Consider the following 130,559-nt stretch of genomic DNA (forward strand, 5'->3'; position numbering starts at 1 on the left):
GCCGCCTTTCCTTCCAGTTCTCTGCTGCCAGTGACTGAAATGAATTGCAAAAATCACTGAAGCTGGAGACTTATATTTCCCTCACTAACTTTAAACATCAGCTATCTGAGCAGCTAACTGATCGCTGCAGCTTTACATAGTCCATCTGTAAATAGCCCACCCAATCTACCTACCTCATCCCCATATTGTTTTTAATTTACTTTTCTGCTCTTTTGCACACCAGTATCTCTACTTGAACATCATCCTCTGCTCATTTATCACTCCAGTGTTAATTTGCTAAATTGTAATTACTTTGCTACTATGGCATATTTATTGCCTACCTCCTCACGCCATTTGCACACACTGTATATAGACTTATTTTTCTTCTATTGTGTTATTGACTGTACGCTTGTTTATTCCATGTGTAACACTGTGTTGTTGTTTGTCTCACACTGCTTTGCTTTATCTTGGCCAGGTTGCAGTTGTAAATGAGAACTTGTTCTCAACTAGCTTACCTGGTTAAATAAAGGTGAAATAAAAAATCAAATCAAATAAAAATTTGAAGCATGAAATTCACACATATTGTACCGTACAGGTAGCCATAGGATTTCAGGGTGGTAATGTTAAGGTAGTAAGAACATGCCTAGTGTTAGGCAGGTAGCCTAGCGGTTAAGAGTGATGGACCAGTAACCGAAAGGTCACTGGTTTGAATCTCCGAGCTGGCAAGGTGGAAAAATCTGCCATTCTGCCCTTGAGCAAGGCAGTGAACACACAACATGAACTGCTCCCCAAGTGTCAATGATGTTGATTAATGAAGCCCCCTGCACCTCTCTGATTCAGAGGGGTTGGGTTAAATGCAGAAGACACATTTTGGTTGAATGCATTCAGTTATGCAACTGACTAGGTATACCCCTTTCTTTCCTATAGATTTGAATTCCAGGCTCATTAAACCGTTTACATCTAATACTATGTGAGCTGGAACAATGAATGAATGTTTGGGACTGTTGCTGTATGGTATATACAGCTGGACTAAACCTGTCATGTTTTGTCATTTATTATCATGTCTTGTCTCTGTGCTTCCCTTCTATTCGTTTCCCTCTGCTGGTCTTATTAGGTTCTTTCCCTCTTTCTATCCCTCTCTCTCCCCCTCCCTCTCTTCCTCTCTCGCTCTCTCTCTCTATCGTTCCGTTCCTGCTCCCAGCTGTTCCTCATTCTCCTAACTACCTCATTTACTCTTTTCACACCTGTCCCCTATTTTGCCCTCTGATTAGAGTGCCTATTTCTCCCTCTGTTTTCCGCTTCTGTCCTTGTCGGATCCTTGTATGATGTTCGCTGTTCTGTGTCCTTGTTCCGCCCTGTCGTGTTTTACCTTCTTCAGATGCTGCGTGTGAGCAGGTGTCAATGTCAGCTACGGCCGGTGCCTTCCCGAAGCGACCTGCAGTCTATGGTCGCGTCTCCAGTCATTCCTCTCTACTGACGAGTGGATTTAAGTTTTCCTGTTTTTGCTTTCACCTAGATAATATCCAGGATTATCGCTTTTGTCTAAGACTGGAATAAAGACTCTGTTTTCGTTAAGTCGCTTTTGGGTCCTCATTCACCTGCATAACAGAAGGATCCGACCAAGAATGGACCCAGCGACTACGGATTCTCGCAACACTGCCGTCGAGATCAAGGGAGCAATGCTCGGCAGACACGAGCAGGAATTGTCTGCTGCTCGTCATGCCATTGAGACCCTGGCCGCTCAGGTTTCCGACCTCTCAGGACAGTTTCAGAGTCTTCGTCTCGTGCCACCAGCTACTTCCTGGTCTTCCGAGTCTCCGGAACCTAGGGTTAATAACCCACCATGTTACTCTGGGCAGCCCACTGAGTGCCGCTCCTTTCTCACCCAGTGTGATATTGTGTTCTCTCTCCAACCCAACACATACTCAAGAGAGAGAGCTCGGATCGCTTACGTCATTTCACTCCTTACTGGTCGGGCTCGGGAGTGGGGCACAGCTATCTGGGAGGCAAGGGTTGAGTGTTCTAACAATTATCTGAACTTTAAAGAGGAGATGATACGGGTTTTTGATCGTTCAGTTTTTGGTAAGGAGGCTTCCAGGGCCCTGGCTTCCCTATGTCAAGGTGATCGATCCATAACGGATTACTCTATAGAGTTTCGCACTCTTGCTGCCTCCAGTGACTGGAACGAGCCGGCGTTGCTCGCTCGTTTTCTGGAGGGACTCCACGCTGAGGTTAAAGATGAGATTCTCTCCCGGGAGGTTCCTTCCAGCGTGGACTCTTTGATTGCACTCGCCATCCGCATAGAACGACGGGTAGATCTTCGTCACCGAGCTCGTGGAAGAGAGCTCGCGTTAACGTTGTTCCCCCTCTCCGCATCTCAACCATCTCCTCCCTCCGGCTCAGAGACTGAGCCCATGCAGCTGGGAGGTATTCGCATCTCGATTAAGGAGAGGGAACGGAGGATCACCAACCGCCTTTGCCTCTATTGCGGTTCTGCTGGACATTTTGTCATTTCATGTCCAGTAAATGCCAGAGCTCATCAGTAAGCGGAGGGCTACTGGTGAGCGCTACTACTCAGGTCTCTCCATCAAGATCCTGTACTACCTTGTCGGTCCATCTACGCTGGACCGGTTCGGCTGCTTCCTGCAGTGCCTTGATAGACTCTGGGGCTGAGGGTTGTTTTATGGACGAAGCATGGGCTCGGAAACATGACATTCCTCTCAGACAGTTAGGGAAGCCCACGCCCATGTTCGCCTTAGATGGTAGTCTTTTCCCCAGTATCAGATGTGAGACACTACCTTTAACCCTCACAGTATCTGGTAACCACAGTGAGACCATTTCCTTTTTGATTTTTCGTTCACCTTTTACACCTGTTGTTTTGGGTCATCCCTGGCTAGTATGTCATAATCCTTCTATTAATTGGTCTAGTAATTCTATCCTATCCTGGAACGTTTCTTGTCATGTGAAGTGTTTAATGTCTGCTATCCCTCCTGTTTTTTCTGTCCCCTCTTCTCAGGAGGAACCTGGTGATTTGACAGGAGTGCCGGAGGAATATCATGATCTGCGCACGGTCTTCAGTCGGTTCAGAGCCAACTCCCTTCCTCCTCACCGGTCGTATGATTGTTGTATTGATCTCCTTCCGGGGACCACTCCCCTCGGGGTAGACTATACTCTCTGTCGGCTCCCGAACGTAAGGCTCTCGAGGATTATTTGTCTGTTTCTCTCGACACCGGTACCGTGGTGCCTTCTTCCTCTCCCGCCGGAGCGGGGGTTTTTTTTTAAGAAGAAGGACGGCACTCTGCGCCCCTGCGTGGATTATCGAGGGCTGAATGACATAACGGTTAAGAATCGTTATCCGCTTCCCCTTATGTCGTCAGCCTTCGAAATTCTGCAGGGAGCCAGGTTCTTTACTAAGTTGGACCTTCGTAAAGCTTACCATCTCGTGCGCATCAGAGAGGGGGACGAGTGGAAAACGGCGTTTAACACTCCGTTAGGGCATTTTGAATACCGGGTTCTGCCGTTCGGTCTCGCTAATGCTCCAGCTGTCTTTCAGGCATTAGTTAATGATGTACTGAGAGACATGCTGAACATCTTTGTTTTCGTCTACCTTGACGATATCCTGATTTTTTCACCGTCACTCGAGATTCATGTTCAGCACGTTCGACGTGTACTCCAGCGCCTTTTAGAGAATTGTCTCTACGTGAAGGCTGAGAAGTGCGCCTTTCATGTCTCCTCTGTCACATTTCTCGGTTCTGTTATTTCCGCTGAAGGCATTCAGATGGATCCCGCTAAGGTCCAGGCTGTCAGTGATTGGCCCGTTCCAAAGTCACGTGTCGAGTTGCAGCGCTTTCTAGGTTTCGCTAATTTCTATCGGCGTTTCATTCGTAATTTCGGTCAAGTTGCTGCCCCTCTCACAGCTCTTACTTCTGTCAAGACGTGCTTTAAGTGGTCCGGTTCCGCCCAGGGAGCTTTTGATCTCCTCAAGAAGCGTTTTACATCCGCTCCTATCCTTGTTACTCCTGACGTCACTAAACAATTCATTGTCGAGGTTGACGCTTCAGAGGTGGGCGTGGGAGCCATTCTATCCCAGCGCTTCCATTCTGACGATAAGGTCCATCCTTGCGCTTATTTTTCTCATCGCCTGTCGCCATCGGAACGCAACTATGATGTGGGTAACCGCGAACTGCTCGCCATCCGCTTAGCCCTAGGAGAATGGCGACAGTGGTTGGAGGGGGCGACCGTTCCTTTTGTTGTTTGGACTGACCATAAGAACCTTGAGTACATCCTTTCTGCCAAACGACTTAATGCACGTCAAGCTCGTTGGGCGTTGTTTTTCGCTCGTTTCGAGTTCGTGATTTCTTATCGCCCGGGTAATAAGAACACCAAGCCTGATGCCTTATCCCGTCTCTTTAGTTCTTCTGTGGCTTCTACCGACCCCGAGGGGATTCTCCCTGAAGGGCGTGTTGTCGGGTTGACTGTCTGGGGAATTGAGAGACAGGTAAAGCAAGCACTCACTCACACTGCGTCGCCGCGCGCTTGTCCTAGTAACCTTCTTTTCGTTCCTGTCTCTACTCGTCTGGCTGTTCTTCAGTGGGCTCACTCTGCCAAGTTAGCTGGCCACCCCGGCGTTCCGGGTACGCTTGCTTCTATTCGCCAGCGGTTTTGGTGGCCTACTCAGGAGCGTGACACGCGCCGTTTCGTGGCTGCTTGTTCGGACTGCGCGCAGACTAAGTCAGGTAACTCTCCTCCTGCCGGTCGTCTCAGACCGCTTCCCATTCCTTCTCGACCATGGTCTCACATCGCCTTAGACTTTATTACCGGTCTGCCTTCGTCTGCGGGGAAGACTGTGATTCTTACGGTTGTCGATAGGTTCTCTAAGGCGGCACATTTCATTCCCCTCGCTAAGCTTCCTTCCGCTAAGGAGACGGCACAAATCATCATTGAGAATGTGTTCAGAATTCATGGCCTCCCGTTAGACGCCGTTTCAGACAGAGGCCCGCAATTCACGTCACAGTTTTGGAGGGAGTTCTGTCGTTTGATTGGTGCTTCCGTCAGTCTCTCTTCCGGTTTTCATCCCCAGTCTAACGGTCAAGCAGAAAGGGCCAATCAGACGATTGGTCGCACATTACGCAGCCTTTCTTTTCGAAACCCTGCGTCTTGGGCAGAACAGCTCCCCTGGGCAGAATACGCTCACAACTCGCTTCCTTCGTCAGCTACCGGGCTATCTCCGTTTCAGAGTAGTCTTGGGTACCAGCCTCCTCTGTTCTCGTCCCAGCTCGCCGAGTCCAGCGTTCCCTCCGCTCAGGCTTTTGTCCAACGTTGTGAGCGCACCTGGAGGAGGGTCAGGTCTGCACTTTGCCGTTACAGGGCGCAGACTGTGAGAGCCGCCAATAAACGTAGGATTAAGAGTCCTAGGTATTGTCGCGGTCAGAGAGTGTGGCTTTCCACTCGTAACCTTCCCCTTACGACAGCTTCTCGCAAGTTGACTCCGCGGTTCATTGGTCCGTTCCGTGTCTCCCAGGTCGTCAATCCTGTCGCTGTGCGACTGCTTCTTCCGCGACATCTTCGTCGCGTCCACCCTGTCTTCCATGTCTCCTGTGTCAAGCCTTTTCTTCGCGCCCCGTTCGTCTTCCCTACCCCCCGTCCTTGTCGAGGGCGCACCTATTTACAAGGTACGGAAGATCATGGACATGCGTTCTCGGGGACGTGGTCACCAGTACTTAGTGGATTGGGAGGGTTACGGTCCTGAGGAGAGGAGTTGGGTTCCATCTCGGGACGTGCTGGACCGTTCGTTGATTGATGATTTCCTCCGTTGCCGCCAGGGTTCCTCCTCGAGTGCGCCAGGAGGCGCTCGGTGAGTGGGGGGGTACTGTCATGTTTTGTCATTTATTATCATGTCTTGTCTCTGTGCTTCCCTTCTATTCGTTTCCCTCTGCTGGTCTTATTAGGTTCTTTCCCTCTTTCTATCCCTCTCTCTCCCCCTCCCTCTCTCCCTCTCTCGCTCTCTCTCTCTATCGTTCCGTTCCTGCTCCCAGCTGTTCCTCATTCTCCTAACTACCTCATTTACTCTTTTCACACCTGTCCCCTATTTTGGCCTCTGATTAGAGTCCCTATTTCTCCCTCTGTTTTCCGCTTCTGTCCTTGTCGGATCCTTGTATGATGTTCGCTGTTCTGTGTCCTTGTTCCGCCCTGTCGTGTTTTACCTTCTTCAGATGCTGCGTGTGAGCAGGTGTCAATGTCAGCTACGGCCGGTGCCTTCCCGAAGCGACCTGCAGTCTATGGTCGCGTCTCCAGTCATTCCTCTCTACTGACGAGTGGATTTAAGTTTTCCTGTTTTTGCTTTCACCTAGATAATATCCAGGATTATCGCTTTTGTCTAAGACTGGAATAAAGACTCTGTTTTCGTTAAGTCGCTTTTGGGTCCTCATTCACCTGCATAACAAAACCCTGATCAGGTAGAACATGCATTTAGCTCCCCCGCCCGCCCAGCTATGGCTAAGGAGCAACCCTGAAAAAAAAAACTCAGAAGCCAATAAATGTCCCAGCTAAAGGATGTGTGTCAGAGAGACAAGAAAAACATGTTCCCTGTGTGTGACTCATTATGCCACTGTGCTGTGCCTCAAGTAGCCAAGCCTGCATGTTAATATTCTAATGTCACTTCTACATGTGCACGCACGCACACATAACCTTCACCAATCACAACCATTAAACAATGGGGTATTCAGAGAGGGGGGAGTAAGTGGGTTGGTATTTTGACGCAGCGGCTGCCATTTGTGCCTACCTCGTTTGGTTTAAATGGTTGCCTATTGCCTCTATGGGGACACTAGGCATGTGCCAATGTTGACTCTTGGTCCTCTATCAAGATGTTATTTATGCGCCTCCTCTCTGCTTCAGCCTGGGGGATGCTGGGACTAAGCCCAACTCCATGCCAAGTGATGGAGGGCCAAGTGTCGGTTGGAATCTAGTTCATTGTCTCTGTCCACTGAAACAGGCAGCCTTCTGGGAGTCGGGGCTGTGCGGGGCTGGCTGCCATGGGGCGTGTAGGTGTGTGGAAGCAACCAAAACCTCACGCAGACCAAATCACAATGGAGATTTCTTTCTGGTTATTTTTAAACTCACTAACAGTGTTCAATAGCACACCCCCGAGGGTTCTTCATCCCTCTCTCACCCGCTCTATACTTTTCCCTCGTTCATTCTCCTCTCCTCTCCTCTCTTCTCTGAACAGACAGACAGACAGACAGAAAGACAGACAGACAGACAGACAGACAGACAGACAGACAGACAGACAGACAGACAGACAGACAGACAGACAGACAGACAGACAGACAGACAGACAGACAGACAGACAGACAGACAGACAGACAGACAGACAGACAGACAGACAGACAGACAGACAGACAGACAGAATCCCACTTAAATTGGACATGTATTTATTGTTAAGAAACTTGACTAGTTTGTTTTATAAGGGAATTGACACCTCTGGCACTTTTCCTACACACAAACCGATGCAATTCTTTGTTTGTGACACCACCCTCTACTTTTAAAGAGACAAACATGAATTGGAGAAGTGATGTTTGTGGAGCAATAATCCAAAACAAAATGCAGTAACACAGGGATTGTGGTTCTTCTAATTAAATGTTGGAAACAATCTAGTAGAATCTTCTGGTTTTGCTGGCTCTTTAAGATCTAGGTCAGCAGACAGTAGCAGCACTGTGACAGATGCTGATGATAAAAGGGCTATATAAATTAAATTGATTGATTGATTGAGGAATGAACAGTTAGATGGTTATACTGAAGAAGCATCGAGACTAGAAGTCTTACCACTGTCGCTGTTGTCGTCCACCAGGATGATCTCCTTGAGAAGGTGTGCAGGGGTGTGGTTGACCACGCTGTGAACGGACCGCAAGATGACCGACAAGGCCTCGTTCACAAAGATGAACACCACTGAGATCTGAGGGAGGTCCTCTGGGTAGGTCAACTGCTTGCACCTGTAATGAAACAAATCAGACCGTTTTAGAATTCAGGATTTGGAGAGTGAAAAGGTCGAAGTGAGCTGCCTTCTTTCATTTGAATAAACCCAGTTTTGTTTGGATTAATTGTATGAGACAGAATATGTTGAAATGCAAAATGTATGAAGAGTTGTGTACGTACTGTATGCTCAGTGAATGAATGTTGTTTTATATTGTTGTCCCTAGAAGCGTAACACAGTCCCAAACCATTTTCTGACAAAGCAAAGTAGGGGAAATAGGAACACATATCTTTTTTGTGAGGGTTGTGGCAAGGGAAAGCTGCAGCCTGGCTGTAAATGGAAGAAGCAGCGCTGTCCTGGCTAGCTCACTCTCTCTGTCTCTGTCTCTCTGTCGCTCTCTCTGTGTCTCAATTAAATTCAAGGTCTTTATTGGCATGGGAAACATGTAAACATTGCCAAAGCAAGTGAAGTAGATAATAATCAAAAGGGAAATAAACAATAAAAATGAATAGAAAGCATTACACTCACAAAAGTTCCAAAATAATAAAGATATTTCAAATGTCATTATGTGCAAATAGTTAAAGTTCAAAAGGGAAAATAAATAAACCTCTCTCTCTCTCTCTCTCTCTCTCTCTCTCTCTCTCTCTCTCTCTCTCTCTCTCTCTCTCTCTCTCTCTCTCTCTCTCTCTCTCTCTCTCTCTCTCTCTCTCTCTCTCTCTCGCTTCCTCTCTCTGTTACAGTGTTGAAACATTGTGGAAATAGTTAAAGTACAAAAAGGAAAATAAATCAACATAAATATGGGTTGTATTTATAATGGTGTTTGTTATTCACTGGATACCCTTTTCTTGTGGCAACAGGTCACAAATCTTGCTGCTGGGATGGCACACTGCAGTATTTCACCCAATATATATGGGAGTTTATCAAAATTGGATTTGTTTTCAAATTCTTTGTGGGTCTGTGTAATCAGAGGGAAATATGAGTCTCTAACATGGTCATACGTTTGGCAGGAGGTTAGGAAGTGCAGTAAACAGTAAACAGGAGATATTTGACTTCAGACTCTAGTAGGGTGAGGCCGGGTGCTGCAGACTGTTCCAGTGCCCTCGCCAATTCGTTCATATAAAGTGCATTTGAAAAGTATTCAGAACCATAGATTTTTTCCACATTTTGTTACGTTGTAGCCTTATTCTAAAATGGATTCCATTTTTTTATTCTCATCAATCAACACACAATACCCCATAATGACAAAGTAAAAACTGGTGACAAAACAGATGGCACTGTGTTTGAATCTATTTTGTAAATGACGTCGCTGAAGTCGAGGATTGGTAGGATGGTCAGTTTTACGAGGGTATGTTTGGCAACATGAGTGAAGGATGCTTTGTTGCGAAATAGGAAGACGATTCTAGATTTCATTTTGGATTAGAGATGCTTAATGTGAGTCTGGAAGGAGAGTGTACAGTCTAACCAGACACCTATTTGTAATTGTCCACATATTCTAAGTAAGAACCGTCGAGGGTAGTGATGCTGGACGGGCGGGCAGGTGCAGGCAGCGATCGGTTGAAGCGCATGCATTTAGTTTTACAAGTATTTAAGAGCAGTTGGAGGCCACGGAAGGAGAGTTGTATGGCATTGAAGCTCGTCTGGAGGTTAGTTAACACAGTGTCCAAAGAAGGGCCAGAGGTATACAGAATGGAGTCGTCTGCGTAGAGGTGGATCAGGGAATCACCCGCAGCAGCAAGAGCGACATCATTGATGTATACAGAGAAGAGTCGGCCCAAGAATTGAACCCTGTGGCACCCCCACAGAGACTACCAGAGGTCGGACAACAGACCCTCCGATTTGACACACTGAACTCTATCAGAGAAGTAGTTGGTGAACCAGGCGAGGCAATCATTTGAGAAACCAAGGCTGTTGAGTCTGCCGATAAGAATGTGGTGATTGACAGAGTTGAAAGCCTTGCCCAGGTCTATGAATATGGCTGCACAATAATGTCTCTTATCGATGGAAGTTATGATATCTTTTAGGACCTTGAGCGTGGCTGAGGTGCAGCCATGACCAGCTCTGAAAACAGATTGCATAGCGAAGATGGTACGGTGAGATTCAAAATGGTCGGTAATCTGTTTGTTAACTTGGCGTTCGAAGACCTTAGAAAGGCAGGATAGGATAGATATAGGTGTGTAGCAGTTTTGGTCTAGAGTTTCTCCCCCTTTGAAGAGGGGGATGACCTTCTTTGGGAATCTCAGATAATACGAAAGAGAGGTTGAACAGGATAGTAATAGGGGTTGCAACCAGATAATTTTAGAAAGAGAGGGTCCAGATTGTTTAGCCCGGCTGATTTGTAGGGGTCCAGATTTTGCAGCTCTTTCAGAACATCAGCTATCTGGATTTGGGTGAAGGAGAAATGGGGGAGGCTTGGGCAAGTTGCTGTGGGGGGTGGAGGGCTGTTGATCGGGTAGGGGATGTCTTGGCTGTGTGCATAGGGTCGTTGTCCTGTTGGAAGGTGAACCTACGCCCCAGTCTGAGGTCATGAGCGCCCTGGAGCAGGTTTTCATCAAGGATCTCTCTGTACTTTGCTCCATTAATCTTTCCCTCAATCTTAACTAGTCTCCCTGCCACTGAAAAACATCCCCACAACATGACGCTGCCACCACCATGCTTCACCATAGGGATGGTGCCTGGTTTCCTCTGGACGTGACGCTTGGCATTCAGGCCAAAGAGTTCAATCTTGGTTTCATAAAACCAGACAATCTTTTTTTTCATGGTCTGAGAGTCCTTTAGATGCGTTTTGGCAAACTCCAAGTGCACTGTCAAGTGCTTTTTACTGAGGAGTGGCTTCTATCTGGCCACTCTACCATAAAGGCCTGTTTGGTGGAGTGCTGCAGAGATGGTTGTCATTCTGGAAGATTCTCCCATCTCCACAGAGGAACTCTGGACCTCTATCAAAGTGACCATTGGGTTGTTGGTCACCTCCATGACTCCAGCCCCCCAGTTTGGTCGGGTGGCCAGCTTTAGAAGAGTCTTGGTGGTTCCAAACTTCTTCCATTTAAGAATGATGGAGGCACTGTATTCTTGGGGCCCTTAAATGCTGCAGACATTTTTTGGTACCCTTCCCCAGATCCGTGCCTCGACGCAATCCTGTCTCGCAGCTCTACGGACAATTCCTTCAACCTCATGGCTTGGTTTTTGCTCTGACATGCACTGTCAACTGTGGGACCTTATATAGACAGGTGTGTGCCTTTGCAAATGATGTCCAATCAATTGAACAAATTATTTGATCCATTTTAGAATAAGGCTGTAATGTAACAAAATGTGGAAAAAGTCAAGGGGTCTGAATACTTTCTGCATGCACTGCATATGTTGATGAGGGTGGGGGTGGGGCTCAAGCTGCATTCCTGTCCTACCACACAGCCCTGTGGAAATAAATGTTTGTGTTTTTTGCCAATTTTAACCGCACACTTGTCTGTGTACATGGATTCTATAATGTTGTATGGTTTTACTCCAACACCACTTTTTTTCAATTTGTATAGCAGACCCTCATAACAAATTGAGTCAAAAGCTTTTTTTAAATCAACCAAGCGTGAGAAGACTTTGCCTTTGTTTTGGTTTGATTGTTTGTCAATTAGGGTGTGCTAGGTGAATACTTGGTCTGTTCTGTGGTAATTTGCTAAGTACATTTTCACTGAGGAAATGTACGAGTCTGTTGTTAATAATTTTGCAATGGATTCTCTCTCCCTCCAGTCTCCACAGCCAACAGTCTCTCTCTCTCTCTCTCTCTCTCTCTCTCTCTCTCTCTCTCTCTCTCTCTCTCTCTCTCTCTCTCTCTCTCTCTCTCTCCAGTCTCCCTCACTCTCTCCAGTGTCCCTCATTCTCTCTTGCTCTCTCTCTCTCTGTCTCTCCCTATCCCTCCTCTCTAACTCCCTCCCTCTCCTCCCCACGCTCTCTCTACAGACCAGGAGCTCAATTGCTCCCACTTATTAGGCCTCACACCAACATCATAGTAACTGGAACTGTGGAGCAGTGATTCTAGTGATTGGAATCCGATTTCATGTTGCCGTTTTAAATGACCCAGTTAATGAAATGAATAGCACACAACCACAGTCATGGTTGCTGCTGTACACAAGCACACAAACAGGCACCAGACAGTAGCACTTTCATTATAGATGCTGTTCATTATCATAGCCGGTTGGACTCCTCCCATTGCATTTACCTAGGGGTTTCACAGTAGCGTAATACTTTCCAGGCATCTAGAGGTAAAGCGGGTCACACTGAAACTGATTCCTATGGCAACCACTGGTACACATGATCATCTTGTAAACCATCCCCCACCAGCATCCTAATTATATTTCATCTGCAAACCTCTTTACGTTTCCCATGCTTGATATGCTCAACAGTGCTGTGTTTTTTCATCTTCTATTTTTCTGGTGTAATCTGGTGATAATGAGGGTACTAGCCATAATGAGATGTTTACATTTTTGAAAATTTCTCACGTTTAGTTTAAATTAAATGTTTATGGGGCGGTGTAGGCAGAACTGCATCACAACAAATTGATCCAAACTTAAATTGACTACTAAATATTTCCCTCTAATGGGCTTCTTCATGTTCACTCTCTCTTGCTCTCACAAAGAAAAATATTCCTTTAATAACATGTACTCTGCAGTCTACACATTATGCTTATTCAGCCTGGCCTCAGAGCCATAAGAAGCATACTACGCATATTTATCTGCACCTCCAAGACATATAATATGTACTAAAGTTCTAGATACTTTAGACAAAGCAAAAGCAGTGATGTTGGTCGGGGAGGATGGATGTGCATATACCACGACTCCCTAGCAATCCAAAGGTTACGTGTTCGAGTCACGCCAGAGACAACTGTAACATTATAGCTAACCCTACCCCTAACCCTTATTCTAACTTTTCATCAATTCTGTTATGCCAAACTTTGTTGTTTTAGTTCTCCTAACATTTAACGTAAATCATCAATTCATAAATAAATTCAGGAGGCTGAAGAAATTTGGCTTTTCACCAAAAGCACTCTGATTTGATCCTAACCTTTGTTGTTAGTTCTCCTAACCACCAATGTAAATTCTCCCCGTAAATTCTCCTTTGTTGTTACAACGCAACAAGCAGTCTGGTCTCAGAGACATACGTATAATACTCTACGTCCGCCGGATGGTTGTTGTCCTTGATGATCTTTTTGACCTTCCTGTGACATCGGGTACTGTAGGTGTCCTGAAGGGCAGGTAGTTTGCCACTGGTGATGCGTTGTGCAGACCGTGGTACAATTGCCATACCAGGCGGTGATACAGCCCGACAGGATGCTCTCGATTGTGGCGTCTGTAAAAGTTTAGGAGTGTTTTAGATGCCAACCCAAATTTCTTCAGCCTTCTGCGCCTTCTTCACATCACTGTCTGTGTGAGAGGACCGTTACAGTTTGTCTGTGATGTGTACGCAGAGGAACTTAAAACTTTCCACCTTCTCCACTACTGTCCCGTCGATGTGGATAGGGGGCTGCTCCCTCGGCTGTTTCCTGAAGTCCACAATCATCTCCTTAGTTTTGTTGACGTTGAGTGAGAGGTTATTTTCCTGACACCACACTCCAAGGGCCCTCATCTCCTCCCTTTAGGCCGTCTCATCGTTGTTGGTAATCAGGCCTACCACTGTAGTTTCGTCTGCAAACTTGATGATTGATTTGGAAGCGTGCATGGTCACACAGTCATGGGTGAACAGGGAGTACAGGAGAGGGCTGTGAAAGCATAATCGTCAGGCCCCAGTGTTGAGGATCAGCGGGGTGGAGATGTTGTTTCCTACCTTCACCACCTGAGGGCGGCCCGTCAGAAAGTCCAAGACCCAGTTGCAGAGGGGGTTATCGAGACCCAGTGCATAATGACGAGTTCGGAGGGCACTATGTTGTTAAATGTTGAGATGTAGTCAATGATCAGCATTCTTACATAGGTATTCTTCTTGTCCAGATGGGATAGGGAAGTGTGATGGCGATTGCATCGTCAGTGGACCTATTGGGGCGGAAGACAAATTGGATTGGGTCTAGGGTATCCGGTAGGGTGGAGGTGATATGGTCCTTGACTAGTCTCTCAAAGCACTTCATGATGACAGAAGTGATTGCAATGGGGCGATAGTCATTTAGTTCAGTTACCTTAGCTTTCTTGGGAACAAGAACAATGGTGGCCATCTTCAAGCATGTGGGGACAACAGACTGGGATAGGGATTGGTTGAATATGTCCATAAACACACCAGCCAGATGATTTGTGCATGCTCTGAGGATGCAGCTAGGGATGCCACCTGGGCAAGCAGCCTTGCGAGGGTTAACACTTTCAAATGTTTTTACTCATGCTGGCCACAGAGATGGAGAGTCCACAGGCTTTGGTAGCGGGTCATGTCAGTGGCACTGTATTGTCCTCAAAGTGAGCAAAGAAGTTGTTTAATTTGTCTGGGAGCAAGACGTCTGTGTCCGCGACAGAGCTGGTTTTCTTTTTGTAATCCGTAATTTACTGTAGACACTACCACATATGTCTCGTGTTTGAGCCCTTGATTTGCGACTCTACTTTGTCTCTATACTGACGCTTTGCTTGTTTGATTGCCTTGCGGAGGGAACAGCTGCACAGTTTATATTCGGTCGTGTTTCCGGTCGTGTTGCCATGATCAAAAGTGGTGGTTCACGCTTTCAGTTTTGTGCGAATGCTGCCATCAATCCACGATTTCTGGTTAGGGAAGGTTTTAATGGTCACACACTTGCTAATAAACTCGCTCACCGAGTCAGCGTATACGTCAATGTTGTCTGAGGCTATCAGGAACAAATCCACGCGTCCATGTGATCGAAGCAATCTTGAAGTGTGGAATCTGATTGGTGAGACCAGCGTTGTATTGACCTGAACGCAGCCGTTTCCTGTTTTAGTTTCTGTCTATAGGCTGGGAGCAACAAAATGGAGTCATGGTCAGATTTGCGGAAGGCAGGCCGGGGGAGGGCTTTATATGCATTGCGGAAGTTAGAGTAGCAATGATCCAGATGATACCAGCTCTTATCGCGCATTAGATATGCTGATAGAATTTAGGAAGAATGGTTCTTAGGTTAGCTTTGTTAAAATCCCCAGCTACAATAAATGCAGCCTCAGGATGTATGGTTTCCAGGTTACGTAGTGTCCCGTGAAGTTCTTTCAGGGCCGACGAGGGATCGGCTTGGGGGGGGGGGGGTACACGGCTGTGACTATAATCGAAGAAAATTCTCTTGGAAGATAATACGGTCGGCATTTGATTGTAAGGAATTCTAGGTCGAGTGAACAAAAGGGCTTGAGTTCCTCTATGTTGTTGTGATTACACCATGAATCATTAATCATAAGGCATACACCTCCACCCTTCTTTTAACCAGAGAGATGTTTGTTTCTGTCAGCGAAATGCGTGAAGAAACCAGGTGGCTGTACCGACTCTGACAACATATCCCAAGTAAGCCATGTTTCCATGAAAAATAGATGTTACATTCTCTGATGTTTCTTGGGAAGGCAACTCGTGCCCTAATTTCATTCACATTGTTATCTAGAGATTGGACATTGTTGAGTAATATGCTTGGAATCGGTGGATGGTGTGCTCGCCTACTGAGTCTGACCAGTATGCTATTGCACGACTAACGTAACATAATATATAATTCAAAATGGAGGGAACAATATATGTATAAAATCCAACAAATTGCCCTGAGACCAGGTTAGCTTATCTGGTGAGTTAACAGGGCATCCTGGCTCTGTGCATTCTGGCATTTGAAGTGCTGACGTTGAAAATCGTGAGTTCAGGTGTAGTGACACATAAAAGCGCCGTGCGCACTGAGTCAGGGTTGTGTGCCGAGTGACAGTGGGGTTGTCCGGGAGGGAATGTGTGTATGTGTGTGGCTGCGTGTGTGTGTGCACCAGATGGAACTCAGCATGGCTGCGTTCTGTCCTCTCTACCGATTGAAGCTTGTGGGGATTGTGCAGTCAGACAGTGCTACCAATGACGTCTCAATGCACCAGAGTCCTGTGTGTCTGTGTCTGTGTCTGTGTCTGTGTCTGTGTCTGTGTCTGTGTCTGTGTCTGTGTCTGTGTCTGTGTCTGTGTCTGTGTCTGTGTCTGTGTCTGTGTCCGTGTCCGTGTCCGTGTCCGTGTCCGTGTCCGTGTCCGTGTCCGTGTCCGTGTTTGACTGGAGTAAAATTGACAATGATATGGAGAGGATAGACTGCCAGGGTGTTAATACATGGTAAATTATACCATTAAATGATCCGATATATCACATTATATTATAGCGTTAAATTAGAATCTGAAGCTGTTGTCTAAATAGGTCATACTATAAATCAGGGGTTCCAAACTTTTTTGGCCCGGCGACCCCATTTGGATTTTTTTTAAATGCGTGACCCCACCATGTATAAAAGTGATGTAATCAAAGGCCAATGTTTTAATTGGGGCTATAACAGTCTATTACAAATCAGTCTGACAGTAGTGTTTACAGTATTTCAATCTGAAGTAAGTATGGTTTGAAGTGGCTGAAATATATCAAGAAGGTATTGGGAAGTTTAGAAGATCATCAGGCTCCTCCCTAAGTTTGTTTTACTCACTGCTCTAGCACACTCTGCTAACCCTGATGTCCTTGCCGTGTATGAATCCTGGCTCAGGAATGCCACCAAAAATTCGGAGATTTCCATACCCAACTATAACATTTTCCGTCAAGATAGAACTGCCAAAGGGGGAGGAGTTGCAGTCTACTGCAGATATAGCCTGCAAAGTAATGTCATACTTTCCAGGTCCATACCCAAACAGTTTGAACTACTAATTTTGAAAATTACTCTCTCCAGAAATAAGTCTCTCACTGTTGCCGCCTGCTACCGAACCCCCTCAGCTCCCAGCTGTGCCCTGGACACCATTTGTGAATTGGTCGCCCCCCATCTAGCTTCAGAGTTTGTTCTGTTAGGTGACCTAAACTGGGATATGCTTAACACCCCGGCAGTCCTACAATCTAAGCTAGATGCCCTCAATCTCACACAAATCATCAAGGAACCCACCAGGTACAACCCTAAATCTGTAAACAAGGGCACCCTCATAGACGTCATCCTGACCAACTGGCCCTCCAAATACACCTCCGTTGTCTTCAACCAGGATCTCAGCGATCACTGCCTCATTGCCTGTATCCGCTACGGAGCCGCAGTCAAACGACCACCCCTCATCACTGTCAAATGCTCCCTAAAACACTTCTGTGAGCAGGCCTTTCTAATCGACCTGGCCCGGGTATCCTGGAAGGACATTGACCTCATCCCGTCAGTTGAGGATGCCTGGTCATTCTTTAAAAGTAACTTCCTCACCATTTTAGATAAGCATGCTCCGTTCAAAAAATGCAGAACTAAGAACAGATATAGCCCTTGGTTCACTCCAGACCTGACTGCCCTCGACCAGCACAAAAACATCCTGTGGTGGACTGCAATAGCATCGAATAGTCCCCGCGATATGCAACTGTTCAGGGAAGTCAGGAACCAATATACGCAGTCAGTCAGGAAAGCTAAGGCCAGCTTCTTCAGGCAGAAATTTGCATCCTGTAGCTCCAACTCCAAAAAGTTCTGGGACACTGTGAAGTCCATGGAGAACAAGAGCACCTCCTCCCAGCTGCCCACTGCACTGAGGCTAGGTAACACGGTCACCACAGATAAATCCATGATTATCGAAAACCTCAACAAGCATTTCTCAATGGCTGGCCATGCCTTCCGCCTGGCTACTCCAACCTCGGCCAACAGCTCCGCCCCCCGCAGCTACTCGCCCAAGCCTCTCCAGGTTCTCCTTTACCCAAATCCAGATAGCAGATGTTCTGAAAGAGCTGCAAAACCTGGACCCGTACAAATCAGCTGGGCTTGACAATCCGGACCCTCTATTTCTGAAATTATCCTCCGACATTGTCGCAACCCCTATTACAAGCCTGTTCAACCTCTCTTTCATATCGTCTGAGATCCCCAAGGATTGGAAAGCTGCCGCAGTCATCCCTCTCTTCAAAGGGGGAGACACCCTGGACCCAAACTGTTACAGACCTACAGTATATCCATCCTGCCCTGCCTATCTAAGGTCTTCGAAAGCCAAGTCAACAAACAGGTCACTGACCATCTCGAATCTCCGCTGTGCAATCTGGTTTCCGAGCCGGTCACGGGTGCACCTCAGCCACGCTCAAGGTACTAAACGATATCATAACCACCATCGATAAAAGCCAGTACTGTGCAGCCGTCTTCATTGACCTTGCCAAGGCTTTCGACTCTGTCAATCACCATATTCTTATCGGCAGACTCAGTAGCCTCGGTTTTTCTGATGACTACATTGCCTGGTTCACCAACTACTTTGCAGACAGAGTTCAGTGTGTCAAATCGGAAGGCAGGCTGTCCGGTCCTCTGGCAGTCTCTATGGGGGTGCCACAGGGTTCAATTCTCGGGCCGACTCTTTTCTCTGTATATATCAATGATGTTGCTCTTGCTGCGGGCGATTCCCTGATCCAGCTCTACGCAGACGACACCATTCTATATACTTCCGGCCCGTCCTTGGAAACTGTGCTATCTAACCTCCAAACGAGCTTCAATGCCATACAACACTCCTTCCGTGGCCTCCAACTGCTCTTAAACGCTAGTAAAACCAAATGCATGCTTTTCAACCGTTCGCTGCCTGCACCCGCACACCTGACTAGCATCACCACCCTGGATTGTTCCGACCTTGAATATGTGGACATCTATAAGTACCTAGATGTCTGGCTAGACTGTAAACTCTCCTTCCAGACTCATATCAAACATCTCCAAACGAAAATCAAATCTAGAGTCGGCTTTCTATTCCGCAACAAAGCTTCCTTCACTCACGCCGCCAAACTTACCCTAGTAAAACTGACTATCCTACCGATCCTCGACTTCGGCGATGTCATCTACAAAATTGCTTCCAACACTCTACTCAGCAAACTGGATGCAGTTTATCACAGTGCCATCCGTTTTGTCACTAAAGCACCTTATACCACCCACTACTGCGACCTGTATGCTCTAGTCGGCTGGCCCTCGCTACATATTCGTCGCCAGACCCACGGGCTCCAGGTCATCTACAAGTCCATGCTAGGTAAAGCTCCGCCTTATCTCAGTTCACTGGTCACGATGGCAACACGCACCCGTAGCATGCGCTCCAGCAGGTGTATCTCACTGATCATCCCTAAAGCCAACACCTCATTTGGCCGCCTTTCATTCCAGTTCTCTGCTGCCTGTGACTAGAACGAATTGCAAAAATCGCTGAAGTTGGAGACTTTTATATCCCTCACCAACTTCAAACATCTGCTATCTGAGCAGCTAACCGATCGCTGCAGCTGTACATAGTCTATCGGTAAATAGCCCACCCATTTTTACCTACCTCATCCCCATACTGTTTTTATCTATTTACTTTTCTTCTCTTTTGCACACCAATATCTCTACCTGTACATGACCATCTGATCATTTATCACTCCAGTGTTAATCTGCAAAATTGTAATTATTCGCCTACCTCCTCATGCCTTTTACACACAATGTATATAGACTCCCTTTTTTTCTATTGTGTTATTGACTTGTTACTTGTTTACTCCATGTGTAACTCTGTGTTGTCTGTTCACACTGCTATGCTTTATCCTGGCCAGGTCGCAGTTGCAAATGAGAACTTGTTCTCAACTAGTTAAATAAAGGTGAAATAAAAAAATAAAAAAGGCAATAATGTTGTATAATCTTCTGTGTAGAAAAGAACATCATCATTGATGATGTTCTTATTCCCCCAGTCTGATTTAGTGCCTGGTCTTGTCCACTCTGTTCTAATGAGGCTTGTGGGTATTGTAGAGGGAAACAGAAGACATACATGCTCTTGAGAGTCTTATCTTTCAGTGATGGGGTCATAATATTTTGTAGCTTAAAACGTTAAAAAGATAGAGCGACATTTGTAAGTCGCTCTGGATAAGAGCGTCTGCTAAATGACTTAAATGTAAATGTAAATTTGTAGGAAGAAAACAGAGACCTCTGTTTTTACAACCAGATCTAGTGGCTGCCGGAGGTTAATGACCTAACCCCGGTTCTATAAACCAAGCACATTTTTACAAATTTATTTAAGAGCTTCTTTCGTGACCCCATTTTCAAATCAGGCGACCCATCATGGTGTCCTTCCTTTTCTCTCTCTTCAAGTTTATTTTATTCTCTGTGACAGCTTTTCTACTGCCTCTTTCAATCAGCCATACAGGCATTATAAACACAAATCTTTGTGCAATTGTTTTTCTTTAGTGGGAACACAACCACAAGCTGACAACCATACCAAATCAAATGAGGTATGTTTTATATGGGCTTTAGTTCTATTTTTCATGGCTAGTTGTTAGCAAGCATATGTTTAATTGTTTCCATAATAATGACAGACAGAAGGAGATGGGGCAATGCACCAGATCACTTCAATTGAGTTGTGTCTATGGCCAAATTCAGTGTCGAGGTTGTTAAGTGATATTGTAGTTCCAATGCCCTAGTTACTGAGTCCAATTTATGCCATCGTTCAACCTTAAATGTGTACCTGTCTGCAGCAACGGGGAGGCTTGTAGGTCCATAACTGGATGAGCGATCGACTCATCTGTTTGTAATGAAACTAAACTCACTGGCAGGCTCTCATAATTTGACCTGGAACGAGCTGTGACAGAAACAGAGCGGCAGATTAAGACTTATTCCCATCACACTCCCTCCTCGGCCTGCGACACTGTGCCGGCCGGCCGGCCCGTCTGGTTTTCACTGCCATGTTATTCGCTATGAAATTTCACATTAACCTGAGATAACCCGTGCTGCACAGGAAATGGGAAAGCAACTCTCCCCCTATAGAAAGTCTGTTCTCAGAAAGACAATTGTTTACCTTGTCATTTCGCTGCCCTGTTGAGGAGATAAACTCAGCTTTCGGGGGAGAAACATAGCTGAAAGCATTTTACTTACCATTGACCACCACGGAGACCTTGCGATCCCATCCCCAGGTATCAGAGGCTTAAGAAATGAGGTAGTGCATATCCACGTGCCCTTCCTGTTGATTTATAGTCTCGTTAAAGTCTCCTAGTCACAGATACTGAAGAAGGACATGCCTTTGGGGAACCAACCACATCTGTTGCATTGCTTTGATAAATGTACCAACATTGATCTCAATGAATACTGGAGCAATCAAATCAAATTGTATTTGTCACATGCGCTGAATTACAACAGGTGTTACCGTGAAATGCTTACTTACAAGCCTTTAACCAACAATGCAGTTTTAAGAAAAATAAGTGTTAAGTAAAAAATAGATAAGTACATTTAAAAAAATAAAAGTAACAATATACAAGGTGTACCGGTACAGAGTCAATGTGCGGGGGCACCGGTTAGTTGAGGTAATTGAGGTAATATGTACATGTTGGTAGAGTTAAAGTCACTATGCATAGACAATAAACAGAAAGTAGTAGCAGCGTAAAATAAGGGGGGAGGGGCAATGCAAAAAGTCTGGGTAGTCATTTGATTAGCTGTTTAGCAGTCTTATGGCTTGGGGATAGAAGCTGTTTAGAAGCTTCTTGGATTTAGACTTGGCGCTCCGGTACTGCTTGCCGTGTGGTTGCAGAGAGAACAGTCTATGACCAGGGTGGCTGGAGTCTTTGACAATTTCGAGGGCCTTCCTCTGACACCGCCTGGTATAGAGGTCCTGGATGGCAGGAAGCTTGGCACCAGTGATGTACTGGGCCGTACGCACTACCCTCTGCAGTGCCTTCGCAATCGGAGGCCAAGCAGTTGCCATAACAGGCAGTGATGCAACCAGTCAGGATGCTCTCGATGGTGCAGCTGTAGAACGTTTTGAGGATCTGAGGACCCATGCCAAATCTTTTCAGTCTCCTAAGTAGGCTTTGTCATGACCTCTTCCAACTGTCTTAGGGTGTTTGGGCCATGATAGTTTGTTGGTGATCTCTCAACCTGCTCCACTACAGCCCTGTCGATGTTAATGCAGGTGTGCTCGGTTCTCCTTTCACCGTAGTTCACAATCATCTCCTTTGTCTTGATCACATTGAGGGAGAGGTTGTTGTCCGGTCACGGATGGAGACGGAGGGGATGAGGAGTGATGATGTAAAGAACATTCAATCACATCGACTACGTAGAGCGTGATCACACAGTCGTCCAGAACAGCTGATGCGCTCATTCATGTTTCAGTGTTACTTGCCCTGAAGCGAGCATAGAAATATTTAGCTCGTCTGGTAGGCTTGTGTCACTGGGCAGCTCGTGGCTGTGCTTCCCTTTGTAGTCTGTAATAGTTTGCAAGCCCTGCTACATCCGACAAGTGTTGGAGCCAGTGTAGGAGCCAGTGTAGTATTCAATCTTAGTCCTGTATTGATGCTTTGCCTGTTTGATGGTTCGTCGGGGGAATAGGGGGATTTCTTATAAGATTCCGGGTTATAAGCTTTTATATAAGCTTATATAATCTTCGGAGTCCCGCTTCCGAGTTCCGCTCTTGTAAGCTTCCAAGTCCCGCTCCTTTTTAGCGGCTGCTCTACCCTTTAGCTCAGTGCGGATGTTGCCTTTAATCAATGGCTTCTAGTTGGGGTATGTACGTACAGTCACTGTCGGGATGACCTCATCGATGCACTTATTGATGAAGCCAGTGAAGTGATGTGGTGTTCTTCTCAACGCCATCGGGAAGAATTCCAGAACATATTTCAGTCTGTGCTAGCAAAACAGTCCTTTAGCTTAGCATCTGCTTTATCTGACCAATTTTTTTATAGACTGAGTCACTGGTCCTTCCTGCTTTAGTTTTTGCAGGAAGGAGGAGGATAGAATTATGGTCAGATCTGCTAAATGGAGGGCGAGGGAAAGCTTTGTATGTGTCTCTGTGTGTGGAGTAAAGGTGGTCTAGAGTTTTTTCCCCCTCTGGTTGCACATTTAACATGCTGGTAGAAATGAAGTAAAACAGATTTAAGCTTCCCTGCATTAAAGTCCCCGGCCACTAGGCACGCCAGCTCTGGATGAGCATTTTCCTGTTAGCTTATGGCCATACACAGCTCATTGAATGCGGTCCTAGTGCAATCATCGGTTTGTGGTGGTAAATAGACAGCTACGAAGAATATGGATAAAAGCTCTCCTGAGAAATAGTGTGGTCTAGGCTTATCTTGAGATACAATACCTCAGGCGAGCAAAACCTTGAGACCAGCTGTTGTTTACAAATATACACAGACCACCACCCCTTGTCTTAGGAGGCAGCTGTTCTATCCTACCAAAAAAAGTGTAAAACCTGCCAGCTGTATGTTATTCAAGACATCGTTCAGCCACGACTCGGTGAAACATAAGATATAACAGTTTTTAATGTCCCGTTGGTAGGATATACTGTACGTGCTCGAAGTTTGTCTATTTTACTGTCCAAAGATTGTACGTTGGCTAATAGGACCGGTAGTAAAGGCAGATTAGCCACTCGCCTTCGGACCCTTACAAGGCACCCAGACCTACATCGCCCGATATCTCAGTCTCTTTCTCCAGCAAATACCTAGGATGAGGGCATTGTCAGATGTCTAAAGTAAATCCTTAGCGTCCGACTCGTTAAAGAAAAAATATTCTTCGGTACGGGGTGAGTAATCGCTGTCCTGATATCTTGAAGCTCTTTTCGGTCATAAGAGACGGTGGCAGAAACATTATGTACAAAATAAGTTACAAATAACGTTAAAAAAACACACACAATAGCACAATTGGTTAAGGGACCATAAAACGGCAGCCATCTCCTCCGGCGCCATTATTGCCCAATCCAGGTGTGAAATCAATATTGTGACATGTCTTGATTACAAATGATACAGATGAATTGAAAATATTGTATAATGTTTCATTTGGAATGATCAGGGGGTAAAGAGGGAAACTAGAGAGCAACAGAGAGCTAACAGCAAGGAAATTGCATTTTCATATTGACTGTGAGGTATAGGCTAGAAATGTTTTTAATTTTCCTTCTCATTCAGACGCTATTCTTTTCTGCCCTCTGTGAAGCTCAGGTGCTAGCTAGTACATTGTGGTCCCCTGTGGCTCAGTTGGTAGATTATGGCACTTGCAACGCCAGGGATGTGGGTTTGATTCCCACGAGGAGACCAGTACGAATGAAAATGTATGCACTCACTACTGTCACACTGGATAAGAGTGTCTACTAAATGATGTAAATATTATTCACCATCCTTCTTTCAGACTTATTATTGAAGCATTGTGCTGCAGGCCACCCAGCAGCTCCTGGTTGGGATAATAAAGCCTCTAGTTAACTTCCTCTGGATCACCATTAGAAAATGTCTCAGCTGGAAGGATTGCCATCATAAAGCTCAGACCACTGAATAGGGATAATAGAGTTGGTCCCTGGAAATGGTCGCTCTTGATAAATCCTAATTTGACCATGAGCTGTTAGTGGGATGTAATTAATATGAATAGATCGGCTGGTAGGTCTTACAAAAGGAGAAGATCTAGATCACATCCAATGGATACAGAGACGGAGGGGATGAGGAGTGAGATGATCATTCAATCATCCCACCCAGCCTCCCTGTGGTCATCAAACACCTCTCTGCTCAATGACTCCTGTGCAATTACGGTACTAGATCAGAGGTGTCTTCTGTTAGCCTTTCCACACTATCCTACCGACCCCAATCCTACACTGTGTTGGCTGGGGTATTTTTTCACATTGTTCTTTCTAGCAATATTTCAAAAACCAAGGGGAATGCATAAGCAGGCCAATGCAGTACAGATGGGCTTGGCTTGGATCAGTAGGGTGGAAATGGTGTCAGTGTATTGAATGTGTGTCTTACATTGTTTCTGCACAGCTCAATTCAATCCAAACAGCAATGCCATAAACTCACATAATATGAAAATAGCCCTAACCCAGGTTTTGATTACAATTAAAGGACTTGTCTTGTTTCGCTCAGTAGACATCTTGCTACTTGTCTAATTAACTACACCAACAAGGTCATTCAAGGTGCAGGGACAATGTTTGTTTTAATTTAATTCCAGCCGTGGTCCAATATAATTTTTTAACCACCTGTTTCAGGAAGTGATGTCACTGAGTAATGACCCTATGTATAGGACCTTCCACTCCCACCTGGGATATGGATGCCTGATGAAGACCGAAGGGTCGAAACATTGTAAATAAATATCACCTGCATGAGCAGCAGTGTGCAGCATTTTCCTTTCTGTTTTCCATGAGTTTCCCTACAACTCCAGCTCCTGCAGAAAGTACCTGGATGTGCGTATGTTCTTCAGCTGTACCAATGTTATGCAGCACCGTAAGACAAGAATACTTTAAGCTAAACATATTGATTTCCTTTATGCATATGAGGCTCACTGTATCTTCATCAAACAGTGTGTCTACAGTATGGCTATTATGAACTGCTTTGCTTTGGGGAGGGTTTCACCCTCTGGAATGATCTGTTTCCATCTCAATATGGGCTACCTTTCTGAGCATAGGTTTGTTAACGGAAGAGTGAACAATTGTGTTAATTTAAAATAGAGGCAGGTCGTTCAGTACTAATGCCAGGACAGATACACACAAACGCGCACGCACACACACACACACAGACACACAGCATGGACCTGCATGTATCATTATTTCCACAGGGTATACATAATGTAGAGCCGAGTGTCAAAACACAGGACTGACTGCATCTCTCACTAGAGAGTAAACAACAACATGGAGATAACCGGTTTAGCCAAACCACTAACACTGAATTTCTGTAGACATCAAACCGCTAACACTGACTTGTTGTAGACCTTATATCAAACCACTAACACTGACTACATGTAGACATTATCAAATCGCTAACACTGACTTCCTGTAGACATTATCAAATCGCTAACACTGACTTCCTGTAGACATTATCCTCTTCATAAAGAACCATTTCCTAAAATCCTATTTTCCACCAAGCAGTTTTCAGCTGGTATTATTAATGAGTAACTTTTCTTTTTACTCTCTCTCCTTTCGTTGATTTTTCAGCGTGAAAGAAAGGGATAGGGTAGAACAAAGCGGTGTGGATTTGAATGAATTGTTATCGCTGGCAAAGCCCAAAGAAGACTCTGGCTGTCAGATTTCCTCCCTGAGTCTCTCTCTGTCTGTTTTTGTTCTTTGACACAGGCTGATCTAAACGCCAGTGGCAGGCCTTATTATGCGCTCCCAGTCATTGTATCGGAGATGTAGTCCTACATTCTAAATATGAAATTAATTTGAAAAAGACCATTAATATTCCCAATGGGGTATCCACGGTCTCTTTTATAAGAAATACTGCTGGACTTCTTTCTTTTACTGCATTATTAACTAGCCTGCCGCCCCACTATCAACATCATCTCTTGCTGTCTGGCACAATGTATTTCATGTAAGGCTTACTCGTGTTTTATGCAATTTCCTTTGTATGCCGCCGGTCCTGTTTGTGCTTTGAGCTGCCCTGGATGCTGATGCAGCCTGCAGTGGCCTAGCTAGGGAGACAAACCTAACCTGTACTATTTACTTTATTGAAACTCTGTTGTCTGTTTCACTTGTACTTCTCTGAAATAATAAATAATACATAAATGAATTAATAAAATGAATCCTACTTTTGGGGTCTGTAGTCGGGGATGCTGCGGTCCAGGGAGATGCGGTCACTGAGCTGGGCGTTGTAGCCATAGTCCTCGTACTTCCCCTCCCCGTCAACATGGCTGTTGTCCCCCAGAGTAGCAGCTGCTCCTCCCTGGCCCAGACCTCCAGGCCCCTCCACCAGCCCCATGGGCTTAGCCAGACCTGCAGAACACACACACACACAAAGGCACATGCAGGCACACACACATGCAGACATGAATGTACACACACACATGCGCGCACACACACACACACACACACACACACACACACACACACACACACACACACACACACACACACACACACACACACACACACACACACACACACACACACACACACACACACACACACACACACACACACACACACACACACACACACACACACACACACACACACACAGAGAGACAGAGACAGAGAGAGAGAGAGAGAGAGAGAGAGAGAGAGAGAGAGACAATGATAGGTGAGAGAAGAGGCCATGCAGAGGGACAGCTGATTGACATTCATGGGCTGTGAGGATCATAGAGGGTGACAGCCCTTAGATTCGGCAAGGCTCTTCTGTAGGACATCATTACTCTGTCTGTCTATGGAGGTGCTTCAAATACCAACCTGGACATGGATTTCTCAAGATGACAGAGCAGAGCAAGGAACAGAGAAGAAGTAGTGGTATTGCAAGACAGAGATACATACAGTATAATGTTTCGATTAACATTTTTATGGCACAAGTATTAAATTACAGATGTGTACATTGCCATGGTATTGTTCATTTTATAGGATATCAGGTCTAAAACCACTGTTGGAATTCTCCTTATTTATTAGGTTAACCTAATTACAATTAGAACTAGCTGCCAGTGATTTTAGTGCAGGAAAATTGAAATCCATTTTACCTAATTTCTACCAGAATGTCACCTGTGCAACAAGAGGGGAAAAAAACTCTAGATCACTTTTGCTCAACACACAGAGATGCATAAAAAGCTCTCCCCCTGTCACGCCCTGACCATAGAGGGACATTTTATTCTCTATTTAGGTTAGGTCGGGGTGTGACTACGGTGGGTGATCTAGTGAATTTATTTCTATGTTGGCCTGGTATGGTTCCCAATCAGAGGCAGCTGTTTATCTCTGATTGGGGATCATATTTAGCCAGCCATTTCCCCACTGGTTTTTGTGGGATCTTGTTTTTGTGTTGATGCCTGTGAGCTCTACAGAACGTCATGTTTCGTTGCTCTTTATTGTTTTTGTGAGTTTCATTTACGGTAATAAAGATGTGGAACTCTACGTACGCTGAGCCTTGGTCCGTCAACTAATTAGACAATCGTGACACCCCCGGCCTACAAAAATCGGACCATAACTATATCCTCAAACAGTGCACCAGTGCCACGCTAAATATGGAAGTGGTCCGATGAAGTGGATGCTAAACTACTGTTATGCTAGCACAGACTGGAATACATTCCGGGATTCATCCGATGGCATTGAGGAGTTTAACACATCAGTCACTGGCTTCATTAATAATTGCATCAACACCGTTGTCCCCACAGTGACCAACCAGAAGCCATGGATTACAGGCAACATCCGCACTGAGCTAAAGGTTAGAGCTGCTGCTTTCAAGGAGCAGGACACTAATCCGAACACTTATAAGAAATCCTGTTACACCCTCCGACGAACCATCAATAAAGGACTAAGATCGAATACTACCAGCTTGTCGGAAGTGGCAGGGCTTACAAACTATCATGGATTACAAAGGGAAAGCAAAGAGGTTCCCAGTAACACGAGCCTACCGGACAAGCTAAATGCCTTCAATGCTCGTTTCGAGGCAAGAAACACTGAACTATGCATGAGAGCACCAGCTGTTCTGGACGACTGTACAGTTGTAACGAGTGCTTGTCGGGTCCAAGTGTCGCTGCCGAAGCAACCGGGGATGCCTCAGCCGCTTCGTCAGGCTCCCGCACCTCAGCTGTCTCTACACATTCCCGCGCCTTAGCAAAAGCGACTGGCCCACTCCTGGTCCTCGGGACCATCCTTCTGGTCGGCGTCATCTGGCGGCTGGTGCCGCGCTTCAGGGAGGGGGTATTGTCACTTTTACTCCTGCTTCCCCTCTCTGGAACGCAATGTCACCAGTTGTCACATCATTACGTACATCTTCCACCATCGTTACGCGCACCTGCACCTCATGACACTCACCTGGACTCCATGACCTTCCTGATTACATCCTCTATATCTGTCACTCCCTCTGGTTCTTTCCCAGGAGTTATTGACTCTGTTATTGTTTCATGTCTGTAAGCTTTTCGTGTGTTTCTATTTTTGTACTATGTTCTATTTATTATAAAATTTGCACTCCCTGTACTTGCTTCCCGACTCCCAGCATACACATTACAACAGTGCATTCGAAAAGTATTCAGACCCCTTGACTTTTTCAACATTTTTTTATGTTACAACATTATTCTAAAATTGATTAAATAGTTGTTTCCCTCATCAATCAACACACAATTCCCTGTAATGACAGAGCAAATCTGTTTTTAAACATTTTTGCACATTTATTTGGAATAAAATGGGTATGACAAAACAAGCTTGGCACACCTGTATGTGGGGGGCCAATCAAGGACATTGAGACTTGTCCCGGAGCTACTCCTGCGTTGTCTTGGCTGTGTGCTTAGGGTTGTTGTCCTGTTGGAAGGTGAAAATTCGCACCAATCTAAGGTCCTGAGTGCAGGTTTTCATCAAGGATCTCTCTGCACTTTGCTCCGTTCATCTTTGCGTCGATCCTGAGCAGTCTTCCAGTCCCTGCCGCCGAAAAACATCTCCACAACATGATGCTGCCATGACCATGCTTCACCATAGGAATGGTTCCAGGTTTCCTCCAAACTTCCCACTTGGCATTCAGGCTAAAGACTTCATTCTTGGTTTCATCAGACCAGAGAATCTTGTTTCTCATGGTCTGAGAGTCCTTTTGGTAGGGCTGTGGCGGTCACAAAATGTTAGCTGGTGATTGTCAAGCAAATAACTGTCGGTCTCTCAGTGATTAAAAGTTCATTAACATCAACACATTTAGCATCTCCTGGCTTCCACACATAGCCTAAAAGCCTGATCTGGCTATGCAAAATGGCTGTGGACTGCCCTAGTTCATTTAGCCAACCAGTTTGCTTAGAATTCCGTGGCATTTTATAGTATGAAGAATACAATTGAACAAAGCTGAATCAAATAGAAAGGACATTTTCTCCAAACGATTTGAGGGGGTGCACACATACGGCTATTCTGTGTTGAGCGTTTAACAAAGAAATAGGTATTTCTATATGCTTAATTTAGTTATTCATGTAACTTTAATTTTTCTACAAACGTTGGGCTACATGTTTTGATTTTTAATACATTGTAAGGCTGCATGATGCGAATCTTATGAAGATTTGAAAAAAGTTGTTTGAAAGGCATGAAATCTGCTTAGTTTTTTGCGCAGGCTGTACACACTACATCAGAAACTCATTCCCAATTTGACAAACACTTGATAACTCCTAGAACTTCACGGTGACATACCCATACCCATACTTTTTGCGGCCACTCTCCCTGAGTGCTGAGCACCCCGAACCAGCTCTCACTCACATGGCTCTCCATCACATGATCAGGTCTTTCTCACAGGCTACAAGTGAAGACAGACACATCGGGGACGCAACTGCGCAGGTCCTTATCCAATTCCGAGGTGCATATTTAAGATGTTGGAAGAACTGTCCACATTTAGTTTTTGTCAGCCAACAAGATGAGAAGGCCTAACGTACAGCAAAAGCACTAGCCTATGTCAATCCCCCATAGATAGATCCCAGATTAATACAACCACTAGCATAAGCAAAACATTTTTTACATAATGTGGCTGACGCAACAGATCAGAACATTTAGCTCAAAATGTTGATGAACTATTAGGCTATTTCTTCACATTATAAGTGCAGCAATGCACACGTGGTAGTAGGCGATAAGCGCTAACGCCCATTAGCAGAAAACACCATTATCAAAATTGACGGCAAATGCAATTATGCATGTAATGCTTTTATTATAAAAGTGCATTTTATATGTGAAAATTATCTTCCCCAAACTTGAAACATGCGATGCTTATGTATGCCAGTTAGGCTCTACACCCCTTGTAAAGCTGATTAATGTGCTTATTTTTAAGAAGTCATTTGGCAACTTTAGTTGTAATACAAATCTTATCAAAACATAGAGCTTGGCCACATGAGGTGTGCAACTATGATTAGAAAAAGTTGCAAAAAAAGGGACTGTTTTTTTATGAGTCACAAGTGATAATATACAGTTGAAGTTGTAAATTGACATACACCTTAGCCAAATACATTTAAACTCAGTTTTTCACAATTCCTGACATTTAATCCTAGTAAAACATTCCCTGTGATAAGGTCAGTTAGGATCACAACTTTCTTTTAAGAATGTGAAATGTCAGAATAAAAGTAGAGAGAATGATATATTTCAGCTTCTATTTCTTTCATCACATTCCCAGTGGGTCACAAGTTTACATACACTCAATTAGTACTTGGTTGCATTGCCTTGAAATTGTTTAACTTGGGTCAAACGTTTTGGGTAGCCTTCCACAAGCTTCCACAATAAGTTGGGTGAAGTTTGGCCCATTCTTCCTGACAGAGCTGGTGTAACTGAGTCAGGTTTCTAGGCCTCCTTGCTCGCACACGCTGTTTCAGGTCTGCACACACATTTTCTATAGGATTGAGGTCAGGGCTTTGTGATGGCCACTCCAATACCTTGACTGTGTTGTCTTTAAGCCATTTTTCCACAACTTTGGAAATATGCTTGGGGTCATTGTCTTTTTGGAAGACCCATTTGCAACCAAGCTTTAACTTCCTGACTGATGTCTTGAGATGTTGTTTCAATATAGCGACATAATTGGGATGGTGTTCTTAAGCTTGCAAGCCTCCCCATTTCTCCTCCAAACATAACAATGGTCATTATTGCCAAACAGTTCTATTTTTGTTTCATTAGACCAGGGTACATTTCTCCAAAAAGTACGATCTTTGTCCCCATGTGCAGTTGCAAACCGTTATCTGGCTTTTTTATGGAGGTTTTTGAGCAGTGGCTTCTTCCTTGCTGAGTGGCCTTTCAGATTATGTCGATATAGGACTCGTTTTACTGTGGATATAAATACTTTTGTACCTGTTTCCTCCAGCATCTTCACAAGGTCCTTTTCTGTTGTTCTGCGATTGATATGCACTTTTCGCACCAAGGTACGTTCATCTCTCGGAGAGGGAACACGTCTCCTTTCTGAGTGGTATGACGGCTGCCTGGTCCCATGGTGTTTATACTTGCATACTATTGTTTTCACAGATGGATGTGGTACCTTCAGGCGTTTGGAAATTGCTCCCAAGGATGAACCAGACTTGTGGAGGTCTACAATTTGTTTCTGAGGTCTTGGCTGATTTCTTTTGATTTTGCCATGATGTCAAGCAAAGAGGCACTGAGTTTGGTGGTAGGCCTTGAAATACATCCACAGGTACACCTCCAATTGACTCAAATGATGTCAATTAGCCTATCAGAAGCTTCTGAAGCCATAACATTTTCTGAAATTTTCCAAGCTGTTTAAAGGCACAGTCAACTTAGTATATATAAACTTCTGACCCACTGGAATTGTGATACAGTGAATTATAAGTTAAATAAATTGTCTGTGAAAATGTACTTGTGTCATGCACAAAGTAGATGTCCTAACTGACTTGCCAAAACTATAGCTTCTTAACAAGAAATGTGTGGAGTGGTTGAAAAACGAGTTTTAATAACTCTAACCTAAGTGTATGTAAACTTCCGACTTCAACTGTATAATTCACAAGCTAATATTATCACCCATCAGACGATTCTTGATCTAATCCTGTCTTTACATATACTAAATAATATATGTGGGAAATCAGTTTTGATTTAGAATGGACCATTATCATGCACCTGTATCGAAAAATGGGCAGTGGGAAAAAACTCCATGTCATCTATGCATTTATGTGGTGAATGGGGGACAGATTTCGCCTGGTTCATTTACATGCCAGCCAGGTAGGCTATACTCCTGTTGTAAATATAAGCAATGTGCTTAATATTAGGAACATTTATAAATAAATATAGTAAGCCTAGAGAAAGCTAAGGGGAGCCTCCTATTTTTAGTAGAGGCCATCACACGTTTCTTGTGCAATTGCATAAACTGTAGAAATGTTGCCCAAAATGAGCTCAAGGACTCTCATGAAGTGTTCGTTTAGATTTTCGATTACATTTGCATTGATGTCAGAGTGAATAGAGGGACAATAGAGTGCTGAGTACCAGTTTGGTAGGCTACTAATGACTAAACGGTCATGTGGAATTAGACTGCCATCATGACTTGTGACCACCTGTGTGGCAGTAATATGGTCACCGCAACAGCCCTACCTTTAGGTGCCTTTTGGCAAATTCCAAGCGGGCTGTCATTTGCCTTTTACTGAGGAGTGGCTTCCGTCCGGCCATTCTTCCATAAAGGCCTCATTGGTGGAGTTTTGCAGAGATGGCTGTCCTTCTGGAAGTTTCTCCCATCTCCACAGAGGAATTATGAACCATCGGGTTCATGGTCACCTCCCTGACCAAAGCTCTTCTCCCCCAATTGCTCAGTTTGGCCGGACGTGCAACGGCCGTTGGCGATGGAAGAAGGTGAGGACCAATGCACATCGTGGTAAGTGTTCATATTTTTTAATGAAACAACTGAACACTGGAAAAACAACAAAACGACAAACGAACAGTCCTGTACGGTGAAGAAAAACACAGAACAGAAAATAATGTATGTAAATCTATTTTTACTGTGTCATTGTGGGGTATTGTGTGTAGATTGATGAGGATTTTATTTTATTTTATCCATGTTAGGAAAAGGCTGTAACGTAACAAAATGTGGAAAAAGTGAAGGGGTCTGAATACATTCCGAATGCGCTGTATGATCACGCTCTTCGTAGCCAATGTAGGACCTTTAAACAGGTTATCATTCACAAGGCCGCAGGGCCAGACAGATTACCAGGATGCGTACTCAGAGCATGCACTGACCAGCTGGCGCATGTCTTCACTGACCTTTTCAACCTCTCTCTGACCCAGTCTGTAGTACCGAGGAGGTCAAAGACCTGGCAGTGTGGTGCCAGGACAACAACCCCTCCCTCAACGTGGGCAAGACAAAGGAGCTGATCGTGGACTACAGGAAACGCAAGGTTGAACACGCCCCCATTCACATCTACGGGGCTGTAGTGGAGCGTGTCGAGAACTTCAAGTTCCTCTGTGTCCACATCACTAAGGACCTATCATGGTCCATACACACAAACACAGTCATGAAGAGGGCATGGAAATGCCTCTTCCCTCTTAGGAGGCTGAAAAGATTTGGCATGGGCCCTCAGATCCTCAAAAACTTCTGCAGCTGTACCATTGAGAACATCTTGACTGGCTGAATCACCGCTTTGTATGGAAACTGCTCAGCATCTGACTGCAAGACTCTACAGAGAGTAGTGTGTACAGCCCAGTACATCACTGGCGGTGAACTCCCTGCCATTGAGGACCTTTATACCAGGTGGAGTCAGAGGAAGGTCCTAAAAATGTTCAACGACTCCAGCCACCCAAGCGGTACCTGAGTACCAGGTCTGGGACAAAATGGCACCTGAACAGCTTCGACCCAGAAGCCATAAGACTACTGAACAGTTAATCAAATGGCTAACCAGACAATTTACATTGTCCCCTGTAATTATTTATTGATCTTAATTGTCTTGCACTGACTCACTTGCACTGGCTCTCACTAGACTCTACCCACACACTCATACTACACTGCCACTCCAACACACACACACACACACACACACACACACACACACACACACACACACACACACACACACACACACACACACACACACACACACTACATTCACTCACTCACACACAAAAACATACACATGCATATAGACTCCGCTACTCTGTTTTTTATACAGTGACACACACACACACACACACACACACACACACACACACACACACACACACACACACACACACACACACACACACACACACACACACACACACACACACACACACACACACACACACACACACACACACACACACACACACACACACACACACATACTACATTCACTCACTCACACACAAAAACATACACATGCATATTGACGCCGCTACCCTGTTTTTTATACAGTGACTAGAAAGTATTCACACCCCTTGACTTTTCCCACTTTTGTTGTGTTACAGCCTGAATTTAAAAGTGATTACATTTACGGTTTTTGTCACTGGGCTACACAAAATAACCCATAATGTCAGAGGAATTATCTTTTCCAAAATGTTTACAAATGAATTAAATATGAAAAGCTGAAAGTCTTGAGTCAATATGTATTTAACAATTTTTTTATGGCGAGTGTCACATTCACGGTCTTCAAACTCCCTGTCATAAATGAGCCAAGGCGCAGCGTGCATGTCATTCCACATCTTTTAATAAAGTGAAACCTTCACAAAAAAAACAGGTAAACAGAAACTGACCGCGACGTAACCGTGGCGCGTGCGCACACACACACACTCACACACACACACGCACGCACACGCACGCGCGCACACACACACACACACACAGAAAATGAATAATTACTATTTTAAACTCTGCTGACCCCTGATGTTGGGCGATTTGGCCTGGCTCGCAGTCGGTGTTCCAATTCATCTCAAAGGTGTTTGATGGGGTTGAGGTCAGGGTTTCTGTATGGACCTCACTTTGTGCATGGAGGCATGCTTAAGCAGGAAAGGGACTTCCCCAAACTGTTGTTGTATGTAATTGTATGCTGTAGCGTTACAATTTCAGGTCACTGGAACTAAGGGGCCTAGCCTGAACCATGAAAAACAGCCCAGACCATTATTCCTCTTCCACCAAACTTTACAGTTGGCAGGTAGCGTTCTCCTGGCATCTGCCAAACAGAGATTTGTTTGTCTGACTGTCAGATGGTGAAGCGGGACTCATCACTCCAGAGAATCTGTCCACTGCTCCACTGAGTCCAATGGCGGAGAGCTTTACACCACTCCAGGCACGCTTGGCATTGCGCAGGTGATATTAGGCTTGTGTGCCACTGCTTGGCCATGGAAACCCATTTCATGAAGCTCCCGACGAACAGTTATTGTACTGATGTTGCTTCCAGAGGCAGTTTGGAACTCGTTAGGGAGTGTTGCAGGCGAGGACAGATTATTCTTATGCGCTTCAGCACTCGGCAGTCCCTTTCTGTGAGATTGTGTTGCCTACCACTTCGCGGCTGAGCAGTTGTTTCTCCAAGATTTTTTCACTTCACAATAACAGCACTTACAGTTGAACGGGGAAGCTCTAGCAGAGCAGAAATTTGGTGGTGTCCTACTACGGTGCCATTTTGAAAATCACTGAGCTCAGTAAAGACATTCTACTGCCAATGTTTGTCTATCTTGATGGTATGGCTGTGTGCTCGATTTTATACATCTGTCAGCAATGGGTGTGGCTGAAATAGCCAAATCCACTAATTTAAGTGGCTGTCCACATAATTTTGTATATATATAGTGTATGTTTTGGGGCAAATCCAATACAACACATTACTGAGTACAACTCTTCATGTTTTCAAGCATAGTGGTGGCTACATCATGCCATGGGTATGCTTGTAATCATTAAGGACTGGGGAGATTTTCAGGATATAAAATGAACTGAATGGAGCTACAGTACATTGACTGGGTACTGATACTCATTATTGTTTTTATTGTGTTACTAATTCCTCTTATATTTAGCAAATATCTGTCTTACTTTTTAACTCTGCATTGTTGGAAATGGGCTTGTAAGTAAGCCTTTTACGCATGTGAGGCGCATGTGACGATTCAAATTTGATTTGATTTGAACTGGAACTGACAGGGATACTACTGGCCACTAAAGTGGTTCTCTAGACTGCTATAATTCCCTGCAGAGGATGGGGTCAACTGGGTAAATAATACAAAATCTATCAACAAACAAATACAGCCTTTCCACTACATTTCGATAGCCGTTCACTAGGTCAGGGTTTCCCTAACTCGGCCCTCCTTGTCTGTTTAAGTATGGAGTGAGTCTTATTGCCTTTTCTCCCATCTGGATATTTTAGCCTGTGCTGCACGTTGCCTAGGTATGATGTCTCATAGCTTTTCTGGATTGGCTATTTTAAACTCTGCTGCACAGTGACATTGTAGGGGCTTAATTTGATATTCCTGTCAGACTTCTAGAGTGGTCTCCACAGGAAAACCATGTTGCCTCTTCTCAACAGACGGACAGAAACAGCAAGTAAACAGCGCATACTAATGAAGATCTAGGGTCACATTCCCCAACAAGCCATTGCAATAAATGTTTTTTGGGGAGGTTCTGGGAGATTTGCCATTGGAGCTGAACAGTTGGCAGTTGCAAACTGTCACCTCCCACGAGAGGGATCCCATCAGGGGCAATGCAGTGGTGTCATCTGACACCCTGGGTGGGGCTCACTAGCATTATGGACCCAGTCTGAATACCAATTGCCCGCTCTCATGACATTGAGGCAATCTAAGAAGCAACTGAAAATGAAATCTGGAGTGCCACTCTCTCTGCATGAGACTCGGAAACAGCCTAGCATCCCTGCAGTTTTGTTTTCCGCGGTCCTGGTTATTTTGCTCCCCGCACTCCCCGCTTCTTCTGGCTGGCTGAAGCAAATTCCATTACAGGAGAAGCAGATGCACTCACAGAAGTCGGTCTGCTACTGCTGATGTCTGCTGTCTACAGCTGACAGAGTGGAAGAGAGCTATTTTAAAATAGGCCTTGTGCGACTGACAAGGTTTAAACCTGGGTCTCTTACACGTCAGAAGAACACATTAGCCCACTAAGCTAAAGCCTAGGTAGTGGCCCAGGGACCCAACGCTACTCTACGCCTCAAGCAATGTGACTCATCGTGCGGTTCAGAGGACTGGTTTTACCCTGTACTGTTTTGACACTTTATTGAGCAGCAACAGCAAACAGAACCAGCTCAGGGATTTATAGAAGTGGTGAGTGGACAGTTTATGTGGTTTTGGAGCTGCCTTTGTTGTGCTGCTGCCGATAAAGTTGTGCTTTGGTAATACCTCAGAGGATAATTTGTTGTAGCTACCATTTCTCAGTCTGCTGCTGATTCATCTTTTCATGTTTCTCATGTTCTTTTTATGGAGGCTGAATATTCTGTTGCTTGGAGCAAAGCAAGAAATCCTTACAATGCTACAACTTAATAATGAAAATAGATGGGGAAAAGAAAGCTTTCATTTTTGTTGTTAAGCTTTTGATGAAAACCAACAACTCCACCACAAATATTTTTTTTAGCCCTTTTTCTCCCCAATTTCGTGGTATCCAATTGGTAGTTACAGTCTAGTCTCATCGTTGCAACTCCCGTACGGACTCAGGAGAGGCGAAGGTCGAGAGCCGTGTGTCCTCTGAAACACAACCCAACGAAGCCGCGCTGCTTCTTAACACAATGCCCACTTAACCTGGAAGCCAGCCGCACCAATGTGTTGGAGGAAACACCGTACACCTGGCGACAGTGTCAGCGTGCACTGTGCCTGGCCCGCTACAGGAGTCGCTAGTGTGCGATGTGTCAAGGATATCCCTGCAGGCCAAACCCTCCCCTAACTCAGATGATGCTGGGCCAATTGTGCACCAATTGTGCACCGCCCCATGGGTCTCCCGGTCGCGTTCGGCTGTGACAAAGCATGGACTCGAACCCAGAATCTCTAGTGGCACAGCTAGCACTGCGATGCAGTGCCTTGACCACGGCACCACTTGGGAGGCCTGATGTATACTTTCTTTACCCCCTAGATTCAATGCACGCACCCGTTGGGAAATCCAATTAGTATAATAAAAAAGGGGCCATCAAAATCTGTCTGTTTAAGCTAGAGACTTCTGGGTTTTTGCAAGGGCTGCGTCTCAATCCACCATGTCGATATCGGCCTTCTGCATCTACGGTGGAAGATGGCAGAGCTACAGTGGTGTTTGTCAGACCATGAGACATTCTGAAAATCGGTCTTCTCATGAAAACGTCTGTAGAGTCAAAAACAGTTTGGACTAATATGACCCCACTATCGAAAGATGTGACTCTCACAAACACGAACGTGTTCTCCGTTTCGCTCTACAACGCCCACAAGCTTCAAGTGACTCGTGAGAATGTCTCCCGTGACTGTGATGTAAAAAGGTATTTTTGGGACTAGGGTTACACATGTACCTTTTATTTATTTTTTATTTTGGTTCCTGATGCTTTCCAATATCCCTCAGAAGCATTTCAGACACCACAAACCATAATCCTTTTGATTTATTTTTGGACTATATTTCTTGCCATGTATGAACACTTTATTCAATGCATTTCTATGGGCTAATAGCAGGCCAAACTCAATGTTTGATTAAATAATATTTTTGGGGGGGATATCGACAGGGGTCCTAAAAGTTTAAATCAAATTGCTAAATGGTCCATCTTATGACCATACTAAAACAATTCCATATGTTGGCTTCATCGATATTGCCATTTTGTCACGCCTTGGTCTTAGTATTTTGTGTTTTCTTTATTTATTTGGTCAGCCCAGGGTGTGACATGGGTTATTGTGGTGTGTTTTTTGTCTTGGGGTTTTGTGGGGTGTCTACGTAGTCTATGGCTGCCTGAGGCGGTTCTCAATCAGAGTCAGGTGATTATCGTTGTCTCTGATTGGGAACCATATTTAGGCAGCCATATTCTGTGAGTGTTTTGTGGGTGATTGTTCCTGTCTTTGTGTTTGCACCTGGTAGGGCTGTTTCGTTTTTCGTTATTTCATTTCGTTTTTTTTTAAGTTTCTGTATGTTTAGTTTTTCCTTCATTAAAATATCATGAATCATCATCACGCTGCATTTTGGTCCGATCCTTGTTCTACCTCTTCATCAGAGGAGGAGATAGAAGAGAGCCGTTACACATTTAAATATTAAATTCAACAGTGTTTTTTTACAAACCACTCTGGATCGGTAAAGTAGATATTGTTAAGTGTATAAAGTGACTTGAAATATTTACTTAGACAAAGCTCAAGCCATTTAATATAATTCACATTCTAGGCACAATCGAACATAGAATGATTTCATTCACTAAAACCCATGAGTAGGCCAAGTCATTTTCTACAACAATGAGAGACAATTGTGACACAGTCGAGGAAAACTATTGAGGCAAATGGCAATGGCAAATGCTCCAGCTATCATAGTATTCTGCCAGTCCTCTGAATGTCAGTGTGCCTCTAAGCCACATCATGTTACTGTACTGTGATGTTGGCCAGACTCCGTGGGCCATTGGGTTGGACCTGTATGTAATGAGCTTAAACATTCACTTGTTTAGTCAAGGCACACAACAGGCCTAACATATTGTTATGCGAGTTGGGGGTGAAAGAAATCAAGGATAGAAGGTTTTTCCAGGACACTGACGACAGACTTGTTAGATTGACCGGTAATTTATCGGCAGTAAGACACTTTTTAGGTTACTTTGCTACTGCTTATTCACTATGGCAAAGTCAGCTAAAAGAGCTTCAAGCTTCTTAGCCTAACCAGAAGCCTCTCTAGAGATGTCTTTGGTACTATGCTGTTGTGATGATTCATGTTGTATCACTGATACATCCTCAACACATTATCCTCTACTTCCTCTAGTTTCATTCTTCAAACTGCAGATTAGCAAAACACCTTCATTATCCCACAATGAATTAATTACAGGGAAACATCTGGTTGTTCCACTGCAAACACACAGGCACTATTTCCAGTATGAAGAGGTTAGCAGCACACTATGGGGAGATGAAGGGTGTGTGCCAAATGGTACACTATCCCTATAGTGCACTACTTTTGACCAGAGTGTTATGGGCCCTTGTCAAAAGTAGTGAACTTTATAGGAAATAGGTTGTCATTTGGGACGCATAATGATGTACTGTTCCAACACCCTGAGATGGACAGATTTGTTTCTGTGCGGATATGGGGACAAGAAAGGCTGGCTACCATCAAACATCAATCTGGGTGCACTATGTCCAAGTGCATATCCATCTCGATGCTCAGTCGCTCACCTCAGAATCCATTTTTATAGAGGCGCCCACAACAGGATACATTATAGCGTCATAACAGTGATAAATTATGTAACAACCTTCAAAAAAATGTCTGATCTGGGCTGATGAGATAGATTTTCAAACTGAAAAACACCTCCATTCTGTGAATGATTTAAAGGGAGAGTGGAGTTATGCGTGTCAAAAGTGATGCTGAGATGTAATAAATATTGATGTCTTGGATCTGGTTGAGTGATCTGTTGTTCAAATAGAGGAAAATAACTACCAGTAGTTGGTTTTAAAAGCTAAAATGTGGGCGATCCATAAAGCAATGGCAACAAGGGAAATGCATAATGCATTAAGCCTTGATTTGCTGCTCATGACGGAAAAAGGGCAAGCTAATGGGTCATCAAGATTTAGAGGGGTTACTTGTATTTGTAAATTGTCATTGTCATTGTGATACTGTATCTCGAGACCCAATGAATCATCATAACAATCCAAGCTTGCATGGTAACACATGCAAAGGACTGAAAGACTAAAGTACTGTATCAAAAGAAGTGCACAAACAGCACCATTTAGCAAAAATACTTTAGTCAACATACAGTACAGTAGATCTGTCTATAAGTCAGGAAATATGCCAGTTTCCTAACGCAAATTAAATATTTTCACATGGATCTGACCCCTCATTTAGGAGGGCGAGGACAACTACTGTCAGCGCTTTGTAGAGAATCATGAAATTAAAGTCTTTAAATAATCACAAGAATGAAATTGCTGGAGTTTTTGACCACCATATGAAATCTCTAGCTCTTCACAAAGTGCAATTATCTTGTAGCTCAAATGCAGATTGTCAGATGAGGCGTAGAATACATTACAGTGATCCAGATTCCTAAAAGCTGGAACTGAATAGATTCTCATCAGTTACTGAAAATGTTTGGTTGATGATTCCTCATCTACATATCATTACTGGAAAATATATTCCATCACAGGCTCCATTCCCCCACTCCAATCTGCTGGGGAGGTGTCTGTGGCTTTCCAATATAAAATGATACTCACACTGTGATGAATACCATTAAGGTACGGGCTGAAGCATCAAGTGTGTATGGGGTATGAGGTGATGAAACATCATTTCATTTCTAATTCCTCGTCAGGAGTTCTCTCTTTCCATACTTTAACATATAAACTAAATTTCTTTCTGCAGCATAATTGGAAATTATAAATATGAGTCATATCTACTGCTGCAGCTGGACCATCCTCAGAGGCTGCTGCCATGCCATCTAATCACCTCCGCTCACTCAGGATGAAAGCAGGACTCAGTGACATGCATCACTGATGACAAACACTCAGCCCTGCTCAGCTCAGCCTGTCTATTTAAGGACAACAATGAGCCGGAGGCTGTGACACACTGCAGGGTCACTCAGTCAGAGGACAGAGAGGTGAGCTGGGGAGAACAGTGCATGAATGACAGGGCATTCATCTTGGGAGAAAGTAAAGTATCAACTGCATGATATTTTTTGCTTAACTTCATTGTGAGACTCAGAGCTGACCTTAGGCCAGTGTCTTGGGGCAACTTTATAATACATCCAGGATTTTAATTACATCTAGATACAACAGGGACCTTATCATATTAATGCAACATAAGTTGAAACATGTAAATTAGGTATAACATATGAAAGTCTTGATGATTATTGGTCAACACATATACTTGTTTTTAAAATTGTAGCCTAAAACATAAATACGCAGATCAGAAAGGATCTGTCGGTGAATCTTAAGTTTCACTGAAAGGAAGTAGAGATCTGGCACTTTTAATGCACTGCTTAGGTCACAACACTGTCCTATAAGCCTGTTAACAAGAAGCTTAAACCCAGATAGATGATTATCCAGTAGAGGATAGTGCCTCTTCAGCAGAGGAGAGGAGAACTGCTGATGACCCTAGCCTCTTGTCTGTTATTTCCATAGTGAATTGCAAAGTTACAGATAGCACACTTTACTGGTGTTCTGGTGAGGAATGACCTCATGGAAATATTAGATAGTATTAGATTAGATTGCTCCTGTAATTGCTTCCGAAATGACACACTATTCTCTATACTGTATACACTAGAAAAAGGGTTCCAATGGATTCTTCAGCTGATGTTATCTCATTTTTTCTTTGACTCGGTGTGTGATATTGGCGATATTTAGGTTCCAGGTAGAACCCTTTTTGGTTTCAGGTAGAACCCTTTTGGGTTCCATGTAGAACCTATTCCAAAGAGGGTTCTACCTGGAACCCAAAAGGGTTCTACCTGGAACCTAAATATCGCCAATATCACACACCGAGTCAAAGAAAAAATGAGATAACATCGTCCAAATCACTGACTGAGGAGTACTGGAATAAATGCTTGCACAATGCACAGGAGCGGCATCACTTTGCAAAGCCATGTAATGGATGAAGAGTTTGTAAATGTCTTCTGAATATAATCTAAGCCTTAATCCCTTGGTATGTCATTGTTGGACAATAAACAACTGAAAAATGGGCTATTACTTCAAATCACTGTCGGATATGGTAATGGTTATTGGCACACAAGGTTCTCACTCTGTAACGCCAATCCCAATGGCAATAGAATACAATCAGTGATCTGTTCCCCATTTAAAAATTGAGAAATAAATCAGGATATAAATGTATGATTAAATGTGTCAATAAATATCCGGATGCTAAACATGAAGAGATGCTGACAAGGGAAGGATTCCTCCTGACTCTGTCTGACTCTGTCTCTCTGTTTGACTCTGTCTGACTCTGTCTCTCTTTTGACTCTGTCTGACTCTGTCTGACTCTGTACACTCCAGGGCAAATACATGGTGGCTCCCCGGCTCCTCGCTCCAGACAAAGTCCCCTGAATGAGAGGATGCATTATACTTTTGGTGAGCCAGTGCCTCCTGGCTCCAAAGGCAAAGCATAACTCAAACTGACAAAGGGACCTCTTTCGTACAAAAATGATGCCAGCCAGCACCAAAGCACAGTAATAAGATCAAATAAAAACCCTCAAACTAGGAGTGTTTTGTGGCCATGCTATATAGCCTTAACAGTAGATACAGACTGTCCTTGACCACTTTTGACAAAGAGAATAATAAACTGACTTCACAACACTTACCCAAAATCCTGTTTATAATAGTTCTGACATGAACAGGCAGTTTCCTGAGCACAAAGCACAAATACTACCATGATAGTTTGGTACAGTGGATACAAGACTTATCCTTTTTGAACCTGCTTCTATGGAAAGGATTTTATGCTAACCTTTTTACCTTGAGGTTTACCGAGTTGTCAGCGGCAGAAGCTGGCTTTTGTTGACATTGATTAAACAGGGAGATTGAGGGCATTATACTTTGTCATTAGATGAATACACTATTTCAAACAAATCAGTGATGGCACAGGCTGCTTGTCTTACAATTTGTATAGGATTTCTATATACTATTGATAACATAAAATGTTAAAAGGTAAACATATGGATGATTCTTATTGTAATTGTGGAATTGACTGAATGCTAAATAGTGATGCATTAGCTGTCTCAAAATAAATGTTGGACTTTTCAGTGTCTGAATCTCTCATGTTTCATGAAAGAGTGGGACCATGGAGCATAATGAGAGATGAGATAACATTAACATGATTTAAAGGATTCTGTTTTGCCAGACAGACCAAACCTCCTGCAACACCTTTCAATGGCTAAAGGTAACATAAAGAAATAAGTCTGTTTTTTCATTCGATTAGAGAACCATTTAATTTGACCATTTAATTTGTACATTTCAGACAAAACTATTGTATTTGGGCCAAGGGAATGACAAAGCAGAACTCTGTAGCCAGAACCAGGGTTTTCACCCCTATGGGATTCTCAATAATATTCACTTCCATGAGTCCAATACTAACTACTATTGGCTGGTGTTTTGATAGGGATTAGACCAGGTTAAGTGCACAGATTAGGAACTGTTGCATTGATTTTACTTGAGTAAAACCTATTCACTTGTTGGCAATAATTTGTGGCTCCATGAAGAGCCACCATTCATCACTGGATGACTCACTCTGAACATAATAACTGTACCATAATGACTGATACTGTCTGAATGGCTGATATACCAGTTGCATATTTATCTTTTTGTCCATTGTCTGATCAAATTCAATGTATTTGGAAAAGTAGGCTGTTTATAGTTTTAAATGGGCTGTTTATAGTTGCTCTGTAGTAAAATGACAGTCATTCGGGATGTATATAACTATACAGAGATATGACTCCACAGTTAACAATGCTGAAAATGAGAAATATCTCATACTTGAGTAAAAGTTATATGCTGAATATGTTGTTAAAGTTATAATAATACATACCATTTAATTGGTTGTACACAACGTCCTCCAGCCGCTCCAATCTCTGAAGTATGGACTGCCTGTCCACCAAGTTGGAAACTTTGCCATTCCTGGCCCTCAGTCTCTGGTCTGATATCCTGCCGATCTGAATGAGTTCCTCAGAACGGTCCTGTATTCTACAATATACCGAGAACAATATGATCCCCACAAAAACAAAAATGTTAACCGTGAGCAAAGTTTTTATTTTGCGTGCCACAGCCATGAACCCTAATAGAACAGTTGGGCAGAAGCCGTTAAGCCAAATAATAATGCATTTGGAGTACTTTAGCTACTTCGGCTGTCGGCTGTAATTGCAGTGAAAAGCAGATGCTTTCAGTGGAAGTCAACTTTGGGAGCCCTGAAACAAGGAGCTGTTCTTTCAGCACCACTGAGATGCCGGAGGAACGCTTCTCTAGCGCTGATGTGGGGGGGCTACTGTTGACATCCAAGCGTCGAGTCTCCCAGACTGTGGTATGCAGATGCTGTATTGAGGAAGTTCAAGGTTGGTAAGGACGCTGGATAAAACCATGCTTTCTCTTTAGATCATATGCAACGCCGCACGCCTGTACCTTTACAGAAGCGCTGCTGTTGAAGATACATAGAACGCATTCTGTCGTGTCCACTAGAAATAAATAACGTCAGACACGAACCATAGTCTTAAATAGGAGCGAGTATTTACTGTAGAAAAACATCTATGCGTGCACTGCAACGTGGAAAGTCGTCAAAATCTCAGTCACGAGGACAACATCAGCTCGTCCACCCTGAGCAGTGCGTTATACCGTATTGGCGAAGCAGCATACTCTACTACTGCTTTGACATTTCCTCTTTCAAAGGCGTTGTGGTCACTGGATTCGTCCTGATCCTGAAATAGATTTGCATGTGTCTTGAAATGTGCACATGCCCCCCTCAAATGTGCAGCGAGTTTCTCCCATCAATGCACGTTTGATCGCAATAGAACGTTGAGGTGCCGATAGATAGAAGTTCAGAACGGGTTTTGTCATCAAATGCTGTCAAACGGTTCCGATGCTCGCACTGCCTGACTGCATGGTGAGTGAGCCAACCCTTCTCTTTTGCTAGCTCTCGCATGCTGTCTTGCATCCCACCCTCTCCCTCTCTCTTTCAGCCTCTCTCTCAAAGCAAGAGCGCTACTGTGTTGTGACGTTTAGAGGCATATTCATGATCTGTCTCAGGGATAAAATAAACATGAATATAAAAATAATGTTATTTGAATTCATATGGTGCACTGCATCCGGTCAGATTCTAGATTGATTGTATTATCCTAATCCCAACAGAATAAATCATACATAGAATAAATAGTCATCTTGATTGAGCTACCATACTCCCAATAAGCATTTATTGAAATTGAAATAACCGATACACTTCCCTCTACTAATCACAACAACAGCCAGAAAAGGGTTTATCAATTATTATTGGCTTATGACTTGATTGAGTGCTAATTGATTTCAAGTCCAACCTCCTCAGAGATGTCTTAGACTAACCTCAGTGTAATTACACAAAATGCAAACAGGTATCACAGGTGTAAGTAGCCTACTATGTTAAATGTGTATGTCCCTTTACAATATAAAAGAGCAATGGCAAACTTTTCAGCCATTGAAGTCAGATACTTGAAATTACGACGTTTGGCGGGAAATAGTGTAAACAATTAATTAAAAGAAATCAAATATTTTAATGCTTTTAATTGATTTTTTACACTATTTTCCACCAAACGTCTTAATTTCAAGTCTCTGACTTCAATGGCTGAAAAGTTTGCCATTGCCCTTCCTACTAGAGACCAAATGCTGCCTGATCAGTGATTCCAAATAAATCACAATTCTAGTTAATTACAGCCAAACAGAGCCAATCCCGGCACTTTCTCTTGATTAGAGTAACCCAGAAGTAGGCCTTCCAAAAAATAAATCCCTGGTCTCTCTCCTCAGAGGAGCCAAGCGTAGATTTATACTCTTATATTTGTTTGACTTTCCAATACAATCAGATGTGGGCGAAAAATGTCAAATATTTATTGACTGCAAAATATTGACTGCTTGGAAAATGGTAGGGGTACGAAGAGAAAAAGGATTGTAAATGTTTTCTGGCACTAAAGTCAATTCCTTGATGAGATAGAGGTTGAAAGTCCCAGTACACCTTTTCATTTTTCAATGTTATTTCTTCAGGCAACTGTTCTGAAACCAAGGCCTTCAAGTAGTAGCATAGTGCATTCTTCATTTTACATATATGGTTTATGTGCTTTATCAGGCCAGTGAGGTCGCTAACCTCGTCAGGCTCAATTGCTACGAGCTGGCTGGGGTGAGATTACCTAGTCACCAGCTTTACATTTATTTATCAGGGGCATCACTCTCGTTTCAAACTTGCCCACATTGGTAACGGTATTTTAATGCTGTTATCCCCATTGGTAATACCCACAAAACACATTTCTACATTGATTGTAAGCACTCATTAGTCCCACCATGACTTCCTCAAATCTCCAAATCAAAAATGGCAACATCCTTTGCACATGGAGCCTTTCCCCCAGAACCAATCAGATGTTTTAGTGAAGGATCTTAATTGAAGCCATTCTAATTCAAACCATTCCAACATAATGGGAACGTGTAAATGAGAAATCTAAATGAATTTTCCATTTCATTCAAATGTAAGATGAGATAAAACAAGACACGTGGACTACTGTTTAACATGCAATGTTAATGAATGAGAAACAAACACATTGCTCTATTGAACTTCACAACTGCATGATAATAGGCCATGTGTCTATCCTGCTAGGCTCAGAGTAGGTAACACGCTAGGTAACACGCTAGGTAACACGCTAGGTAACACATTGGCTCCTCGGTTGTTATTCATACACTTGAATCTATCCCTTTTGTTCTCATGCTCTGCATGACAAGCAGCTTTGAAATCATTGGCTTTATCTGCGGAACGTAATGAGGTTTCCTGCTGAATATGAATCACATTACAAAAGGTGCTGATTTGGTTTGTGGAGAGAGAAGTCTGCTGCTGAAACAGACATGCTTAGGGAATTATTCAGTAGCCACCTTATCCACCTCTGCTGACCCATTGCTGTTCATACTACTACTACTACTACTACTACTACTACTACTACTACTAATACTATTATACCAACAACTATGATACCAATACCAAACTACTACTATTACTACTACTACTACTATGATACCAATACTTCTACTCTTACTACTACTGTTATGACTACAACTATGAAACCACTACAACTACAACTACTATTACTACTACTACTATTACTGCTGCTGCTAATGCTGCTGCAGCTACTAGGAATACGGCAAATCCTACAACTATGAATATTACTATTACTAATACAGCTCCTAATATTACAGCAGCGAAAAAAACATATTTGAATGAAATGTGTATGGTATATCATTGTATTACCTCCATTTCTCTGCCTTCTTTCTCCTCCTCTACCAAACATTCCCTGTGATCTGTTCCTGTTTTGTGTATTCAGAATGAGGACAGCTAAGCCAGACACAATCTAGCTCTGAGGCCTTTTAGCCGTATTAGCCTGGCAGGCTGCCAGACACACCGTACTCATCCAGCTCACAGTGTCTCTGCATGACTCTCTAAAACCTGTGAAAGTGACCGGATGGAGAGGAGAGACTAATATGCTTTGTTTTCCATGTTGAGCACCAAATCAAATTGACATTTGACAAGAAATGCCACAATTTGGATGTTTTTAACACACTGTAATTGAGCATGCATCCCATTATCCAGTATACTACATAAATGTACACTGTACTGTGTACGATATCCTTTTATTAACTTTTATTTAATCAGAGGAGCCCAATTGAGACCAGGGTCTCTTTTTCAATGGTGCCCTGAGACCACAAAGCAATGCATTAAAAAATCTAACAAGATAAAATAAGAAGTACACTACATCAGAACATCACCAACATCACAGCCTTTATAAACAAGTTACTAAATCAATCACTCAAAACAATTGCACACTTCTGTGAACTCATCACCAGGGTTTTAAAATGCCCGAGTGGCACCAGGGAATCCAAATGTAATGAATTTTGTAAGTGATTCCAAAAATGTGGAGGGTGAAAACTAAAAGCGGATTTACCTTATGCAGTTACATACAATGTTAAGAACTTAATAAAACAGTAGAAATAATATAACATGGGACTGGAGTTTTTCAAGTGATGGCTCAGTCACATAGTCAGGAAAAGCTCCTGAACTGTGTTACCCATAGCACATGTGGTGCCTAGTCTAAACAGCAAAACACATGAGCCATAGAGTCTCCACTACCTGTTTTCCCACCCTTGAACAGAATCTTTTAGATGAGTGTACAGAACATTCTCATCCTCTGAAGCTGCTCTCAGGCTGGATGTGGCAGCCATGGACTGCCTCCCAAATGGCACCCTATTCCCTGCATAGTGCACTCCTTTAGCCCAGAGCCCCATCTGCCCTGATCAAAAGTCGTGCACCATGTAAGGAATAGGGTGTCATTTGGGGCACAGACATGGTCTGCTGAGTCCTTTAGAGATGTACTGCGGTCAGAAGAGACGCTATTACGCAAGAAAACCCAGAGGTCAGACAGATCATGGACATCAATGGCGGTGTATCTACTGTAAAAAATACCCAGACCAAAGGAAATGGTAGAGAGAGTGCAAATAGACACCCACTCCAAGGCAGCAGTCGCCAAGGGCCAAATGTAGAGTTCACTGCGCTATTTGAGCAGGTAGGAGGTGTTAGAGAAGGTCTGGGGTTTTATCTGTTCAGCCTTGTGTCCACTTATAATGGAGGTTCTTTCATGATATCTTCAATCAAATCAATCAAATGTATTTTTAAAGCCCTTCTTACATTAGCTGATGTCACAAAGTTCTATACATAAACCCAAACAGCAAGCAATGCAGATGTAGAAGCACGGTGGCTAGGAAAAACTCCCTAGAAAGGCCAGAACCTAGGAAGAAACCTAGAGAGGAACCAGGCTATGAGGGGTGGCCAGTCCTCTTCTGGCTGTGCCGGGTGGAGATTATAACAGAACATGCCAAGATGTTCAAATGTTCCTAGATGACCAGCAGGGTCAAATATTAATAATCATAGTGGTTGTAGAGAGTGCAACAGGTCAGCCCCTCAGGAGTAAATGTCAGTTGGCTTTTCATAGCCGATCATTTAGAGTATCTCTACCGCTCCTGCTGTCTCTAGAGAAATGAAAACAGCAGGTCTGGGACAGGTTGCACATCTGGTGAACAGGTCAGGGCTCCATAGCCGCAGGCAGAACAGTTGAAACTGGAGCAGCAGCACGACCAGGTGGACTGGGGACAACAAGGAGTCACCAGGCCAGGTAGTCCTGATATTACTTTTTCTAATCCACTAGGCCAGTGGTTCCAAACTTTTTATAGTCCTGTACTCCTTCAAACATTCAACCTCCAGCTGCGTACCCCCTCTAGCATCAGTTGCAATGGGCATCCGTGTCTTAACAGCGTAATTTTCCAAGGCAGGATACTCTGAGAGCAGCCCAGTCCAAAAATCTGGCAGTGGCTTCTGATTAAATACAATTTTCACAGAACCTCTTGTTGCAATTTCGACTAGGCTCTCTTGTTCAGATATCGGTACGTGGACTAGAGGCAGGGCGAATCCAGTTGTCAGTGAAGAAAACTGTAAGCTCGCCTCTCAATTCAAAACATGTGTCAAAACTTTGCCCCTTGATAACCAGCGCACTTCTGTATGTTGTAAAAGCGTTACATGGTCGCTGCCCATATCATTGCATAATGCAGAAAATACACAAGAGTTCAGGGGTTTGCTTTAACAAAGTTAACCATTTTCACTGTAGTGTCCAAAATGTCTTTCAAGCTGTTAGGCATTCGCTTGGCAGCAAGAGTCTCCCAGTGGATGCTGCAGTGTACCCAAATGTGTCGGGAGCAACTGCTTGTGCACGTTACCACTCCACTATGTCTTCCTGTAATGGCTTCTGCGCCATCAGTACCAACATGAGCAGCAGATACTTTTGGCTACATACGGACCGTTCGTGGAATTCCCGCGAGAGAGTAATGGTTAATGTGATTGGATGTTAATTATTTGACTAGGCTACCTGTACTTGACATTTGTGTTGTTATTTCTCTGTACACTAAATGGTTTAATTTTATTTTAAGCAGTGAAACGAGGCTAGTCAGGCTGAGAAAAAAAACTCACCCAAATGTACAGCCCCGTTGGAAAATATAAATGGATTGTTTGAAAATGTGAAAAAAAAAAAAAAAATGCGAATCACATTTTTATTTGGCGTATCCCCGACGGCATGGCAGGGGTAAGCGTACCCCAGTTTTGGAATACCTGCATTCCTGCACTAGGCAATGTTGTGCCTACATTCGTTTTTAGCATATGGTTAAGTTCTTAGGGCTAGGACCCTTTTTTCTTCACTTCCTGTCTGAATGACATGCCCAAAGTAAACTACCTGTAGCTCAGACCCTGAAGCCAGGATATGCATATAATTGGTACCATTGGAAGGAAAACACTTTGAGGGTTGTATAAATGTTAAAATAATGTAGGAGAATATAACACAATATATATGGTATGAGAAATCCAAAGAAAAACCACCAGAATGTTTTTTTCTGGAGAGACCGTCCTCTTAGAAATGCAAGAAAAAAGGTCATATTGAAAATTAGCTCCCTGTATGCAATTCCTATGGCTTCCACAGGGTGTCAGCAGTCTATGTTCAAGGTTTCAGACTTGTAACTTCAAAAACGAATAAGAAATATCAATTTTAGATGAAGACATTACACACCTGCTAAAATCGGTTTCCCATTGCACATACTTCTTTCTGTAATACATATTATAGTTTGATTACATTTTAGGGAATCTGAGGAGTAAATAGAAACATATTTTGACAAACAAAGTTTAGGGGTACATTTTCGGATTCCTTTCTCTGCAAGTTGAACAGGTAGATTACTCAAATCAATGGTGCCAACTTAACAGACTTTTTGGGATATAAAGAAGGATTTTATTTAACAAAACAAAGCTACATGTTACAGCTGGGAGCCTTTGGATGACAAATCAGGGGAAGAGTTTCAAAAAGTGCATGAATATTTAATCGTTATATGTGAATTTAAGAAACCTTGTGCCGGTGGAAAAATATTTTGATGTTGGGTGCCGTCCTCAAACAAACGCATGGCATGTTTTCGCTGTAATAGCTACTGTAAATCAGACAGTGCAGTTAGATTAACAAGAATTTAAGCGTTGAACCGATATTAGACAATTATATGTACATGTTTAAAATGTTTAAAATCCATAATACTTATGATTATTTATTTGAATTCCAGTTTCACTGGAAGTGAGCGGGACTCCTATCCCTAAGAAGTTTTAAAGAGCAGCAGTAAATAAGGGCTATATACAGAGGGTACTGGTACAGAGTCAATGTGTCGATGTGTGGGGAGCACCGGTGTCGAGGTAAATTAGGTAATTATGTACATGTAGGTAGAGTTTTTAAAGTGGCTATGCATAGATAACAACAGAGAGTAGTAGCAGCGTGGGAGGGGGGGGGGTAGCCATTTTATTAGCTGTTCAGGAGTGTTATGGCTTGGGGGTACAAGCTGTTTAGTAGCCTCTTGTATCTCGACTTATAACGCTTGCTGTGCCATAGCAGAGAGAACAGTCTATGACTAAGGTGGCTGGAGTCTTTGACCATGTTTAGGGCCTTGCTCTGGTATAGAGGTCCTAGATGGAAGGAAGCTTGGCCCCGGTGATGTACTGGGCCGTACGCGCTATCCTCTGTAGTGCCTTGCGGTCTGAGGCCGAGCCATACCTGGCGGTGATGCAACCTGCCAGGATGCTCTCGACGGTGCAGCTGTAAAACCTTTTGAGGATCTGAGGACCCATGCCAAATCTTTTCAGCATATAAGTTATTTAGCTCATCTGGTAGGCTCGTGTCACTGGGCAGCTCTCGGATGTGCTTCCCTTTGTAGTCTGTAATAGTTTGCAAGTACTGCCACATCCGACGAGCGTTGGATCGGGTGTAGTACAATTATGATCTTAGTCCTGTTGATGCTTTGCCTGTTTGATGGTTCATCAAGGAGGGCATAGCTGGATTTCTTATACGCTTCCAGGTTAGAGTCCCGCTCCTTGAAGCGGCAGCTCTACCCTTTAGCCCAATGCGAATGTTGCCTGAAATCCTGGCTTCTGGTTGGGGTATGTACGTACAGTCACTGTGGGGACGAAGTCCTCGATGCACTTATTGATAAAGCCAGTGACTGGTTTGGTGTACTCCTCAATGCCATCGGAAGAATCATGGAAAAATATCCCAGTCTGTGCTAGAAAAACAGTCCTGTAGTTTAACGTCTGCTTCTTCTGACCACTTTTTTATAGGCCGAGTCACTCGTGATTCCCGCTTTAATTTTAGCTTGTAAGCAGGAATCAGGAGGATAGAGTTAAGGTCAGACTTGCCATATGGAGGGCAATGGAGAGCTTTGTACTCGTCTTTGTGTGTGGAGTAAAGTTGGTCTAGAATTTTTTCCCCTCTGGTTGCACATTTAACATGTTGATAGAAATGAGGTATAACTGATTTAAGTTTCCCTGCATTAAAGTCCCCGGCCATTAGGAGCGCCGCCTCTGGATGAGCATTTTCCTGTTTGCTTATGGCAGAATACAGCTCATTGTGTAACGGTTTTCTTTAGGTGAAGTAGAGGCGGACCAAAATGCAGAGTGGTTGTTATTCATTGTACTTTAATAAAGAAACTGTACACGAATAAACTAACAAAACAACAAACGTGCGAAAACCTAAAACAGTCCTATCTGGTGCAAAACACAGAGACAGGAACAATCACCCTCAAACACACAGTGAAACCCAGGCTACCTAAATATGGTTCCCAATCAGAGACAATGACTAACACCTGCCTCTGATTGAGAACCATATCAGGCCAGACATAGAAATAGACAAACAAGACATCCAACATAGAATGCCCACTCAGATCACACCCTGACCAACCAAAACATAGAAACATACAAAGCAAACTATGGTCGGGGTGTGATACATTGAGTGCGGTTTTAGTGCCAGCCTCTGTCTGTGGTGGACTGTAGACAGCAACGGAAAATACAGATGAAAACTTTCTAGGGAGATAGTGTGGTCTACGGCTTATCATGAGATACGCTTCCTCAGGTGAGCAAAACCCTGAGACTTCCTTAGATATCGTGCACCAGCTAATGTTTACAAATATGCATAGGCCCCTGCCCCGTGTCTTAGCAGAGGCTGCTGTTCTGTCCTGCCGATAGAGTGTATAATCCGCCAGCTGTATGTCTTTCATATCATCGTCCAACCCCGATTCGGTGAAACATAAGATATTACAGTTTTTAATGTCCCGTTGGTAGGATATACATGCTTTTAGTTCATCCCATTTATTTTCCAGCGATTGAACGTTAACTAGCAGAACGGAAGGCAAGGGCAGATTAGCCACTCGTCGCTTGATCCTCACAAGGCATCCTGATCTCTTTCTGCGAAACCTACGTTTCCTTTTCCAGCGAATCACGAGGATCTGGGCCTGGTCGGGTGTCCGTAGTATATACCTCGCATCTGACTCATTGAGGAAGAACTCATCCAATTTGAGGTGAGTAATCCCAGTTCTGATGTCCAGAAGCTCTTTTTGGTCATAAGAGACGGTAGCAGCAACATATTATACCGACTTCTAATACAGTGCTGCCTGCCCTGAGAATGTGCCAGTAAGTTCATACATGAACACTTTTTACCTCAGTCAAACAACTAAGACCCAGTGCTGTCTACCTTAGCTCATTTTGATTCGCCCACTTCTCCTGCAGTACAACCGGGGCCGTTGATTTGCCTAATGCCTTAAAGTCAATTGCAATATTAATAACCCAGTGGACTGGAATCTATGCTGTTAAGTTTCAAATGGCTTGTTGGCATTTTTGTTTTGTTTTCCCAGACTCGCTGAAGGGAGGCAGCTGAGCCAGCCGATAGAATGGAGTGTTTATTAGCAACAAGCCTCATTAATAGACCATGTGCTTCCTGACCTTCATACACAAGTCTTTCTCTACCTATAATTCATCATTTTGAACAACTCTGGTCTCAGAAGCAAGTTTGACCAAACAGACACTCTTGAAGGAGTTTGTCTGTTCAACATCAACCCAACACATTGGCCCTGAGTTGAGCTGGCTGTAAGGATCGGCTGCTCAAAAGTATGGCACACAATGTAAAACTGTACGGATGGCTGCTCAAATGTATGGACACGATGTAAAACTGTACGGATGGCTGCTGAAATGTATGGACACGATGTAAAACTGAATTGACTGAATTAACAAGCACTGCTGATCTGATATTCCATCCGGAGAAGATGACAGCGAGTGTGATTGTTATTTGTAATTGAACAAATCGGAATTAATATCAAAATTAATGAGTTGGTTTATCAATACGAACATAAACCTGACTTTTTCAGTGTGTACCATATATATTAATGGACCAGGGTGGGAACTCTCCAGACTACCCTGAAATGTTTCTTGATTTATGGCAGAAGCAATTATGTTTTGCCAGTGTAGCGAGCGTTGATGGGCGAATCGGTACAGGTAATTAGAAAGAATAATGAAATAGCTAGCCAAGGGAATGAATCACTGCATCAAAAATCTAATCAAAGATAAATGGACTATCCATATTACCTCATCATTATGCCAGTTATATTGTTGTTTTAAATCCCTGTGTGCTGTCTGTGAACTGTCAAATACTTAGAATTAGGAATTAGAATTGTAATTGAATAGGATCTCTATGCACTAGTTATTATTCTATATGAATGTCAAGGCTCTGTTCCTGTATGTATGCTGGTTGATTGGGTTCCGTAGGTTCGTCGCTGGAGACAGAAAACGTTCCCAAAGCTTATGGTTTGTGATTTACTGGCTGAATGCTAAAATAGGAAGATCATTGTTTCTTTACAATTTACTGTAGACATCCTAGCCAGGCTGCTGGAATGTACAGTCATATCACATGACCTGTGAGCATTCCACATGTAGGCCTATTGTACAGTGTTTACCTTTGTGAGTGTGTGTGTGTGTGTGTGTGTGTGTCTGTGTGCGGGCGCACGTGCGGGTGCGGGTGCGGGCGGCACGCGTGTGTTTGTGTGTGTGTGTGTGTGTGTGTACATGTTCGGGGGAGTGTGTGCTTATGGATAAGGTCTTTACGTCTTTAATTTAAAAGATAACATTGAACTACTGTCATGTGGAAGCCGATGCACACAGATGCTCTACAAAGGCCTGATGTACTGTATAGTGGTACTATGAAGCCAGGCAGAAGGTGATGTACTGTATAGTGGTACTACTGTATGATGTCAGGCGATGTACTGTATAGTGGTACTACTGTATGATGCCAGGCGGAAGGTGATGTACTGCCAAGCTGCCTGCCTATGTTGTTTGCCTCAGGGGATGAATGTTACAGTAAATGACAAATAGTGAAAGCTGAGAACATGTGTGGTATATGATCAATGACCCCATTCAAACAGGGGTGGCAGGCTCAGGTTGGTTGATGTTCAAGGACCAAAGACCATGCCAGCTGCCATTGTCTCTCATATGTTTAGCGTAAATGATGTTAACACATTCATTATGTATGTATGCACACAAGCATGTAAACACATTTTTACATTTACATTTGAGTCATTCAGAAGACGCTCTTATCCAGAGTGAATTACAGTTGTGAGTGCAAACATTTTTCATACTTTTTAGCAATGGCCCCCCGTGGGAATCAAACCCACAATCCTGTGCTGCAAAGTGTGTATTGGCAGCAGGAATCAGAGCAGCCCAGATGGTCAGACTGAAATCCACAATTAGAACATTGCTTTGGGGAGCCACTGTGTCAGGTCAAAACACATCCCCATTTCTCCTATCAAAAGCCTTTGTAAACTACTTCTGCAATAGCAAGAATGTGTTATTCTTTACTTAACAGAGAATAAACTGTATGCTGTGGGAGTTAGTCCGACAACATTCATGCCATTTGGAGAAAAAAATGAAAATAAACTGGAGGCACAGCACAGGAGCCAGCCTACAGCCCTCTCTTTCACCCCTTGCTAAAGCCCCCATCTGTGTGATTGTAATTAAAGATAGAGGCGTGTGCAGTTCTTCCAGAGAAGATAATTATGTGGCGATTGAGAGAGAGTAAGAGCGAGCAAGCGAGAGAGAGAGCGACAGACAGAGATACAGACAGACAGACAGACAGACAGACAGACAGACAGACAGACAGACAGACAGACAGACAGACAGACAGACAGACAGACAGACAGACAGACAGACAGACAGACAGACAGACAGACAGACAGACAGACAGACAGACAGACAGACAGACAGACAGACAGACAGACAGACAGACAGACAGACAGACAGACAGACAGACAGACAGACAGACAGACAGACAGACAGACAGACAGACAGACAGACAGAGAATGGACATTTGACCAGCTCCCCTGCTGGGAGGACACTCAAATAAAATAAAATAAAACATTTTGTCACATAGTTCCAACAGTGCAGTAATATCAACATGTAATCTCACAATTCCCCAACAACTACCTAATACACACACATCTAAAGGGGTGAATATGAATGAATGTAAAGGGGTGAATATGTACATGTAAGTATATGGATGAGCGATGGCCGAGCGGCATAGCCAAGGTGCAATAGATAGTATAAAATACAGTATATACATGTGATATGAGTAATGTAAGATATGTAAACATTATTAAAGTGGCATTATTTAGAGTGCATTGTATAAAGGGACTAGTGATCCATGTATTAAAGTGGCCAGCGATTGGGTCTCAATGTAGGCAGCAGTCTCTCTAAGTTGGTGATTGCTGTTTAGCAGTCTGATGGCCATGAGGTAGAAGCTGTTTTTCAGTCTCTCAGTCACAGCTTTGATGCATCTGTACTGACCTCGCCTTCTGGATGGTAGCAGTGTGAACAGGCAGTGGCTCGGGTGGTTGATGTCCTTGATGATCTTTTTGGCCTTCCTGTGACATCGGGTGCTGTAGGTGTCATGGAGGGCAGGTAGTTTGCCCCAGGTGATGTGTTGTGCAGACCTCACCACCCTCTGGAGAGCTTTGCGGTTGATGGTGGTGCAGTTGCCGTACCCGGCTGTGATACAGCCCGACAGGATGCTCTCGATTGTGCATCTGTATATGTTTGTCAGGGTTTCCGGTGGCAAGCCACATTTTTTCAGCCTTCTGAGGTTCTTCACCACGCTGTCTGTGTGAGTGGACCATTCAGTTTGTCTGTGATGTGTATGCCAAGGAACTTAAACCTTTCCACCTTCTCCACTTCTGTCCCTTCAATGTGGATAGGGGGGTACTCCCTCTGCTGTTTCCTGAAGTCCACGATCATCTCCTTTGTATTGTTGACGTTGAGTGAGAGGTTGTTTTCCTGACACCACACTCTGAGTGCCCTCACCCTCTCCCTTTAGGCTGTCTCCTCATTGTTGATAATCAAGCCCACTACTGTTGTGTTGTCTGCAAACTTGATGATTGAGTTGGAGGCATGCATGGCCACGCAGTCGTGGGTGAACAGGGAGTACATGAGGGGGCTGAGCACGCACCCTTGTGGGACACCAGTGTTCAGGGTCAGCGAAGTGGAGATGTTGTTTCCTACCTTCATCACCTGGCGGCGGCCCTTCAGAAAGTCCAGGACCCAATTACACAGGGCGGGGTTGTGACCCAGGACCTCCAGCTTGATGATGAGCTTGGAGGGTACTATGGTGTTCAATGCTGAGCTGTAGTCAATGAACAGCATTCTTACATAGGTATTCCTTTTGTCCAGATGGGATAGGGAGGTGTGCAGTGTGATGGTGGTTGCGTCATCTGTGGACCTGTTGGTGGCGGTGTGGAAACTGAAGTGGGTCTAGGTTGGCCGGTAAGGTGGAGGTGATATGATCCTTGTCTAGTCTCTCGGAGCACTTCATGATGACAGAAGTGAACGCTACGGAGCGGTAGTCATTTAGTTCTTTGCCTTCTTGGGTACAGGAACAATGGTGGCCATCTTAATGCCTGTGGGGACAACAGACTGGGATAGGGAGCAATTGAATATGTCCGTAAACACACCAGCCAGCTGGTCTGCACATGCTTTAAGGATGCGGCTAGGGATGCCATCTGGGCCAGTAGCCATGCGATGGTTAACACATTTAAATGTTTTACTGACATCAGAGAAGGAGGGGGGGGGGGCGCAGTCCTTGTTACCGGCCCGCGATGGTGGCACTGTCGGGCACAGCGGGCAAAGAAGGTGTTTAGTTTGTCTGGAAGCGTGACGTCGGTGTCCGTGACGCGGCTGGATTTATTTTTGTAGTCTGTGATTTATTGTAGACCCTGCCACGTCTCGTGTCTGAACTGTTGAATTGTGACTCCACCTTGTCCCTGTACTGGCATTTCACTTGTTTGATTGCCTTGCGGAGGGAATAGCTACACTGTTTATATTCAGACATATTCCCAGACCTCGTTCCATGGTTAAGTGCGGTGGATCAGGTTTTCAGTTTTGCGTGAATGCCGCCATCCATCCACGGTTTCTGGTTAGGGTAGGTTTATATAGTCACAGTGGGTACAATATCTCCAATGTACTTCTTTATAAACCCACTCACCGAGTCAGCGAATAGGTCGATGTTGTTCTCTGAGGCTGACCAGAACATATTCCAGTCCACATGATCAAAACAATCTTGAAGCATGGCTTCTGATTGGTCGGACCAACGTTGAATGGTTCTCGTCACTGGTTTGAGTTTTTGCCAATAAGACGGAAGGAGCAAGATGGCATCGTGGTTGGATTTGCCGAAGGGAGGGTGGGGGAGGGCTTTGTATGCATCGCAAAAATGAGAGTATCCGTGGTCGAGGTTGTTGCGCTTAACGCAATCAATATGCTGGAAGAATTTTGGTAGACTTGTTCTCAAATTTGCTTTGTTAAAATCCCCAGCTACAAGAAATGCAGCCTCAGGATATATGGTTTCCAGTTTGCATATAGTCCAGTGAAGTTCCTTGATGGCCGTCTTGGTGTCTGCTTGAGGGGGATGTACACAGCTGTGAATATAACGGACGAGAATTCTCTTGGTAGGTAAAATGGCCTGCACTTGATTGTAAAGAATTCTAGATCGGGTGAGCAGAAGGACTTGAGTTCCTGTATGCTGTTGTGATTACACCATTGTTAATCATAAAGCGTGTACCCTCGCCCTTCCTTTTCCCAGAGAGGTTTTTATCTATGTCGGCGCGATGCATGGAGAAGCCCGGTGGCTGAACCGATTCCGACAACATATCCCGAGAGAGCCATGTTTCCGTGAAACAGAGAATGTTACGATCTTTGATGTCTCTCTGGAAGGCAACCCTTGCTCGAATTTCGTCTCCCTTGTTGTCAAGAGACTTGTACTATACTCAGGAGCGGTGTGTGATGTGCAGGTCTACGGAGCCTGGCCAGGTGGACGCTAAGTCTGCCCCTTCTGTGGCGTTGTTGTTTTGGATAGACTACAGGAATTAGCTCCATTGTCCTGGGTGGTAGTCCGAACAGAGGATCCACTTCAGGAATGTTGTATTCCTGGTGTCACTGTCAGGTCATGTCTGGAAGGTTGCAATGAGAATAAAAAAGTGTGGCAGCAAAATATATACAGTGGGCTCTGAAATTATTGCCACCCAGGGGTGGCAGTTGCACAAACAATACTTTAAAAAATATAAACATTATAATTATAGAGATTAACTCAAAAGACCAACATGTGAGAACATGTGGATCTTGAGGTATGTTTTGGGTCATTGTCTTGTTGGAAAGTTCAACTACGGCCAAGTCCCAGCCTTCTGGCAGAGGCAACCAGATAGTCAGCCAAAATTGCCTGATACTTGGTGGAATTCATTATGCCATCAATCTTAACCAGTGCCCCTGGACCTCTGCAATTAAAACAGACCCAACACATCACTGAGCCACCACCATATTTCACCATGGGTATGAGGTGCCTTGCCTTGCATGCATCTCTGTTTCGACGCCAAACATGCCGAAGCTGTATCTGAACAAAACGTTCAATTTTGGTCTCATCTGACCAGAGCACCTTCTTCCAGTCATAATTTAAATGACGCTTGGCAAACTCCAATGCTCTTGCGTTTGTGTCTAGGGGTGAGAAAGGGCTTTCTTCTGGCAACCCTCCCAAAGAGCCTGTGGTTGTGGAGGTGGCGTCTGATGGTGCTTTTTGAAACCTGGTGACCCCAAGACGCCACCAAGGTCTGCAATTCTTTCACAGTGATTCTTGGGGATTTTGTTGCTTCTCTCACCATCCTCCTCCCCATCCTTACGTCCCTCTACCTGTGAGGATTTCATCTGTTCCATATCTTTTGAATGTTTTAATAATTGCCCTGACAGTGCTCAGTGGTATATTCAATCGTTTGTGGATCTTCCTGTAGCTATTACCAGTATTATGAAGGTCTACGACCATCTGTCTCTTTTGAACTGCTAGTTCTTTTGTTTTCTTCATGGTGTTTGATGACTCAGGGATATTACATACGTGTTACCTCATTTTTATACACTCGTGAAACAGGAAGTGATGTACTGGCTGTCACGTTAGTATGAATGATTCGGGAGACAGATGCAGGAATGCGTAATATGGGTTTATATATCCCTCAAATTACGGCGTGCTGTGTAAGGGCACGGGGACGAAGATCAAACAAACGCGTAACAAAACACAGGGTTGAAACCCAAACAAAAGAACGAGGAGTACCTCGACAAAATAACACACACGCACACTGATTAACCCACGGGACAGACCTGTAATCATCTGCTCAATCCACAAGAGCACAAAAGCCCAAAACACACAGCACAAGTACTCACACACACCAACGCACATTGTAACAATAATCGACCCCCCAATGGAAACCAAAGGGCACATATATACAAATACTAATCAGTGGGAATAGGGGACAGGTGTGCGTGATGAAAGTTCCGGAGGGATCCGTGACACTGGCTCAACATAGTTCCTTAAGGCTTATATAAACTTAAGTAAGTGGAAATTAATTTCTGGTTTAATTTTGGTAAATGTTATTTACAATAATCTTTAAGTGTGCCATTAATTGTGAAACCTTGATTTAGAGGACATTGATTTTTAATTAAATCAATAAATGATGTTGGTGGGTTCCATTGAAATATTAATAAAGTACAGTATTTCTCACGTTAGTATTTTGGGTTTATCTCTATAATTCTATTGTTTATATTTTTTAAGGGTTTGTTTGTGCATTGCCAGTCAGGGGTGCCAGTAATTTTGGAGCCAACTGAATATTTATTTATCTGTTATTTTACCAGGTAAATTGACTGAGAACACGTTCTCATTTGCAGCAACGACCTGGGGAATAGTTACAGGGGAGAGGAGGGGGATTAATGAGCCAATTGTAAAGCATACTATACAATACAAGTGCTATGTAGATAGCTATGGTCAATGCATAAGTACCACTCTATATTCATAATGCTATTACTGTAGTACAGTAGTTCCCCTGGCGTCCAGTGGGGCTTCCCCCCACATCTCTCCAAAACCTGTATATGTGTATGTACAGTACATGTGTCTTTTGGAGGGGCTGGGTTAAAAATGTAAGTCAAATTTCAGTTGGACCTTGTTTCGAATTGACCAATAAAGTTATCTTATCGTAGTACCTATAGCATAGTGCTACTAAACAGGTACATACAGTAGGAGCAACGTAAAGTAATGTGTTACCAAAAGGTCTTTTAGTTAACAGGTTTGAATTATTAGCATATCCCCCGGTACAGTGATTTCATTATTAACATTGCTATCAGCAATCTACCCATTATAGAGTTATTTTTTTTAATTGAAAATGCCTGCATAAATACAAATATTGGCAAGAAAAACAGAGCAGCTTGTCCTTACAGTCTATTATGTTAACTACTTGGCATATAATAGCCATCAGGCTTTTAGATAATGCATTTCTCTGCCTCTAATGAAAATGAAAGGTTACTTTTTTTGTTATGGCTTGCCAGCAAACCGACCACAGAAACAAACCAAGTTTGAACTACAGATTGCTTGCTTACCCCATTTTTCAGTGTGGCATCTATTTTATCCCCAAGGGTAAGAAAGTCAATTGAAAGTTAATTCCAATGTGTTTGATTAATGGTTGCTGGAGGATGAACTCCTTTAATCTGTGCACTATTCAACTGTTTCATTTGAAACCAAACTCTCTCTCACACACACACACACACACACACACACACACACACACACACACACACACACACACACACACACACACACACACACACACACACACACACACACACACACACACACACACACACACACACACACACACACACACACACACACACACACACACACACATGTAATTATTCAGAGAACTCTCCCAGAGTAAATGTCGGTGTTCCACCTTTCGCTCCTCTGTTTCGAGTTGTCTTGATTTAAGGCATTTTTCTAAAACGCTGGTGGTGAATTTGTGTGATAGGCTAAGCCAATATTGTATGTTTGGAGTTCAATAATGTACTGCACAATGTAATTGGGTCTAGCATTTCACAATAATTATGCATGGTAACAGTTTGGCTGCTTGTTTGTCAGTGGAATAGTTTGGCTGCACTTGGATGGACAACAGATATTGCACCCATTGTGCATGTGCTCTTCCATTGCTGTATGATCAATAATGGCATGAGAGTGAATCCAATCCTCTATGTCTCCATAATAAGACATCATAACATCCTTAAATAACATAAAAGCTCCTGAGATGGAACAACAGAAGGAAATCACAGCCAATGCTTTGTTGTCTGTGTAAAATTACGTTTTCATGACTCCCAGAGCATTTTGATGATGATTGTGCAAAATTCTTTCCGCCTATGGCAAATAATACACTTTAAAAGCAGAATGTTAAATGATGTATTCTTTGAAGTACAGCCCTTTTGTCAGTTGGCCTTGTGAGAGAAATGTCTCGCTGTGTGGAAGTTATATTATATCTATTTCCCATAAAGAAATATTTGTCTCTGAAAGGAAGCTTTACTAAAATTCTGTGTTTGAAGAAGTCTCCATTCACATTTTAGTGACCTCTAGACTAGAGCTTGGAGCTGAAAGATTTCACATTTAATAAAGTGAATGCATGTGGTTTGAAATGAGAATTGCTGTAGGGACAGAAAACCTTTCTAGTAACATGAACATGATAAAAATGTTGATCAAGGTAAGTAATAATGGTGCGACACTGCCAACCAGTTACCATACTGTATGTGGTCATCAACAGATCATCTCTTGTGGTTTGTGTAGGCCTACAGCGTGATAGTTCACTTTTAAGCAGCCTAGCTACCATATGCTCATCCTGATTTCTTCGAATGGAGCATAAAATTGTAATTCGTGGACAGTTCTTATCAGAATTCCTATAAATGACAATCAAGAAACATTTTAAGTTCAACACAGCTAAATTACGGTCAAGATCATCACAACAATATGACTGATTTGATTCACAGATTTTTTGATGGATTGTTGCTTCAGAGGCCACAAAATAACGATGATCATGAATTATGCCTCACTTGGTGAAATTAGGACGTGCCCACCAAATGGGCAAGGATGATTACTTTATGTTTATCAACTTATTCATTTTCATGATCCTTTACTTTTTCAATAGATTGGATATGTATTATGCAATAAACTTATTGTGGAAACCCCAATGTTGAAGGATTTCTTTCACATTAAATTTGCAATTTTTCTCATTGTAACAGATTCTAATTCTCTAACCCCGCTCTGTGGGGTTAGAGAGTGCACTAAAACACAGCAGTGCTCTCCCTGCCAGTATGTGTTCCCAATGGTTGAGAATCTCCCATCTTATGTCAAAGACACTAGTCACATGATCTCATTGATAGAAGGCTTAAGAAGGATACCAGAGGGCACCCTGCTGGCCATTTTTGATGTGGAGAGCTTGTACACTAACATCCCTCACACTGGAGGCTTGCAGGCGCTACAACACTTCCTTCAGCAGAGAGACTCTACTCTTGCTCCATCCAATGATTGCATCTTACAACTTACTGAACTGGTATTATCCCATAACTACTTTGTCTTTGAGTCAGACATTTTCCTTCAAAGTTGGGGTGTAGCCGTGGGCTCCCCTTTTCCCCCAACTATGCAAACCTGTATGTGGGACAATTTGAAGAAGCACTCCTTTATAAAACAGAGACACCCATTACTTTATAAAATACTTCTATGGAAGAGATACATAGAGGATGTCTTTATGCTCTGGGAAGGAAGTCAGCAGGAACTAAATGAATTCCAAACTCTACTAAATGAGAGATCTGAATACCTCAAATTCACCATGCAGACTGATGAGAGAAAAATAAACTACCTGGATTTATGGATTATCAAAGAAAATGATGCATTACACACAGACTTATACACAAAGCCCACAGATCGCAATACCTTGCTATGTGCGGATAGTATGCATCCCCTTCCCCTGCAGAATGGTCTGCCATATAGCCAGTTACGCAGGTTTAAACTAATCTGTGGCCACCAGTCAGATTTTGACAGCAATGCTAAAAAAATGACAGATAAATTAAAAATGAGAGGCTACAAGGACAAAACTCTTGATGCTGCAATGATGAAAATATCTCAAAAACCAAGAGAGCAATTACTAAAAACTCTACCAAAGAAGAAAAACAACGCCACCGTCTTTTGCACTAAGTACACCAAGGGTTCGGAGAAAATGAAAGCAATCCTGAAAAAGCACTGGCATATTCTGCAATCAGACAAAAAAATTGCACACCTCTTCCTGAACCCCCACTGGTGGTCTATAAACGTGGTCGCGATATTGGAGATAGTTTGGTGAGATCTGACATGCCCCCTGAGCCCACTCAGACACTCTTGGAGATAGTTTGGTGAGATCTGACCTGCCCCCTGAGCCCACTCAGACTCTCTTGGAGATAGTTTGGTGAGATCTGACATGCCCCCTGAGCCCACTCAGACACTCTTGGAGATAGTTTGGTGAGATCTGACATGCCCCCTGAGCCCACTCAGACTCTCTTGGAGATAGTTTGGTGAGATCTGACATGCCCCCTGAGCCCACTCAGACACTCTTGGAGATAGTTTGGTGAGATCTGACATGCCCCCTGAGCCCACTCAGACACTCTTGGAGATAGTTTGGTGAGATCTGACATGCCCCCTGAGCCCACTCAGACTCTCTTGGAGATAGTTTGGTGAGATCTGACATGCCCCCTGAGACTACTCAGACACTCTTGGAGATAGTTTGGTGAGATCTGACATGCCCCCTGAGCCCACTCAGACACTCTTGGAGATAGTTTGGTGAGATCTGACATGCCCCCTGAGCCCACTCAGACACTCTTGGAGATAGTTTGGTGAGATCTGACATGCCCCCTGAGCCCACTCAGACTCTCTTGGAGATAGTTTGGTGAGATCTGACATGCCCGCTGAGACTACTCAGACACTCTTGGAGATAGTTTGGTGAGATCTGACATGCCCGCTGAGACTACTCAGACTCTCTTGGAGATAGTTTGGTGAGATCTGACATGCCCCCTGAGCCCACTCAGACACTCTTGGAGATAGTTTGGTGAGATCTGACATGCCCCCTGAGCCCACTCAGACACTCTTGGAGATAGTTTGGTGAGATCTGACATGACCCCTGAGCCCACTCAGACTCTCTTGGAGATAGTTTGGTGAGATCTGACATGCCCCCTGAGCCCACTCAGACTCTCTTGGAGATAGTTTGGTGAGATCTGACATGCCCCCTGAGCCCACTCAGACACTCCTGACACCTATCCCAAATGGGAACTACAAATGTGTCTCATGCACACAGTGTAATAGCACTATAAAAACATCTTTCTTCAGACACCCACATACAGGTTGAAGATCCCTGTTAGGAGTATCATCTCATGCAAGACCAAGGGAGTAATCTATCTCATCACCTGTTCATGTGGAAAAGCCTATGTAGGACAAACAAAAAGACAATAAAAACAACACATAGCTGAACACCACAGCTCAATCAGGTGTAAGAACATTGACTATTCAGTAGCAGCTCACTGTGTTGAATCTAACCATCCCATCTCTTCCCTCAAATACACAGGCATTGAGCATGTTGCTCTACCAAGGAGAGGAGGTAACATTGAGATCTTACAACTACAAAGGGAGGCATACTGGATATCCTTTCTAAAAACATTGACCCCTTGTGGTCTGAATATTGACTTTGATCTCAGGCCCTTCTTATGAACAAATTTTCCTTTATGAGCAGGTCTTACACCTAACATTTTCCCTCTGTTGATGATACTCATTTTATATTAAGGTTGAACCAAAAGATTACATGTAACAAAAATGAAATGAAATACGAAATGATTATGTGAAATTGAATGAAACAATAATGTATGTTGACGCTAATAGGATGTACTATATTCCATTATGTTCCTATATTCCATTATGTTTCTATATGATAACAACAGCATAATATATTTAATATGCCATATACTATTTTTTAACAGTTTCACTAATTCATTTGTATTAACTTAGTCATTATGACACACCCCTCACCCCTGTCATTGGTTACACTAATTGCACTGTGTGTCTACATAACCTGGTTCAAGTATTCATGACATTACCCAGAGGAAGGCACAGTGATGCAGAAACGTTGGTAAATACCCATTAAATTGCTGGGAGTTTATACATGGAGCGAGTGACTTTCTTTATTTTGATAGCCCAATGGACACTAAAACATCACCAAGGTAACAATTGAAATGGCAGTTGGATGCACTCTCAAGCTGATTGAGTAAAGCTCATTATCTGCAGCTGTCACTATGAATCCATTTTCATTAGCCAAGCAGCTTTTGTATTAACTGTCCCAACTTATTTCATCCACTTGAATCTGCCCAGTTTTTATCACCGTGGCAACCTTAACGCCAGACTCTCTTTTAAGCAGATTAACTTAATTTATTTGGATGAAACCTGTTATGTCTTGGTGGCTGGAGCAACATTTACAGTATGAACTGATTACATAAAGTATATAAAAACCATTATAGAGAACATGACCTTATCTCAAATACAGTAAATGCAATGTTTTCTTTTCTCTACCTGGATAAAGGGCATTGTAAACAGTCATAATTCCACTGTGGTAATTCCAGTGTCAGGTAAGTGTTATGTAATGTATGCTATGAATATTGCTAAAGGTTTTCTGCTAATGGATTTGCTGTTTCAATATCATTCACCCTACAGGAAAACTTAAGCAACCCAACACCCACCATGTAGTGAACATTAAAGCATCACGACTAGGGTTGCAAAGCTACTGGTCATTTACCAAAGTCAACATTCAGTAATTTTGGTTATTAACAGGTAAACTATGGCATTCTATAGTAACTTTGGTAATTTATACTTGAATAACTTTTTAAAAAATGTATTCATATATATTATTGAATTTTAGTCAAATAAAAGTGTGTAAAAATATATTTAAAGGAAAAACACTCATACTAAACACAAATATTCACTAAGTTGATGGTTAATATTTCGGATAATGATTTACACCTTTGTTAGTTACCAGTAATATATCCTCACTTTGCAACCCTAATCAAGACTTCCAGGTGAACGCTAACTGCATCCCAAATGGCAACTTGTTCCCTATGTAGTTCACTATTTTTGACCAGAGGCCTAAAGGACCTGGTCAAAAGTAGTACGCTTTGGGCCCTGAACAAAAGTAGTGCACTTCATAGGGAATAGGGTGCCATTTGGGACGTTGGCATATATATTGACCTGTTGACACCGAAGAGAGACATGACTATTAATAAAGCTCTGTCTGGGATCTGCACAATGAATGTCTGAAACACAATAATATTGCAAAGTTATCCTACAGTCAACCTCTTAACCATTTTGGATTAACTGATGTCTTTCCTAATCTTTTAACTCTTTAGATCAGTGTTGTGTTTGAGACCACCTAAATTGAGACAAGCCAAGACCAAGACAGGAGCAAATTGAGTCAAAGTCAAGACCTAGACCGGGAGGGGGGCAAGGGGTCCAAGACCGAGTCAAGACCGAGACCAGAAAGTTGTGAGTCCAATTCAAGACCATGATTGTAATTGTGTCAAATCGCCCCCATAATAAGAGTTCAAATTGTTCAGTAGTTCTGTGTCCATATTTCAGAACAGCATATGAATTCTTTATACATTCAGAATGGTGAAAACAAATGCATGCTGAGGGCAAATAGAGACAGTAAAAATGATTACTAACCCAAACAGGTTTATAATAGATGAAAAGACTAAATATGTAACAACTTCCCCTGGTCTCCCCTTACTACTGTAATAGTGAGTGTGCAAGTTTAAACCATTTCCCCCACTCTTCCCTACCAGCGAATCATGGAAATTCTAACAAGCGAGACAATGTTTGAGGACATTTTTCAAGAAAGTAAAGGACAGTAAATTAGGAGTAAAATAGAAGTCCAGGTTTCAGTAGACGATAAGATATTAATGTGAAAAGAGTGTGGATATTTGGACTGGTGAAGCGCTTTTATGTGCTGACTGAATGGGAGCTGATAATTCAGAGTTTTTTTTACTCTGCTGGTCTCGGATGTGAGTCCTCATTGTCTGAGACAGGGTCAAGACCAAGTAAAAATGCATCCGACTCTGAGACAAGACTGATACACTCAATATGTGGTCTCGAGACCTAGACCGTTCTCAAGTAGCACAACACTGCTTTATATCATTGCACTATGACATTGTCTGTCACTGAAGTAAAACACTGAACATGTTTGGTTAGCTAAGTGAGCAATAAGGCATGAAAGCCCGTAAGTAAATCCTTAATAACACATAGCTAAGGGGGTTCTTGGAAATGCCCCGTTAGAAAATTGCTCTGAAGCGAATAACTGAGACACTTCTTATTTTGAGTGAATTTACAAGTCTCAGTGGTACAGAAAGAAGAGGAGTGACTCAGCTAATGGTATATCTTTACTGAACTGACATATGTACAGAACATTTGCTGCATTTGACAACAGAACTGTGCTTAAGTAGTGTGGTCCTCTATGAGTGTGTGGTTCAGAGAATTCAGTTGTGCTTCTTTCACATAATATCAACAGACATGATAATGTGCATGAAAACATTGAAGTGGTTCTAATTTTGTTGCAATTCATAACTGAGTAATAATTCAGTGAGTATACTGCTATTTAAAACCAATTACAGATAATTAAAGCACCAGCTACAAAATTGTAAGCAAGACCCATAACAAAGTACTCTACAGTAATTCAATTTTGTCCGTTTGGAAACTCTGTAAAGACCCATACCACCAGGTCAGGGACATGTGAATAAATGTGTCCTTATCAACATCAACAACAAAAATAAACAAGGCACTTCTTAAATGTAGCAACCAATTTCCGGACATTGTTTTTTCTCCCCATCTCTAGTAGTTAAATGCTTTTTATCCAACCAAATAGACTGGGAGCTTTAGAATTGAATGCATAATGAAAAGCTCTGCTCAGGATTCCTTGAGCCCCTGCTGGGCTTGCTAATGAGTTTAACTTGAGTGCTCACCCATTTTCTTCCCCATCCACATATTAATTTCATGCAAATGTGTACTCTGAGCCCGATCAAAAAACAACATGTTCAGTGCCATTCCAATTTGTAGTTATCACTTGAAAACATTCTGACAGTGTTAATCTGCTGTCCACACAGTCCCCTGGTGATTCTGTATTTACAGAGTATGTTAGCTAGAACAAGGTGATGGGTACACCCATGGCAGTGAGGTTACCTTTCCAGGAGAGAGAGGGAGAGAAACTGTGAATACATAGTGAGTGGTACCTCTACCTTGCCACGACCTGCTCCGCTCTGCTCTGCATATGTTCAGGCCTGGCCTAGCTAGCGCCACACAAGGCTACTAATCAGTAAGCGATTTAGACCACTTAAGAGTGCAGCCGTTCAATGTGGCCCCTATTTCTCATTTGTTACAGCCATAGAATGAAGAGTGGGCTCTGGGCAGAGCGTGGTTCTGGAACTGGCAGCTAGGAATGATTAATAACCTCACAAAGAGACATTGGATTTCTCAGAGTTCTACTGTGTTGTAGTGGTCTTTTGATTGGTTGGTTTTACGGGTGGGTTGTAGACTGGAGGCGTAGCACATGCCTCAAAGCTGCTAAATGTTACACGAGCGGCCGAGACAGCTCCTTCTTAGCCTCATGGGAACATATGGATGTAAATTCAGCCATGAAAGTCATGCATCCACTCATAAAGACAGGGGGTTATGAGCAAACACAAGCAGCATACAAGGCCCTCCATCATCCGCCATTCAGGAAATCAGATCATGACTCTGTACTCCTGCTTCCTGTTACAAGCAGAAGCTCAAACAGGAAGTAACCGGGACTCAATCCATTGAAAAATGGACAGAGATTATGATACAGAACTACTTTGCTAGTGCTAATTGGAATATGTTCCTAGACTCTGCCGATACCATTGACGAGCTAACCATCTCCGTCACTGCCTTCTTAAGGAAATGCATTGGCAACGTTCTCCCAACAGTGAAGGTTCACAGCTTCCCCAATCAAAAGCACTGTATTAATTTTGAGGTTGGCGCTGAGCTAAAGGACAGGGCTACCGCACACAGGGCTATCACAGACAACCCTAAGGCTATGGCTGAAGACACAAACTAGTATAAGAAGTCCCTCTACGAGCTACGCAAAGAAATCAACAAGCAAAGGACAATTTAGGAATAATTTGGAATCATATTACATAGTTTCTGAGGCCTGCCGTATGTGGCAGGGGATACAGTCCACTATGGATTACAAAGGAAGACCCAGCCGAGATCTGCCCAATGACGCCTCTGTTCCAGATTAACTCAATGCATTTTATGCACGCTTCGACAATAACAACACCATACTGTGCGTGAGGGCATCCACCGACCCAGAGGACTGGGTGATCTCACTCTCAGAAGCCAATGTGAGTACGGTCTTTAATCAGGTCAACACTCACAAGGCCGCGGGGCCAGATGGTATACCAGGGTGCGTTCTCAGAGCATGCACAGATCAGCTGACAGGCATATTCACTGTCATTTTCAACCTCTCCTTGTCCCAGCCTGTAATCTCCACGTCTTAAAATGACTACCATCATTCCTGTTCCCAAGAACTCTAAGGCTTCATGACACAATGACTACCACCCTGTAGCACTCACATCTGTAATAATGAAGTGCTTTGAGAGGCTGGTTATGGCACACAGCAACTCCATCATTCCAGACACCCTAGACCCACTCCAATTTGCATACTGCCCTAACAGATCCATAACAGATCCTAACAGACAACGCAATCTCAATTGCACACCACACTGCCCTCACCCACCTACTGTAGATAAGAGGAATACCTATGTGAGAATGCTGTTCATTGACTCCAGCTCAGCATTCCACACCATTGTCCCCTCCAAGCTCATCATCAAGCTTAGGACTCTGAGACTGAACAACCTTCTGCAACTGGATCCTGGACTTTGTAAAGGGACGATCACAGGTGCTGAGGGTAGGCAACATCACCTCCACCAAACACCATCATCAAGTTTGCAGGCAACACGACGGTGGTAAGCCTGATTCAACAGGGACAATGAGACAGCATACAGGTGCCAGGACAACTACCAAGGAGCTGATCATGGACGACAGGAAATGGCGGGGGTTCCAGTTGAGCTGGTCGAGAGGTTCAAGTTACTCAATGTCCAAATCACTAACGACTTAAAATGGTCCACTCACACATGCACAGTCACGAAGAAGGCGCAACAGTGCCTCTTCCCCCCTCAGGAAGTTGAAAAGTTTTGGAATGGGCCCTCAAATCTTCAAAAGGTTCTACAGCTGCACCATTGGGAGCATCTTGACTGGCAGCATCACTGCTTGGTATGGCAACGCACCACCCTTGATTGCGTGGCGCTACAGAGGGTGCCGGGCTCCCTGCCATCCAGGACCTCTATATCACGCTGTGTGAAAGGAAGGCCCAGAAAACCATTAAAGACTCCAGCTGACCAAACCATAGACTGTTCTTTCTGCTTCCACACGTCAAGCTGTACTGGTCAAATCTGACACAAACAGGCTCCTGAACAGCTTCTATCCCCAAGCCAAAAAGACTGCCAAATAGCTACAGAATGGCTACATGAACTATCTGAGTTGACCCTTGTATTTTATTTATATTTTTACACTGTCGATATGCACACTCACAGGATTCTACACACATGCACACTGACACTCCCAAACAATCATCATTTACGTTGCTGCTACTCTGTTTATCATGTATCCAGATGCCTAGTTACCCTTATACATATCTACCTCTATCACTCCAGTATCCCTGCACATTGTAAATCAAATCATATCAAATTTGATTTGATTTGCCAAATGCGCCCAATACAACAGCTGTAGACTTTACTGTGAAATGCTTACTTACAAGCCCTTTCCCAACAATGAAAAGTAAAAAATAAAGAAATAATTGCAAATAAGAAAAAACATGGAATACTACTAAGTCAATGTGCAGGGGTACGAGATAGTTGAGGTAATTTAGGTAATCAAGAGCAGTGTGCAGATTTCTTATTTTTTCTCATCGTATTCCTGTCAAACTGAAATACTCAGACCCCTCCAGTGAAATACTTGGAGAGTGCAGAACTCTAAATCACCATAAATCACAAAGGTAATCATAGAAAGTGCAGGAAATGGAAAATCGAGGCGTATCCAATCAATATGTACATCACACCATTATTTCTCTCAAAGACCTGTCCTTTGGAGCGAACAATTCATGGTATCTTCGCCCTTGACTCCATACATTCTTGTCTATAATTTTCCATTGTTGGTATAATACATTTATACAGTTGTATGTCTGTTTTGGAATCACTTCTTTGTTTTTGACAGACTCTCTCCTAAAAAGGACTTACATGTACTTCACACATTGTGGTTCTCCAGTTTGTAACAGCCATGTTCACACGAGGCGTATGGATGGTGTGAATTGGTAAGTCATATCTGCTTTGAGACTGAGGTGGCAGAGACACTTTGGACACTTGGACAATCATTTTATTCTCACCAGAGAGGGGTCTGTCAGTGACATTTCCCCCCTCCAGGGAATGCATGCAAACACACACGCACACACACACACACACACACACTGCACGCCATCCAAATGAAAAACAACAGGTTTGACGTGTAGGGACAGTCTTAACAAATACAATGGGCCCCTGATATGTGACAGGTGACAGTCAGACACCCCTCAATAAATGCTTAATTTCACCAAAGTGATTCAGTTCTTAATGCACAGTTCTGTCCTACAGAACATTTGTCCTTGAATAAATGCCTTACTGCAAGGTGCAGGAACGAAATAAAGTTTGGTTCAGGGATTCTGGGTGAAAGACAAATATACATAGAGGATGTGACCTATAGCCACCACTGTGTGGCTTACTTAGTAAAGTGGTATGGGATACTGACATTGAGTCCTACTGTATTCGGTGTTATTGCTTTATAGACAATAGTGGTCATGTAGACTGTTTGGCTTGCATATTTGCCAACCCAGTGTTCATGCTAGTGCTGTAGAGTGCCCTTTTTATAGTGTTTCAGAGACTGCACAACATATTTGCTCTTCTAAAGGTCATAAAATGCATAGTGATTATATTCTAAAACATTTAGATCATGGGTTTTTTAATAGCGCTGTATTTGAATATGCCTTTAATTTGCGTATAACGGTGTGCTGGGAAGTAGGCCAGGTGGCCAGGGACAGGCTGGTGATGGCACAGCACAGCTCATCACAGCTTGGCACAGCACAGCACAGCACATGAGGAAGTTAATCTGTTACATCCAGGCCTAGGTCGCAACCAAAATGGCTTTTGGGACTCAACTCTAGTCCGTACTATACCAGCATCCATCTCTGTGACTCACTATAGGCTAGGGCTAAAACTCCCATCCCATCTCACATCAGGTAGCCTAGTGGTTAGAGCTTTAAGCCTGTAACCAAAAGGTTGCTAGATCAAATCCTCGAGCTGACAAGGTCAAAATTTGTCTTTCTGCCCCGGAACAAGGCAGTTAACCCACTGTTCCTAAATAAATCAAATGAAGAGATCAGTGGAGATTCCTCAGAGAGAGCAAGAATGCTGACTGAAGCTTTGTTTGCTGACAGAAGAGAAGTGCAGTTTGTTTGTGTAGGAAAGACTGGTGTATTGGATGGGGTTGTTTGTGTAACCTATACATGTATCATGATTGTGTGATCTGACCTTTGATGCCACAACCATATTTTTCTGCATGAGAAAATGAAAAACCAAAGTGTTCTCTTTTGATTTCATTCTCCATTGATGGCATAATTCCGAGTTCAAGTAGAGTGGGCTCTGGGGTTAAGGAATCAATTTGTGTAAGGGTTAAGAAGGTATTTGATTTGAAATCTCAAGGGTACTGTACACCGCTAGACTTGTTCCATCTCCTCTGCCCATTACCAAGAGTGCAGCAGAGTGTCATTACGCCCGGCACAAGGACAGGGGTGCTTGCCGGATCAGAGCTGTACTGTAATGGTGCCGGGTTGTGATTGTAAATCCAGACTTGTCTGAATTCAATCACTGCAAAGCCAGGAGGGAAAGAGGAAAAAGCCCATCTCTCCATCAGTGGAACATTAAAATTATGAGTGCATCCGGCAGTGTTTTGCGCTCGCTCTTTCTCAGGTCCCAGACGTCAGGTGTCAGAGAGGGCATTGTAGGATGGGGGAGGGTCGGTTTGCTTTGGGGAGGGTGGAGAGAAAAAGTGAGGGGACCCTGTCCTCCCCTGTCCTCCCATGTGCCCTTCATGGACTCACGCATCACTGAGCATTGCACCATGGGAGGGCTGTGCGGTGGCTGCTCCCAGATGCTGCTGTCAAGGGCAGGTCTCCAAAGTGTCAGGACACAGGGGTCACACAGTAGCCTGGAGGCATGAAGGGGGGGGAGGAAGAAGATGAAGATGAAGAGTAGGAGGAGGGGAGGGCAGTGATTTCCACAGCACTGATGACTCGGAAAACGTGAGTGTTTATGGTTTCACATCTAATCAGATCAGAAGGAGTATTGTGCACAGGGGATGTCTCTCAATTGCGTCAGGGGCCCCTTTGTATTGAAATTGAGCTAAAATACCTTGTGAAGATGAGAACATTTTATTAGGTCAGCCTCAATGTATAACACTAGCAAATGAAGTGTGCAGGTTGAGCTGAGAACCATTGCATTCTAGTCCCTGGAGAGTGATGGAGAGACATTGGTGCAAAATGCCTAATAGTCTGCAAAGAATTTAAAAGATGGCCTTAGGCAAGCTGTGTTTTGAAGTTAAGCCTCTGGGAATTGTGGGAGAAACCAGTAATGCTCTCAATATCCAATTGCAGAATACAACAAACATTTGTTTTAATATAGAGCTTGTTTGAAATGTCTGGCAGAGAACAATATAAGGTGCTATTGATGATTATTTTTTAGAGTGAAAGGCTGTCTGTTTCTTCAGTCGTGATACCTCTCAGTAAATAATAGGCTCCTTTCTTAATTGTTGATCTTTAGATTCAAGTTTTTTAGCAGCTCACAGTAGTCACAGTATTGTTGAATACAAATTATCTCTCCATGCTTATCTGAACACCTGTTGTTTTCGCTTAAACAACTGAAATCATCTTTTAGTCATGCTGTGACCCTTTTTTGTGACAAATGTGTTATTTTGATTTCTACAGAAATTAACGACTGACCTCATCTGAAAAAGTTTGTTTGCAACAAAGTTAATTGGTAAGGAATATGACTACAGTGTTATTTCAATGTACGCCTGTATCCTTCATGAAACACTTTTAATTAATGGTGCGCTTCACCACTGTCCTTGTAGACCAATAAAGAATAACACAGCATTAACAGACAAGTTAACAACATCTTCCTTTTCCACCGTCACCAGTCCTTCCTTACCGCTCAGCTTCCAACGTCTAGCGAAGACATGATGCAACTTTATTAATCTGTCACTCCTGTCAGAGAGCAGTGAGTACATCTCCCCACGGCTCTTCTGGTATGCGGAGCAACCATCCCTAATGCGCCACGGACAGACGGTGGCGGTGGTTGCGTTGGATGCCACAACAACACTGCAAGACAAAGGCATCAATGACAGCAAAGGCAGGCGGCAGCTCTGTGTCTCCCCCCCCCCATCAAAACATGGCTGAGTCACTCTGCTCCACTTCGCTCTGCTCTACCACGCAGTGGTACTCCGAGCTGCTTTCACTCACCGCCGGGTCGCAGCACTTCATCTACTCTCGCTCCTATCACTGTCTGTCTGGCAATTTAAAGTGCCCCTGGACCTCCAGGCTCAAGTCTTTCCCTCCCAGCACTTTGACTGCTGTGATCGCCCGCCACAGAAGTCCCCTTTTCTTTGCTCTGGCCCCTGGAAATAAGCTCTGTATGGTGTTACCCTCTGGGGTCAGTCTGAGTGGATGGACTTCAGAAACACACCTGGAGTGGGAAGGATGGGAGGAAGTATTTTTGACAGAGGTCACTGTGGTGTGAAGTACGTAGAATGTATGCACACATGACTGTAAGTCGCTTTGGATAAAAGCGTCTGCTAAATGGCATATATTATTATAATTATAAGTAACTAAGAAAAAATACTTTAAAGTACTACTGAAGTAGTATTTTGAGGCATATACTTTAATTTACTATTTATATTTTTGACAACTTTTACTCCACAACATCCTTAAATATATAGATTTTTTTACTTCCATGCATTGTCCCTGACACCCAAAAGCACTCGTTACATTTCGAATGCTTAGCAGGACATGAAAATCATCCAATTCACACACTTATCAAGAAAACACCTGGACACCATCTTTACTGCCTCTCATCTGGTGGATTCACTAAAACTCATAAATGTAAATTATGTCTGGGTGTTGGAGTGTGTCAATGGCTAGCTGTAAATTAATAAAACAAGAAAATGTTGCCGTCTGGTTTCCTTAATATAAGGAATTTGAAATGTTTTATAGAATTTACTTTTACCTTTGATACTTAGGTTTATTTATAAACAGATACTTTTAACTCAAGTAGTATTTTACAGTGTGACTCACTTTAACTTGTGTAATTTTCTATTAAGGTGTTTTTACTTTTTTTCAAGCACGAAAATGTTATTTTTCCACCACTGACTGTAATAAAAACAGTTGTCCTCCAGCCTATCTCAAGCTTCCCTCCACTACATCTCTCTAGCTACGCAGCAACTGAAGCCCTGGCATTTCCTGCAGATGAGAGAGTCTGTAATCCCCCCAAACACACACAACCACACACACTCACACACACAAGCATACACATGCGCACATACACAGTGTGATGCGGCGATGCCAAGCTGTGCTCTTTATAACTACTACACAGCTCCATCTCCAGGCCATCAGATGCCAAGCCACTGGCCTCCTAACCCAGCCGTGAGTGACAATTAAGTGAGAGAAGTGGTGGGCGACCCTTCCATGCCTTGTTGAGCTTGACCCGAGTCCCTGAGTTCTATGTGTGACAGGGTATTCTCAGTATCAATCCTTTGTTCCCTCACTCTACAGCGTGAGGGGAAGTCACAAGGAGAAAGAAGCAGGGTCTGTCAGTGGGGGTAGAGACTAGAGGGCATCCTCTCTCAGTAACTGAGCAGGGTGCGATGATGGATTGGGAGAGTGTGTTTCAGCCACTGCAGGGGCCTGATGAATGCACCTCTCCTCCACTGAGTGTGATCTAACCTGAGTCCCAGAATGAGATAGCTAGCTCTATTGCCTGGAGCACTACACACCCAGCTAAGAATTCTAGGGAGAGAGAACGTTTCTGTAATGTTACCTGTAATGTTCTCTTAATGTATGAGTGTCCAGTTTTCCGTTAGTTATGGGAACATTGTATCTACATTATCGAAAACCTTCGGATAACTTTTTTGAATGTTTTGGTGCTAAAGATAGAACATTCTCTTAATGTCAAACAGAACTTATTTAGAACGTGGTTACAATGTTCTCAGAATATACAATAATGTTCTAGATGTGTTTTATGGGAGGTTTAATATTAGTGAGGTGGGGGGGGTTAAATGATACAGTTAGGGGGCATCAAAATATACTGGGGGAGGGGTGGTCCAAAATATGGGAGGGTTCTGTGTTTTTTTTATTGGACACGGGAGGGTAGCGCGTTTTTCACCTGGTTTACATTTGCTCTTCTACTCATATTTTCAATGGCTTGACTTACTTTTGATATTTCCCTAATAAAGTTTAGAAACGTTTGTGAAAGTTTGGTCTGGTGTGGCTATTATTAAACTTCAGCTACTGCAGGTCTATGATATGAAGGCAGTGTGCCCCGGTGCTCCAACTGACACGGACAGTTTAATTTGAGGTGAGGAAGAATGTTTCAGCCCTACCAGAGTTACTCCTATAATCAAACAATATAATGCTTATCTTTATACAAAATATTCTGATAGAATCATTTTTTAAAGTCTATATCTGTTTAGCAGACGCAGTATCCATCTGACATAAAGAAATACATGGCGGTGTCGTAGCATGCCATCAGCATATCTCTCTCTATCTCTGGGGTTAGGCCTTCTCTTCCTTTACACTGAGTGTACAAAACATTAAAAGCAGCTTCCTAACACCTAATACAAGGTGCCGAAAGCATTCCATAGTTCCCAGTTGTTTCAAAATGTCTGGATGTCCTTTGGGTGGTAAACCATTCTTAATACACACGGGAAACTGTTGAGTGTGTAAAAACCCAGCAGCGATGGAGTTCTTGACACAAACCAGTGCGCCTGGCACCAGACCAGACCAGACCCCTTTCAAAGGCACTTAAATCTTTCATCTTTCCCATTCACGTTCTGAATGGCTCACATACACAATCCATGTCTCAATTGTCTCAAGGATTAAAAATCCTTCTTTAACCTGTCTCCTCCCCTTCATCTACACTGAATGAAGTGGATTTAACCAGTTACATCAATAAGGGATCATAGCTTTCACATGGATTCACCTGGTCAATCTAAATCATAGAACATTTTGTACACTCAGTGTATTTATACAGTATACTGTATATATACACAGTACCAGTCAAAAGTTTGGACACAACTACTCATTCAAGGGTTTTTCTTACTTTTTTACTATTTTCTACATTGTAGAATAATAGTGAAGACAATAAAACTATGAAATAACACATATTGAGGTGTGTTGGGCCATTGTCCTGTTGAAAAACAAATGATAGTCCCACTAAGCGCAAACCAGATGGGATGATATATCACTGCAGAATGCTGTGGTAGCCATGCTGGTTAAGTGTGCCTTGAATTCTAAATAAATCATAGACCGTGTCACCAGCAAAGCAGCCCCACACCATCACACCTCCTCCTCCATGCTTCACGGTGGGAATCACATGCGGAGATAATCCATTCATCTACTCTGCGTCTCACAAAGACACGGCGGTTAGAACAAAAAACTTTTGGACTCATCAGACCAAAGGACAGATTTACACTGGTCTAATGGCCATTGCTCATGTTTCTTGGCCCAATGAAGTCTCTTCTTATTATTGGTGGTTTTTAGTAGTGGTTTCTTTGCAGCAATTCAACCATAAAGGATTCACACATTCTCCTCTGATTCACGCATTCTCCTCTGAACAGTTGATGTTGAGATGTGTCTATTACTTGACCTCTGTGAAGCATTTATTTGGCCTGCAATTTCTGAGGCTGGTAACTGTTAATGAACTTGTCCTCTGCAGCAGAGGTAAGTCTGGGTCTTCCTTTACTGTAATGGTCCTCATGAGAGCCAGTTTCATCATGGCGGTTGATGGTTTATGTGACTGCACTTGAAGAAACTTTCAAAGTTCTTGAAATTTTCCAGATTGACTGACCTTCATGTCTTAAAGTAATGATGGTCTGTCATTTCTCTTTGCTTATTTGAGCTGTTCTTGCCATACGGACTTGGTAACAAGGCATACCTGTTAACAAGGCACACCTGTTAATTGAAATGCATTCCAGGTGACTACCTCATGAAGTTGGTTGAGAGAATGTCAAGAGTGTGCAAAGCTGTCATCAAGGCAAAGGGTGGCTACTTTGAAGAATCTTAAATATAAAATATATTTAGAGTTGTTAAACTTTTTGGGGTTTACTACATGATTCCATATGTGTTATTTCATAGTTTTGTTGTCTTCACTATTATTATACAATGTAGAAAATAGTAAAAAATAAAGAAAAACCCTTGAATAGGTAGGTGTGTATATATGCAGTACCAGTCAAATGTTTGGACACCTACTCATTCAAGGGTTTTTCTTTATTTTTTTACCATTTTCTATATTGTAGAATAATAGTTAAGACATCAATGCTTCGAGTTCGTCGGTCCCTAAGTCTGCACCAGTAATGCTAGTTTGGTGTGCAACGACCGGTAGTGGTGAGTATAACCAGAGATACTGGAATATAATCAATGCTCTGGTATAATTTAGCTAACAATGTTAGATAATGTTATTGCTCGTTATTATGGTAGCTATCTTTTGATAAAACCAGAGGCTAAATAACGTCAGCTAGCGAGGCAGGCTAGCAATAGTTTTAGTTAACATTAGCGTAGTTAGCTAAATACTTAGTTAAGTCGGATTTGCAAGTGTATTGCCTAGGGACAAACTAAATAATGGATGTAGCTAATTCATGTCTCTGACTAATATAGTGAAATAGGAGCAACAAACTGCAACAGCGTCACCGGCCTGAATCGAATCCAATCTGGAGCAACAGTTAGTTTACAATTAGGGTTTCCACTAGTTGCCACAAAGTCACAAATGGCTATATCTTAAAAATGTATGAAATCAAAAATATGTTAGGCATAAGGGTCTGGTTTTAAATAACATTTTAAGACAAATTGTAGAAATAGGCGGTCAGTATGAGTTGTGCCTGTGTTAACTAGTGGCATACTAGAATTAGATTGCCATGAAAAGCATTTGCCCCCTTTCTCATTTTCTCTATTTTTGCATATTTTTGATACTGAATGTTATCAGATCTTCAACCAAAACCTAATATTAGATAAAGGGAACCAGAGTTTATAAATAACATAACTTTGTTAATTAAATCAATAAAATAAGTATGTAACACCCATATTCCCCTGTGTGAAAAAGTAATTGCCCCTTACACACGATAACTGATTGTGCCACCTTTAGCTGCAAAGACTGCAACAAAATGCTTCCTGTAGTTGTTGATCAATCTCTAACATTGCTGTGGAGGAATTTTGGCCCACTATTACATGCAGAACTGCTTTAACTCAACATAATTTGTGGGTTTTCAAGTATGAACTGCTCGTTTAAAGTCGTGCCACAACATCTCTATTGTGGCACCGTTGGTATGAGGTTCTTACTGTAGAATGCTATGTTTGGTTTTCTCCAGACATACTGGTACCTATCTTGTCCAGAAAGTTGATTCAAGTTAGCCAAGAAGCACCTGGATGATCATCAAGACTCTTGGAAGAATGTTCTATGGACAAATGAGTCAAAAGTATCACTTTTTGGACGACATGGGTCCAATGTTGTGTTATTTGTTCACTCAGGTTCCCTTTATCTAATAATAGGTTTTGGTTGAAGATCTGATAACATTCAGTATAAAAAAATATATGCAAAAGCGGAGAATTTGGAAGGGGGCAAATACTTTCTCACAACACTGTACTACCCTGATGACAGATGGCTTCATTAACAATGGTAATGTGTTATTTGAAAATGTGTATAAAAATATGCCTGGTTTTTAATGAAACTGGTAGGTTAATTACCCAGCCAAGCAGATACAAGTAGTAGTCATTTTGGTTGTGAAGTGCATTATCAAAAAGCTTTGTCCTTAATAACAAAATGCAATTTACCACTTGGCTGTCTATTGTGTCACCCTGTTACAGGCCCTACCAGTCAACACCACCTCATAAGATGATGAAGTACATTGGTTATGAGGATTGCTTGCTGCAGATGTCTGAGGAATGTCCATTTTGCAGCCGAACATGCAACATAGAGGAGACTGGCAAGGGAACCATCAGCATCACGCTGACATGCCCTCGCTGTGAGCATTCCAATGAGTATTACAGGGAGGACACTTAAATCAGGTTGGTGGCATTTCACCTGGTCAAAGGTCAAAACAGTTTTGTCCCAATGTACCTTCATAACCTAGCATGGTGGAACCAGCATGATCGCTGCGTTAAACGTTCTTTCACTTCAGGTATTATCATATCTGAAGTGAAATAGAAAGGTGAATGCAGCGATCAGGTTGGTTCCACCCTGCTAATCAAAACCACCACTGGTAATGTGTGTGTGTGTGTGTGTGTGTGTGTGTGTGTGTGTGTGTGTGTGTGTGTGTGTGTGTGTGTGTGTGTGTGTGTGTGTGTGTGTGTGTGTGTGTGTGTGTGTGTGTGTGTGTGTGTGTGTGTGTGTGTGTGTGTGTGTGTGTGTGTGTGTGTGTGTGTGTGTGTGTGTGTGTGTGTGTGTGTGTGTGTGTGTGTGTGACCGACCAGTCACTGTTCTACGCCGCCATGCCCATCAATGGCGCGCACGCAAAGGCCTTACCTCCAGCCTCACCTCTTGCTTACTCACCAACGATCGTCAAAAGGGAGACCAGAATTAGGTAGGTTTAGTCTAACCTGATCCAATTTCAACATAGTATATGTTTGTTTGTAAGATATCACCTACCCAAACTGCAATTGGTAATAGAACAGTGACTTTATGTGTTCACAAATGCATCTATGGAGTCAGCACTGGAGACTTGCAAGATGATGTGATGTCCAGACTGACAGACGGGCTTGATCATGGCGTCTCTAAATGGAGTGAGGCCTGGTACTCGGCATTAAAATTTTACAAGATACAACTTTTACTTTTACTGTATTTTGTATTATTTAATTGAATGGTATCAGTTAATATGGGAAGGGATAAATCCTGTGTGTTTTGCACCAGGATCAGGGAGCTTCTGTAATACACAGAACACCACACAGGAAGATATGACCACTGTCATGTTTGCCACGGTAGCTTCATTACCACCAGACAAAATGCTAGTAGGCACAGTATCTGTATCGCTTGGGAATGACAATGAAAGTTTTCAAGGTACACATTGTTATATTAGCAGAACACTGCTTCTATGGTATTATGTAAATAGTTTTTTTTATTCTACATAGACCTGTTGCTACATTTCAAACTTATCAAAACACTTAGTTTAGAACATCTACATAAATTCAGCAATTGCATTCTCATATTACTCTGCAGGCTACTGACCTATTCAAAGCTTCCTCCGGCATCTCATCTCTGGGTAAGTTCTGTTGAGATTAAGGGAATGGTCTCTTGTAAACATTCCTTGCACATCACGGGAACATTCCTATGGAAATGTTAGTTAATGACCTAATGAGACTCATAAGGGAACGTTCTCTAAAGTTGTGGAAATGTTTGTTGTTAGCTGGGCAGCCAGGCAGACGGGCATGGAGGCAGGCAGACATGCAGGCAGAGAGGCAGACATGCAGGTAGACAGATGGCCTATCCTTTACACAGATAGACAGGCATGCACGTGTTGCTTGGCTGGCTGGTGAAAACAGATAACCCTTCCCCAGTCCATTTGTTAGCAGGGTTGTGTGTGAGACTGTGAGTCTCTTAATGGGGAGATATTTCAGTGTCACCATGGAGCTGGGTGGGTGTCGGTGGGGGCTCTCAGCAGTACTGATCAGGCCCAGTCCTCCAGGGTCTTCCGGGGCCTGTAATCTGGCACATTTTATAGGTGTCTTTTAATTAGCGCCTGATGAAGACTTAGAAAAAATGGCTCTGATCAATTGAGCACATAATGAGATAATGCCCTTATAAAGATAGCTAGGCTGTGTGGGGGAAGCGAAAGGATGAAGAGTGAAAATATAAATTGGCCAGGAAGTGTTGCACTGTCTGTACCCAATAACTTCTTTGTATGTATATTGCTGTATGATAGGTATCTCAACGAAGTGTTTCTGTCACATTGTAAGGGTTGGTGAGTGTGTGTATATACTGCCCTCTGCTGTCTTTACTCTCACAATCTCCTTCACACATTCACTCATACGCGTACTGTGTGTAAAGATGTGCACTTGTGCAAGAGTGTGCATACACAAACATGTATGCATTCATGCACGTGCGTAATTTGATTAAAATCAAATCGTATTTGTCACATGCTTGGTAAACAACGGGTGTAGACTACCAGTGAAATGCTGACTTACAAGCCCTTCCCAACAATGCAGAGAGAAAGTAAATAGAGAAATACTAGAAAAGTAAAACATGTAATTAATAAAAGTACTAAGTCGATGTGGAGGGATACGAGGTAATTGAGGTAGATATGTACATATAACTTGGAATAAAGTGACAGATAAGGGGGCCAGCCAACGAGAGCATACAGGTCGCAGTGGTGGTTAGTATATGGGGCTTTGGTGACAAAACGGATGGCACTGTGATTGACTGCATCCAATTTATTGAGTAGGGTATTGGAGGCTATTTTGTAAATGACATCGCCAAAGTGGAGGATTGGTAGGATGGTCAGTTTTACAAGGGTATGTTACAAGGGTATGTTTGGCAGCCTGAGTGAAGGATGCTTTGTTGAGAAATAGATTTAACTTTGGATTGGAGATGTTTGATGTGAGTCTGGAAGGAGAGTTTACAGTCTAACCAGACACCTAGATATTTGTAGTTGTCCACATATTCTAACTCAGAGCCTTCCAGAGTAGTGATGTTGGACAGGCGTGCAGGTGCAGGCAGCGATCGGTTGAAGAGCATGCATTTAGTTTACTTGTATTTAAGAGCAATTGGAGGCCACGGAAGGAGAGTTGTATGGCGTTGAACTCGTCTGGAGGGTTTGCTAACACAGTGTCCAAAGAAGGGCCAGAAGTATACAGAATGGTGTCGTCTGCGTAGAGGTGGATCAGACCCACCAGCAGCAAGAGCGACATCATTGATGTATACAGAGAAGAGAGTCGGTCAAAGAATTGAACCCTGCGGCACCCCCATAGAGACTGCCAGAGGCCCGGACAACAGACCCTCCGATTTGACACACTGAACTCTATCAGATAAGTAGTTAGTGAACAAGGCGAGGCAATCCTTTGAGAAACTAAGGCTGTCGAGTCTGCCGATGAGGATGTGGTGATTGACGGAGTCGAAAGCCTTGGCCAGGTCAATGAATACGGCTGCACAGTATTGTTTCTTATCGATGGTGGTTAAGATATCGTTTAGGACCTTGAGCGTGACTGAGGTGCACCCATGACCAGCTCTGAAACCAGATTGCATAGCGGAGAAGGTATGGTAGGATTCGAAATGGTCGGTAATCTGTTTGTTGACTTGGCTTTCGAAGACCTTAGAAAGGCAGGGTAGGATAGATATAGGTCTGTAGCAGTTTGGGTCAAGAGTGTGTCCCTCCTTTGAAGAGGGGGATGACCGCAGCTGCTTTCCAATCTTTGGGAATCTCAGACGACACGAAAGAGAGGTTGAACAGGCTAGTAGTAGGAGTGGCAACAATTTCGGGAGATACATTTTTAGAAAGAAAGGGTCCAGATTGTCTTGCCCGGCTGATTTGTAGGGTCCAGACTTTGCAGCTCTTTCAGAACATCAGCTGACTGGATTTGGGAGAAGGAGAAATGGGGAAGGCTTGGGCGAGTTGCTGTGGGGGTGCAGTGCTGTTGACCGGGGTAGGAGTAGCCAGGTGGAAAGCATGGCCAGCCGTAGAAAAATACTAATTGAAATGTTTAATTATAGTGGATTTATTGGTGGTGACAGTGTTTCCTATCTTCAGTGCAGTGGGCAGCTGGGAGGAGGTGTTCATATTCTCCATGGACTTTACAGTGTCCCAGAATGTTTTTGAGTTTGTGTTGCAGGAAGCAAATTTCTGCTTGGAAAAAGCTAGCCTGGGCTTTTCTAACTGCCTGTGTATATTGGTTTCTAGCTTCCCTGGAAAGTTGCATATCATGGGGGCTGTTCGATGCTAATGCAGAACGCCATAGGATGTTTTTGTGTTGGTTAAGGGCAGTCAGGTCTGGAGAGAACCAAGGGCTATATCTGTTCCTGGTTGTAAATTTCTTGAATGGGGCATGTTTATTCTGGAAAAGAGAGGAAAAGGAGGTTTCTGGGGGAGATAAAATAGCGTCAAGGTATAATGTACAGACAAAGGTATGGTAGGATGTGAATACAGTGGAGGTACCCTAGGTATTGAGTGACGATGAGAGAGATATTGTCTCTAGAAACATCATTGAAACCAGGTGATGTCATCGCATGTATGGAACTGAAAGGTTGGATAAGGTATAGTGAGCAGGGCTAGAGGCTCTACAGTGAAATAAGCCAATAAACACTAACCAGAACAGCACTGGACAAGGCATATTGACATTAAGGAGAGGCATGCTTAGTCGAGTGATCATACGGGTCCAGTGAGTAGTGAGGTTGGTTGGGGTCATGGAGATTCAGACAGCGAGCCGGGCCATCGGTAGCAAGCTAGCATAGGATGGAGGTCTGTTTTTAGCCACCTCGTGCGTTTCACACACTGATGTCAGACATGCACCTACCCCTGTACTCTGTTGCTCATGACTGAGATGAATGCAGGAGCAGAACAAGACACCCTCTTTTTGACTGATGACTGACATGAGGGCATGTACGTGATAGGCCTATCTGGCTTATATGATTATGATGGTCATAATGCTTCCTGACAGTGTCATAAAGTGTATTTTCTTCAAGTTATTGAAAATATGATGAAAAATACATGACTGTAAAAAATGTATTACAACAAATACAAAGGATTTAAGAAACTTTCAAACAAAGGAAACTTCTTGGTAGGAGAAAAAGTCATTTGAATAAATGTGGGTTTTGACGCTCTTATGTACATGTCATAACTAGCCATAAAATAAAGCAATATATATCACAACAGGTGTAAATCTATCGGTCATGACAGTGTTATAACCATGTTATTACAAGTTATATAACACTGGGTGTCAAGTAAAGTGTTACCGGATATTGTCAGCACAATAATGCAGATGTACTGTGTGAGCATACAAAGGGAGTGTGATGTACCTCATTAGCCACTTGAGGGCAGTGTTTTATCACAAGGAATTTGTCAACTTCATTAATCGACGTTCCTTTAAGACAATAATTCACATTACCTAATTAAACCATAACACTAGACTGGACTGGATGTGAAATATCCAGTCCAAATATCCACAAATAGTTAACAGGTTTGAAGTGACAAGTGTTATGCAATAATATGTATCTATATTGTAATTGCAATGTACAGTAGACCTAGCATATTTACCATGTAAAACCAAGTTTAAGGGTCACTTGGAATAGCCTAAATTGACCAAGAATAGATGTGTTGTTTCCTCCACTTCAGTTGTGTGTGTGTGTTAAAAATTATCATAATACTTAAAGTATAAAGTATAGTATTACAAAGTATTTTAAAAAACTGAGAATAAACATTTAACTTCCGAGAATATGACTCCATAAACATTTACGTTTTTGTCTCTTAGATAGTTTGCAGTTGAAAAAGACAAGGTTATGGGAGTATTTATTTGGATATCAGTTAGCTTTTGTAAATTGCTTTGGAAGGATCTTCTCAACCTTCCACTTGTTCACGGCTTGGAGAATCAATGTTTTATCCACTGTCTACACGGCTGCATGGCAGTACGCTACTGCCTGAATAACAGATGTGGAATTTGAATATTATTGACACAGCAATCTGAATGAGTTGAGTTAAAATATGAGTATTTTGGTGATGCATTATATTCATTATGTTACATTTTGAATTGCTGTTTAACACACTGAAATTGGTGTTATTTCACAATTGATTTACAGTATGAAGCTGCAAGGTGTTTAATTTTACATTTGGAGCACAATAGTAAGGGATCACTTTCTATACAAACATTTAGCCTGGGCACTAGTCGGGATGTTACAGACAGTATTACTCAGCCTATGCCAGTTACCGTACTGTATGTAGATATCCAAGCCCCAAATATCTTACTTTTTTACCTTTTTTTTAAGGAATTAAATTCCCTCCTGTGCACTTGTTGGATTTGAGCTGCTTTCCTTCCATAAAGCCCATATGCTCAAAAATGAAATCGCAGCCCAAAAGTTTAAACCCCTTAGTCTCTGGTAAGGAACAGCTTCAAAGGGCCATCTGGTACACAACCCAACCAGGGAGAGGATTATCCTCCTTGATATCCTGAATTAGAGCAACTTTAGTTATATTACCACAATACTACAGAGGACAGATTTTGACACTGTGTGAGGTGAGCCAGAGCCTACATCTTGGCCACAACTTGCATAGGGACTGGTTTGGAAATGCTGCAGTGTAGCCATGCATATCCAGTAACTTGCAGGTGCAGAGTATAAAAAGTAAAAAGATGAAAGAAAGATAGCTAGATACTATACCTTCACACTGTTTATTGCTCCCGCAGTTTTAATGTCCAAAGTTTCGACCCGAAGGTCTTTGTTACAGCGAGATGTTAACCGACATGGCCCACTATTCTGCCATATAGTGTACTACTTTTGACGAGCACCCTAAGGGCCCCGGTCAAAACGAGTGCAGTATACAGATGTAGGATCTTAATTTGATCACTACTGTTTCTGAGAATCTTGTTGAACAGCAGGAAATGCAAACGTGTAGTGTATTCAATGTTCAAAAAGGCTTCTAGTGAGTAATTTCCAATGTCTGACTGGATTTGCCCTACCGAAAAATCAACCCCTACAAATAATGTCCATTAACTATAATCCATATAATAACTCACATTTCCTGTTGCTGCAGGATTATTGTCCTCCTGTAGCAAATGGTCTCAAACTAAGATCCTTCATCTGTAGGGAATAGGGTGCTATTTGGGACGCAGCCAGAGAGATGACTTCCTGGTAGTAAATGCCACTCTACAGCACCTGTGTGATCTGCATGCAATTTTTTTTATATGCATGTATATGTATTAATGCATTTTATTTTTAAATGGGGGCAGGCGATCGAAGTGAGGAGGATTATTTAAGATACTGTTTGAAGAGGTAGGGTTTCAGACGTTTAAGGAAGATGGGCAGGGACTCTGCTGTCCTAGCTTCAGGGGGAAGCTGGTTCCACCATTGGGGTGCCAGGACAGAGAAGAGCTTGGACTGTGCTGAGCAGGAGCTGACCTCATGTAGGGGTGGGAGGGCCAAGAGACTTGAGGTGGCAGAACGGAGTGCTCAGGTTGGGGTGTAGGGTTTGAGCATAGCCTAAAGGGAGGGAGGGGCAGTTCCTATTGCTGCCCCGTAGGTAAGCACCGTGGTCTTGTAGTGGATGCGAGCTTCAACTGGAAGCATTTGGAGTGTGCGGAGGAGGTGACATGAGGTGAACTTGGGAATGTTGAAAATCAGGCTGGCTGCAGAGTTCTGGATAAGTTGCAGGGGTTTGATGGCACAAGCGGGGAGCCCAGCCAACAGCGAGTTGCAGTAGTCCAGACGGGAGATAAGTGCCTGGATTAGGACCTGCGCAGCTTTCTGTGTGAGGTAAGGTCTTACTCTACGGATGTTGTAGAGCATGAACCTGCAGGACCGAGTCACTGCTTTGATGTTTACAGAGAATGACAGGGTGTTGTCCAGGGTCACGCCAAGGTTCTTTGCACTCTGGGAGGGTGAGACTGTAGAGTTGTCAACTGTGATGAAGAGGTCATTGAGTGGATAGAGGGAGGAAGAGCTTTACATGGCTTGTACACATCCTGAGGTCCTTTGCTGGAGCTCAAATGCAATCACTGCAGGGAAAGGCCAGGGAAACATAGAAAAACAGAACAGTCATAATTGCCTCAGTGTTGAACCCAGCAGAGCAGCCACACAATGCAGAACACAGCTGTGCCATCATTCAGGGTGGTTTCGATTGATTTCAGCATCAAAGTAGATAGGGATGCTGGCCCGTGTTGACTCCAATGCTTTTCATAGTTGTGTCAAGTTGAATAGATGTCCTTTGGGTGGTAATCATTCTTGATACACACAGGAAACTGTTGAAAACCCCAGCAGCGTTAGTTCTTGACACATTCAAACGGATGCGCCTGGCACCTACTACCATGCCCCATTCTAAGACACTTAAATCTTTTGTCTTGCCCATTCACCCTCTGAGTAGCACACATTCACAATCCAGGTCTGAATTGCCTCAAGGCTTAAAAATCCTTCTTTAACCTGTCTTTTCCCCTTCATCTATCCTGAAGTGGATTTAACAAGTGACATCAATAAATCAAATCAAATGTATTTATATAGCCCTTCGTCCATCAGCTGATATCTCAAAGTAAAGTACAGAAACCCGGCCTAAAACCCCAAACAGCAAGCAATGCAGGTGTTGAAGCATGTTGGCTAGGATAAACTCCCTAGAAAGGCCAAAACCTAGGAAGAAACCTAGAGAGGAACCAGGCTATGAGAATGTGGCCAGTCCTCTTCTGGCTGTGCCGGGTGGAGATTATAACAGAACATGTCAAAGATGTTTAAAATGTTCATAAATGACCAGCATGGTCAAATAAGGCCAGCATCCCGGAGTCACCTCTTCACTGTTGACGTTAAGACGGGTTTTTGCGGGTACTATTTAATGAAGCTGCCAGTTGAGGAATTTAGGCATCTGTTTCTCAAACTAGACACTCTAATGTACTTGTCCTCTTTTTCAGTTGTGCACCGGGGCCTCACACAGTTTTTTAAAATTCTGGTTAGCGCCAGTCTGCGCTGTTCTGTGAAGGGAGTAGTACAAAGCGTTGTACGAGATCTTCAGTTTCTTGGCAATTTCTTGCATGGAATTGCCTTAATTTCTCAGAAGAAGAATAGATTGGCGAGTTTCGGAATAAAGTTCTTTGTTTCTGGCCATTTTGAGCCTGTAGTTAAACCCACAAATGCTGATGCTCCAGATACTCAACTAGTCTAAAGAAGGCCAGTTGTATTGCTTCTTTAATCAGAACAGCAGTTTTCAGCTGTGCTAACATATTTGCAAAAGGATTTTCTTAGCCTTTTAAAATGATCAGCTTGGATGAGCTAACACAATGTGCCATTGGAATACAGAAGTGATGGTTGCTGATAATGGGCCTCTGTACGCCTATGTACGGTGAGGGAAAAAAGTATTTGATCCCTTGCTGATTTTGTACGTTTGCCCACTGACAAAGAAATGATTAGTCTATAATTTTAATGGTAGGTTTATTTGGACAGTGAGAGACGGAATAACAACAAATAAATCCAGAAAAACAGATGTCAAAAATGTTATAAATTGGTTTGCAGTCTAATGAGGGAACTAAGTATTTGACCCCTCTGCAAAACATGACTTAGTACTTGGTGGCAAAACCCTTGTTGACAATCCCAGAGGTCAGACGTTTCTTGTAGTTGGCTACCAGGTTTGCACACATCTCAGGAGGGATTTTGTCCCACTCCTCTTTACAGATCTTCTCCAAGTTATTAAGGTTTTGAGGCTGATGTTTGGCAACATGAACCATCAGCTCCCTCCACAGATTTTCTATGGGATTAAGGTCTGGAGACTGGCTAGGCCACTCCAGGACCTTAATGTGCTTCTTCTTGAGCCACTCCTTTGTTGCCTTGGCCGTGTGTTTTGGGTCATTGTCATGCTGAAATACCCATCCACGACCCATTTTCAATGCCCTGGTTGAGGAAGGAGGTTCTCACCCAAGATTTGACGGTACATGGCCCCGTCCATCGTCCCTTTGATGCGGTGAAGTTGTCCTGTCCCCTTAGCAGAAAAACACCCCCAAAGCATAATGTTTCCAACTCCATGTGTGACGGTGGGGATGGTGTTCTTGGGGTCATAGGCAGCATTCCTCCTCCTCCAAACACGGCGAGTTGAGTTGATGCCAAAGAGCTCCATTTTGGTCTCATCTGACCACAACACTTTCACCCAGTTGTCCTCTTAATCATTCAGATGTTCATTTTCAAACTTCAGACGGGCATGTATATGTGCTTTCTTGAGCAGAGGGACTTTGTGGGCGCTGCAGGATTTCAGTCCTTCACGGCGTAGTGTGTTACCAATTGTGACTATGGTCCCGGCTGCCAAGATCCTCCCGTGTAGTTCTCCCGTGTAGGGATGATTCCTCACCATTATCATGATCATTGCAACTCCACGAGGTGAGATCTTGCAGGGAGCTTTTTTTGTTGTTGATATTCTGTCTCTCACTGTTCAAATAAACCTACCATTAAAATTATAGACTGATCATTTCTTTGTTAGTGGGCAAAAGTATAAAATCAGCAGGGGATCAAATACTTTTTCCCCTCCATGTAGATATTCCATAAGAAATCTGCCGTTTCCAGCTACAATAGTCATTTACAACATCAACAATGTCTACACTGTGTTTCTGATCAATTTGATGGTATTTTAATGGTCAAAAATGTGCTTTTCTTACAAAAAAAAGGACATTTCTAAGTGACCCCAAACTTTTGAACGGTAGTGTACGTTCAGATCAACGGTGTAAAAGCTATACAAAAGTACCGGAAAATCTCTTTAAGTGGAGGGAATACGGTGTGGAAGGAGATGTGAAACCACTGTAAACAGTTTCCTTATAAACAGTGTACTACACATCAGGATGCTGGCATGAAACTGTGCACTTGTCTGGGCCTGGTCTGATTCATAGACCTGCTTAACCTTTTGAGACAATTATTACTACACTCCTCAAATAGCCAGACAGACCCTGTGTGTCAGCCTGACAGGAAGCCACACTCCTCCATGAATGAGGAAGTGAAATCGCAGTCTCCACATCTCCTTTCTACTTCAGAAAGGAAGTGGTTCAGACATACTGTTCATAATGAGGCCAAATAGAATAGAAAGTCAAATAGTAGAACACAACAGAATAACTTTATTTCTAAGGACAGGAGAGTAAGACTGCACACTGAAGAGTTATTAATCAGTTACTCATATTTCAGCCTCTGGTCAGATGTAATTACTGCATCTCCATCATGATTGGATGTGTACCATTCTGGCCCAGAAAGCCAGACAAAACAGACCTGGTTGCTATGGAAACAGCCAGACACTCCGTATTCAAGATCTAAGGTTCTATAAATCAGACCAGATTACAAGGCATTCCAATTAACCATTTGTGTTCCTGAAAGCATCAACACATACAATAATCTCTACAACAACAACAACCATCAGCCCATTCTAGTTCAGACATCCCTGACATCAAGCCAAGTTGCCTGGGCAGCAGTAACCGCAGCGGCAGCTCTTGAGTTGAAAAGACCACTGCACTATATAAAGTCATCACAGTACAATTGAGACCATGTACTGTGCTGGCCCTCACAAGCCAAGCGGTGAGAAGACAATTGGAGTGGAAAGGACATCTCTTTTTTCGAACCCCGGTTTGCTCTGGAGAGGCTCTTATACAGTATGTATGTCCCTCCCTCCCTCGCTCCCTCCTCCCACTTCTTCAGCTCTATTACTTAGCAGTTTGCTGGCCTAAAGCCTCAAGTCAAACATTTCCACCTACAATGAAGAGACAGACAGTTGGGAAGGATACAGTATCATTTCACCCCTATAACCAGGGAGAATGGCGTCAGCACATTGAGAGATTTACAATTGCCTGGCTGCCTGGCTCAGGGCTGAAAGACAGATATAGATTCCTTTACCTTTCAAGAGCAGTTTCACCCGCAAATAGGATTAAAACTAATGGTGTTCGACACTGCAGGCCCTGCACATTAGATTCATTGGGTTTTATCGCGCTGACATTTCCAAAGGTTGAGCTTTGCCTGGTTGGCTGTGTGCAGCCGCAGCAGTGGAGGCGCGGCGGAGTGGACCGATGTAGGGCTGGGTGATGACATATTGCGGGCCCAGGAGACCCTGAGCTTTAACAGCCACAGCACAGGAGACCCAGCTTGCCCTCCAGCCAACCCTTTCCATTACCACCTAACATTATTAACACTTGGGGACTACAGATCATATCACTATATTGCACAGGCTTTACAGGGCCAGGTAGAGTTGTCAATGGGAATTGTCGTTTTTTCTTAGTTTATTATTCTTTTTATGTTGATTTAGATGATCAGATCGTTCATATTATTCATGATACTGATTATTATATCCACAGGGTGATAGACAGACAGTGCAGTGTGGGCTATTTATTGGAAGAAAGTAAATTGGTATCATTTTCATGATATCATTTTCATACCATTTGCCATTTAATTTCAATTTGTATAAACAAGACTCTCTTCAAGGGCATGAAATTACACTCTCGTGGTTTGAATTTGAATAGAATATCTTTCCTCTGGGCTCAGCTATTAAATGCTCATTCGGTAGCATACAGGCAGTACTAGACCTGCATAACAATGGTAATGTGGCCTCACATTCTCTACAGGATATCACTGGATGATGGCGTACTATTGGCACTGCTACAACCAAGTCTCCCGTTCTTTTGTTGAAAAAGGTTGTCTTATATTGCAGTGGATTCTATCACATTTAGGTTTTCTGACCAAACAAGAAAATGTAACTATACTCCATGTCGAAGGCATTCAACAATCTACATTTGTCTCGTTGCCTTCAGACTAATCCCAACATTTTCCATCACAGCCGGACCACAGTTTTGACAGAAAAATGGCTGTGTGCACCAACCCAGCCAACCACAACTAGACAAATAATACATTATTTCCTTGATTTGAGGCTTTGTTCTCAGTAAAGTGCAGATTGTAAGGCTGTCATCTCTAACAGAGCCAGACGGAGCCGGAGAGGCAGGCAGGGTGGAAAACCACCAGCTGAAATTGAAACGTAATTAAATTTACATATGGGGCTGGCTTGTAGGCCTCTGCTGCCTGCGTCTGCCTCTCCTCTTGGCATGCAGTCGACTCTGTAAACAACACTCTCTGCATCATTACCTGAGTGTGTACTAAACACTTCTCTACCCAGAGAACAAAGCGAGAGGGAGAAGAAGGGGGAATACATTAGCAAGAAAAATTTGATCATAAGCCACATTTGCGAGGTAACTATGAAATCATAACGCAAGGATGAAACATTGCTGCCTGTCTGTGTAGTGTTCAAAGCCGTAGAGCTGGGAGGGAGGGAGCGGACCGCCATGAGTGTTTGAACTAATATTTAGAGTTATTAGTTCTACTACATTTTCTCTTAGGCTAAGCATGGTGGTGCTGGGTGAGCATGGTGATGCTATGTGAGTATGGTGGTGCTGGGTGAGCATGGTGGTGCTATGTGAGCATGCTGGTGCTGGGTGAGCATGGTGGTGCTGGGTGAGCATGGTGGTGCTGGGTGAGCATGGTGGTGCTGGGAGAGCATGGTGGTGTTGGGAGAGCATGGTGGTGCTGGGTGAGCATGGTGGTGCTGGGTGAGCAAGGTGGTGGTATGTGAGTATGGTGGTGCTGGGTGGCATGGTGGTGTGGGAGAGCATGGTGATGCTATGTGAGTATGGTGGTGCTGGGTGAGCATGGTGGTGCTGGGTGAGCATGGTGGTGCTGGGTGAGTATGGTGGTGCTGGGTGAGCATGGTGGTGCTGGGTGAGCATGGTGGTGCTGGGTGAGTATGGTGGTGCTGGGTGAGCATGGTGGTGCTGGGTGAGCATGGTGGTGCTGGGTGTGCATGGTGGTGCTATGTGAGCATGGTGGTGCTATGTGAGCATTGTGGTGCTATGTGACCATGGTGGTGCTGGGTGAGCATGGTGGTGCTATGTGAGCATGGTGGTGCTATGTGAGCATGGTGGTGCTATGTGTAGCATGGTGCATGGTGGTGCTATGTGAGCATGGTGGTGCTATGTGAGCATGGTGGTGCTATGGGAGAGCATGGTGGTGCTGGGTGAGCATGGTGGTGCTATGAGCATGGTGGTGCTATGTGAGCATGGTGGTGCTATGTGAGCATGGTGGTGCTATGTGAGCATGGTGGTGTGAGCATGGTGGTGCTATGTGAGCATGGTGGTGCTGGGTGAGGCATGGTGGTGCTGGGTGAGCATGGTGGTGCTATGTGAGCATGGTGGTGCTATGTGAGCATGGTGGTGCTATGTGAGCATGGTGGTGCTATGTGAGCATGGTGGTGCTATGTGAGCATGGTGGTGCTATGTGAGCATGGTGGTGCTATGTGAGCATGGTGGTGCATGGTGGTGCTATGTGAGCATGGTGTGAGCATGGTGGTGCTATGTGAGCATGGTGGTGCTATGTGAGCATGGTGGTGCTATGTGAGCATGGTGGTGCTATGTGAGCATGGTGGTGCTATGTGAGCATGGTGGTGCTATGTGAGCATGGTGGTGCTGGGCATGGTGGTGCTATGTGAGCATGGTGGTGCTATGTGAGCATGGTGGTGCTATGTGAGCATGGTGGTGCTATGTGAGCATGGTGGTGCTATGTGAGCATGGTGGTGCTATGTGAGCATGGTGGTGCATGGTGGTGCTGGGTGAGCATGGTGGTGCTATGTGAGCATGGTGGTGCTGTGAGCATGGTGGTGCTATGTGAGCATGGTGGTGCTATGTGAGCATGGTGGTGCTATGTGAGCATGGTGGTGAGCATGGTGGTGCTGTGAGCATGGTGGTGCTATGTGAGCATGGTGGTGCTATGGTGGTGCTAGCATGGTGGTGCTATGTGAGCATGGTGAGCATGGTGGTGCTATGTGAGCATGGTGGTGCTATGTGAGCATGGTGGTGCTATGTGAGCATGGTGGTGCTATGCATGGTGGTGCTATGTGAGCATGGTGGTGCTATGTGAGCATGGTGGTGCTATGTGAGCATGGTGGTGCTATGTGAGCATGGTGGTGCTATGCATGGTGGTGCTATGTGAGCATGGTGGTGCTATGTGAGCATGGTGGTGCTATGTGAGCATGGTGGTGCTATGTGAGCATGGTGGTGCTATGTGAGCATGGTGGTGCTATGTGAGCATGGTGGTGCTATGTGAGCATGGTGGTGCTATGTGAGCATGGTGGTGCATGGTGGTGCTATGTGAGCATGGTGGTGCTATGTGAGCATGGTGGTGCTATGTGAGCATGGTGGTGCTATGGTGGTGCTATGTGAGCATGGTGGTGCTAGTGAGCATGGTGGTGCTATGTGAGCATGGTGGTGCTATGTGAGCATGGTGGTGCTATGTGAGCATGGTGGTGCTATGTGAGCATGGTGGTGCTATGTGAGCATGGTGGTGCTATGTGAGCATGGTGGTGCTATGTGAGCATGGTGGTGCTATGTGAGCATGGTGGTGCTATGTGAGCATGGTGGTGGTGCTATGTGAGCATGGTGGTGCTATGTGAGCATGGTGGTGCTATGTGAGCATGGTGGTGAGCATGGTGGTGCTATGTGAGCATGGTGGTGCTATGTGAGCATGGTGGTGCTATGTGAGCATGGTGGTGCTATGTGAGCATGGTGGTGCTGGGTGAGCATGGTGGTGCATGGTGGTGCTATGTGAGCATGGTGGTGCTATGTGAGCATGGTGGTGCTAGCATGGTGGTGCTATGTGAGCATGGTGGTGCTATGTGAGCATGGTGGTGCTAGCATGGTGGTGCTATGGTGCTGGGTGAGCATGGTGGTGCATGGTGGTGCTATGTGAGCATGGTGGTGCTAGTGAGCATGGTGGTGCTATGTGAGCATGGTGGTGCTATGTGAGCATGGTGGTGCTATGTTGAGCATGGTGGTGCTATGAGCATGGTGGTGCTATGTGAGCATGGTGGTGCTATGTGAGCATGGTGGTGCTATGTGAGCATGGTGGTGCTATGTGAGCATGGTGGTGCTATGTGAGCATGGTGGTGGTGCTATGGTGGTGCATGGTGGTGGTGCTATGTGAGCATGGTGGTGCTATGTGAGCATGGTGGTGCTATGTGAGCATGGTGGTGCTATGTGAGCATGGTGGTGCTATGTGAGCATGGTGGTGCTATGTGAGCATGGTGGTGCTATGTGAGCATGGTGGTGCTAGCATGGTGGCATGGTGGTGCTATGTGAGCATGGTGGTGCATGGTGGTGCTATGTGAGCATGGTGAGCATGGTGGTGCTATGTGAGCATGGTGGTGCTATGTGAGCATGGTGGTGCTATGTGAGCATGGTGGTGCTATGTGAGCATGGTGGTGCTATGTGAGCATGGTGGTGCTATGTGAGCATGGTGGTGCTATGTGAGCATGGTGGTGCTATGTGAGCATGGTGGTGCTATGTGAGCATGGTGGTGCTATGTGAGCATGGTGGTGCTATGTGAGCATGGTGGTGCTATGTGAGCATGGTGGTGCTATGTGAGCATGGTGGTGCTATGTGAGCATGGTGGTGCTATGTGAGCATGGTGGTGCTAGCATGGTGGTGCTATGTGAGCATGGTGGTGCTAGCATGGTGGTGCTATGTGAGCATGGTGGTGCTATGTGAGATGCATGGTGGTGGTGCTATGTGAGCATGGTGGTGCTATGTGAGCATGGTGGTGCTAGTGAGCATGGTGGTGCTATGTGAGCATGGTGGTGCTATGTGAGCATGGTGGTGCATGGTGGTGCTATGTGAGCATGGTGGTGCTATGTGAGCATGGTGGTGCTATGTGAGCATGGTGGTGCTATGTGAGCATGGTGGTGCTATGTGAGCATGGTGGTGCTATGTGAGCATGGTGGTGCTATGTGAGCATGGTGGTGCTATGTGAGCATGGTGGTGCTGGGTGAGCATGGTGGTGCTATGTGAGCATGGTGGTGCTATGTGAGCATGGTGGTGCTATGTGAGCATGGTGGTGCTATGTGAGCATGGTGGTGCTATGTGAGCATGGTGGTGCTATGTGAGCATGGTGGTGCTATGTGAGCATGGTGGTGCTATGTGAGCATGGTGGTGCTATGTGAGCATGGTGGTGCTATGTGAGCATGGTGGTGCTATGTGAGCATGGTGGTGCTATGTGAGCATGGTGGTGCTATGTGAGCATGGTGGTGCTATGTGAGTGAGCATGGTGGTGCTATGTGAGCATGGTGGTGCTGGGTGAGCATGGTGGTGCTATGTGAGCATGGTGGTGCTGGGTGAGCATGGTGGTGCTATGTGAGCATGGTGGTGCTATGTGAGCATGGTGGTGCTATGTGAGCATGGTGGTGCTATGTGAGCATGGTGGTGCTGGGTGAGCATGGTGGTGCTATGTGAGCATGGTGGTGAGCATGGTGGTGCTATGTGAGCATGGTGGTGCTATGTGAGCATGGTGGTGCTATGTGAGCATGGTGGTGCTATGTGAGCATGGTGGTGCTATGTGAGCATGGTGGTGCTATGTGAGCATGGTGGTGCTATGTGAGCATGGTGGTGCTGGGTGAGCATGGTGGTGCTATGTGAGCATGGTGGTGCTATGTGAGCATGGTGGTGCTATGTGAGCATGCTATGTGAGCATGGTGGTGCTATGTGAGCATGGTGGTGCTATGTGAGCATGGTGGTGCTATGTGGCATGGTGGTGCTATGTGAGCATGGTGGTGCTATGTGAGCATGGTGGTGCTATGTGAGCATGGTGGTGGTGCTATGTGAGCATGGTGGTGCTATGTGAGCATGGTGGTGCTATGTGAGCATGGTGGTGCTATGTGAGCATGGTGGTGCTATGTGAGCATGGTGGTGCTATGTGAGCATGGTGGTGCTATGTGAGCATGGTGGTGCTATGTGAGCATGGTGGTGGTGCTATGTGAGCATGGTGGTGCTATGTGAGCATGGTGGTGCTATGTGAGCATGGTGGTGCTATGTGAGCATGGTGGTGCTATGTGAGCATGGTGGTGCTATGTGAGCATGGTGGTGCTATGTGAGCATGGTGGTGCATGGTGGTGCTATGTGATGGTGGTGCTAGCATGGTGGTGGTGCTATGTGAGCATGGTGGTGCTATGTGAGCATGGTGGTGCTATGGTGGTGCTATGTGAGCATGGTGGTGCTATGTGAGCATGGTGGTGCTATGTGAGCATGGTGGTGCTATGTGAGCATGGTGGTGCTATGGTGGTGCTATGTGAGCATGGTGGTGCTATGTGAGCATGGTGGTGGTGCTATGTGAGCATGGTGGTGCTATGTGAGCATGGTGGTGCTATGTGAGCATGGTGGTGCTATGTGAGCATGGTGGTGCTATGTGAGCATGGTGGTGCTATGTGAGCATGGTGGTGCTATGTGAGCATGGTGGTGTGCATGGTGGTGTGAGCATGGTGGGTGGTGCATGGTGGTGCTGTGAGCATGGTGGTGCTATGTGGTGCATGGTGGTGCTATGTGAGCATGGTGGTGCTATGTGAGCATGGTGGTGCTATGTGAGCATGGTGGTGCTATGTGAGCATGGTGGTGCTATGTGAGCATGGTGGTGCTATGTGAGCATGGTGGTGCTATGTGAGCATGGTGGTGCTATGTGAGCATGGTGGTGCTAGCATGGTGGTGCATGTGAGCATGGTGGTGCTATGTGAGCATGGTGGTGCTATGTGAGCATGGTGGTGCTATGTGAGCATGGTGGTGCTATGTGAGCATGGTGGTGCTATGTGAGCATGGTGGTGCTATGTGAGCATGGTGGTGCTATGTGAGCATGGTGGTGCTATGTGAGCATGGTGGTGGTGCTATGTGAGCATGGTGGTGCTATGTGAGCATGGTGGTGCTATGTGAGCATGGTGGTGCTATGTGGTGCTAGCATGGTGGTGCTATGTGAGCATGGTGGTGCTATGTGAGCATGGTGGTGCTATGTGAGCATGGTGGTGGTGCTATGTGAGCATGGTGGTGCTATGTGAGCATGGTGGTGCTATGTGAGCATGGTGGTGCTATGTGAGCATGGTGGTGCTATGTGAGCATGGTGGTGCTATGTGAGCATGGTGGTGCTATGTGAGCATGGTGGTGCTATGTGAGCATGGTGGTGCTATGTGAGCATGGTGGTGCTATGTGAGCATGGTGGTGCTATGTGAGCATGGTGGTGCTATGTGAGCATGGTGGTGCTATGAGCATGAGCATGGTGGTGCTATGTGAGCATGGTGGTGCTATGTGAGCATGGTGGTGCTATGTGAGCATGGTGGTGCTATGTGAGCATGGTGGTGCTATGTGAGCATGGTGGTGCTATGTGAGCATGGTGGTGCTATGTGAGCATGGTGGTGCTATGTGAGCATGGTGGTGCTATGTGAGCATGGTGGTGCTATGTGAGCATGGTGGTGCTATGTGAGCATGGTGGTGCTATGTGAGCATGGTGGTGCTATGTGAGCATGGTGGTGCTATGTGAGCATGGTGGTGCATGGTGGTGCTATGTGAGCATGGTGGTGCTATGTGAGCATGGTGGTGCTATGTGAGCATGGTGGTGCTATGTGAGCATGGTGGGTGGTGCTATGTGAGCATGGTGGTGCTATGTGAGCATGGTGGTGCTATGTGAGCATGGTGGTGCTATGTGAGCATGGTGGTGCTGGTGGTGCTGAGCATGGTGGTGCTATGTGAGCATGGTGGTGCTATGTGAGCATGGTGGTGCTATGTGAGCATGGTGGTGCTATGTGAGCATGGTGGTGCTATGTGAGCATGGTGGTGCTATGTGAGCATGGTGGTGCTATGTGAGCATGGTGGTGCTATGTGAGCATGGTGGTGCTATGTGTGAGCATGGTGGTGCTATGTGAGCATGCTATGGTGGTGCTATGGTGGTGCTATGTGAGCATGGTGGTGCTATGTGAGCATGGTGGTGCTGGTGGTGCTATGTGAGCATGGTGGTGCTATGTGAGCATGGTGGTGCTATGTGAGCATGGTGGTGCATGTGAGGGTGGTGCTATGTGAGCATGGTGGTGCTATGTGAGCATGGTGGTGCTATGTGAGCATGGTGGTGCTATGTGAGCATGGTGGTGCTATGTGAGCATGGTGGTGCTATGTGAGCATGGTGGTGCTATGTGAGCATGGTGGTGCTATGTGAGCATGGTGGTGCTATGTGAGCATGGTGGTGCTATGTGAGCATGGTGGTGCTATGTGAGCATGGTGGTGCATGGTGTGAGCATGGTGGTGCTATGTGAGCATGGTGGTGCTATGTGAGCATGGTGGTGCTATGTGAGCATGGTGGTGCTATGTGAGCATGGTGGTGCTGGTGGTGCTATGTGAGCATGGTGGTGGTGCTATGTGAGGTGGTGCATGGTGGTGGTGCTATGTGAGCATGGTGGTGCTATGTGAGCATGGTGGTGCTATGTGAGCATGGTGGTGCTATGTGAGCATGGTGAGCATGGTGGTGCTGGGTGGTGCTATGTGAGCATGGTGGTGCTATGGTGAGCATGGTGGTGGTGGTGCTATGTGAGCATGGTGGTGCTATGTGAGCATGGTGGTGGTGCTGGTGGTGTGAGCATGGTGGTGCTATGTGAGCATGGTGGTGCTATGTGAGCATGCATGGAGCATGGTGGTGCTATGTGAGCATGGTGGTGCTGGGTGAGCATGGTGGTGCTATGTGAGCATGGTGGTGCTATGTGAGCATGGTGGTGCTATGTGAGCATGGTGGTGCTATGTGAGCATGGTGGTGCTATGTGAGCATGGTGGTGCTATGTGAGCATGGTGGTGCTATGAGCATGGTGGTGCTATGTGAGCATGGTGGTGCTATGTGAGCATGGTGGTGCTATGTGGAGCATGGTGGTGCTATGTGAGCATGGTGGTGCTATGTGAGCATGGTGGTGCTATGTGGTGGTGCTATGTGAGCATGGTGGTGCTGGGTGAGCATGGTGGTGCTATGTGAGCATGGTGGTGCTATGTGAGCATGGTGGTGCTATGGTGGTGCTATGGGTGAGCATGGTGGTGCTATGTGAGCATGGTGGTGCTGGGTGAGCATGGTGGTGCTATGTGAGCATGGTGGTGCTATGTGAGCATGGTGGTGCTGGGTGAGCATGGTGGTGCTATGTGAGCATGGTGGTGCTATGTGAGCATGGTGGTGCTATGTGAGCATGGTGGTGCTATGTGAGCATGGTGGTGCTATGTGAGCATGGTGGTGCTGGGTGAGCATGGTGGTGCTATGTGAGCATGGTGGTGCTGGGTGAGCATGGTGGTGCTATGTGAGCATGGTGGTGCTATGTGAGCATGGTGGTGCTATGTGAGCATGGTGGTGCTATGTGAGCATGGTGGTGCTATGTGAGCATGGTGGTGCTATGTGAGCATGGTGGTGCTATGTGAGCATGGTGGTGCTATGTGAGCATGGTGGTGCTATGTGAGCATGGTGGTGCTATGTGAGCATGGTGGTGCTATGTGAGCATGGTGGTGCTATGTGAGCATGGTGTGGAATGGGATGGGATGTGAATCATTCAAGCAATGACACTGAATTTTCAAGAAAGATTAATAGCATTTCTCGTTGTTTCTTTTGAAGAACTGATTTTGACCCCAATTATGGAACTGCACAAGACAAGCGTGAACATATTTTTGCTTAAATTGCATGTAAATCAATTTGATTCAGTACCTCAACTCTACTTCCTGTGTGCCACCCATTGTAAGGCCCAAGCTGTCTATCATCTCTGGTAAAAAGAGTGTAAACTACACAAGGATGTCATTTGAGACGCAGACTGATTTTCTTAGTAATATTAGGAGGGTTATTCCACAGACTTCCACACAGTAATATGTTATAGCTCAGCCTCTGAGAACTGATGAGTTACATGATCAACCTATTATACTCCTCATGTTGTTTTGTAAAGATACAGAAAATACATCTGATAATAAGTGTGCAAGAAAAAAATGGTCTCATGCTGTCCTGTCAAAGCTGCGTCTCTCTCTCTCTCGCACGCTTTTCACTGTGGTATACAGGCAAGCTGCAAGGAGGCTTTTAAGCCATTTTTCTTTTAGCTTTGCAAGCACCATTAAGAGGTTCCTTTGAGTGTCAACAAGGCAAACAAACAAAAACAAATCAGTGTTGTGGAAATGCGAGCAGTGATAGCAGTGGTGCTCCCAGAGCGAGGCCAGATTGCTCCCGCTTGGATGTGAATTGCAGGCTCTTCAAAGCGGAGCTTGACTTCAAAAGAGGCCCTAATCCCTGACTAATGACTATCACTGGGAGGGTGGAAACACAACCTTCAGCCTCACTATGTTCACAGTCAGACATGTGCTGCAGCTGCCTAATGGCAGTATAAACAGTTTACCCTGAGAGAGGGATGGATGTATTTAAGCGTTTACCATGCTACTATGCATAGCCGTGATATGACATGCTATGGTGGCTGCCATAATTCTGTTCCTATGCACAAACAGGTTATTGTTTGATCTACCATGGAGACGTGGTGATGTTGGATCATTCATCCAACAGCAGAGCTGAAAATAAAATTGTCTCAGAGACGAAGGAGGTGGTTAGGAAGTGGTTCAAGATGGTGTAATGTTGGACACATCCACCAGAGGTCAGTCTAAGTATTCTCCTTCAAATCCTCTGCGTTTTACATGATGATGTAATCCATATATGGTAGTGAGAGGAAGCCCACTGGCAGGCAGTGGGAGAAGATGGAAGAAAATGGATTTTGGCCGACATTCTACCCATTTTCTCATCGATGCAACATTTAATCTCAATACAGTTTTCTGTTCACAAAACTAAAATATATTATGAACAGAGTGGACTAAGTTTGGCCGACTTTACCTTTTGCAAAGTTTTTTAAAATTGCGTTGTTTAGGAGTGCGAAGGTCGAATTGAGTTACTGCACATGCGCACTTCACAGAGTAGGTGTTGCCTAACGGAAATATGCAGATGCATTCTAGAACCCGCCAATAGGATCCCGCTAGCTCGTGCTTGGCTCTGCCCACCTCCTTGCTTGTTCTGCCCACTGACTCATTTGTGACCCGTTTCAGGAAACTAGGTGTATCTCGCGGGTCACTACTTCACAGGAGAGCCGTTTAAATGTAAACCTTTTTTTCCCCCTTTTTAAAAAATCAAAATGTTTATTTTTGGGGGGCAGTAATGCGTTCTCGAACATGTGAACTTTCATGTGCCTTAATAACACATTTGTGTGCCATCTGTAACTAAGAATAAAATTGTTAAATTACGAGCCTAGTTGTTTAAGCCACAGAAAAGACAGCAACCTTCCCGCTACCCTTAAATTGTCTGAGATAATGAGTGGGCTGGACATGCCAAGATATGAGTTTGGATTGTCTAACACTGCTTTTTTTAAATGTATCGCGTAGTAGAACTTAACAAAAGATTCAATTGTGCAAGTATCCATTTCAATAGAATGACACTATAACAACTGTTTCAGACCATTCTCGTCTGAGTGTGCCAGAGCGCAGAATAACGCCTGATCAATTCATGATGAATTTACAAACACTCAACACTGGTTGAATATGGCCAGTGTCAGTAAACGTTTAAAAAAGCGTAATTCAATTGTTGCCAGGAGCAAAGTTGCAGTCACCAACGCTCTGGATAACATGAAAATAGCCTAATCAGCTCACATTGGAAACGACAGGCTGTGGTCTATCTTGATTTAGTTATAAAAAAATCTTTGGTAATATCTCCCCACACAAACAGGCTCTAATCGTCTCTATATTTGATTCTCCTGTTGCTGTTGTCTGCTGCTTATTTACGATGACCGTATAAACACATGATTATCTTCCAATAATGAGTTTAATCTAATTTGCATTGATTGAACAATGCAGTTCTTGACCTGCACCACCATATATTTTCTGCTGGCTGGTACCGCCAACCTGGTCTCAGAGCATTTCGTATTAATCCGAGACACTCCATTTGGTATGATATGTATTCATTTGCGGATGTCCATCACCCAATCTGTATGATATGTTACGTATTACAATTCATATTATATTACGAATTTGCAAAACGTTCAATATGTTACAAATATGCTAAACTTACGAATTCTAGTTGGGTGGCTAACGTTAGCTAGGCTAAGGGTTAGGGGTTATCGTTAAATTTAAGTTTAGGAGTTAAGTTAAAAGGTTACGGTGAGGGTTATGGGAAGAGTTAGCTAGTTAGTTTATGGTTAGGGGAAGGGTTAGGAAACATGCTAAACAGTTGCAAATTAGCTCAAAAGTAGTAAGAAATTGAAAACTTGCTAAAATTGAACTTCCAACCATTGAGTTGCTAGAAGTTCAGGTTAAACGCACACCCATCCACCCGGACCAACCACGCTGCTTTTTTCATTGTCCCAGATTTATGTTTACTATGTTATGTTTAGTCTATGAGACCAGGCTGGTACCGCAGGCAACTCTGCATCCTCTCCTGGAATATAAATATGTTTCTGACCTTAAGAGTAATAAAATCAATTCAGATGGCACTAATACTGTCTGCTCCCACTGAAGCTCTTAAACTTCTCTCCATCTCTCCTCCATCAAATCATTGAGTGGCTGCAGTACAGCTACAGTGGCACAGACAAGAAGATGTGAACAAACCCTTGTAAACTCTCCTCAGTGACGTCTCTTTAAAAATCATCTCGCAGCCAGCAGCACCATAATAGTGTCTGTCTCAGTCTCACTGCACAACAAACAGTTAGATTACAGGCAGGAGAAAGAGAAGAGCATCTGCTTGAGGGAGAAACAATATGACTGCTCCTCTCAGGGGAGACACGCAAGTAAAAGACAATCAGAGAGATGGGGGGAGGGAAGGAGGGAGGGAGGGGGAGCCCCTGAGAGAGAAGCATGAAGCCATGTATCCATCATAGCCATAGGTCCCCAGGGAGCCTGCCTGAAGAAGTGCCCGCTACAGAACTGTCATTCTGTCTGTGTAGCAATCTGACAAACTCAAATGGGAACTGTTTATTGTTTAGCTCAGAACACTGTAGTGTGTCGCTTTTGATTGCCTCTAATTAGGCATGAATGAGCTTGTGGTCTGTTTTCAGTCGTTCACTTTGTCATACATCACAAGGAATGGAGTGCAGTCGATAAAAAGGAGTCACTTGTTTGCTCAAGGAGTACATGTATGATGATAGTGGAAGTGATTGTGGAATAATAGCGATGCTATGGCAAATTTACAGTAAAAGCTAGTGAGGAGTAAAGTAGTAATGTTTTTCAACCCAAGGCAGCACCCAAAAGTGTTTGATTTTATGTGCTAAGTAACATCGACTGAACCACTGTTACGCAACACTGAGGGTGCTCCACACTCATGCTACGAGTGCATTCTCTGACCACGTTCTCTTGAGTACGTTCTTGTGAGGACGAGAGTGTGGAGAATGCATAAACAATGCATTTGAGAAGCACTCGTACTCCTCCTACTATATTACATCACGTTTCATCCCCCCATTTACTGAACCTTCTTCCAGCCAGGACAATGGCAACAATAGTCTAAACTAGTTATACTGTACACAAATCAAAAGTTTTACTCTCATAATTATCAGCTATATGTGTGATTTAAATCGTAATAATCTAGCCAGCTAGTTAAACAGGCAAAAATGAACTAACATTTATGTTATGCAAGGTAGATGTATATTTTTCGTGGGTAACCACCAATTATTCGTGGCTAGCTAGCTAGCCAGTTAGCCCTATTGAGTTACTATGGACTCACCCAATCACTGTACTGTCTTCCAGCCAGGACAACAATGACAATGGAGACAAAACAAGATATACAGTTGAAGTCAAAAGTTTACATACACTTAGGTTGGAGTCATTAAAACTTGTTCTTCAACCACTCCACAAGTTTCTTGTTAACAAACTATAGTTTTGGCAAGTCGGTTAGGACATCTACTTTGTGCATGACACAAGTATTTTTCCAACAATTGTTTACAGACAGATTATTTCACTTATAATTTACTATATCACAATTCCAGAGGGTCAGAAGTTTACATACACTAAGTTGACTGTGCCTTTTAAAAAGTTTGGAAAATTCCTGAAAATGATGACATGGCTTTAGAAGCTTCTGAAAGGCTAATTGACATCATTTGAGTCAATTGGAGGTGTACCTGTGGATGTATTTCAAGGCCTACCTTCAAACTCAAGGCCTCTTTGCTTGACATCATTGGAAAATCAAAAGAAATCATCCAAGACCTCAGAAAAAAATTGTAGAGCCTGGTTCATCCTTGGGAACAATTTCCAAACACCTGAAGGTACCACTTTTATCTGTACAAACAATAGTATGCAAGTATAAACACCATGGGACCACGCAGCCGTCATACCACTCAGGAAGGAAACGTCTTCTTTCTCCTAAAGATGAACGTACTTTGGTGCGAAAAGTGCAAATCAATCAAAGGACCTTGTGAAGATGCTGGAGGAAACCGGTACAAAAGTATCTATATCCACAGTAAAATGAGTCCTATATCGACATAACCTGAAAGGCTGCTCAACAAGGAAGAAGCCACTGCTCCAAAACTGCCATAAAAATACCAGACTACGGTTTGCAACTGCACATGGGGACAAAGATTGTTCTTTTTGGAGAAATGTCCTCTGGTCTGATGAAAGAAAAATAGAACTGTTTGGCCATAATGACCATCGTTATGTTTGGATGAAAAAGACGATGCTTGCCAGTCGAAGAACACCATCCCAACCGTGAAGCACGGGGGGACTGGTGCACTTCACAAAATAGATGGCTCTGTGAGGAAGGAAAATTATGTGGATATATTGAAGCATCATCTCAAGACATCAGTTAAAGCTTGGTCGTAAATGGGTCTTCCAAATGGACAATGACCCCAAGCATACTTACAAAGTTGTGGCAAAAGGACAACAAATTCAAGGTATTGGAGTGGCCATCACAAATCCCTGAACTCAATCCTATAGAAAATTTGTGGGCAGAACTGAAAAAGCATGTATGAGTAAGGAGGCCTACAAACCTGACTCAGTTACACCAGCTCTGTCAGGAAGAATGGAACACAATTCACCCAACTTATTGTGGGAAACGTGTGGAAGGCTACCGGAAACGCTTGACCCAAGTTAAGCAATTTAAAGGCAATGCTACCAAATTATAATTGAGTGTATGTAAACTTCTCACCCACTGGGAATGTGATGAAATAATTCAAAGCTGAAATAAATCACTACTATTATTCTGACATTTCACATTCTTAAAATAAAGTGGTGATTCTAACTCACCTATGACAGGGATTTTTTACTATGATTAAATGTTAGGAATTGTGAAAAACTGAGTTTAAATGTATTTGGCTAAGGTATATGTAAATTTCCGACTTCGGGGGGGTCAAGATAACCGGATGTTCATGCCTGACGTGGTCCGGGAGTGGACCCACTCCTCCAGGCTTGCCTGCCACCCAGGCTCCTGTCAGACCCTGGCTTTTGTGCGACAACGCTTTTTGTGGCCTATCATGGTCCCTGACGTCTCCATATCCATCGCCGCTTGCACAAAAAAAGACTCCTCTGCACAAAAAAAGACTCCTCGGGAAGCTCCGACTGGTCTCCTCCAACCTCTGCCTGTCCCTGGTCTCACATCTCTCTGGACTTTGTCAGATTGCTTCCCCCATCTGATGGTATCACAGCCATCCTGACTGTGGTGGATCAGTTTTCCAAAGCCACCCACTTATTTCTTCTCCCCAAACTACCCCCTGCCAGAGAAACAGCCAGCTCATGGGGAAGCACCACTTCCAGATCATGGACTACCAGTAGACATGGTCTCTGACCGGGGTCTTCAGTTCTCGTCCCGGTTCTGGAAGGCATTTTGCACCCTCATTGGGTCTTCGACCAGCCTGTGTTCCGGGATCCACCCCAAGTCCAACGATCCTTCAAAGCAAGCCAATCAGGACCTAGAGACTACTCTGCACTGCCTGGTCTCCACCCACCCCGCCACCGAGAGCCAGCAGCTTGTGTGGGTCGAATATGCCCACAACACCCTTCCCTGCTCTACCACCGGCCTATTTCCCTTTGAGTGTTCCCTGGGGTATCGGCCCCCGCTTTTCCTTGGTGGAATCCCTCAAACTCTCCCCCCGGTTTATTGACCCGTTTTCCATCTCCAAAATCATTAGCCCCTCTGCTGTTCGTCTTCATGTTGGCCCGTAACCTTCGTATACATACTACCTTACTTGTGTCCAGAGTTAATCCCATGTCTCACAGCCCTTTATCTCCTGTTTCCAGGCCCACCCCTCTCCCTCGTCTCATCGACGGCCAACCGACATACACGGTGAGGCGTCTCCTGAAAGTTCGACCTCGGAGCAGGGGGTTCCAGTACCTGGTTGACTGGGAGGGTTATGACCGGAGAAGAGGTGCTGGGTCCCAGGCCTCATTTCAGATTTCCAACACCAACACCCCAGTCTAACTTCCGCGACGCATATAAGGCCCTGCCCCGCCCCCCTTTCGGAAAAGCTGACCACGACTCCATTTTGTTGATCCCTGCCTACAGGCAGAAACTTAAACAAGAGGCTCCCACGCTGAGGTCTGTCCAACGCTGGTCCGACCAAGCTGACTCCACACTCCAAGACTGCTTCCATCACGTGGACTGGGACATGTTTCGTATTGCGTCAGATAAGAATATTGACGAATACGCTGATTCGGTGTGCGAGTTCATTAGAACGTGCGTTGAAGATGTCGTTCCCATAGCAACGATAAAAACATTCCCTAACCAGTGGATTGATGGCAGCATTCACGTGAAACTGAAAGCGTGAACCACTGCTTTTAATCAGGGCAAGGTGTCTGGGAACATGACCAAATACAAACAGTGCAGCTATTCCCTCCGCAAGGCTATTAAACAAGCTAAGCGTCAGTACAGAGACAAAGTAGAATCTCAATTCAACGGCTCAGACACAAGAGGCATGTGGCAGGGTCTACAGTCAATCACGGACTACAAGAAGAAACCCAGCCCAGTCACGGACCAGGATGTCTTGCTCCCAGGCAGACTAAATAACTTTTTTGCCCGCTTTGAGGACAATACAGTGCCACTGACACGGCCTGCAACGAAAACATGCGGTCTCTCCTTCACTGCAGCCGAGGTGAGTAAGACATTTAAACGTGTTAACCCTCGCAAGGCTGCAGGCCCAGACGGCATCCCCAGCCGCGCCCTCAGAGCATGCGCAGACCAGCTGGCCGGTGTGTTTACGGACATATTCAATCAATCCCTATACCAGTCTGCTGTTCCCACATGCTTCAAGAGGGCCACCATTGTTCCTGTTCCCAAGAAAGCTAAGGTAACTGAGCTAAACGACTACCGCCCCCGTAGCACTCACTTCCGTCATCATGAAGTGCTTTGAGAGACTAGTCAAGGACCATATCACCTCCACCCTACCTGACACCCTAGACCCACTCCAATTTGCTTACCGCCCAAATAGGTCCACAGACGATGCAATCTCAACCACACTGCACACTGCCCTAACCCACCTGGACAAGAGGAATACCTATGTGAGAATGCTGTTCATCGACTACAGCTCGGCATTCAACACCATAGTACCCTCCAAGCTCGTCATCAAGCTCGAGACCCTGGGTCTCGACCCCGCCCTGTGCAACTGGGTACTGGACTTCCTGACGGGCCGCCCCCAGGTGGTGAGGGTAGGCAACAACTTCTCCTCCCCACTGATCCTCAACACGGGGGCCCCACAAGGGTGCGTTCTGAGCCCTCTCCTGTAATCCCTGTTCACCCACGACTGCGTGGCCATGCACGCCTCCAACTCAATCATCAAGTTTGCGGACGACACAACAGTGGTAGGCTTGATTACCAAAAACGACGAGACGGCCTACAGGGAGGAGGTGAGGGCCCTCGGAGTGTGGTGTCAGGAAAATAACCTCACACTCAACGTCAACAAAACTAAGGAGATGATTGTGGACTTCAGGAAACAGCAGAGGGAACACTCCCCTATCCACATCGATGGAACAGTAGTGGAGAGGGTAGCAAGTTTTAAGTTCCTCGGCATACACATCACAGACAAACTGAATTGGTCCACTCACACTGACAGCGTCGTGAAGAAGGCGCAGCAGCGCCTCTTCAACCTCAGGAGGCTGAAGAAATTTGGCTTGTCACCAAAAGCACTCACAAACTTCTACAGATGCACAATCGAGAGCATCCTGGCGGGCTGTATCACCGCCTGGTACGGCAACTGCTCCGCCCTCAACCGTAAGGCTCTCCAGAGGGTAGTGAGGTCTGCACAACGCATCACCGGGGGCAAACTACCTGCCCTCCAGGACACCTACACCACCCGATGTTACAGGAAGGCCATAAAGATCATCAAGGACATCAACCACCCGAACCACTGCCTGTTCACCCCGCTATCATCCAGAAGGTGAGGTCAGTACAGGTGCATCAAAGCTGGGACCGAGAGACTGAAAAACAGCTTCTATCTCAAGGCCATCAGACTGTTAAACAGCCACCACTAACATTGAGTGGTTGCTGCCAACACACTGTCATTGACACTGACCCAACTCCAGCCACTTTAATAATGGGAATTGATGGGAAATGATGTAAATATATCACTAGCCACTTTAAACAATGCTACCTTATATAATGTTACTTACCCTACATTATTCATCTCATATTCATACGTATATACTGTACTCTACATCATCGACTGCATCCTTATGTAATACATGTATCACTAGCCACTTTAACTATGCCACTTTGTTTACTTTGTCTACATACTCATCTCATATATATATACTGTACTCGATACCATCTACTGTATGCTGCTCTGTACCATCACTCATTCATATATCCTTATGTACATATTCTTTATCCCCTTACACTGTGTATAAGACAGTAGTTTTGGAATTGTTAGTTAGATTACTTGTTGATTATCACTGCATTGTCGGAACTAGAAGCACAAGCATTTCGCTACACTCGCATTAACATCTGCTAACCATGTGTATGTGACAAATAAAATTTGATTTGATTTGATTTGAGGTATGTGCCCGAGGGGGGTATTGTCACACCCTGATCTGTTTCACCTACTCTGTGATTGTCTCCACCCCCTCCAGGTGTCACACCATCTTCCCCATTATACCCTGTGTATTTATACCTGCTCTGTTTGTCTGTTGCCAGTTTGTTTTGTTCGTGAAACCTAACAGCATTTTGTTACCTTGCTCCTGTTTTGTACCGTATCCCACTTTACTGATTATTTCCTGCCCTGACCCCTGCCTGCCTTTGACCTGTCGTTTTCCTGCCTCTGTTTTAGAAATAGACTTTTGTTTCTGCGACACTGTCTGCATCTGGGTCATACCTTAAATGTGATACCCATAGCCTGTTCTGGACTTGAGGACTGGGAAGAGACCTCTGGCAGCATGTCTTGTGGAGTACGCATGGGTGTCCAGGCAGGTCAATACTTTTACTTTGAGGCAGGAGAGATTGACATGTTAATGTTAGCTCTCCGTGTACATTTAAGGGCCAGACGTGCTGCCCTGCTCTGAGCCAATTTACATTTTCCTGAGTCCCTCTTTGTGGCTCCTGACCACACGACTGGATAGTAGTCCAGATGTGACGAAACTAGGGCCTGTAGGACCTGCCTTGTTGATAGTTATGTTAAGAAGGCAGAGCATTGCTTTATTATTGATAGACTTCTCCCAATCTCAGCTACTGATGTAAAACAATATATATATATTTGGAGAACTGTCAAATACCATGAGAGCAAATGCATTTCCTTACTTATTTCAGATGCTTATCATGACTTCTCCATTACCAAGAAAAAAAATATTGTAATGCAGTTTTTCAGCTATCTGTTGTACATATTAAATCACCACATTTAAAACAAGTTCAACCTCAAGCACAGTGTGTCTGTATCAATAGCCGTCCCTATGAAGGCCCAGCCTCTGCCATCCACCGAAGGTTAATGGGCTTAAACACATCTCAGACCAAGCTCATTAAACACGGACTGTGAAGGAGGAGATGGGAGGACCGGGGGGGGGTGTAAGTGAGGAGGAGATCAAATCAAAGTAAGTTTATTTGTCACGTGCACCGAATACAGTGAAATGCTTACTTACAGGCGTTAACCAATAGTGAGAAAAAAAGGTGTGTGTATGTGTGTGTGTGTGTGTGTGTGTGTGTGTGTGTGTGTGTGTGTGTGTGTGTGTGTGTGTGTGTGTGTGTGTGTGTGTGTGTGTGTGTGTGTGTGTGTGTGTGTGTGTGTGTGTGTGTGTGTGTGTGTGTGTGTGTGTGTGTAGGTAAGTAAGTAAAGAAATAAAACAACAGTAAAAAGACATTTGAAAATAACAGTAGCAAGGTTATATACAGACACCGGTTAGTCAGGCTTATTGAGGTAGTATGTACATGTAGGTATGGTTAAAGTGACTATCCATATATGATGAACAGAGACTAGCAGTAGCATAAAAAGAGTGGTTGGCAGGTGGTGGTACACAATGCAGATAGCCCGGTTAGCCAATGTGCGGGAGCACTCGGTGGTTGGGCCAAATGAAGTAGTATGTACATGAATGTATAGTTAAAGTGACTATGCATATAAGGTAAACAAAGAGTAGTAGCAGCGTAAAAGAGGCGTTGGGGGGGCACACAATGCAAATAGTCCGGGCAACCATTTGGTTACCTGTTCAGGAGTCTTATGTCTTGGGGGTAAAAACTGTTGAGAAGCCTTTTTGTCCTAGACTTGGCACTTCGGTACCGCTTGCCATGCGGTAGTAGAGAGAACAGTCTATGATGGGTGGCTGTGGTCTTTGACAATTTTTAGGGCCTTCCTCTGACACCGCCTGGTGTAGAGGTCCTGGATGGCAGGCAGCTTTGCCCCAGTGATGTACTGGGCAGCACACACTACCCTCTGAAGTGCCTTGCGGTCGGAGGCCGAGCATTTGCCATAACGGGCAGCGATGCAAACGGTCAGGATGCTCTCGATGTTGCAGCTGTAGAACCTTTTGAGGATCTCAGGATCCATCCCAAATCTTTTTAGTTTCCTGAGGGGAATAGGCTTTGTCGTGCCCTCTTCGCGACTGTCTTGGTGTGTTTGGACCATTCTAGTTTGTTGTTGATGTGGATACCAAGGAACTTGAAGCTCTCAACCTGCTCCACTACAACCCCATCGATGAGAATGGGGGCGTGCTCGGTGCACCTTTTCCTGTAATCCACAATCATCTCCTTCTTGGTTACGTTGAGGGATAGGTTGTTATTCTGGCACCACCCGGCCAGGTCTCTGACCTCCCTATAGGCTGTCTCGTCGTTGTCGATGATCAGGCCTACCACTGTGGTGTCGTCTGCAAACTTAATGATGGTGTTGGAGTCGTGCCTGGCCATGCAGTTGTGGGTGAACCGGGAGTACAGGAGGGGACTGAGCACGCACCCCTGGGGAGCTCCAGTGTTGAGGATCAGCGTGGCAGATGTGTTGCTACCTACCCTCACCACCTGGGGGCGGCCCGTCAGGAATTCCAGGATCCAGTTGCAGAGGGAGGTATTTAGTCCCAGGTTCCTTAGCTTAGTGATGACCTTTGAGGGTACTATGGTGTTGAACGCTGAGCTGTAGTCAATGAATAGCATTCTTACATAGGTGTTCCTTTTGTCCAGGTGGGAAAGGGCAGTGTGGAGTGCAATAGAGATTGCATCATCTGTGGATCTGTTTGGGCAGTATGCAAATTGGAGTGGGTCTAGGGTTTCTGGGATAATGGAGAGGGGGGTCAGAGGTGAGAGGGATAAAGGTGAACATATTTAAAGATTGGTGGGAGGAGAGGAGAAGCTCAGTACTTGAGACCATTCAATGCATTTGAATAGCTGTGTAAACATACATGTCCAGATAGAATGCCAGATTGTTACAGCTCACTCTGTGAGCATGCAGGAAGCCTTGCTGTTAAATAATGATCCTCTTCATGTTAGTGATTTACCCACAGCATGTTCACAGTGCTGGTTAACATATCCTGTCTTTCTTTTACAATACATACAATATTTATACAAAAAATATATATAGTTTTAACCTTTATTTAACCAGGAAGGGCTCATTGATATTAAAATCTATTTTTCAAGAGCGCCCTGGCCAAGATAGGCAGCACCAAGTCATTACAAAAATATTACAGACAGACAACATGAAAAACTACAAGTAATCTAGTAAAAACCATTGGATTCACAAGAGTATAAAACAGCAAATTAATAACATTGACAGGTCAGGGAATCAGCCTCAAAATCCTTCATCGGTGATTTAAAAACAATCGGGAGTTCTTCCAATTTAAAAGTTTTGTAAGGTGTTCCAAGACGATGGTGCAGAGTACATAAAAGCCCTTTTACCAAATTCAGTTCGGACATTTGGAACAGTTAGCAGGATAAAGTCCAGCGAACGAAGAGAGTACCCACCACATTTCTGAACAATAAAAATGCACAAATAAAAAGGTAGTAAAGCCAAAATGTCTTTGTAAATAAAAGTATACCAGTGACTGAGCCTACGAGTGACTAGAGAAGGCCAGCCAACCCTGATATACAAAGTGCAGTGGTGCGTAAGGGTTTTGCAGTTTAAAATAAATCTCAAAGTGCCATGGTAAAGAGTGTCAACTGATCTCTAACACTGAGCGGAAGCATTCATATATAAAATATCCCCATAGTCTAGTAAAGGCATAAATGTAGCTGATACTAGCCTCCTTCTGGCTTCAAATGAAAAACAGGCCTTATTCCTAAAATAAAATCCCAATTTCAGCCTAATTTTTTTTGTAGGTTGTTGAATATGCAATTTAAAAGAGAGGCTGTCATCAATTAAAATTCCAAGATATTTATGAGGTTACTGTCACGTTCTGACCTTTATTTCCTTTGTTTTGTCGTTATTTCGTATGGTCAGGGCGTGAGTTGGGGTGGGCAGTCTGTTTGTTTTTCTATGATTTTGGAATTTCTAGGTTTCGGCCTAGTATGGTTCTCAATCAGAGGCAGGTGTCATTAGTTTTCTCTGATTGAGAATCATACTTAGGTAGCCTGGGTTTCACTGTTTGTTTGTGGGTGTTTGTTTCCGTGTCTGTGTTTGTTCACCACACGGTACTGTTTTCGGTTTCAGTTATTCACGTTACGTTTATCGTTTTTGTATTTTAGTGTTCAGTTTGTCTTTAAAATAAACATCATGAACACATACCACGCCGCATCTTGGTCCGATCCATACTACACCTCCTCTTCAGACGAAGAGGGGGAAAACCATTACAGTTGCAACCTCAATCTCCTTGCTCTGACAGGTAGTAATAGGTGAACGGTTCAGAGGTCTATTTCTTGCAGTAGAAAACACTATTAGTTTAGTTTTGTCAGTATTGAGGATAAGCTTCAATTGACACAAGGTATGTTGAACAGTATAAAAAGCAGTTTGCATGTTCTGGAAAGCTTTTGTAAGAGATGAGGCACAACCGTAAATAACAGTATCATCAGCATAAAAATGAAGTGCATTTTGGACATTTTTGTCTAAATAATTTATATAAATAGTGAATAAAAGAGGACCAAGTACAGAGCCTTGGGGCACACCATTCAAGACAGAAAATGCACTGAGTTCTATCAGACAAATAGTTAGCAAACCATGCAACTGCATGCTCTGAAAGAGCTATACTCGACAATCTCTGCCTTAGTATAGCATGATCAACTGTATCAAAAGCCTTAGAGAGATCAATAAAAAGTAAGACACAGCACTGTTTTTTGTCAATGGTCTCAGTGATATCATTTAAAACCTTCATGGCTACTGTAATTGTGCTATGCTTCTTCCTGAAGCCCGATTGGTACATTGATAAAATAGAGTTAGTAAATAAAAACTATTTTAGCTGTTCACTTACAAGAGTGTCAAGTATTTTCACCGTTTTGAGATTGGCTTATAATTATTTAAAAGAGTTGGATCTCCCCCTATTAAAAGTCGTAGGACAAATCCTGATTTCCAGATCTTTGGAATTTCATTACATTCCAGGTTTAGATTGAACAGATATGTAAGTGGTTCAGCTATGAAATCAGCTGCCAGATTTAAAAAAGCAGGGATCAAGATGATCAGGACCTGCAGGGTTTCTCTGATCTAGTATTTCAGGGCTTTATGTCATGTTTTGTCTTATTTTGTCTTGTCATTTTGCTTTTCCCCTCTTCGTTTTCCCCCTGCTGGTCTTTTTAGGTTCGTTCTCCTCTTTTTCTCTCTCCCTTCCTCTCTCTCTTCTCTCTATCGTTCCGTTCCTGCTCCCAGCTGTTCCTATTCCCCTAATCAATCATTTAGTCTTCCCACACCTGTTCCTTATCTTTTCCCCTGATTAGAGTCCCTATTTCTTCCCTTGTTTTCCGTTCCTGTCCTGTCGGATCCTTGTCTATTGATCACCGTGCTATGTCTATGTATTGCCCTGTCGTGTCGTGTTTCCCTCAGATGCTGCGTGGTGAGCAGGTGTCTGAGTCTGCTACGTTCAAGTGCCTTCCCGAGGCAACCTGCAGTTCTTGATCAAGTCTCCAGTCTGTTCTCGTCATTACGAGTAGTATTATGCCTTTTGTTTGTATAGTAACTTTACTGGATTAAAAACTCTGTTTTCGCCAAGTCGCTTTTGGGTCCTCATTCACCTGCATAACAGAAGGATCCGACCAAGGAATGGACCCAGCGACTACAGATGCTCGTAACACTGCCGTCGAGATCCAAGGAGCCATGCTCCAGACACGAGCAGGAATTGTCTGCTGCTCGCCATGCCGTGGAGAACCTGGCCGCTCAGGTTTCCGACCTCTGGACAGTTCCAGAGTCTTCGTCTCGTGCCACCTGTTACTTCCTGGCCTGCCGAGCCTCCGGAACCTAGGGTTAATAACCCACCTTGCTACTCCGGGCAGCCCACGGAGTGCCGCTCCTTTCTCACCCAGTGTGATATTGTGTTCTCTCTCCAACCCAACACATACTCTAGCGAGAGAGCTCGGGTTGCTTACGTCATTTCACTCCTTACTGGCCGGGCTCGAGAGTGGGGCACAGCTATCTGGGAGGCAAGGGCTGATTGTTCTAACAATTACCAGAACTTTAAAGAGGAGATGATTCGGGTTTTTGACCGTTCAGTTTTTGGTAGGGAGGCTTCTAGGGCCCTGGCTTCCCTATGCCAAGGTGATCGATCCATAACGGATTACTCTATAGAGTTTCGCACTCTTGCTGCCTCTAGTGACTGGAACAGCCGGCGCTGCTCGCTCGTTTTCTGGAGGGACTCCACGCAGTGGTCAAAGATGAGATTCTCTCTCGGGAGGTTCCTTCCAGTGTGGACTCTTTGATTGCTCTCGCCATCCGCATAGAACGACGGGTAGATCTTCGTCACCAAGCTCGTGGAAGAGAGCTCGCCAACGGTGTTTCCCTGCTCCGCACGCAACCATCTCCCCCTCTGGCTCAGAGACTGAGCCCATGCAGCTGGGAGGTATTCGCATCTCGACCAAGGAGAGGGAACGGAGGATCACCAACCGCCTGTGCCTCTATTGCGGATTTGATGGACATTTTGTCAATTCATGTCCAGTAAAGGCCAGAGCTCATCAGTAAGCGGAGGGCTACTGGTGAGCTACTACTCAGGTCTCTTCATCTAGATCCTGTACTACTATGTCGGTCCATCTACGCTGGACCGGTTCGGGTCCTACATGCAGTGCCTTGATTGACTCTGGGGCTGAGGGTTGTTTCATGGACAAGCATGGGCTCGGAAACATGACATTCCTTTCAGACAGTTAGACAAGCCTACGCCCATGTTTGCCTTAGATGGTAGTCATCTTCCCAGTATCAGATTTGAGACACTACCTTTAACTCTCACAGTATCTGGTAACCACAGTGAGACTATTTCTTTTTTGATTTTTCGTTCACCTTTTACACCTGTTGTTTTGGGTCATCCCTGGCTAGTATGTCATAATCCTTCTATTAATTGGTCTAGTAATTCTATCCTATCCTGGAACGTTTCTTGTCATGTGAAGTGTTTAATGTCTGCCATCCCTCCCATTTCTTCTGTACCCACTTCTCAGGAGGAACCTGGCGATTTGACAGGAGTGCCGGAGGAATATCATGATCTGCGCACGGTCTTCAGTCGGTCCCGAGCCAACTCCCTTCCTCCTCACCGGTCGTATGATTGTAGTATTGATCTCCTTCCGGGGACCACTCCTCCTCGGGGTAGACTATACTCTCTGTCGGCTCCCGAACGTAAGGCTCTCGAGGATTATTTATCTGTGTCTCTTGACGCCGGTACCATAGTGCCTTCTTCCTCTCCGGCCGGGGCGGGGTTCTTTTTTGTTAAGAAGAAGGACGGTACTCTGCGCCCCTGCGTGGATTATCGAGGGCTGAATGACATAACGGTTAAGAATCGTTATCCGCTTCCCCTTATGTCATCAGCCTTCGAGATTCTGCAGGGAGCCAGGTGCAACTAAGTTGGACCTTCAACGCTTACCATCTCGTGCGCATCAGAGGGGGGACGAGTGGAAAACGGCGTTTAACACTCCGTTAGGGCATTTTGAGTACCGGGTTCTGCCGTTTGGTCTCGCCAATGCGCCAGCTGTTTTTCAGGCATTAGTTAATGATGTTCTGAGAGACATGCTGAACATCTTTGTTTTTGTCTATCTTGACGATATCCTGATTTTTTCACCGTCACTCGAGATTCATGTTCAGCACGTTCGACGTGTTCTACAGCGCCTTTAGAGAATTGTCTCTACGTAAAGGCTGAGAAGTGCTCTTTTCATGTCTCCTCCGTTACTTTTCTCGGTTCCGTTATTTCCGCTGAAGGCATTCAGATGGATTCCGCTAAGGTCCAAGCTGTCAGTGATTGGCCCGTTCCAAGGTCACGTGTCGAGTTGCAGCGCTTTTTAGGTTTCGCTAATTTCTATCGGGTTTCATTCGTAATTCAAGTTGCTGCCCCTCTCACAGCTCTTACTTCTGTCAAGACGTGTTTTAAGTGGTCCGGTTCCGCCCAGGAGCTTTTGATCTTCTAAAAGAACGTTTTACGTCCGCTCCTATCCTCGTTACTCCTGACGTCACTAGACAATTCATTGTCGAGGTTGACGCTTCAGAGGTAGGCGTGGGAGCCATTCTATCCCAGCGCTTCCAGTGTGACGATAAGGTTCATCCTTGCGCTTATTTTTCTCATCGCCTGTCGCCATCTGAGCGCAACTATGATGTGGGTAACCGTGAACTGCTCGCCATCCGCTTAGCCCTAGGCGAATGGCGACAGTGGTTGGAGGGGGGCGACCGTTCCTTTTGTCGTTTGGACAGACCATAAGAACCTTGAGTACATCCGTTCTGCCAAACGACTTAATGCCCGTCAAGCTCGTTGGGCGTTGTTTTTCGCTCGTTTCGAGTTTGTGATTTCTTACCGTCCGGGTAGCAAAAACACCAAGCCTGATGCCTTATCCCGTCTGTTTAGTTCTTCTGTGGCTTCTACTGATCCCGAGGGATTCTTCCTTATGGGCGTGTTGTCGGGTTGACAGTCTGGGGAATTGAAAGACAGGTTAAGCAAGCACTCACGCACACTGCGTCGCACGCGCTTGTCCTAGTAACCTCCTTTTCGTTCCTGTTTCCACTCGTCTGGCTGTTCTTCAGTGGGCTCACTCTGCCAAGTTAGCTGGTCATCCCGGTGTTCGAGGCACTCTTTGCGTCTATTCGCCAGCGCTTTTGTGGCCGACTCAGGAGCGTGACACGCGCCGTTTTGTGGCTGCTTGTTCGGACTGCGCGCAGACTAAGTCGGGTAACTCTCCTCCTGCCGGTCGAGACCGCTCCCCATTCCTTCTCGACCATGGTCTCACATCGCCCTAGACTTCATTACCGGTCTGCCTTTGTCTGCGGGGAAGACTGTGATTCTTACGGTTGTCGATAGGTTCTCTAAGGCGGCACATTTCATTCCCCTCGCTAAACTTCCTTCCGCTAAGGAGACGGCACAAATCATTATCGAGAATGTGTTCAGAATTCATGGCCTCCCGTTAGACGCCGTTTCAGACAGAGGCCCGCAATTCACGTCACAGTTTTGGAGGGAGTTCTGTCGTTGATTGGTGCGTCCGTCAGTCTCTCTTCCGGGTTTCATCCCCAGTCTAACGGTCAAGCAGAGAGGGCCAATCAGACGATTGGTCGCATACTACGCAGCCTTTCTTTCAGAAACCCTGCGTCTTGGGCAGAACAGCTCCCCTGGGCAGAATACGCTCACAAGTCGCTTCCTTCGTCTGCTACCGGGTTATCTCCGTTTCAGAGTAGTCTGGGTTACCAGCCTCCTCTGTTCTCATCCCAGCTTGCCGAGTCCAGCGTTCCCTCCGCTCAAGCGTTTGTCCAACGTTGTGAGCGCACCTGGAGGAGGGTGAGGTCTGCACTTTGCCGTTACAGGGCACAGACTGTGAGAGCCGCCAATAAACGCAGGATTAAGAGTCCAAGGTATTGTTGCGGCCAGAGAGTGTGGCTTTCCACTCGCAACCTTCCTCTTACGACAGCTTCTCGTAATTGACTCCGCTTCATTGGTCCGTTCCGTGTCTCCCAGGTCGTCAATCCTGTTGTGCGACTGCTTCCCGCGACATCTTCGTCGCGTCCATCCTGTCTTCCATGTCTCCTGTGTCAAGCCCTTTCTTCGCACCCCCGTTCGTCTTCCCTCCCCCCCTCCCGTCCTTGTCGAGAGCGCACCTATTTACAAGGTACGTAAGATCATGGACATGCGTTCCCGGGGACGGGGTCACCAATACTTAGTGGATTGGGAGGGTTACGGTCCTGAGGAGAGGAGTTGGGTTCCGTCTCGGGACGTGCTGGACCGTTCACTTATTGATGATTTCCTCCGTTGCCGCCAGGATTCCTCCTCGAGTGCGCCAGGAGGCGCTCGGTGAGTGGGGAGGTACTGTCATGTTTTGTCTTATTTTGTCTTGTCATTTTGCTTTTCCCCTCTTCGTTTTCCCCCTGTTGGTCTTTTTAGGTTCGTTCTCCTCTTTTTCTCTCTCCCTTCCTCTCTCTCTTCTCTCTATCGTTCCGTTCCTGCTCCCAGCTGTTCCTATTCCCCTAATCAATCATTTAGTCTTCCCACACCTGTTCCTTATCTTTTCCCCTGATTAGAGTCCCTATTTCTTCCCTTGTTTTCCGTTCCTGTCCTGTCGGATCCTTGTCTATTGATCACCGTGCTATGTCTATGTATTGCCCTGTCGTGTCGTGTTTCCCTCAGATGCTGCGTGGTGAGCAGGTGTCTGAGTCTGCTACGTTCAAGTGCCTTCCCGAGGCAACCTGCAGTTCTTGATCAAGTCTCCAGTCTGTTCTCGTCATTACGAGTAGTATTATGCCTTTTGTTTGTATAGTAACTTTACTGGATTAAAAACTCTGTTTTCGCCAAGTCGCTTTTGGGTCCTCATTCACCTGCATAACAGAAGGATCCGACCAAGGAATGGACCCAGCGACTACAGATGCTCGTAACACTGCCGTCGAGATCCAAGGAGCCATGCACGGCAGACACGAGCAGGAATTGTCTGCTGCTCGCCATGCCGTGGAGAACCTGGCCGCTCAGGTTTCCGACCTCTCTGGACAGTTCCAGAGTCTTCGTCTCGTGCCACCTGTTACTTCCTGGCCTGCCGAGCCTCCGGAACCTAGGGTTAATAACCCACCTTGCTACTCCGGGCAGCCCACGGAGTGCCGCTCCTTTCTCACCCAGTGTGATATTGTGTTCTCTCTCTCAACCCAACACATACTCTAGCGAGAGAGCTCGGGTTGCTTACGTCATTTCACTCCTTACTGGCCGGGCTCGAGAGTGGGGCACAGCTATCTGGGAGGCAAGGGCTGATTGTTCTAACAATTACCAGAACTTTAAAGAGGAGATGATTCGGGTTTTTGACCGTTCAGTTTTTGGTAGGGAGGCTTCTAGGGCCCTGGCTTCCCTATGCCAAGGTGATCGATCCATAACGGATTACTCTATAGAGTTTCGCACTCTTGCTGCCTCTAGTGACTGGAACGAGCCGGCGCTGCTCGCTCGTTTTCTGGAGGGACTCCACGCAGTGGTCAAAGATGAGATTCTCTCTCGGGAGGTTCCTTCCAGTGTGGACTCTTTGATTGCTCTCGCCATCCGCATAGAACGACGGGTAGATCTTCGTCACCAAGCTCGTGGAAGAGAGCTCGCGTCAACGGTGTTTCCCTGCTCCGCATCGCAACCATCTCCCCCCTCTGGCTCAGAGACTGAGCCCATGCAGCTGGGAGGTATTCGCATCTCGACCAAGGAGAGGGAACGGAGGATCACCAACCGCCTGTGCCTCTATTGCGGATTTGATGGACATTTTGTCAATTCATGTCCAGTAAAAGGCCAGAGCTCATCAGTAAGCGGAGGGCTACTGGTGAGCGCTACTACTCAGGTCTCTTCATCTAGATCCTGTACTACTATGTCGGTCCATCTACGCTGGACCGGTTCGGGTGCTACATGCAGTGCCTTGATTGACTCTGGGGCTGAGGGTTGTTTCATGGACGAAGCATGGGCTCGGAAACATGACATTCCTTTCAGACAGTTAGACAAGCCTACGCCCATGTTTGCCTTAGATGGTAGTCATCTTCCCAGTATCAGATTTGAGACACTACCTTTAACTCTCACAGTATCTGGTAACCACAGTGAGACTATTTCTTTTTTTGATTTTTCGTTCACCTTTTACACCTGTTGTTTTGGGTCATCCCTGGCTAGTATGTCATAATCCTTCTATTAATTGGTCTAGTAATTCTATCCTATCCTGGAACGTTTCTTGTCATGTGAAGTGCTTAATGTCTGCCATCCCTCCCATTTCTTCTGTCCCCACTTCTCAGGAGGAACCTGGCGATTTGACAGGAGTGCCGGAGGAATATCATGATCTGCGCACGGTCTTCAGTCGGTCCCGAGCCAACTCCCTTCCTCCTCACCGGTCGTATGATTGTAGTATTGATCTCCTTCCGGGGACCACTCCTCCTCGGGGTAGACTATACTCTCTGTCGGCTCCCGAACGTAAGGCTCTCGAGGATTATTTATCTGTGTCTCTTGACGCCGGTACCATAGTGCCTTCTTCCTCTCCGGCCGGGGCGGGGTTCTTTTTGTTAAGAAGAAGGACGGTACTCTGCGCCCCTGCGTGGATTATCGAGGGCTGAATGACATAACGGTTAAGAATCGTTATCCGCTTCCCCTTATGTCATCAGCCTTCGAGATTCTGCAGGGAGCCAGGTGCTTTACTAAGTTGGACCTTCGTAACGCTTACCATCTCGTGCGCATCAGAGAGGGGGACGAGTGGAAAACGGCGTTTAACACTCCGTTAGGGCATTTTGAGTACCGGGTTCTGCCGTTTGGTCTCGCCAATGCGCCAGCTGTTTTTCAGGCATTAGTTAATGATGTTCTGAGAGACATGCTGAACATCTTTGTTTTTGTCTATCTTGACGATATCCTGATTTTTTCACCGTCACTCGAGATTCATGTTCAGCACGTTCGACGTGTTCTACAGCGCCTTTTAGAGAATTGTCTCTACGTAAAGGCTGAGAAGTGCTCTTTTCATGTCTCCTCCGTTACTTTTCTCGGTTCCGTTATTTCCGCTGAAGGCATTCAGATGGATTCCGCTAAGGTCCAAGCTGTCAGTGATTGGCCCGTTCCAAGGTCACGTGTCGAGTTGCAGCGCTTTTTAGGTTTCGCTAATTTCTATCGGCGTTTCGTTCGTAATTTCGGTCAAGTTGCTGCCCCTCTCACAGCTCTTACTTCTGTCAAGATGTGTTTTAAGTGGTCCGGTTCCGCCCAGGGAGCTTTTGATCTTCTAAAAGAATGTTTTACGTCCGCTCCTATCCTCGTTACTCCTGACGTCACTAGACAATTCATTGTCGAGGTTGACGCTTCAGAGGTAGGCGTGGGAGCCATTCTATCCCAGCGCTTCCAGTCTGACGATAAAAATCATCCTTGCGCTTATTTTTCTCATCGCCTGTCGCCATCTGAGCGCAACTATGATGTGGGTAACCGTGAACTGCTCGCCATCCGCTTAGCCCTAGGCGAATGGCGACAGTGGTTGGAGGGGGCGACCGTTCCTTTGTCGTTTGGACAGACCATAAGAACCTTGAGTACATCCGTTCTGCCAAACGACTTAATGCCCGTCAAGCTCGTTGGGCGTTGTTTTTCGCTCGTTTCGAGTTTGTGATTTCTTACCGTCCGGGTAGCAAAAACACCAAGCCTGATGCCTTATCCCGTCTGTTTAGTTCTTCTGTGGCTTCTACTGATCCCGAGGGATTCTTCCTTATGGGCGTGTTGTCGGGTTGACAGTCTGGGGAATTGAAAGACCGGTTAAGCAAGCACTCACGCACACTGCGTGCCGCAATTGTCCTAGTAACCTCCTTTTCGTTCCTGTTTCCACTCGTCTGGCTGTTCTTCAGTGGGCTCACTCTGCCAAGTTAGCTGGTCATCCCGGTGTTCGAGGCACTCTTGCGTCTATTCGCCAGCGCTTTGGTGGCCGACTCAGGAGCGTGACACGCGCCGTTTCGTGGCTGCTTGTTCGGACTGCGCGCAGACTAAGTCGGGTAACTCTCCTCCTGCCGGTCGTCTCAGACCGCTCCCCATTCCTTCTCGACCATGGTCTCACATCGCCCTAGACTTCATTACCGGTCTGCCTTTGTCTGCGGGGAAGACTGTGATTCTTACGGTTGTCGATAGGTTCTCTAAGGCGGCACATTTCATTCCCCTCGCTAAACTTCCTTCCGCTAAGGAGACGGCACAAATCATTATCGAGAATGTGTTCAGAATTCATGGCCTCCCGTTAGACGCCGTTTCAGACAGAGGCCCGCAATTCACGTCACAGTTTTGGAGGGAGTTCTGTCGTTTGATTGGTGCGTCCGTCAGTCTCTCTTCCGGGTTTCATCCCCAGTCTAACGGTCAAGCAGAGAGGGCCAATCAGACGATTGGTCGCATACTACGCAGCCTTTCTTTCAGAAACCCTGCGTCTTGGGCAGAACAGCTCCCCTGGGCAGAATACGCTCACAACTCGCTTCCTTCGTCTGCTACCGGGTTATCTCCGTTTCAGAGTAGTCTGGGTTACCAGCCTCCTCTGTTCTCATCCCAGCTTGCCGAGTCCAGCGTTCCCTCCGCCAGTTTGTCCAACGTTGTGAGCGCACCTGGAGGAGGGTGAGGTCTGCACTTTGCCGTTACAGGGCACAGACTGTGAGAGCCGCCAATAAACGCAGGATTAAGAGTCCAAGGTATTGTTGCGGCCAGAGAGTGTGGCTTTCCACTGCAACCTTCCTCTTACGACAGCTTCTCGTAAGTTGACTCCGCGGTTCATTGGTCCGTTCCGTGTCTCCCAGGTCGTCAATCCTGTCGCTGTGCGACTTTTTCCGCGACATCTTCGTCGCGTCCATCCTGTCTTCCATGTCTCCTGTGTCAAGCCCTTTCTTCGCACCCCCGTTCGTCTTCCCTCCCCCCCTCCCGTCCTTGTCGAGAGCGCACCTATTTACAAGGTACGTAAGATCATGGACATGCGTTCTCGGGGACGGGGTCACCAATACTTAGTGGATTGGGAGGGTTACGGTCCTGAGGAGAGGAGTTGGGTTCCGTCTCGGGACGTGCTGGACCGTTCACTTATTGATGATTTCCTCCGTTGCCGCCAGGATTCCTCCTCGAGTGCGCCAGGAGGCGCTCGGTGAGTGGGGGGGTACTGTCATGTTTTGTCTTATTTTGTCTTGTCATTTTGCTTTTCCTCTTCGTTTTCCCCTGCTGGTCTTTTTTAGGTTCGTTCTCCTCTTTTTCTCTCTCCCTTCCTCTCTCTCTTCTCTCTATCGTTCTTCCTGCTCCCAGCTGTTCCTATTCCCCTAATCAATCATTTAGTCTTCCCACACCTGTTCCTTATCTTTTCCCTGATTAGAGTCCCTATTTCTTCCCTTGTTTTCCGTTCCTGTCCTGTCGGATCCTTGTCTATTGATCACCGTGCTATGTCTATGTATTGCCCTGTCGTGTCGTGTTTCCCTCAGATGCTGCGTGGTGAGCAGGTGTCTGAGTCTGCTACGTTCAAGTGCCTTCCCGAGGCAACCTGCAGTTCTTGATCAAGTCTCCAGTCTGTTCTCGTCATTACGAGTAGTATTATGCCTTTTGTTTGTATAGTAACTTTACTGGATTAAAAACTCTGTTTTCGCCAAGTCGCTTTTGGGTCCTCATTCACCTGCATAACACTTTATGTACGTCCTGCACAGAGAATGGCAAAAAGCTCAAAGTTTGACCTGCTCTCACTGGTTCATCCACACAGGGTTGTAGAGACAGAGGACACTGAATCAAACAGCCTACCAGATGATACAAAGTGCTCATTGAAACAATTCAGCATTTCAGTTTTGTCATATACAGCAACAGAGTCCTTCAAAACACATGACGGTAATTCATTAACATTGTTGTTACCAGACATAGACTTCCAAAACTTTCTAGGGTCATTCAGGTTATCAGTGGTAACAGACATAAAATATTCAGACTTGGCCTTCCTGAGAAGAAAATAACACAATAGCTTCACATCTCTTAACATTAGACAGAGGAAAAATTAAGAGAACATTGAAGCATTTACAATACAGCTAAAGTGTTGTCCCATTACGTGTGAAAGTATGCATGACTACTTGTCCCATTTCCCTCCATTATGTAGCGTAGTAAATAACGGCTGATAGTTAGTTAGCAGCCGTATTGATTTTCCATGGTAATCAGGTTCCCTTTTACACAAACATTCAGACAGAGGTGCTGTCCCTCACGTTCATCAACCTGCCTGTCAGTCAGGCCCACTGATGTGTTCAATTACACACCTCTTTTTATGCAATTTACTCTGTGTGAACTTGCACGTAGGCACACCACAGACGCGCAAACCCTGCAGCCCCCCCAGGCAACAGGAAACAGCTGTAGCATGGTGGAGATGATGCTATTTAAGGCTGAGGTTGAGACAGGTTAGGAGGGGCCCAGAGTTGCTGGGAGGGTGAAGTGACAGTGTGAGATGAGATGCTTTCAGTAAGTGGTTTCTCTTCATGGACATTACCTACTCATGTGTCCATCTGGTGCTGTAGAGAATATTGCATTACCACAGAATCACTCCAAAGTCTGTATTATGTAAGAAATGTTTGCTCACGTTCTCTATGGGGAAATCGGAGAACTGTCATTAGATATTATCTACAGTACTTGCTATTTTCAATAGGATCCATGTAGTTTGGTTGATATAAGGCTGACTTTCCAATTTAACTTTAAGATAAATGATCGAATCCAAAGTTGAGACCACACTGAATGTTTTATTACTTTGGGAATACTTCTGGTAGCAAGAAAAATGATCATTTGCATGAAGTGTGAGTGATGCAGCAGTAGTTAAGTGCAGGTCGCTAGCTAACGACACTATTTAAAATGATGGAAATTGCTTTTGATTCAGGTCGTGACATACATCTCAATAATGAACACAAAGTTTCAAACAATTAGCTCCATAAGAATCTACAACCCATTTAATATACCCTCAAAGTGAATAAAGCATCCGCTTACAGTTGCACAGCAATAGAGAGGTTTGGCATTTATTTAATTTTTCAACTAATGGCCAACAGACGGTGTATGTGAGATGTTTGTCTGTACCTCTCGGCTTCTCGCTATAGCTGCCCTTCTGGCCCTTATAGCATAATGTAAGCATAATAGCATAATATAAGCATAATAGCATAATATAAGACATCTGCTACAATTGACCCAGATCTGCAAGGGTCAATATCTAACACTCACCAGGAGTGTCTTTTTGAACAGGTATTGTACAGTAACTGGTGTGACTGACTGGATTCAAACCAATCAGAGTTAGCCCACTGCAATAACTTGGGAAGCTGATGCAAGTCTCAGGCTTGGTTTACCCGTTACAGAAGCGTTGTCATTAGGAGTCATTAGGAGGAGTATATATTATTATTTTCCTTTCAAGGTCTTATCTCAGAGGAGCATATGAAATATTATATTTGTTTGATACTGATAGGAGATTCAGTGATTCGAGAACTATTGGCTTCTATCTGCATTTTTGTCAAAATGTAGTTATTGACATAGCCTTTTTCTGTTCAATGTTCTCTACCTATATATTTTTCTAAATACCCCAATTCATGTCGTTAAGTTCAAAGCAATACAAGATAAAAATTGCTGATATTATTCAAACCAGCTAGGGTTTGGAACATTAAAGTGTCACGCCTTGGTCATTGTATTTTGTGTTTTTGTTATATGTTTGGGTAGGCCAGGGTGTGACATGGGTTTATATGTTGTATTTGTATTGGGTTTTGATTATTTGGGACTGCGGCTGATTAGGGGTGTGTCTAGTTAGGCTTGGCTGCCTGAGGCGATTCTCAATCAGAGTCAGGTGCTTGTCGTTGTCTCTG

The 130,559-nt window shown here is 44.5% G+C and overlaps 1 protein-coding gene across 1 annotated transcript; it reads right to left on the reverse strand.

Annotated features, from left to right (window-relative positions):
• Positions 1-7,765: 7,765 nt before the first annotated feature.
• On the reverse strand, positions 7,766-46,051 carry LOC124034928 (polypeptide N-acetylgalactosaminyltransferase 9-like). The gene is made up of 3 exons (XM_046348321.1): positions 44,927-46,051; positions 26,514-26,697; positions 7,766-7,967 (listed from the first exon to the last, which is right to left on the reverse strand). Exons 1-3 carry the CDS (start codon positions 45,165-45,167, stop codon positions 7,766-7,768), a joined length of 627 nt encoding a protein of 208 aa, XP_046204277.1. The 5' UTR covers positions 45,168-46,051.
• Between the last annotated feature and the right edge of the window lie 84,508 nt (positions 46,052-130,559).

Source organism: Oncorhynchus gorbuscha, linkage group LG05 (assembly GCF_021184085.1).
Source record: "Oncorhynchus gorbuscha isolate QuinsamMale2020 ecotype Even-year linkage group LG05, OgorEven_v1.0, whole genome shotgun sequence".
NCBI classification, from domain to species: domain Eukaryota; kingdom Metazoa; phylum Chordata; class Actinopteri; order Salmoniformes; family Salmonidae; genus Oncorhynchus; species Oncorhynchus gorbuscha.

Excerpts from the sequence above, each read along its gene's own strand:
- LOC124034928 (XM_046348321.1), bottom strand. The coding sequence starts at position 45,167 with ATGGCTGTGGCACGCAAAATAAAAACTTTGCTCACGGTTAACATTTTT. Across the intron at positions 26,698-44,926 it reads TGTGTACAACCAATTAAATG|GTCTGGCTAAGCCCATGGGG; the intron begins GTATGTATTATT and ends TGTGTTCTGCAG. Across the intron at positions 7,968-26,513 it reads CCCGACTACAGACCCCAAAA|GTGCAAGCAGTTGACCTACC; the intron begins GTAGGATTCATT and ends GTTTCATTACAG.